Source organism: Limanda limanda, chromosome 5 (assembly GCF_963576545.1).
Source record: "Limanda limanda chromosome 5, fLimLim1.1, whole genome shotgun sequence".
Lineage (NCBI taxonomy): Eukaryota > Metazoa > Chordata > Actinopteri > Pleuronectiformes > Pleuronectidae > Limanda > Limanda limanda.
In genome coordinates, this window is record NC_083640.1 from 30,077,179 (window position 1) to 30,221,357 (window position 144,179).

Consider the following 144,179-nt stretch of genomic DNA (forward strand, 5'->3'; position numbering starts at 1 on the left):
TATACACACATTACAATCCAAAAAGCTGCAAAGCACCTGTTTGGCACTAATAGATATTCATAGAAGATTAATGGGGTACTTCAGCAATTTATACCGTCAGCAACAACATCAAAATCACTTGTCTTATACTTTGTAGGTCCCCTCATACTATGAAAGCAGCCCAATCCATCGAGGTATGGACTCAACAAGACTTGTGGTATGTGGCACCAAGTCGTTAGCATCAGATCCTGTAGATCCTATAAGTTGTGAAGTGAGGCCTCACACTTGTTTTCCAGGACATCCCACAGAAGCTTGGTCCAATTGAGGGAAGGCAAATGTGGATGCCAGCACCTTTACATGTTAATCAAACAATGATTACAAAAGCTGCTGGTGTCGTCACTGTGCTTTTTGACTTAATGTAATCTTTCATTACAGACTTACAGATACGGCTGTTCCAGAAATACAGGAGACATCCTACAACTGTTTTCATAGAATGGATAATTATTATCATAATTATTCTAGGTTGTTATTATTACTGGGAAAACACAATGAATGGGTGCATTTTTTACTATCAGCATTGTTAGCATTATTAATTAGTGCTACATGTTATTATCATATAATTTCTATTGTTGATAATAATCATAGTTAAGTGTCAGAATTATTATGATAACAACCCTGTTGGTGCTAAAACACAACAGTTACATAACTGAAAGAACTGCAGACACTTGACAATCAACCCTGAGCACAAGATATCAAGTTTTCATATCATCTATTTTATTCCAAGATGTTAAATCTCAGTGTTGGGTGGGTTTGTTTCATGGGTTATCTCAGCACCCTGTGTGTTACTTTGTAATTTGTTCACAACCTTTGAGACTAAATCAAAATGTGACTCTTTTAAAACCAGTTGAAATCCAAAAAAAAACACAAAATAAATCAAGTTTGCAGTTCACTTAGTTGTACAGGAAGTGCAGTGGATCATACTGTCGGAAATCAACCTGTTTTATCATAATGCAGAGCTCTTTGTAGTATTCAAATCCACAATTGTTAACTACTAGCAGCACCATCAAGTCCTACTCATAGGAAAGATTAAATTAATCTGGGTCATTTTGTGTAACATCTTATTGAATCAATGTTTAAAAGAGAAAACAAGCAAATGCCAAACTCTGAAACATGTATGTGGTTTTGAGGGCCATCGGTCAAAATGAGACCTATTTCGCCCAATCTCATTATCTCTCTCATCTACAGCACAGTCTGTTATATTTCTTCTGATGACTCTATTTGATTGAACTGATGGAACCACGCTCCACAATGGGAAAAATGTTAATAAATCACATTTTTAAATGTCCATAATTACAGAAACACTGATAAATGTGAGTAATAAAAAAAAATTCAACGTTATGCTGACATGTGGACGGATTACATAATAAAGTGACATCCTACAGTATCCCAGCTTGAGTAACTATCTTAGTTTAACTGTTTACAAGATACCATTAAATAAATAATGGTATATAGATTATATTTCCATAAATTAAGACTGCAAGGCTTTGGAAGGTATCATAATTAGGTGACATGTACAACAGCCTGTGTGGCGTCTGTTAAAATGTATTGACAGGGAGTCAGTGTAGGTCTGACTTCAATATATTATCACTAAATTAACACTTTCTATTTTATAAATTTCACATTGGCTAATACATCCATACTTTACTGTCAAATTTCTGGATTAAAAAATCTGTTGAGTTCATTTGTTCATTTGCTGCCCTCCTGTGGACAAATTATTTAGCAACAGGAAATTATTATTTAGATTTATGATCCATATTTTTATCAAAGACAAGTCAAACACTTCAGGTGTCTTCCCAGGAGAAAAGACTACAGCAGCTACTCCCTGAATAGTTTTTTTCATTAGAATTTACATACTCAAAATATGCATGTCCTGCCAAACAGACCAGGGGCCTCATTTATAACCGTTGCGTACGCACAAAACGGGCCTGAAACGTGCGTACGCCACTTCTCACGCCAACGTTGGGATTTATAAAAACAAACTTGACGGGAAAATGTGCGTATTTCTACCCAAACTTAGACCCTCCCGTACGAGCGTTTTGGGGAGACGGGAAAACGGCGACACAGACGTGAGGTGGTGAACTGCAGCAGATTATTGATCCAATTCATAATTTACATTAAAACCAACAGTTTTTCTCGCGCGACGTATCTGCTCCACATGAGCCTTTTAATTAAAAAAATATAAAACAACTTTAAGCAAATAAGGTTCAGATTCGATTTAATGGCAGAGTTACGGAGCCGTGTCATTAATAGGTTTTAATAATATCTTCTAACACTGTGCGTGTATCATCAGATCGCTGCAGTGAACGGGACTGAGCCACAGAGCGCACTGGAGATTACTTATAAGAAATGAGGAAACTTTCCAAATAATATCCCAGAGGAGGTGAGGATCCACTGATGTGAGGGAATCGGTCCGATGCTTTAAATAAATAAATACTGCCGTGACAGTGGAGCGGGGTTCTGCTCGATGTGTGCATGTGAATGGGAGGACAAGGAGGAAGCGAGGCTTCAGCGATCTCTGATCTCACACTGTGTGTTATCCACAGCAGCAGCGGCAGAGTCTCAGTGTATTTTCTTTATTAGTGACATCACTGCTGTCCCATAAAGTCGCTCTTCACCTTCACTTCACTAACAGACACCTCGATGTCAGTGTCAGAAAGTTTCACTTCCTCTTCACATCGCTTGATGTGGTGACTCCGTCAGGACTCACGGTGGAAACCCATTGGTCAGCAGCAACATTTAATATTCACCCCGTGCTTTGTATTGACCATTTATGGTTGAAAGTGGGCGTGTGGAGGAGGGATTTGGAGGCGTACGAACGTTTCCAAGTGGACTGTGATTTTTAAAGCGAACATTGCGTTCAGGTGTACGTGCGCACGGTTTTATAAATCGGAATTATCTTTTGCGTACGCCATTTCCGGATTTTGTACGTACGTACACTTTTAGTATGAATCCTACGCACTCTTTTATAAATGAGGCCCCAGAAGAGTCCAGAGCCACATTGGCAAAGCACCTTCACCATTCTGCAGGTCAAGCCTGCTGATCTGGAGTTTAATTACAACACATTCTAATAAGGCCCACATTTGCTTCAGTGGAATTTATCACCTTTGAAGTGTTTTTGGACAAAATATTGAAACCAGTCCCCGATGGCTGAACAGTGAGTGAATGGAGTGTGATGAAAAAAGTGCTTCCTATAGAATGATCTGTATCTGTAGCAGTTTGAGTGTTTGACAAGACTAGAAAAGCACTGAAGTAGAGTTAATTTACCATTGATGCTTTTAGAGGAAATACTACACCACAGACAGTCTTTTACACAGATTTTATTTTTTCAATAGAAAAAGCATCTAAGCTTTGACTGCAAATTTGCGGATGGAGTAGAGGAGGTCCTTCCTCTGCTGTTTCTTGGTCCGCAGAGACTCTTCGTGCTTGTTGAGCCGGCGACGCAGAGCTCTGGTCTTCCTGGGCCTCAGATCCAGGGGCTTGTACTTCTTCCCCTGTAGGAAATCAAATTGACTTTCAGTACAGCTCAAACCTACAGCTGTGTGTTATGATTTGGTGATATACAAATAAAATCGGATCATGGCAGGATTGCTCCCTTTGCAGGAAGGCTAAACCCGCTTTGGGCAATTCATTTTTTGAATCCCCTCTATGAACAAATAAAGTTGTTTTGAATAAGTTTATATTTACAATGACTAAGTCACTTTATGTACTTTAAATAAACAGTCTAATTTGCAACCCCAGTGAACATCCAAAAGAATGTGTTATTTAGACTAACTGCAGTGAAACTATACATTCGCCCATGGGAACATTCATGGTAACTCGTCTCAGTCTTTTGGTAAGCAGTTGAGAATGCATCAGCAGAACATCAGCTCAACAATATCATCCTAGACGAGAACCAAAGAGGAAAGACGTTCCCAAGTAGGCAGGTCTGAGAGTTCTGAATGAAGAGCTAAGTTGGTAAACACCACGGCTGCTGGCTGATCTTACCTTGTAGAACTTCCTCAGGTTCTCCTTCTGTGTCTGGTTGATTACAGTCAGGACTCTGGCGATGGACTTACGGACAACACAGCTGTAAGGACAAGCAGAGGATCTAGTTTAGTGTCAAACCTCTACAGAATAGTCAACCGCTTCAAATATTTACAGATGTACGTTATATCTACGTGGTATATTATTCATTTAAACAGCGATGTTAGCTTACTAGCTAGCTGTAGACTGCTGAATCTTCCATTAGCGTAAAGTTAGCAACTGAGCTGAGCGGCGTCGGTCGGTAGCAGCGCTCTGTAATATAAGATTCTATTCAATTTCTGTAGCAGCCTGCTCATTAACACATGTATGATCAACCATCTAACAAGCTTATGTGTCCGTATGACACACATTTGATGGGTTAAGTGAAGTTGAGCATGATAAAAATCGAAACCAACAGCAGAGTGTCGGCTCCTCACCATGTTCTCTCTCGCTGCCCTGATGGAAAGGCTGGCTGCAGCGCGTGCTCTCAATAAGTAGCTTCCGGAGAATTTCTTCTTCGTCACTTAAATGCCACTTTGATAAGTAGCTAACAGCACCACCAGCGGCTGGAGCAGCCACAGACGACACAGTGATCAGAACATCATTTGTGGGTACATTAACAATCCGTGTATGATTCGTTCTTTTCATATTCAATTACAAAATTGGAAAATTTGAAAACAAGTCATTATTCCGTTATTCATTTTTTTAATCCGGTTCCAAAAAACGAATGTTTTGTTTTTCGTAGTTTTCTTTTTGTGCTAAATTCGAAAAAGGGAAATGAAAAAACGGGTCACAGGTCGAACTAAATTTTGATATGTAATGTGTATGATTTCGGTGACACGGAAGTCAGATTACTCAGATCATAAACCTTAAGCAAAACGTTGTTAAAACACAAGCCCCGCCTCTATCCTACCGCAGTAAGGTAGACAACAGGATACAGGCCAGTTTATCAGTGAGTCTTCCTCTAAACTGGACACAGACCATTGGTCTCTATGTAATGGCTGCGAGTGCACAGGGACCGTCTATAAAGTGCAACACCAAAGAGATGTTACAAAAATATTCAATTACTTCACTGTAATACTGCATATTCTCACCAAAATAGATTCATAGATCTAGTTTCTCCTGTTTGTAATACTATTTAACTCAGTTTGGAAACACATTTTGCATAATAAATGGGAAAATTTGTTGTGAAAGTTATTAAATAACTTCACCCTGTGTATTCTGGACAACACAGCAGTAAAAATAAGCCAAGTCAGACACAGGTTTTGTTGTAGTGGCAAACCACCACTATAATAGTCAGTTACCGCTACAAATATTCACAAAATATGCATGTCCTGCCAAGCAAACCAGAGGAGTCCAAAGCCACATTGGAAAGGCACCTTCACCATTTTGCAGGTCAAGCCTGCTAATCTGGAGTTTAACTACAACACATTCTAATAAGGCCCACATTTGCTTCAGTGGAATTTACCACCTTTGAAGTGTTTTTGGACAAAATATTGAAACCAGTCCCTGATGGCTGAACAACAGTGAGTGAATTGAGTGTGATGAAAAAAGTGCTTCCTATAGAATGATCTGTATCTGTAGCAGTTTGAGTGTTTGACAAGACTAGAAAAGCACTGAAGTAGAGTTAATTTACCATTGATGCTTTTAGAGGAAATACTACACCACAGACAGTCTTTTACACAGATTTTATTTTTTCAATAGAAAAAGCATCTAAGCTTTGACTGCAAATTTGCGGATGGAGTAGAGGAGGTCCTTCCTCTGCTGTTTCTTGGTCCGCAGAGACTCTTCGTGCTTGTTGAGCCGGCGACGCAGAGCTCTGGTCTTCCTGGGCCTCAGATCCAGGGGCTTGTACTTCTTCCCCTGTAGGAAATCAAATTGACTTTCAGTACAGCTCAAACCTACAGCTGTGTGTTATGATTTGGTGATATACAAATAAAATCGGATCATGGCAGGATTGCTCCCTTTGCAGGAAGGCTAAACCCGCTTTGGGCAATTCATTTTTTGAATCCCCTCTATGAACAAATAAAGTTGTTTTGAATAAGTTTATATTTACAATGACTAAGTCACTTTATGTACTTTAAATAAACAGTCTAATTTGCAACCCCAGTGAACATCCAAAATAATGTCTTATTTAGAATAACTGCAGTGAAACTATACATTCGCCCATGGGAACATTCATGGTAACTCGTCTCAGTCTTTTGGTAAGCAGTTGAGAATGCATCAGCAGAACATCAGCTCAACAATATCATCCTAGACGAGAACCAAAGAGGAAAGACGTTCCCAAGTAGGCAGGTCTGAGAGTTCTGAATGAAGAGCTAAGTTGGTAAACACCACGGCTGCTGGCTGATCTTACCTTGTAGAACTTCCTCAGGTTCTCCTTCTGTGTCTGGTTGATTACAGTCAGGACTCTGGCGATGGACTTACGGACAACACAGCTGTAAGAACAAGCAAAGACAGACAGAGGGTCTAGTTTAGTGGCAAACTACCATCGGTGATGAAGAAAATAAATCTTCCAAGCTCTTCGGTAAAACTGCATATGAATGTTGACAACTTCAATTTAGGGGTGGCAGCAAGATGGGTAAGATGGCAAGGTATGGTTACATTGGCAGTCATTATTTGGGGCTTAAGTATGCACTCTGGTAAAAGACAACATCTGTACAACATGTGGTTAAACTGTAGATATGCAGTAGGGTTTCAGGCTTTTTGACCCTGCAACTCCACTGTGTAATTCCTTCAGTAATTCCTCCTCGTGTGGAGGTGAAAATGTACCAAGATTCCTATAAAATGTGTATGTCAACTGAACCTGACAATACTGTTAAAGTAATACTGTATTAAATAAATCAAATGTAAAGACTTTAGTTTTAATCAAATAGATCAAAATGCATAAAGTACCGAACAGTTGAACGATGCCTACAGGCCCCTTCAGTAACACTGAGCTCGACTAACAGCATCTCGCCCTGCCGGGAACTAAACGACCGGGGACTCCTTGGTCCAGCAGTATTTAGTCTCTGTTGGAACGGTCTCATTCAGTACGTACATCTTTGAGAGCTTGGACGCAGCTCCGCCAGTAACTTTGGCCACACGCAGCTGGGACAGCTCATTCTTCAGGTCGTCCAGCTGTTTCAGCAGCTCTTCCTTCTTCTTGCCCCGCAGATCTCTTGCCTTGATCTTGGCCTGGACGAACACAGAAGGAAAACACCTTAGCTGGTGACGGCACATTCATCTCGGCCCGACACGAGTCAAACAGCCCGCTCGCGTTAATGTACAGATTTCACTTATTATATTCTGCGTGGCCCGACACCGTGTATCCATGTTATTATTCGTAGTTATCCGTTTCAAATATTTACAGATGTACGTTATATCTACGTGGTATATTATTCAGATAAACAGCGATGTTAGCTTACTAGCTAGCTGTAGCCTGCTGTAGCTTCCATTAGCTTATAGTTAGCAACTGAGCTGAGCGGCGTCGGTCGGTAGCAGCGCTCTGTAATATAAGGTTCTATTCAATTTCTGTAGCAGCCTGCTCATTAACACATGTATAATCAACCATCTATCAAGCTTATGTGTCCGTATGACACACATTTGATGGGTTAAGTGAAGTTGAGCATGATAAAAATCGAAATCAACAGCAGAGTGTCGGCTCCTCACCATGTTCTCTCTCGCTGCCCTGTTGGAAAGGCCGGACGTACCGCGTGTTCTGAAAAAGTAGCTTCCGGAGAATTTCTTCTTCGTCACTTAAATGCCACTTTGATAAGAAGCAAACAGCGCCACCAGCGTCTGGAGCAGCACAGACGACACAGTGATCAGAACAAGAATTAATCATCCGTGTATCATTCGTTCTTTTCATATTCAATTAGTAAACCAAAATTGGAAACGGTTTGTTTTTCGTAGTTTGGATTTTTTGCTAAAATCGAAAATAGGAAATCAAAAAACGGGTCACGGGGCCAACTTGATTTTGATATTAAATGTGTATGTTTTCAGTAACCCGGAAGTCAGATTACTCGGATCAACAAGTCATAAACGTGAATTTGTTAAAACTCTTCCCCACCGCAGTAAAGTATACAACAGGATACAGGCCAGTATTCATCAATTAGTCTTCCTCTGAGCTGGACACAGAACGTTGGGCTCTATGTACAGGCTGAGAGAGAGGAGTGCACAGGGACCGTCTATAAAGTGCAACACCAAAAAGAGATGTTACAAAAATATTCAATTACGTACTACTGCATATCTCACCAAAAATCGAGTCACACATCTAGTTTCTCCTGTTGGTTGTACTACAATACTAAATTTGGAAACATTTAATTTTGCATAATTTTTGGAAAGATTTATTGTGAAAATTATTCAATAACTTCACTCTAATACTGTGTATCTGGAGACTAGATGTGGAATATAATTTTGGTGAATATGCAGTATTGGAGTGAACTTTTTCTGAATTTGGTTTTCTAATTAAAATAAAAAGAACGAATGATACACAGATTAAATCCAGTCACTTCTCCTGGTTATGTATCTACTGTAAACTAATATAGCACTTATATTATTGCGATGAAATGTTTTCACACACACCCTCACCCAGGAAAAAAATGTCCTCACTATTATAAGAAAACTATTAAAACATGAATAAATATTAAATAAATAAATAGAAATTATAATAATGTGAAATGTTTATATACAACCAAAATAATGTGTAATGTGTGTTTACATATGCAACCAATGTTAATATGAATGCTAACATATTTCAACAATAGCATTCATTAGCATTATTGTAGAAACATATTCAAAACATTATATTCTCACCAAATACAAAAGATATGGAGACAGAAGAGGTGGTTTTATCATTTCAGATTTAATATTAGGAAATGGGAGAAATGAGAACCCAGCAGCCATCAAAAGCAAAAGACACAACAGCTGTGGTGATTGTAGAGTTTTGTAACAGGGTTTTAAGTCAGCAGAATCAATCGGGTAAAAAGTGCATTGATTATTTCATTTGATTCTCATGAAGACAGTATATTACCCAGCAGAGTCCCGGTGACTACATGAGTCTGCTACCTCTCATTAGTAACACGCAATGAAGACAGTTCTGCATTCACAGATGTTCTTGTGCATCCAAGTATTATACACAGAATGATTACAACAGATAAAACCACACGTGAAATACACACATGGGTAACACAGTTTTCTGTGACTCATCATTTTCTATAGACACCCTCAATGTGTTTGTTTGATATTGTATGTATACAACAAGCATGAAAAGAAATGCAGAATACCCTGACATTTGGAAAAAAATATAAAGGGGGGCCAGGCTGCTTTAAGGATCCAACAATTCAGCAGGCATGCAGATTCCCTGGGCTTCTCACTGATGTAAAAATAAATATCATAATGTTGTGAATCCCACTGGGGACAGTGGATAGCGATGGGCAGTGGGATTGAGTGACAACCGGAGTGGAAACCGATGTATGGTTTCTGGTACATGTTGATAAATACTACAAACTGAAATCATCAAACCATTTACATCCACTGATTTATAAAGTTCTCGATGCATACCATATGTACATATTTCTATACATATATAGACATGTGGAATGTAATTTCATTTACATTAGCAAAGGCAGGTAAAGGTAGAGCATGTCTTCCAGTCATCACATACATTGCATTCATATATCTTAGCACACTGCTATTATTAACTAAATGGTCAGACAAAATCCACATCATTCAGATTGGTGTTAAAGGATTCTAAAACAGTCTACATGAACAGATTGTGTCAGCTGTGGCAGCCATTTTTGTTCCTCTGGTACCAGTACAGACGAGAGAGAGAGAGAGAGGAGCGACCCTGACCTGAGCTTCACAGGCACTATCTCCAAACTACAGCTCATCAACAAGTTCTGGTCAAATCTTTTAGCTTATAGGTGGTTTAGGTTAGAGCCATAGTTAGATTGCACTCTGCCAATAAAGAGTATGTGAGAGACAAGGTTTGCTGGGAGGCTCAAGTCATAGCAGCAACAGTCCAATGCAGTTAGATTTTGATATCAACTATAAATCATAAATCATCAGTTCTCAATAAAAAGATAGAGCTGGCTACTTCTGGGCTACCACAGATACATCAGCCTGTCAGCTGCTCTACAGAAATACAAAGTATGTGTGATGTCATTTAGAAAAACTTATGTCTCATAGTTTATCTAAAGTGCATCCGGCAACTGTATCTTACAACTGTAAAATGTGCTGTCCATCACACATCTTGGCCACATCATGATTCTATTTTAGGGACCCTTAGCAAAATGTTGGTCTTGGTAATGTGTTTATATTATATTAAAAATGAATTTGAGCAGATTCTTTTAAAACTCTTAAATTTCAGATTTGGATTTGTGGCCTAAAAACCTGTCAATGTCTCTAGTTTAGACCATATATATTTAAATGCTGGTTTCAATTATACAGTGGGAAGCAAAATAATGAAAACGTTTTTATAAAGGGAGATGACAGAAATTACATTTCACATTTTTTGATATGATTTGAAACTCGATCCAGTAAATCATGGCTGATCATCAGTCAATCAATAGTCAATCAAATGCCATCACCGCCATTTCTCAATTAAACTCTGGGTTTTGATGGTGCTACTGAAGAACGATCCTAGCCTGTATTCTTTTGATTGTTCACAGAACTTTGTCATTTTGAATCTGATATTTACTTGCTTCAGTTCGGAGGAAACATATAGACATAGTTACATTGATACAGTTTGGGCCCTTTGACATGAGTGTCCATAAATTATCATCGCTACTGAAACAAAACTTGTATCCGAATGAAAAGGACACTGTTTCAAGAGGACATCCTCTGTGATTTAAAGGATAACCAAGAAACAGACAAAAGGCTCCTTCAGAAATCACAGCATGAACCTGCTGTCCAGCGAAGACACAGTTAAGTCAGGTTGCTTTTTGTTACAAAACAAACAGATTTGCCTTGTGCAGTTTGAATCTGGGTGGAAACAAGGCATTTCCTGACACAGTGGTCTAGTCAGTCTGTTAGTTCTCTCTGATGATTACAAAGGGAGAAAAATTAAACATTCTATTCAAGAGTGAATGATGTGTCTGTCATTTTACATTAGTTATAAACACAGTCTCAGCCCTCAACCATTAACAAGAAAATAATGTCATTTTAAAATCAACAACTGATTATAAATAAGTCTTTATCCCATAACCTGTGGAGCCCTTCTGTGTCCCCGAAGAGCAAAAAACAACAGTCCTTCCCACTCAGTTTTCAGAAGAAACTGTGGGAGGCTATTCAGGTTTAAAGCTAGAATCCTGCTCAATGGTGGAAGCCAAGCAGGAAAGACCTTTTCCTCCTGGAGGGTCCCTAAGTTCCTTTATCTCCTTCACTGCAGCTCTTTCTGCTGCTCATCAACTCCAGTTAGTTGAAGTGCCTGAGAGTGAAGGTCGGGTGATGCCTTTAGGAGAAGGCTTGGATCCAAACCAGGACATCTAGAAAAAAAAAAAAAAAAACATACCCGCCACCAGGTTAGATTCATGAATATTTATATAAATATGATAAAAGAAACTTAATAAATATGGTGCATTTTGTGTATATTTATTTTAAAGGGTCATACAGATACAGATAGCATTGGGCCTTCTAAAAGAATGTTCTCCTACTTAAAGGGATAGTTCACAGAAAAATGAACGTTCACTCATTCTCTACGCACCACTATGCAGATGGAGGTTTGGGTGAAGTGTTAGAGTCAACAAAACACTTGAAAGTCTCAGGGGTAAACAGTGTTGCAGTCGAATCCAATACAATTGAAGTCAATCGTGACCTCTTCTTCAGACATAATGAAACAGAAAAAACACAACATTTCTCCATACTGCTCCTGTGGTGTCATTTAAAACATGTTTAGCCTAAATGTCCTATTCATGTACGCACGGGCACACTCCAACCCTGCATACAATCTCGCCAAAGGGTACTTGCAGGGTGTGCCTTTGTGTGACTAAATCTGCTAGATTTCCGGTAGTGCACTTTTAGGCTTAAAAAACTGTGAATGTTAGTAAATTCGAGTCGAAGAGGAATATCGTATATATTGTGGACACTTGGATGACACCAGGCGAGCAATATGGAGGCATGTTATGTTCTTTTTCTGTTGTTTTATTACGTCTGAAGAAGGGGTCGCCTCGGCTGCAACACTGTTTACCCCTGAGACTCCGAAAGTGTTTTGTGGACTCAAACACTTCACCCAACCCTCCATTGGCATAGTGGTGAGTTGATAATGAGTGAATTAAACAAATTTTCGGTGAACTATCCCTTTAACTCATGTTTCACTCTGGATTGACCTGCCAACTCATTTACCTGCATTCATTTGTTGTAAATGGGTTGTTATAGTCTGGTGAACTGCACATTTGTGAGTTGTGATTATTATCAGCAGGGACTCCTCTAAAACTGTTACATATGACTACCAGTCTCACAAACTTAAATGTAAGTTGTGACACTGCCACAAGTGTGAGAGTTGTGAGAAGTTTATATGTATTTTAGATAGTTTGGTACTGAATCCTTGCAAGGTTAAACCTCTATCCTCATCACATGTGCTGTCACTTGGCTGTTCTGTGTAGTTTCCTGCTGTCATCACTCTCACAGGTGATTTCTACTGCCAGTTCCCATGTGTAAAGAGGCGGGGCTTAGGAGAACAAAGAGTGGTGAATTGTTTTGGGGAGACAGGAGGTTTTTAAGTGAGGAGGAATATGGAAAAGATAGGATATTTGTTTAATTTCTATGGTGATACCTTACACACAAGGTATTTGATAATGCAGCGTGAGTGAAGGACCATAACCACCGCTTTTCCCTTGTTCCTCAACCCTAGGATGAGTTCGATTATTTTTTTGTCTTTTTGTTTTTGCAGAGCATTGCGTTTCCTGAGTTTTATTTTAGCATTTTGAAGGGAGGACCTTTACTGTTTTGTTTCTTTCTTTTTGTGGACATTTTAAAAGGGACTGATCGAGCTGCCCAAGGTTTCTTTTTCCCTTGTTGGATTTACCTTATGGACATTTAAGTGGATATTCATTGTTTTCTGTGAACTTAAAAAATTCTCACTTGTCCAGGCCTGATAAACAGTGTGACAATAGCCCCTGAATCATTATAGTAACTAGACTTAACACTTAAGCTGATTGTTACAAAGTCACACACTTTGAAAATATTTATACTGCTGCCAATGATATGTCATCACTGTAAAGGCAACTGGACCATGACAGAAATGAAGCAGAGAAACCTTCATTTAAATAAATTTAATGAATTGCTGCCTTAATCCCCTGTAAGCTTGTGTTCTAGGATGAAGGAAATGTAAGAGACTTTTTAACCCTCTTTACAGAAGCAACTTTATACTGACCGATACAGAATTTCAAAAGGGCAGTGGTCTCTTTAAAACATATTGAAAGCTGAAGACTTAATGCAGTGTGAAACACAAACCTTGTACTCCAGAGTTTGCTTCACCATGTCCTCTTCGTCTCGAGTGAAGTTCAGCAGAACTGATACAGCTCGTATTAGCTGATATGCCTGACAGACCAAGACACACACCAGAGATTCAGACTGCCTTCAGAGCCCATATCATAGATGTATCCACCCCATAGCAGGCAGAGCTGTAGTGCTATTCACAAAATACATGACTGGAGTCAATTTACAAAAAGTGCACTTACTTCAGCTTCTCTGGATGACATAAACTTGAGGATGACATGTTTAAGATACTCAAAGTTGATTTCTCGTGAGTCGTTGAGGTCTGACGTGTTGGTTACGGTGGTGTTGGATGTCGGGGGGCTCAGAGCTGACATTGAGGGCGGCTCTAGACAACCCCGCTCATGTTTTTCTGCTCGGCTTTCTACCAACTTCTCCTTCCCTTCAACTTCTGGCTCAGGCTTTAGCTTCTACAATGCAGAAAAGGAAATCCTATGAGAGGCCTTGTGAGAAATAAGTCATACTTGGTCTCACACAGCATCATAATCTCACACACACACACCAGTATAATCTTACATAAACACTAGTATAATCCCTAACATGCACCACTATAGTCTTACACACAATACTATTCCCCTCTGTGTGAGAGAGTATGATTGAAAAGGAAGTGAGTTTGACCAAACATTTCTTATTCCCTTTTATTTTTCCTAACCCTAACCCTAACCCTGGCTTACAGTCATGACTACAAACCCTGAACTCAGAGTACTGCTAGCTAACCAGGATTAATTATTTCTCATTTGTCCTCTCATAAAATACACACACCACATGTACCTATATTGACACTTGGTGAGCAGAAAAATATTAACTTTAAGTTCATTTTAACAGTGAAATAGTCTGCATAAGTAAGTAAAAGGGAATGTGCAGGCCACAGATACCAGCATAATCCTTAAAAAATTCAAAAGAGAACAATGAATCCTAGAGTGACAAACATGCTTGATGTACTGTATGAAGTACAAAATAATATGAAGACAACACCTGCTCTTTTTCAGTATAGTCCAATTTGAGGTTATAATTGTTTGTGCCAGGCAGGGCTGATTGAGGTTTTAATTATAGGCTGACAGGATAGTTAGTCTAATTAGTGACATTTTTGGTCCAACTGATGGAAACATTTTAACATTTGAAGAGGTAGTTGATAATTATAATATCCCCCATAAAAACGTCTTTAAATACTTACAGTTTAAGAGCTTTATTGGGTCTTCTCAAAAACGAGCTATATAACTGGTTAATGAGAGTACAGCACACCAGGAAAAATCCCAATGTATGTAACAGCTGTAGTAAGGAAAAAGGCAAATTTCCCCATTGAATATGGAAATGTCCTAAGATTAGGGAATTTTGGGAAGACTAGATTTATCTTGTATATTGGACGAATCTGGGGATATATAATTATAACTTCTGCAATGGAATTCCCTTGAATCTCTGGTGACTGCCCCTGTGTGTGTTTATTGTTTTTATTTGTCTTTTTTGTCCGTGTGTCCATGTGTGTCCGTGTGTGTGTGTGTGTTTTAAATTATTTTCAATTGGTTTAAGTTAAGTTCATCATTATGAATATATATATATAAGCAAGCATATATTTAAATAAAAAGAATGGACTTTGTTTATATGCATACAGCACATTTGATATATTTCTATTTTATGTTCTCGGTATTTATGTATTATGTTGGAAACTCAAACCGAAAATAAAATAAAAGATTATTGAGGCACTCTAGTGCAAGTGAGTCGGATCATATACGACCTTAGATCATTTTATCAGTTCGACGAGCAAAGAATCTTGGCAGAAGATATGGTTTTGGCTACATCTTCACTACTACTACTTTTAGTTTTGATTAGTTACACAAAAGACTGTGAATGAGGAACAACAATGAGTCATGACAAGAACCATTAAGGTAAATAATGCTTGCGATTTTGTTATCGTTTCCAAATGTCTCAGCTTCTGCCTGTCAACTACTTGAATCCAGATTTTCAGAATGCAGTAGGCTCCCAACAACAATACCATGATTTTGATTCAGTTTGTCTTACCAGTTCTTTCTGTAGCGTCCTCCTCAGTTCTGCCAGTCTTTGCTGCAGTTGCTTGATGGTCTGCAGGACAAAAAACAGCATCACACTGACTCACTTCAATGTCATTCAATCTAAAAAAATGTATCTATTTGGAACTAAGTGACGTTATTAAAAGCCAGAAGAACAAGAGAATGGCACTATTCAGGTGGCTGACCTTGTTCTTGTCACTGAGTTGCTGCTCCAGCTCTCTGTTGACTTTCTGAATGTGATCCAGATCATCCACCGTGACGCTGCCATTTTGATCCTCCTCGCTCACCTCCGGACTGTGAAGCTGTTCTGTCAGGGTTTCCACCTCCACCTCAAGGTACAAGATCTAGACACACACAAGTCATGGCTGATAAGAACCAATCAGTAAGCAAATGCTAGTGACTGTGTCATAAAACAGGTTTAACAGCAATTCAAAACTTCCCTTGATTTTAGGCATAAACGTAGCAGCAGCGATGTGATTTAAAACTAAATCATAGTAGTGTGGATGTAATAAATCAGTCAATCAAATTATATTGTATAGCCCACATTTAAAATTCACAATTTGTCTCACCGGGCTTTAACAAGGTGTGACATCATCTGCCCTTAAAAAGAGTAAGGAAAAACAACAACAAAAATAACGTAGAAACCTCCCAGAGCCACATGTGAGGGATCCCTCTCACAGGACGGACAGAAGTGCAATAGTAGAGCAGAGTATTTAAAGCATTGATTAGAATAAACAGTTGGTAGCATAATGGAAGGTAAATGAAGTGATGGATTATTGTCAGTAATGGTAAAGAATCTATATTGTAGCCATATTGTATATCAATCAAGTCTAGTTGAAAATAATAGTCTGCGGTCAGCTGCCATCACGATCAGGGTCCACAGTCACAATCTGATGCCATCATATTCCACAATCCATCATCATAGGTACAGATGATGTACGAGCAGTTGTCACCAGTAGTGCTTACAGAGTTTTCCATTAATATCAGCTGTCTGCCAGATGGCCAGACACAGGTGACTACTTTGTTACTTTTCAAGTCACGTCACAGTAACTTTTTATAACCTCAAAACCCTTACAACTATAACCTTTATGTGGATTTTAGTCATTGGGTGTATGAATCTTAAAGGATCAGAGCAACAAGCTGAACAAACAGCTCCTCTTGCATCCCCTCTGGTGTCTGCAGAAGAGCATTGGAGGAAGACTGATTCTTTAGCATGAAAGTGTTGCTTTTTTATGAGAGCATGTGCACTACTTTCACAGAGTTTTGAGTGTATGCGTTAATGCTGACCCGCGCCTGGCAGCTATCCAGCTGCTGTGTCTGGCTGAGTAGCTCCTTCCTCAGGTTGATTAGCTGAGAGTCTCTGTCCACCTCCATCTGCTCAAGCTGGGCTTGCACCCGCTCAACCTCCTTCTGCAGCTGGACCTGTGCGGCCTGTCGACTCTCCAACTCTGCAACACACAGGACAGCAATGTCACTCATCAGACTACAGCCATTTTCAGACATGAACTCCAGAGAATAGCCATAATTGGGCCCGGACTTTCTCTGGAGATTTCCTTTCACATATGAACAACAAAGCAAGAGATTCTTCCTTCAAGCACGTTTCCCCTACAACACAGAATACTTTGGTGCGTTCAGGTGAGGGTTGGTACAGCAGGCAGAGGCAGGACCTTACAGATTAATTCCGCTACGGAAATCACATGGTTTTGTTTACAGTGTTGGCCCTCATAATTAAAAGCTCTCTTGACATATTCGTTGGTGTCTTCCGTGCGTATGGCATGATTTTAATCATGAGATATTTGTATTCTTTATATTTATAATTTTTAGTTTCTCATCTGTAACGTTTAAAAAAACACCATCAACATGACCATTTGCTCGCAGTGATTCTTCCAGAGGATATCCTGTTTTCTCACATGAGCTCACTCTGACATTATTCCGAGTTTTTACCAGGGGGTTGGCAAGAGAAACTCTGGAGAATGTCTGGAGAATGTCCGGAGTCTCTCACTCGGACATTTGCGTTCTCAGATACAACCCCTCCGGAGAATGAGAGGAGATTGTCTGAATCTCAGTGCAGGTCTGAAAACAGCTTATAAGAAAGCCAAAATTCAAAGACAATGCTCTAAACTGAAATGCATCCTAATATAACGAACACACCTTTGTGCTTTCTGTATTTAAAGCAGCACTAACACTGGTCATGTGATACATGTACAAGGACAATCACAACTTATCCATACAATATATAATTAAATGGCATCATAATACCTTATTTTAGCATTGAACCAGGTGGTATTGATAAAAAAAAGATGTGCTTGTATCTATTTTAACCCAATATCCACCATGTTAATTGACAGCCATGATCTCCAACCTCTGACTTCAGGCTTCTGTGATTGGGTTGAAGGACAAGAATTGCTGACATACTTAAAGGTTCGGTGTGTAGAATTCAGTGACACCTAGAGGTAAAATTGCATGTTGCAGCTGAATACCTCCCACCTCAGGATGCCCTTTCAAATATGAAACCTGTGGTAGCTTCAGTTGTTATATAAACTCAAAAGGTGTTTAGTTTGTACTACTGTAAACACATGGCAGCCTCTGTAGAGAGGACCTGATGTAAATATAAAGTTTTTAAATATAAAGGGACAATTCTAGGATAAAGAAAACAACAATTTGTACAATTTAGATTAAACGCACCAGCGAAAACATCACTAGGATCATTTTATATTCAATTTCTGCCAAGAGATCCTTTTCACCTAAATCTTACACACTGAATCTTGAAGAAGTGAACATCTCTGCTGAGTGAGTCAGGGCTTTAGGATTTATTGTGAGAACGTGTGTGTGTGTGTTTGTGCACACCGTTCTGGAGAGTTTTGATTTCTTCCTCTCTTAGTTCTAGCTTCTCAGTGACAGTGGACACTTCCTGCTGTGACATCTGAAGGGACGTGGCTTGCTCTCCAACCTGACATCAAGAAAAAGATAAAGAGTACATGTGTTCACAATCGCACACAGAATTACAAACCAGCTCTGAATTTCCTCTACACTGTTTCATAAACTACGAATTAGCAATTTCCAGTCAAAGGATAGACATGTTGAATGTATTGTTTGTGATTGTTCAAGAGGGAGCCGTTAATAGTATTTTACTGTGAATACTACTTGGTGAGTGTTAATCCACAGACCTGTGTTTGCAGCTCCTCCTTCTGTCGCCTGGTTTCTTCGAGAGCTTTGGCGATTTCTGTGCTCACTGTCTGCCGACTGCTCAGCTCCAACTGAGGAAACACACAGAAACAGGGAGTGAGGACTATGAATACTCTGTGCTTTCCTATATGAGAATCACCTTAACTGAGTCCATGACCATTATTACTGAGTTTTTAGAGCAGAGCTTATTTTTTATATTCTTAGTGAATCCAACCATTTAAGCAGATGTTCGTATGTGGCATGTGGTTTCAGCCCATATCATTGTATAGTGGGACTCCATCAGACTCCAGACAAAGGGTTAGATGCAAGGATTTTAAATTATTTTCTTTAACATTGTGAGTCAGAGCATTTTTCAACATTTCACTTATTTTCCAGGGAATAATTCATGGATCTTGAAAAGAAGTTGGCATATCTATGAATGTGTGCAATTTGGTGTAGCTCGATTGAACTTAGGGGGATATTGGGCTTTGACACAGGTATGCACTCTCCATACTTACCTTATTATTTAAATCTTTGGCCATGTATTATATGGACATGCAAAATTGTCTGTTGTTTTAAGATATGAATAAGAAGAAAACATAAAAAAAAGAGTTATATTTGGTCTTACTCTGCATTGCTCCAGCTCTTCTATCCGCTGCCTCAGTGTTGAGTTCATGTCATCCTTCTGCCTCTCCAGATCAGCCTACAGCACAAGAGCAGGAAGGAAAATACTAGAATGAGTACATTCATATGGACAATTATTATACTGCTGTTAAAAAAAACTGTTTGTGGGATTTGATGACATCTAGAGGTGAAGTTGCAGATTTCAACCTACAGAATACCCTTCCCCTTCCTTTCAAAGTGTGTAGGAGAGACAAATGAAAGGTTCTCCCTAGAGCCAGTGTTTGTTTTGTCCTTTATGGGCTATTGTAGAAATGGCAGTGCAAAAAACAGCAATTCTTAAATTCACGTATTTAAGCACTAATAAAACTAGGGCTGTCAAAATTAACGTGTTAACGCGGGATGATAAATTGGTGGAATGAACGCGCAGACTGACCCTCTTCATGTACCCATACCCGCCACCACTCACTCACTCAAAGCGAGACACACATTGAGATCAGAGCTCGTTCACGTGAAGCAGCAACAGATTTTCTCTGGTCACAGCTGCTCAATGATCAGCTACGTCATGATCAGAGCGAGGCTGCAGCTGGTGTGTACCCTGTCCTCCTCCACTCTGCTCTCACTTGAACTAATAAACACTCATCACTAGTTATCAGGACCTGATCAGTACATGAAGTCACTTAAAGGTTATTTGATTGGCTCCAGAGTTTATGAGGCTGCATTTAAACATCATGAAAATGACTCGTCAACATGTTGTGCTCAGTACAGCACAAAACGTGACGCTCACCGTCAGGACTGAACATGGAACTCATTCTTTTTAAGTGTGAACTGGCTCAACACTGCTTCTACAGATGGGCTCAGATTCAGATTTCACATTCAATTTTGTAAAGGTTTGGTTTGACTTAAAAAAGAAACCCATCCTACTTTTGCAAAAGAGCAAAGGTTAAGATGACACAGTTGTTTAGGATAAAGGTTATCTTTGATTTATTGTGATTAATCGTGATAAATCAAAGCTACCCTGTAATTAATTGGATTACAAATTGTTATAGTTTGACAGCCCTAATAAAACCACAATATTACAATTTGGCCAATAGATCCCAAAAAATGTGACAAAATTAAGCAATCTTTTTAGCTGAATTAACATGGTTTTACCAGGATGAGCCCTCACTGTTATAGCTTATAAATAATAGTTTTTTTATATTTTGGGCTTTCATTGCCTTTGAAGGATAGGACAATAGGAAGCTTGTGAAAGGGGGGAAAGAGAGAGAGTGGGGGGGGGCAAGCACAAATGGCCCCATAAATGAGAAGTTGAGAACACAAGCAGAACATACCACCCTGTCCTGGAGCGTCTGCTTATCGCTCTCTAAAGAGGTGATGCTTTCTTCCAGTCGGCCGACCTTCTCCTTACTCTGCTGCTGTAACAAACACACCTGCTGATCCAGAAAAGCTTTCTCTGCACTCCACACTCCTTCCTGAAGAAAACATCAAATAAATTAAATGAATAATGTTAATGAAATTGTAGCTAAATTAAAAATGGCTAAACGCATGGTGTAAATGACCTTGTTTCGAGTCAAACGTGATTTTCGGGGCTTGTGGACACTTAGTTGACACCACATGAGCAGTTTGTGGTTGCCTGGGCTAAACACTGTTTACCCCTGAGACTCCAGAATGTTTTTTGGACTAAATCACTTCACCCACCCCTCCATCAGCATAGTGGTGAGTTGATGATGAGGGAATTTTCAGAGACTATGCCTTTAAGGCAGCCCCTCCCGCTAAAGCCCAGTCAGCTCTGATTGGCCAGCTGGCTCACTATGTGATTGGTCAAACTCTTTATATCCTTGGATAAGTACTAAAGGCCGGCGCATGCTTCTGTGTTTTCAGGGGACCGCAAGCGCAAGAGCCCTTCCAGGCCCCTTACGTACTTACGTATCCCTTCTTACGTGCTTACGTGCGTCACCCAATTTTTCTAACTAGACGGCAAAGCTCCGCAAGCTTCATGAAGCCCTCAAGGCTGTGATTGGTCTGCTAACTACATCCTTTCAGGAGTCGCATTTCCGGTTTCATGCCCGATAATACCGGCGGAAACCACGGAAGATTTAGAAGAACGAATATGGACCAAATAGAAGAGCGTTTGGCAGAAGAGATCCGAAACTATGACCACTAGTATAACCCGTCACTGACCGGCGGATTTGTCCGCCAGAAAAAGGCCTAGTGGTCTGGCGGTGAATTACTCTGCATTAAGCGCAACCCTTGGGGAACCATGAATTAAAACGAGTCCGTCGACACAGCTGCGTGAAAAGCCACAGACGCCGTTGCAGAAGCATGCGCTGGCCTTTAGATAGTGCTCCTTCATAATGAATGTGCCTCATTAATATCATGGTCCTCACCAGTTTATCCATGTGTTGCTGCTTCTCTGTGATCTGGTGCTCTGCACTCTTAAGTCTCTCACTGTTCTCTATGATCTGCTGCTCCAGGTTAGCAACCTGAAACACAAAAATAGTTCAAGGACTGACAGTGTACTTCCACATCATGACACGACTGTCAGTGAATAGTCACAAACGCAGAAGGAGATATTCTTTTTCTTCTTGTTTTTATCACTTTTTCAGGATCTCCTCTGGACTTTCTGCAGACTTTATACTAGGACGCCAGCCGGAGAGAGTCCGCAGAAAGTCTGGAGGATCTCATGAGTTCATTCTGAAAGCAGCTTATGTTGGACAAAACATAATTATGAAAAAAAAACACCTGAAGAACAAACAGGATCCTCTACTCTCAGCTTTGAATCCTCGAGTAACACATCAACCATCCAAATGAGAGACATCATTACTTTATGTTTTTCCTCTGACTTGTCTCTAATTGCTTACTTGTGTGTCTGTTCTCTCTCTGTAGGCCCTTGAGGAGTCCTCTTTGTGTCGGAGAAGGGTCTGCAGCTCAGTAATGCTGCAGCTCATTCTGGATACCTTCAGACAAGATACACCTACGTCAACATACATATACAGTCAACTTTTGGGTCTGAAACTGGATTGGAAGTTATATACTACATATCAGGATGGGATTTGAAAAAAACGTGTACCTGTTTTGTGCACCTGTTTTGTTAACCTGTAGCAAAGTATACTATTTCATATTTATTAATTTATTGAAATTGTGAATAAGATCAAAGTGGGGGTAAAGTGGGCATTACATCATATCATTTCAGAACAATATTCTCTCTCTGTGTAAAATGATGGTCACTCTACTTCATTAACAGAAATGACATCTACTCATATTCACAGGGTTTGCAGATTGGGTGACACACAGTATGATAATAGACACAAGGACGTGACCTAAGATAATGGTATCGACAAGAGCAATTGCACTGATTTACCTGGGCCTCCAGAGAGCTGACAGTATCAGCATGGTTAGTCCGAACAGCCAGCAGCTCTGCTCTGGTCCCTTCCAGAGTTTGCTCCAGACTGGACTTCTGAAAAGCCAACAGCAGCACTGATAAATAGTTGCTCAGCTTCTGTGTTTTTAACCATCCATTCATCAAACCATCCATCCTTCCTTCCATCCTTCCTTCCATTAGACTAAAGTCAGCCCTGGTCTAGATGTTTTTCACCTCCTTGAGAAGCTCCTGAAGATGCTCATCCTGACTCAGGTTCCCATGTAGTCGTCTCTCCAGTGAAGTTACTTTCTTCTGAAGGTCCAACAACAAGCGCTCCTTGTCCTCCTCCGTTACAGCAGCCTGATGGTACAAAGAGAAGAAAGTACATAATCCGTGTTTCCTCATTTATAAATAAAAAAAGAATGTTTAAATCTCCGTTTTAAACCAGGATTTGTTTCATCTTTAACACAAGGCTGATTCCTGATACTGTTCTCAAAACAATCAGTTACATTGTCTTATATTCCTGTAATGTGGCCTATGTTTGGGTATTTTACTGCCATTTATAAATTTTCCATACTGAATTAGGCTAATAATAAATAACTTGCACTGATGTGTATCTTCTCACCTTTTGCTGTTGCAGCTTCAGGGCATCCTGGTCAGTCTGCAAATCATGGAGGGACTTCTCTAAAGCTGACACCATACTCTGTGACTGAAAAATAGAATTGCGCACACTTGCATGACCAAAAAAGTGCCTCGACAAATGATCAATGAATAAATAGTGTTCTTTCTTAATTATTTTAGAAAATGTTTGAAAAGAAAAGTTGTGTAATGTAGCGTGATTATTTGTTGAAGCTGACCTTCTGGAAGTCTTCAGAGACCTGCTGGATGACTGACTGCAGCTCCTGGCATTGTCCCTCCAGCTCACAGATCTTCTTTTCAGCCTCCTCTCGAAGCAGTAGCAGTTCCTCTCTACACAAATCATTTGAGAAAGACTCAATGGTACTCCTTCACAAAAAAAACAGGCTATAACCTTTGATTATACAAGCATTTGCCCTATTTATACTTTTAAAATAATTCTTAGTTAACTTGGAAAGCTTAGTCACAATTGGTTCTATATTGTAAAAGTCATATGAAAAAACATGCAATTCTACTAGGATTTCTCCTCCCCACAGAAGCTCATCATAAGGGTATAATTCCATAAACCTACCTATTTTGCTTTAGTCCACTTACCGCTCTATTTCAAGCTCAGATTTGAGTGTGCAGCTCTCTTTATGCTGTTGTTCCAGATGCTGGAGATTCCCTCGAGCCTCAGACAGCTCTCGCTTTGTTGACTGAACTTCTGCCTCTTTCTTTTGGAGCTCTCGCTCCTGCTGGCTCAGCTGCTCCTCCTTCCGTAGCAACTGATAAACATAAATGGGAAATAAATCATAAATGAACAACATATCATACACAAGTGCTGCTTAGACCACTGGTCACAACAACAAACAGTGCTTTCAAATGCTAACAGTGCCAAAAAGACTTTCCTACAAGTCTTTCCAACTCATCTCCAATTTTCAATTCAGTTAATAAAAAAAAAAAAAAAGTGGCATACAGAATCACTGTTTTTAGTCTAACTAAATCTCTCCACATGTACACACCATGTGTTTAACCTTAGCGAGTTCCTGCTGCTGAAAGCCCTCCAGTTCATCCAGGTCATCCCTTTTCTGGAAGAGTGTTAAGCTTTGCGCCATCATTTCTTCTAGTTGGGCTGAAAGGGCCATCTTCTCCTAAACAAGCACAACAGTTATTGCGATATACATGTGCATTGTCCATTTTCAGGACGTGCACGTTAAAAGAATCAACAGCTAGGGTTATGTTAAGGTTAACAGGGAGAAACCTCTGGCAGAACCAGACTCAGTGTGGGCGGCAATCTGCCTCGACCGGTTGGTGCGAGCAGAGAAAATGGGCAAGAGTGGAGGCAGGGGGCATTGAGGGAGTAGAAAAGAGACGGATGGGGGGATGGGAGAGAAGGAAAGCAGGAACATCAAACTTTAACTCTAAAAGACTGATTATTGTAATGAAAATAATTACAAGTCGCACGTTGGAAATGCTTTCCTGTAAAAAATAAGTTTTTGCATGATTTAAAGATCTGTAATGAGTTGGTGAGCCTTATCTCACCAGGTAGGGAGTTCCAGAGCCTCGGAGGCCAGACTGAGAAAGCCCGGTCACCTTGAGTAGCCAGCCTTGACCAGCCAGCCAACAGGCACAGGCTGTTGTGCCTGTTGGCTGGCTGGCTGATCTCAGGTTACAACCGAGTCAAGAGCTGCAAAATGTATGGGGGGGCCAGCCCATGTTGAGCTTTCAAAGATATTAAAAGAATCTTAAAATCAGTCCTGAATTTAATTGGTAACCAGTGAAAATACGCAAGAATTGGCGCGATATGAGCCCTACCGGTTTTTTTTGTTAAATACGAGCAGCAATGTTTTGAGCAAGCTGCAAACGAGTTACTACGGATTGGTATACAGGGCGTTGCAATAATATAGGCAGGAGAAAACAAAGGCATGGATTCGTTTTTCTAAATCCGGGAGAGATAGAACCGATTCGATTTAAGAGATGTTTCGTAGGTGAAAGTTTATTGTAATTTAACTGAGGTTAAGTGACATCCATTCCATAATGGCGGATAGGCACTCTGTTAGGTCACTCATGTGGATGACTTTGTCTGGATTGAAGGACAAGTATACAGTATTTGTGTGTCATCGGATTATGAATGGTATGATATCCCATTCAAATGTCTGAGGACGTTTCCTAATGGGAGCATGTAGAGTGAGAATAGGATGGGACCAAGAATGGAACCTTGTGGCACTCTAGACAACATTGGAGCCAAGGATGACGTGTTATTTTTCCGCTAGAAACGGATATTTGTCTATCTGAGGGATATGAGTTGAACCAACTAAGGGCATTGCTAGATATGCCAACACATTGCGTTAGTCGAGTAATCAAAATGTTAAGATCAATATTGTCAAATGCCGCACTGAGGTCAAGGAGCTGTAATTCCGTGGATTCACCAGGATCGGGAGACATTAGTAAATCGTTAATCATTTTAAGGAGAGTGGTCACCGTACTGTGTCGTTAACGGAATCCTGACTGGAATTTGTCGAAAGTTTTATTATTCTAACACACGTCTAGCAGTTGAGTCAGAACCACCTATTGAAGTAATTTGGATATGTAAGGGGGTTTTGAAATGGGCCTTTAATTTTGTGGGAGTAATTCATCAAGATTTGGCTTTTTCAATAAAGGTTGAATGGTATCTTTCTTAAAATAATCGGGGACTTGGCCAGAGGAAAGGCAGCAATTAATTATTTTAAGAAGGCTAGGGCCAATAGTATTCATTACTTCTTTTAGGAGTGATGTGGGTAGGATGTCGAGAGAGCCTGAGGACCGGCGCACATGACACACAGTGTCGATGAAAAGAGGAAGTGAAACTAAAAACTTAACGCAGAGAGGGTCAGAGACAAATACCTCCTCTGAGGTCAAGGAATTGATGCTCAGACCAAGGATAAGAGATCTTATGTGTGGCCGCGGTTATGAGTTGGACCAGTCACATGTTGAACTAGATTAAAAGACTCTGTAATGTTTCAAAATGTCTTGCCAAATTCATTGGTTGGGTCATCAATGTGGATATTAAAATCACCAACAATGATAGTTTTATCATAGTTTAAAACAATGAAAGATAAAAGTTCAGAGGAACGGGGGGCAAAATTTACATTTGGTTTAGGAGTGCAATAAATTACCAGAGCAAGGACTGGAGCAGTGCTGCAAATTCTGAACATAGTCTAAAAACTAGAAAATGTCTCTGTGGTAATGGGGTAGCAAGTGAAGCATTTTTTTTAAAAACAACAGCTAGGCCACCTCTCCGGCCATTATCCCTGGGAGTGCTAAAATATTCAAAGTTGTACGTGTTTTGTTTGGCCTATAGTAGCAACAACCAAGGTTTTAATAAGTGCCTGGTGTGTTGGAGAGTGGCAGAATTTGCTGTATATATTGATTAGTTGGTGGCTGGCATGGCCGTTTGGGGGAGCTAGTAGGGTAATACTCCCTGTGATGATTGGTGGAGCTTGCTGTTACCATGGAAATGTTAACCAAAACCACGAATATCATGTTGGCTACAACCCGAAGTGAGGTTTCTTCACTTTCAAGATAATTATTCACTGTCCAGTACCTTGGCCTTTTTTCTGTTTGCAAATATTTGTTTTCCTCCCAATCAAATGAATGGGAAATTAAAACCGAACCAGACCCATTCTTAATAGTGGTATGTCACTCACTACGTTTACATGATGGCATAAACCCGACTTCGTCTGAAGCCCGGTTTCTCTATCCATGGGGGGTTAACTGCTCTATCTCAGGGTACATGGCACTGAGAAATCCGACTCTTGTCCGAAAGCATTTCATACCCCGCTACGATAGGTGGCGCTGTTTTCATTACAGCTAGTGGTGACTACCAACAAAAAACAACAACAGCCTTCAACTCAGCATGCGAGAAAGATGACGAACGGAGAGCAAGGTGAAGCTACGTCCCTCTACATGATGTTGTGCATGTTTACTCTAGGAGTACTGCGAATGCGAACGGGTCACGGCCAGGGAGGGAGGGAGGGGGGGGGGGCAGGATCTCAAGCATGCGCAAAGACGTCATCTCCAGTTGTTGTCTAGCTTCCAGAGTTACATGCGCGCGTTGTCCGATATACAGCCAGATCCGATCTACTTATCTGGGGGTGTACCTAGTTTTAAAAATCACATATCTCATTCAAACCACACACATGCTTAGTCTGCTTTGTTTTCACATCATAAACAACAACGACCACACTCCATTTCATAGGGTCAATCTTTTTAGGTCTGCACCAGCCTTCAGTAGATATCACAAAAAATAGCACAATACTGTGAGTCACCAAAGAAACACTTACCTTTTCCACACTGGCCATCTTCTCCATCCATTCCTGCAGGTGAAGGACAGTATGATATAAATGCACAAGCCAATAATCAGCACTGCCCTGGCCGGTGGACAGAGTGGTTTACCTGATCCTTCTTTTCCAGAGCTAAAGCCATCCCTTCTGCCATTTTGGCTCTGTTGGTCTGGTGAGACTCATTCTGGTCCTGAAGTTTCTTTATGGATGCTGAGTCATAAAAGTGTAAGAGAGAACCAGAAAGGGAAACAAAGGAATATGGGAATCATAGAGAAAGGTTTATATGCAAACAAAGACAACAGAAATCACAGACAATGAAACCGTTAGTAGTTGTGAGTCAGATTACCACTATGTGCGATTATCTCTGAAGCAAAGACAAGCAATGCATGGCAAACACTAGAATGCAGGTTATTGAAGCTTGAATCACGATATATATTTCAGACAAACAATCCGCCCTGGAGAAGTGAAACTAACAAGGCCACCTACAAGTGCAATGTTCATTACTACTCACAATTGTTACTATCACAGCATTAATACTTTCCTCCATGGCTTTTTACTATGAACAAAAATGTTGGGATGGAAAACAGTATAACACCTCATTAATCTTCTGGCTCAACAGATTTCAACCATCTAGCTGCAACAAAAAAATTAAATGCATCATCAAATATGATGTCGTCCCATTTTATAGATTCAAATTGATTTCCAGTATTCAAAGATGCTGGTTCAATGTATTAAGATAATGTAGTGTGTAAAGAGTTGTGAAGAGACAATCTGGTCATCCTGTAGACATTGGCTGGAAAGGTAGAGGAGACATCTGCATAAAAAAAAACTGATGTGAACAGTTGACATGAGGTTTCGAATACGATATTTCTCATGCAAAGATCTAGATTTTAGACCAGGGACAAGGTCAGGGAGTCCCCAAAAACATTAGGGGTCATCCTCAAGACCAACAGTTAAGCCCAACATCGACAATCCAAGGGATGTCACAAAAACATAAAAATATGTCAGGAAAACTACATCATTAAGATGCTGAAATACCAGTTTCTCCACTAGCACCATGCTCAACAGAGCAGAACAAAGACAGCAACAAGACATGTTAACATTTAAATAACAGGTGTGGTTGTTATACACATCTCTAGGAGTTATCACACATCAATGGAAACGTAGGCAACTGTAAGCTAAAGTAGAAGTGTGCAGCAAGTGGAAGGAACCTGACTACACCAACAAAGTGACAGTGCATAAATAACTCTGAAATCAATGTGCTCAATAAAGTGTAAAAGTTCTGAGTGTGGATGTTTTGATCAAAAAGGAAAAAAGCATCCAGTGCTCCAAAAGCAAACCTCTAAAGCCCATGATATTAGTATCTAGAAGACAACTCTGTCTTTGCAGGAGGAAGCGATGATGCACAAGGTGATGCTCGTTACAGCTGACAGACAGATGAGAGAAAGGAAGCTAGGAGGAGAGAAGAGGTACGTACAATCCTGATGGTTTTCTAATGCAAATTCAAGCTTGTCCTTGGTCGTCTGCATAATTCGTAGCTGCTCAGCGTAGTCTAGTGTTGGGAAGTTAGGTGAAAGGATGGGATATTAACAGCACACACACACACACACAGACATACAGACATGCACGCACACACACACGTCAACAGATGACAACACAAACAAAACACAAACAAGAAGGAGGAGGAGGAGGAAATGACAGTAAAGACAGAGAGTGAACAAAAGGAGAGGGGGGAAAACAAAAGGGAAAACATGATTGAGAAATAATGGAAGGTAAAACAATAACGATTGTCTTTTCTAAGAAACCCACATTAGTTAAAAGGTTGCATGACATTGTGCGACCTTTAACCATTTTTACTGTGCACACAAGTCACATAAGCCTTCCACAGGAAAGAGTAACTAGGGGACAACTAGAATTCCTGCCTCACAGTTGAAAGCCTTAACCAACCAATCAAGTGGCAGGAAATATGGTCAAAATCTCCCCCTCTGTAATTGTCTCTGGCGGCCAACGTTTTTTTGCTAAACATTGTAATGCTGACCTTTGACCTTTTTGGATAAAAAATGTCTTAATTTATTCATTTTATTGGTCATTTGTGTGAACTTTATGATAAGAGTTACGGCCAGATACGTGTTTTCTGAGAATGGGAGAGACAGACACAAAAACAAGAAATTATGGAACTAATATAATATAACTTTGTCCCATTGAACATACACTAAGAGTACAAACAGCAGTACATGATCACATCATTATGAGACATAAATAATAATAGCCGTTAACAAGGAAGATGATAACAACCATTGCTAACACCCGTGCTGCATTTAAGAACATGCAGAGTATTAGTATTTGAAGGTACGACACATAATGTGTAAGGTTTGACTGCATGATTAGCTGGTCATTTTTCTCATTATATGCATTTGCAGAGAAGAAAAGACACAGGCCGTGGTTTTATTGTGTGTGTGTTGTTTACCATTGCACACTACAGGCTGTATTCTTTATTTATGAAATTAAACTGAATTTCATATGAATGTGCATGATGACCAGGGGGCCAAATAACCACAGTTGCTTTCTCCTCTCAAAAACTGAAAAACGTGATAATTAACTACAAATAAAGAACTTTCACATTTAAGATCTGTGATTGTCAGACACTCCTCGACACAATAAAAGTTTAAATTTTTTAATGGGACATTACAACTGGGCTGTTGGAATTGCTTTAAAAGGGAATATCCTCGGGTACCAGTGTAGAATCAATTGAGCCTGTTGTCTTTACTAAAAGCTGTGTGAAGTTAAATCCTGCAGTTTACAAAGATACAATTGCTTCATGCATGGGAGATGAGCTATATATCAACCAATCTGCGACAATTCCCCTGTCCAGCAGGACACACTTTCATTCCTGTTTATACATGCTCACTGTAAGTGTGTGGTCACATGATGTGTGTTAGTATGGACAGGGATTAAAACTGATAAAAAAAAAAAACCACACAGAAGATTGTTGTTAGTTTGAAAATGTTGTTTTCAAACAAAAACAACACATGGATTCAAATTTTCTCCTGAAAGCTGCAAGCTCATTCCTCCAGCTGCTTACACTGTCCTACCTGATAGCTTGGCCTCCAGCTTCCGGATTTGATAGTTCCTTCTGAGGAGCTGAGTTGGCAGGTCGTCCCTGGAGCTGCTGCCATCAGATGCCTGAAGACACACACACACAGCATTAGGCATCACTTGTTATTCTATTGATACTGGTTATATAAGGTACGGCCCATTCTTAATATCCACCCTCAAGAACTCTAAGACTTGCAGCATGCTCCTATGTGAAGGCTTTGAGGGCTGTCCCACTGGGAAATTATCAAATGCACAATCGCTCTCTTGCTGACTTTTTGAGGGGCATTATGCACAATTCGTCAGCATTTCTGCAGACTTTGCCAAAAGGAATTACCCACAATTCACAGTGTTGTGACAATAGTAAACAAACCAAACAAGCATGGAAGTAACTACCAATCCCAATTTTGACATTACAATTGACATACATTGACAAATCCACTCTGTCTCCCACCCTACACATTCACAACCTTGGAGTTGTTTGCGACACTAACCTCTCCTTTGAACATCATGTCAACCAAATCACGAGAACTGCCTTTTTTCATCTCAAAAATATATCTCCCTTCCAACCATACACCTGTCTTTCAGGAATTTCACAGGCTTCCTGTAACACATTAGATCTTCTTCATCCTCCTACCTCACTGACCACCACCACACTCCCTCCGCTCCTCTGAGGCCAACTTACTCTGACCTCCAAACAGTACCAAGCACCGGACCTGGGGCAACTGAGCGTTTCCATAGCTGCCCCCTCCCTCTGGAACTCTCGAGCCAAACTTATCAGGAGACTCTATCAACCTGCCACCTTCAAAATACAACTCAAAATCCACTTCTTCAGAACTGCTCTTAATGTATATCCTAGTTATTTGAGCCTCATTAAACACACTATATAAATACAATGTATTATTATTATTGTCAATAATAATCAATAATCCATAACAAGTTTTCATATAAACACATAGCTCTGTGCTGATTCACAGCAAGAATAAGCAATTTGCATGCCCTATTATTTTTACATTTTTGCAGATGATGCCATTTACTCAAGTGGAGTAAAGTAAATCTTGAACACTCTGTAAAGCAGGAGCCTGGAACATGGTGATATCAGGCAGCTGGTCCCTCAGGTGTCATTGCCATGAAGAACGTAAAGAATGTATAATAAAAGTACTTAATTTGCCAAATTAATCCACATGTTTTGGCATTGTCAAGGTAATGTAATATGGTGCAATATGCTGTCCCTCTCCTATTTATATGTTTTACCTTTACCTTTTAAGACTCTTTTACGTTTTGCACATTTTCTTGTGCTGTAGATTTCAATTCAGATAAAACTGCACAGCAGCATTCAATATTTTGGTAAATGAAGGCTTTCCCTTTTTGACATTACATTTGAAAGAAAAACAACTTTATGGATTTTTGAGGGGTAGAATAATGAGCAAATTGGTAATTTAACAACACAATGAACTGTGCAGAATACTTTCTGAGGCCACTGTATCAGATGACAGTATTATTACTCAGGAGCTTCACTAAATAATTTATCCAAGTGCAACCGAGATGCCACTACAGCCTCAGGAGTCTGGCTTCCCCTGTGAAGTATTGCACTGTCCCTCTTAGCTCCATTGAACACATTAGGGACGGGAATCGGCAGGGACCTCCCGATACGATACTATCACGATACTTAGGTGGCGATACGATATGTATTGCGATTTCTGTGGGTATTGCGATTCTGTAAGTATTGCGATTCAATATTACGATTTCCTGGGATTTCTTTTGGTAATTTTTTTTTTGTAAATACTGCACCATTGAAAAATGTTGAATCATTCCTTCAAATACAACACAGTCAAATTCACTTATCAATTTAAAATCGTCATTCACAAGAATCGCGATTTGTAACTGAATCGATTTTTCCCCCCATCCCTAGAACACATATATACGAATTTAATCTACAAACAATGAAATGTGCATTACTCTTGAAGACTTGACTTTACCCAACCTTAACTAACCAATACGAGCACCTTCATATAAACCAACCTCACCGAAACACCTTACAAACAAACAAAATTTCTCTAACCCACTGCCCACCATCATGCACTCCATCTCTTTCTTCTCTTATCCTTCTTCTACCTCCTCTTCCTTTCTCATGTAGGCGTACACACTGTTTGGGGTGACCTGAGTAGTATGCCCCAGCCATACAAAATAAATCAAGTGCAAATGACTGAACAGGGCTTCATGTTACACTGGTTGGTCTTAAGACTGAGTAACACAGTATCCAGCCTCCATGCATTTAATACAAAAGAGAAAATCTCATCACTATTCTTTTGTAATGTCAGTCACAACCATGCCCTTTTACCTAGAACGTCCTGACTGATGACAGTCAAGGTTCTACTCAATGAGACAGATCTCAGATTTTTCTTTGACTTCTCAGAACCAATTCACAGTGACAACTGTGGGGCGGCTGTGGCTGAGGGTTAGTGCGGTCGTCCTCCAACCAGAAGGTCAGTGGCACGATCCCAGTCAACTCCATCTGCATGCCGAATGGCCCCTCATAGAGAAAAGTGCTGCCCATAGCACTGTATGAATGGGTGTGTGAATGGGTGAATGGGATGACCGAACTGACTGACTTACTCTTTTTTCAAATTATTTATCATTAGAGCTGGACTGAAAATAGTTTGAATGGAATCAATGTATGAACAGAGACAAAATAAAATCTCATACTTTTGCTAGTAGGGTACTGTTCAGACAATGCTGTGATATTTAATGAAGCTTTCAAAAAACATTGATGTGTTTATTTTCACCTTGTGTAATGAAACAAAACATGCAGAAAGAAAAAATAGAGCTTTCAGATTTTATAAAGTGGTTGGGATTTAACTCCTGCTGCTTTATTTCTTTTGAATTATCATTCAAGAATTCAAACATGAGTTAAAGTTATTCATCTCATCATGCTGCTATTTATTTTTGTGTGAGAGGAGATTTGATACTGAACACCTTTAAATGTGGAAGTGATGCTGCACAAGGAGCTGGTCCCTTGGGTTCAATTACACAGGAGGTAGGCAGTAAAAGGCTCTTATCGAGCCACACATGGGATTACTAATGCAGCTGGACCGAGGCCATCAGCATCATCAGGAGCTGCCGCAGAATCTCTACCATTTAGACAACTGGCCTAAATATCACAGAGCTGCCTCACAGCACATACACACTACATTTACAGTAATCTAAGAATATGTTATGGGGTGGTATCAAATACTTAATGCTCAATACAGTGCAGTTTAATTTAAGTACATGTTAGGCTAGAAACACATCTAGTGGCAAATAAGAGTTATTGATTTGTAGAGCTGCAACTAACAAACTATTTTCCCTTGCAATTGATCCATCGATTATTTTTTTTATTCATTGGTTAATTGTTTCCTCTACAAAATGGCAAAAAACAGGCCAAAATGTCCAGAAGTTTCATAAAGCCCGATGTGACTAAATTGTGTAATCTTTTCAACGAACAGTCCGAAATACAAAGTTATTCTATTTACTGGCAAAAAACAATGAGAATCCCCACACTTCAAGCGAAAACACACCGTTGGGTACAACCAGACTATGAAGGCACACGAGCAGGAGACAGCTGTGGATGTGCGACCCAAAAGTAAACAAACCAGCCAATGTCGTCTTAGCTATCGCTCTCAATAACTGGACCAGACTGTCAATTCTCTGCCCATCGTCTGTACAATGCTATTGGTAAAAATCTACACTTGTAATTTATTTTTATGAGAAATGTCTGTCACTTTTCTCCAAAAATCAAGCAAGAACAAATCCAAAAATCATAATCCCTGTCTTTTATAACCCCCATGTCTTTTCATAATAGCATGCAGTCCCAAAACAATTAATGTTATGGGTAATATTTCCATGGGAAATTATTCCTGCCTTAAGTTAATAAAAATGTCCCTTTCATTTTTGTAAAATATGTGATTGATGTATTGATGTGCTTTCATTTGTTTATTGCACAGACCTGATGATGGAAGGTGCAGCCATGGGAGGAATCTGTGATAAGAATATCTTATATTTGTGCACCTATAGCTTTATGACAATCTGACTTGCTAAAATATCTAAAAAGATCATCTGGTCACACTATTGTGTGTGTGTGTGTGTGTGTGTGTGTGAAAGAGGGGGGGGGGGCAGAGAGAGAGACAGAGAGAGAGACTAACTATCTTTCTTTATCTTCAGAGGAGTGTGAAGGACCCCAAGATTGAGCACCAGTGCGAGTTGGAAAAAAGATTGTGGCTGCCTTTGCTCAACACTCGAAGCAGTGGGGACTCCGAGATGCTCAAGTGGAAATAGGCATACCTCAGCACAAACTGGTCACCAAAAGACAAAAAAAATTCCAGAGGCTGTTAGAACAAGAAAAGGCTGTCACCAGGTCTTGTCTGCTAACAGGTCAACCAGACACCTGGTGAAAATGATGCATGAAGGAAAAGAGGGATAGAAAATGTCCTTAATTTTGTTCACACTAATAAATGCTGCTGCCTGAAAGTTGCAATCACAGATAAAATGTTGTTCATTATTTTTTTTCATTCTCGTCATAAAAATTGTTTCCTTGAAATATCGCAATATAATTTTGTGCCTATATCTCCCACCCCTAGTTTGTTGTACACCAGCAATAAAGCAAACAATCAAAGGAAGCACATGCAAACCATACAAAGCATTAAGCTTGTGACTGGCAAGGATTTCACAGAGTACTTACAAAGTCATCGCCCGAGTCTGCTCCCACTGAGGTGATGGATTCCTTACTGGTGGTGCGTGGTATACGGACACCACTCCGAGGCGCTGTGGCCGCCTCCTCCGCAATCTTCTTCTTCAACTTAGCAAACATGTCTAGCCCGTCAGTATCTCTTTTGTGGTACAATTTGCAGTGTCTGTAGAGTAAATGACTTCACGTGAAGCATGGAGTTTAAGGCTCCGTGTTCAGAGGGTGGAAACAAAGCCACGTCCTGGTGCAGTACCAATCAAAGAAAGATTGTGCTGGTTCTTCCATTCTCTTACTTCTAGAGAAAGAAAAGAGGCACAAACAGTGGTTACTTAGCTGCAATAGTCACATTGATGTAATACCTGCTCTTTTTTGAGCCATTATTATGTGTGCTTATGCATGCAATGCATTGTCTATATATTACTATTCTTTGTACTTATTATTTGACAACTTTTTATTCTTCTTCCGTATGAAATTTCGTCCCGCTATTCCTCACACAGTTTTCGTCGTACATGCACTCGTTGTTCGAGGGCTTTGCTAGAGTAGAGTGTAGCTTTCTCTTTTCTAGTGTGTTTGGCCAGGAAAGATTATTTCGATGTCTAAGATGTTGCGATTCAAACTTGGATTGGCTCCCAAGGGTTTGGATCTGTCTCTGTCTCTGTGTGTCTCTCTAAAAGAAATATGTGTGTTTGGAAAGGTCTTGGGATTCTTACGGTGTCTTTATTTCACAGATAGGACTTATAGTTATTGAGTAAGAAGCAATATTTTCGAGGACTGCGCCACAGCATGAGCTGCCTCTTCCCTATTGGGTCTAACGTTAATTTTGAGAGGAAATTTCTGGAAGGAGCCACACTTTTCTATTTCGCTCCCATGGTCAAATGTTTAGACAATATATCTGTAGTTTCATTCGTCTTGGGATCTTCATAGTTTTTTTATTTCACAGATAGGACTTGTAGTTTTTGAATAATCACACGTTGTTTGAGGGCTTTGCTAGAGTGTAGCTTTCTCTTTTCCAGTGTGTTTAGCCAGGAAAGATTCCTTGGATGTCGTAGATGTTGTGATTCAAGCATCAGCACGTTTTTAGAAGGTAGATGATGACTACTGAGCGGGCTACATGGCAGTCTGTATAGACAGTCATACAAGCCAATAGCAAGTTGGATTTATCTTTAGCCTTTGCATTCGTTACTATTTTTGTTTGTTGTTTTGCTTAGGATTGGCTCACAAGGGTTTGGATCTCTTTCACTCTCTCTCTCTCTGGCACAGTCTCTCTCCCTCTCTATCTCACCAACCTGAATCATGTTATAAACATGCAGCTTTTAATAAATGTCTCTCTCGAGCCGGCAGCAAGCACTAGGCAAACATTCAAATTTCTCAGCAGGAGGAATTTTTTCTAGTTATGTGTACAGTAATGCAATGCATTGCACATATATTATTATTATGAACATACAAGATAACAGGCAGGCAATTCTGACATATCCATAACATACAAATATTAGCAAATGTGTCAATACAAATCCTGTGAGCTGTAAATAAATAGATAGATAGATAGATAGATAGATAGATAGATAGATAGATAGATAGATAGATAGATAGATAGATAGATAGATAGATAGATAGAACAAGAGCATACAATGTACATACTGTAACCATCCATCTCACCCACCCATATTTAGCATGTCTATTTTGTGTATATTTAAGTACTCTGATATCAACACTTTGCCAATAAAGCAGATTCTGATTCTGACTATCATTTGGTCTTTCCAATTGCAAACGCGATCCTGAATTGGCAAAGTGCTGGATCCCCGTATCTAAGGGCTCAAAACAGTTCCGCAATTATCAAACTATTGCTGATGATGTTGTTACTCGAGGCAGATGCTCCTCTTGCTCCAAACTGCACCGGAGTGACAGCCAGCCATATGCTCCCAGAGAGCTAGGGCGATGCAGCTCATCACACATGACTGCAGTGGAAAGAGCAAAGCCAGATTTTCAAAAGGAATTCTTCAGAGTTTGTCACTGGATTTGTTCCTATGGCTGAGCTGCAGTAGATCCCAACTCTTAACTCGATCGTTTTGCTAATGTGTTAAGTGAAGTCACAAACTGCTGCAAAGTAAGACTCCAGAATGGTTGCGCCATTAGTAAATATACAAATACACTGTGTTTTGACAGACAGCTAGCCGGCTAAATCTTTTAGCCACAACAATGAGCGTTAACGCTACCACCACCGGCTGTTATTAGCAGTCGTTAGCTTGCTCGTTCACTGAAGTTGCCTTTCTCTTACCATATTAACTCCGAACAATATCCGCCTGCGAGGTCTCCAGCTGCTCAGTGACAGTGTGCTTCATTTTGTCTTCTTAACACCCTCAAGGAGCCCCGGTGGTGACGCTAGGTGGGATCTGGTGGCGGTGTCCGGTTTGACAAGCTAGCTGCTGCTGCTGCTGCTGCTGAGCTACACGTCATCACCCCGACACACGTGACTGCTGACGTCACGGCGGTGCATGCGCCGCGCACTGGTCGGAGAAGGAACAGCAGCAACACCCTCCTCAACCCCGAAAAAGTTATTGATTATTTGCATTTTTTTAACTTTTTCTGCAGAGCTTGATTTTACTTTACTTAACACTGCCATTTCATAATATGACAGAATATTCAACTATCATATAATAATGCTAATTCTAAAATAGGCATCTTGTCAGTATGATGTGGAAAACTTAGTATCTACCCTTAATGTGCGTCAGTAGTGATGTGTTGATGTAAACAGCACCCAGAATGTAGAAAAGCTCTCAGAGAACAAAAAGTCACATGACCTGTTTGAAACATGAAAAATACTTTTTTCCATTGCATTTATCCAATGAATACAATAAACTCCTGTTTGAAAATATTGTTGTATGTGACATAGTATTATGATTTAGTTTGTGATGAAGCGTGGTGCCCTTTCCCCTACTCACCCAGGTACGGCTGCCTGACTTTTTACAATTCTTTGATTTCTTTATTTAAAAACAGTATGACACAGAAAAAAAAAAAATTAAAAGAGCTGATTCAAAATCTGGAGATTACAGACAATTTTCTTTAAGGTACCACAGAGTCAACAATCCTGAAACGTCTAACTAACGGGTATAATCAATATTTTATACATCAACTCTCAGGTTTACATATTTAGTTGTAAGATCACTTGATAACACAAACTGTATAACTTCACTGACACTAGTGAGAATCAATACAGTTTTTGATTTTATGCAGTGCCTACATGCAGCTCTAATACATGAACAAATTTAAATGAAACATTGTGCACAACACTGCATCAGCCATTTGCTCAGCAGAGTAACTTTTTATTGCAAAGCATAATTGAGATTTGTAAATATTAACATTTTACAAGTGTTATTTGACTTTTGTGTAACGTTAATCTTTCCTCTCATACATATCAACAGCACAACGATGCTACTGAGCATCTTGCCTCACTGTAAAGTCTCAATTTGATTTGCGCTTTAGAATAATGGCTCTATATGTACAGACTGGGGAAAACAATTGGCACCAAGAAATTTGCTGTTAATGCTCCAAATGCACTGAATTCACATGGGTTCATAAGAACTGATGTCACTATTCTGTTTAGTAGCTGTGCACTGAACAAATGGCTGCGTTGTTTAAGTTTGAATGTGCTTACAGGAAATACGGTGTTGTTGTTCGGGGTGGGATGACTCTTTCAGAGTCGGGCACTGCTCTGAAGAGCTTCGGCTCTCTCGTGTTAGCATCTTTAAAGACCATAATGGAGGCGATGTTGCCACAGCGATAGCAGTAGTTGGGAGCTGACCACACTGTGACCAGCTTCTCATCAAACATGAACTTGTAGCCTTCATGGACAAGTTGGTGCGCTCGGCAGATCAGCTTAAGGTTATTGATGTGGACAAACTGCAGATTTTGGAAAGATAGAGAGAAAGAAGAAAGTGAAAAAATGATATCCAGACATCAGATGACATCAGTAAACAAATGCTGTATTCACATCAAATCAGAAGACTTGAAAGAATGGATCAAATTACATGTGTTCATCTCTGTTTTCATTTGTGTATTTAAAAATATTTTTGATCTGTATGGAATCCTGGAACTTTCCTCACATTGCAATAAAAGCTTTTTTCTTTACTATTACTATCAGTGTATTTTTGTCTAAACTATTCAAGGCAAGGTAAGGTGATGCACCACTGTTTTTGCATTGCCATGTAAACATTGGCATGACAAACACAGTTTACCAAGATTGGCTGAACCAATGTTGTTGCAGACAGGAGGGGAAAAAAATGTGACCTCTGAAAAATAAAATATAACACACAGTTGTCGGAGTAAAACTTTGTCTTGGAAGTGCCTCGCTTAGAGCAGTTTCTTATTGTTTTGAAACACCTGCAAGGTAACTGCTCTGAAATCTATGGTCAATGTAAAACTGCCTTTACACTCATATTGTGTCAATGTTTTCACATTAAAAAACTTCTCTCTTATTACTACTTTTGCGAATAAGGATGGTGAATGTGTAGGAATTCCACTTACTCAATGCAAATTGCTGAAACATTATGTTGAGCTGAAGTCAAAAATAGTAAAAGCCCCATACCTCATTTGTGACCTTTGCACCAAAGAGCCAGCCAGCTCCTCTTGGACTGATAGCCCAGGTGTCAACATCTTCAGGGTCGGACCACACCAGATCACAGAAGGCTCCTTTGTGGGGAATCTCCTGGTTCCGCTCAATGGTTCGAATTTGATCTAGGGTTTTAATGTCTGGGGAGAGGCCTCCGTGGACACACAGGATCTGCTCGTCCATTAGCTGACAGAAAATAACACACGTTAATGGGCTTGGTCATCACAAAATATTTCATACATTTGATTGCTAGAAGAGCTACTGTGACCTGCTGGTCTCTAGACTGAACCCATCCTCTCAAGTAAATGAACAAATATATTCAGTTTAAGCATGTTCAGATGGTTGTGCTACTGTTTGTAAAATAGAAAACATAGTGCCCTCTTGGACAACATGACAGGCCATGGAAAACTGGCTTTTTCTAGCAGGAGATGTTTGATTAAATGACAACACAGTGACAATGATTTGTACTGTGGCTTCAAACAGGTAAGAAATATGGATAATTTTATACATCTGGCTAAATCAGGTGAGGGACCAGACGGCCACTGTGTTAGCTAAGATAAATGCAGTAAAATGTGCTTGATGGTTGGGTGCTACCAGAAGGATTGGTTACGATCTCATACCAAGTTATTTAGGGCATCGGTAAGGATACCGATACTTTTTATTATTAAAACAAAGGACAGTTTTTAAAGGCAAAAAAAGAAAAAAAGATTTTACGATTGTAAATTGAAGTACATTCATGAAAAACATTCAGCCATTTTCCTAATTATGGTTTGAGGTATATTATTTTCAGAGGTGGGAAGTAATTAAGTGACAACATCAAGACAGAATTCACGTTAAATGACAGTAACAGAAAAGACTATTCCTTTTTGTGTATCTATCAGTACATATCATGCACAACATACGTACCACCGCTTAAAAGATAAATCAAGACCAAACAGACACGTTAGGGAGTCTCATTCCACGAAATTATGTATTTAGATGGCTCTTTTCCTCTTAGTGCGGATACAGAAAAGAGAAACTGAACAGACCCCTTTGTATTGATTCTACTGGTGCCAGATTCGATCCACACAAGGAGTACTGAGGAGTGGTAGTGTCAAACATTTGGGATCGAACCACCCATCCCTAATGTGCTTTACCCAACATTTCATGACATATGGTTCCGCCCAAAACTGACAAGATAAAATCTGCATCAAAACAAATGGATCTGGGAAACAGACCAGTGGTTATTGAGAAGTAGTGAACATGTAATGTGAAAACGTCTATTTTACCTCGCAATCTTTTTAAGACTGACACAGTATGGTGGTATAGTTCTGGAAGGATTCTGGTGGTGCAGCTGGGATTACTAAAGAGTGAATTGTTAATATACAAATACTAATAACGGAGCAGGAACCTTACCGCAAATGACAGAAGCCGAAACACCAACCTCATTCCAGGTTTTCAAAGCATGAAGTTATTTAGAATAATAATAACTGTATTTGTATAGCACTTATCTAAACGAGGTTACAAAGTGCTTCACACAAAAGTCCACAGTAAACTTAAGATTCAGTCTAATTTAAGAGCCAAATCATAAAATAATAAGGTTAAGATCTTAAGTTGATAGAGAAACCAAACAGTTCCCACAATGAGCAAGCAATATGGCGACTGTGGAGAGAAAAAACTCCCTTATAAATGGGGAGAAAGCTCTAGAACCAGATCTGCCTCGACCGGTTGCGGAGGACATCAGCATTATCAGGTCAGATCATCGATCTCATTACGTCAATACAAGGAACAACAAATAAGTGTAAGTGCAGAACAACTTCAATACTTACAGCTGCAACGGTTAACATATCGAACACTTTGGTGCAGTAACGCCATGCATTTGCATTCCCATACTTGGTCTGGCACTCATCTGTAAGACAAAAAATCCCGGGTTAATTATTTCTAGTGAAAGTGTGCATTAGTGATAATGAAAACTGCAGCCGGCCAAACACTGAATATAATCGTCCGTAAATCACGTCACCATAAAATCCATAAACTTGGGTGATCTGTCTGCTCTCGTGGTTTCCACGTAGAAGAGTGATGCGGTCGGGCCATTTGGCTTTCAACACCAGCAGGTAGGTGAATGTCTCCAGACTGTAGTATCCTCGGTCAACAAAGTCTCCCTACCAATAATAGACATGTGTTACCAATACTGCACCAAACAGCAGTTAAGTCAATCTAATGTTTCTGAGAATGAAACATATTTAAATATACAAACCATGAATATGTAATTTGTGTCTGGAACTTGGCCGCCAGTTCGGAAGAGTTCGCAGAGATCATAAAACTAAGAGGCAAAGAGATTAGATTCACATTTTATATGTTGTGTTGGATCAATACATGTTGCTTCGCAATGCTAAGGAAAAGAAGATGACACTTGTGGTGCTCTTGTGCTTCCTGCTCTTTGACATGGTTTTTACCTGTCCATGTATGTCCCCACATACTGTTACAGGAGTAGAGACAGGCTGAACGTTGGACTCCTCCAGCAGGAGATCACACACGTAGTCACATAACCGCTGTGCAGATACAGAAAATACACATAGAGACATAAGAGATGATCATTAAGTAACATCATATAATGCTTTGAAATGTGATTTTTCCACAACAGTTTTAAATATTCAGTGTTTTCCCTCAAATGCTCTTCTGATCAGGGAAAAACACACTAAAACATAATATGGTGACAAGACCCTAAATCTCTATACTCAGACCAAGACTAATATGTTTCTGTAAGACAGAATGGCACTCGTCTTTTCTGGGTTTAATACAGCTGCGGTTTAGGTCAGAATCTGTGATGTGATTTGCACTCACTCCAGAGTGAGACTCACTCCAGAGTGAGACCCTGTATCAAATCACAATCACATGCTGGGTAGATGAGACAAATTATAGTCAGGCCTAGGAAATCACGATGCCACTCAGAGTGTCAGTGGTAAAGACCTGGGTTCATATGAACAAAAGAGGTTCTACGTGTCTACACATAAATACTCACAATAAATAGTATGTGTAAAAGGTTGTAAAATGAATAGTCACTTTCATATATCACTGTGCAACGTTAGGAGACAGAGAGCAAATTCTGATGAAGATAACCAAGATCATTGTTATATCTGGTTGAACTATCTGACTGGCCAGTGGTTCATCCTGGCTCTCACTGCTTGCCTGAAACCTGGGAGCTGACTCTACTGGAGTACACTGGTATCTTGCTGTCCTAGCTCCTAAATGGTGGAATGAGCTCCCACTCGACATCCGGACATCTGAAAGTTTACACATCTTTCGCCGAAAACTAAAAACACACCTCTTCCGACTGTACCTTGAATAAAAAAAACAAAAAAAAACACTAACCACTTTTGAAAACTAACACTTTGGTAGCACTAAAATGGCACTTACTTATAGCACTCTGTAGTTTTGCTTTATTTCGAAGAAATTTTACTGTCTTGATTCTTGTTGTTCTTGGTTTGTACCCTCAGGGTTGAATGCACTTATTGTAAGTCGCTTTGGATAAGAGCGTCAGCTAAATGAAATGTAATGTAATGTAATGTATCTGTTATATTTCAACATAAGACACGATGGTGAATGTCCCTTGCACATTTAAAGGTCTTAGTTTTAGTAATCACATATGTATAATACATGTTTTTATTATTTTAAATACATATACCAAATTTATTCTGATAATACTGTAAATTATTTAATGTTACAGACAAAATAATCATATGAATATGTTGGCCGAATGATCTATTTGGTATTCACTAACCAAAGGGTTCACACTGATCTATTCAGAGTTACCATCGCGGCGTGTATGGGCTGAACATTATCCCCACATCCCTCGGAGAGGAACGTTTCTGATCGGGATCTGAATAGGACTTTGTTAATGGACGACAGGGAAAGAGTATAGTTATAGAGTAATATGGGTTGTGGCCCTGTGGTCCCTCAGGTATGTCCCTCACCTGGAGCGCTGCTAATAAACAATCCGCTGTCAACCTAACATCAGGACAGTCCGCGTCATCAGGTCACCAGCAGGAATCGGGTCGATTTAACATGAATCGTCCTGATTCCTGCCTCTGTAATAAGAGACGGGGCGACCGGAGTCGTCTTGGACTGCTGCAGCTGAAGTGTGTAACTAACGGTTTGCACTTCCTGACCCACAGATGAAATCATCAGGCTAGCTAGCAGAAGCAACTGTTACCAGAAGCTAACGTTGGCTAATTCCGCTGCTGTAACATCAGACTGCCGCGAGCTAACGCCACGGCCACAACGTCATCGCACGTCGTCGTCAAAAATTGTTCCATAAAGTCACATTTACCTTGAGGTCATTTTCTGGAAGGTATTTACACTGTTTGGCGATCTCGGCATATTTATCCAGATCTAGAGGCGCCATTGTAACTCGCTGGTCGTCGTGCGCAACTTCCTGAAAACACTCAAGAGGAGAACTATCATGGATGTGTTGTACTTTCACACTGCCACCTGTCGGCCAATGGACACACTGTTCCGTTCATTTCCTGAGAACAGTGTTGGAGCGACTGTTTATCTCAGCTCCAGTCTTCTGCTCCAGCCATCCACAATTCTCATCACTTCTAAACAACATGGTTCTTCAGAACGGGATCTTAGGTTCACGTGTTGCTGATTGATTAACTACGGCTTCCAATGGGCATTTCGGCAAAACTATTATAATCATTTTATTTATAGGCGCCTTTCACATCGCCTTTCACATCACTCGGGCAGATATAAGAACAGCACAGTGTCAATGTATCTAAAGACTAAAATAATTTAACAGTGAATAAAACATGATGTAGGTTGGCCCATTGGAAAATAATCAGATCTATAAAAAAAATAACCAATCGCAAAACTTAAAATGCTTTCACTTATGCGGCAAACTGAAAACATATCTGCATCTTGAGTAACGTCAACGTTTAATCCCGTGTAAATCAAACTGGATGATTGGGAAAACGGATGGTAAAAACGCAGATACATGTTGCAACACAATGTAACCACTAGAGGGCAACAAGTACTCACGACAGACGACACCAGATTTCCAAAGTGGTGTCAAGTCAGAAATAAAAGCATAGAGACACTTCCGGTAGTGAAAAGTAAAGGTTGGAAAATAAAAGGGTTACTATCGCTGATAGATACGCAACGTGACGTGCATAAAACCCCTCGATACACGTTGAGCGTTCTAATGTAGTGGTATACAAATATCAAGGCAACGTACCGTCCGTGGAGCTGATGTGAAACTAACAAAACTGATTCTCTTTGTAGTTATCCAAAAAAATAACAGTGATCATAACAGGGTCGGATACAGTATGCTCTGTTGGGTCCAGATCAGATGATACAATACTTCAGACTTCAATATATATATATATATATCAAATATTGAATTAGAGACGCTGTTGAATAAACATAAGAACAAGTACAAAAGCATCCATCAAGCAGCAGCGTTATCACGTAGGAGAATACATGTGCTGTTAGTGCCACACTGCACAATTCATACATGCACACCATCTTTACAACTCATTTAGTTATATTGTTTGTGAATGGGGCCAGTCGTGTTTTGATCATTTTCAGAGAAGTGACAGCGTCTGATGATTTACAGTATATTGTCTCCGTGGGGCGTTACCCCAACTTCCAGGCAGCGAATGAACGAGTGCCCACCGGCATTCAGGTCGGACTCCCATTGGCTCCGGAGCCCGTCAGTCTCGTGCGGCTGATGGTAGGTTGCAGAGCAGGTGAAGTGTTGACTGTGGTTCACCGGGCAGCAAACAGCAGCGGACCCGCCAGGGGACATCGATGGTGGAGTACGCATCCATTCAGGGAACGGTCTGACAGAGACCATTACTGGGGCTTACATGGAGAGCTGAAAGTGAATATGAGGTTCACGTCCTTAATGATGTACATAGCTCCGGCTCTCATAGTTATTTTCTATGTATATATTGGATTTTCTGAAGCTGCACCTCGCATCAGCCCTTACGATGCGTCAATCTCCAGGAAACCCGGCTCAGCCCCCGACAGCTGGGAGACCCTCCACACCGACATGCCTCCTTCTTTAGCCGAGAGCAGGTTCGCTCCTGGCTCTCTAAACGGACCCACGCCGGCGCCTGCCATTGTTTCTGCCGGCCCGGCCGCCACGATCGGCCCCGTATCTAAGATTGCGACCACCCTCCAGCCTCCTACAACGGACCCGACCACCACCACAGCTACCGCCACCGACACTGGAATAATTTCAGCCAATAAAGAGCAAATAACTGCGCCGATTTTAAGATTAAGCGGGGCACGCAAAAGATCCACCGATGTACAAACATCACTTTTTGCTCCAGACAAAATGCTGCAGACCATGGTGTCCATGGTTTCCCAGCGCACTGCAAACGATGCCTGGGCTGCGGATAATACTGGTTCCTCTGTTACCTCAATAGAGAATAGTCAAGGTGAGTACCTCAATGAAACCGCTACCAGTCGTTTCATTTTCAGTTTGGGCCCTGCAATCATAAACATAAGGTTAAGGAAGTCCACGACTGCATGCTTTTATTTTATGGCATAGATTAAGTGAGAGTGAAGAGAAGACATCCATGTCTGATAGAGGCTGCTGGATGCTCGCTCTGGGCTTTTGACGCAGAGAGCGACCGAATAAACCTCATTACAACAATAGGCAGAGCCTCAGATTACATGGTGCACCCCTTTAGATAATTACAATCCCCTTCTCATCAAAAAATAAAACTGTAATTCATGAACAAATCGTTCAGAGTGGATGTTGTAATGTGTCCTAAATTATATTCCACAGGCCTTTGATTAGAAGGATGTGTGCCACATATTACAGAGGGCTTGGAAGGGGGGGGTGTATGAGAGGGTGTGATGTTGATCCTGTTGTTAAGGGAATTTATCCGTCAGTTGCCATAGCATCCTCACAGACCATGATGCGTTTGACAAGACATGTTTGATATGAACAAGAAATCGCAAGGAGCTCCTCGAATAGCAGCTTCGTCCTTCCTATTGTTGTTTGCATGGCATTAACAGAACAAGGCCATCCAACCAAAATGGCCAGGCAGGCAGGGTAAGCCATGAATGAGCAATGACAACGGAGCCCCTCCTCTTACACACACGCGCACACTCACACACACACGTACATGTACATACACACATCCCAGTATCCATGTGGAGGTGTTGTTCCCCAGCCTGCACCGCAGCACAGGCTGAGATGTCCCATCCAAAATTGTGCTTTCGTCAAATATGTGCTGTTAGCAGAGCAGAGGAGAGGATGTTTATCCATATCAATATCTCCAGCATCCAATGATGAATTCACATCCTGTCTAAGAACATGAGGATACAGGGTAAAAAGGGCTCCATGTGTGGTTTACAAAATCTTGACCTCTATTTTCTTACCAATCCACATTGTTTTGTAGTTTGCTGCCTCAAGATGTCCCAAGATCAGATCCTAAAGTAGCCTGCATGCTTTAATTGTTATTTTCCAGCAGGTATTTGCACCTCACATCAGGGTCCAGTCCAGTCATGATCTTTGATAAAAGTGATCTATCATATATCTATCTTGCATTGTACATTTGTTCTCCTCACTGTTCTACCCTCCTGTCAATAATAATATCAGTGGAGAATAAGATAAACTGATCAAAATGACTGACTGTGATACCGGTATGTGTTGGGATTTGATAAAGAGTGGGGTTGGAAGAAAGAAAGCGGTCCAGCGCGCTGATCGGTCTGTTGACTGTGTAACCTAAAACGTGCATTGAGTGGTCCATTAAAGATCCAAACCCACATGTTCAGTGGAATATTTTTTTAACCAGGTCTGAAGCTTGGGAATTCAGTTTAATGATGTTTTTTATTCATATGCAGTTATTTAGAAAGTTGATAACATTGAAGTCAGTTTGATTCTAGTAAAAATCTTTTTCAGCCTCTCCATTGTGAAGATTTGCTGCTTTCCTTTGTCCCATGTGACAAAGCGATTTGAAGAAACCGCTTTTAGATGGACATTTCTCAACATTTTCTCCCATTAGGCTAAATTATTTGATGACATAATCTCAGTCAGGTTAATTGATGGTGAAAATAATAGTCAATTGCAGCCCTGCTTTCAGTTTATTCGTTTATGTGTCAGTATCGTAGATGAACTAAAATGGCGTCGCGTGCGGCTGTTCACTCAATGTTATTTATTGCTGTTTATTTGAATCACGAAGACTAAATGGTATCGGTTCCCTGATGCAAGATCACACATGAAAGCTGTATTGGAAGCTTCCCCAGCACTCCTCATTGTTCTTGTGTAAAGACCACTCACATGATAATTTCACATCAACATATAGGCGTCACCAGAGCTTACTCCTCGCCCCGCCATCAATTCACATTGTCTGGCAGAGCAGGGGCCTGCGGACGGATACAGTATCAGGTATACTTTCACAGAGGTCAGGTTCTCCTGTTTTCGGAACATCTCCAATATATTTCCTCGTATTAAAAGCAAGGGACATGGTTGAACGCTTGAACCAAAGTTGAAGTGTAATTGTTCCTCTGCAGCCACAGCTCCTGCTGCACTGGCTTCTCCTGTAGTTGCACAGACGGGCGAGTGGTGAATTGAGCACGAGTGGAGTTCTGTGACATGACTTGTTCTGAAACAACCTGCCAACGTCAGTGTCTGGATACCAGCCATGCTGTCACACCACTTTATGGCATTTACAAAGATAGGAGGTGGGTTGAACTCTGCTACAGGGTCACCCATTCTCTCTCCACGACACACAGGTCCAGTCCAATCTACATCAAATCTGTTGTGAAGTTTTATACATCACTCCACAGAGCCCTTAGCCCACACCTAGAGAAAGCCTGCCTTGTGTGTGTGATAAGCTAGATCTCAGACATTCTTATGCCTGATCTGGACCGACAGTTCTTCAGTGGATGTCACTGTGGCAAAGGGTCTCACAATATATACTCCACAGGCTTGCATGACTACAGGCCTTTCTTCGTTACATAAAAGTCCAAGCAACGGTGGAAGAGCAGCAAAATCAGAGTGGGACACCAAGGCAGGAATATATTAAATACGTTCACTTGTCCTGTCCTCTTTATCTAACTGCTAGCAGAGGTACTGTGTTCAGTGTGTGTGCATACCACATGTGGGAAAAACATTTTTGTTATTCTCTTAGATCTCTTATCTGCCTTTTTTCTTTGTCTGTCTGCTAAGCACAGAGTGGAGACATGTCAGGCCTGCAGTCAACAGTCGCCACACCTAACCTGCGGTCAGATGAATAATAGATTGCTCCTCCCTTCTCAACAGGGTCATCCTCAAGTCTCTCGTAATATTTATTTTGACCATAATCCTTCATCTGTAGCACACACACTCTTTTTGAAAGCCAACATGTTTTCTGAAAATCAGCAATATTATTTCTGTACAGTGGAGGAAGCAGGTTGTGGACTTGTTTTTCTGACTCCCTGGGTTGGTGAAATAAATCTGGACAAGGAAAGAGTTTTTAGTTTGTATTATCCCTCTGCTTTGTTATTTGCACCGGCCAGCTCCCAGCGGCACGAAAGAAGAGTGTGAATAGACGAGGGAGCCTTAAGTTAGTGATAGTGGATCACTGGTTGTACCTGAAAGCTTGCAGTGTTACTGTTTCTTGGTATGGTCACACAAACACACTATCCAAACCAAAATTCCCTGTACTCAGCCCTTCAAAGTATGTGATTTCCAGTACGAATAATGACTAAATTTTGTATTTTACTGATGGCATAGCACCTGAAAGTGGACTTCTTTAGTTCCACACACAGTGTTTGTGTTTCACTGTTTCTACAGTGCAAACATGAAAATAAACTCACCTGCCTGGAGAGTGCAACAAACAGGAAAGGCTCTGAATTGGATATGCAAAAGTTCAGACATTGCTGCTATGCAGCTGCATATGCTTACTCTATGTCTGTTAGCTTTGGCAATTTTCCCGATGAGATGGTTTCAGCAAATTTTCTGAATAATGACACCTGCATACATGACTTCCAGGCAATTTCAATATTTGTTATATGAGGTAGGTAACTACACCAATGCAGCATAACCATGATACTGAGGCTGGTCACTACATTGTTCAGTTGCATGTTCAAGTGCAGTCTTTTATATGAGGGAAAGGTCTTTTGGTGCACATAAATAAGGACCAGCCATTAATGATTACTGTAGATTTTAAGGCAATGGAATCAAAACAGATATGAATGAAACAAGTCTCTTGGACTTTATACAATAAATGTGTAAATTGAAGTTAATTGCAGTTATTGAAATAACAAGCTTTGCTTATGTTATAGTTATAGTTTCTTTCCTAGAAGCTTGATATTTGCAATTATTTTCATTATCAATTTATCTCATAAACATTTTGATCAATATTTAGTTTACCATGTTATACAGTATTTACAGTCCCTGGTGATGTCTTTTTATTTTGTCGGACCAAAAGTCTGAAGCCCAAATGTATTAAATTAACAATGATATTTAATAGAGATACCTAAAGTGTCATTATAGCATATTTTTTCATACTATGTACCTCCTTTGAGCCCAAAGAGTCCTTTTTTCCACCCTAATTTGCACACACTCATAGACATCAGTCCCCTAAATATGCCTGATTATATTTATCAAGATCCTTCATTTTTATGTGGTTCATTGGTGAAGTGATCACAAAAAAGGGCAACAACTGTGATGTTAAAGAAAGTATTGATTCTAAATGTTGAAGAAAGTGAAGAAAATATCATGTATCTGCCCCATTGTCTGTATCCACACCAAACTTTAATGGGTTCCACCTTTCAACCAAGTTTTGTAGAAATCCGTCCTGTAGTTTTTGAGCAATCCTACTGACAAATAAATTAATACACACACATACACACACACACACACACACAGCCAGACAAATAAAACAATGGGTGGAAGTTACAATAAAAGTTAACATCACAATGCCCAAATCCTTAGGTTATATCACTGCCAGTACATGTCACAAAGTACTTAGTGTCTCTCTCCCTTCCTTTTCATGGTGACACCCCCGTCCATTCTCTCAGAGGGCCTTTGTAACTGCAGCACGGGTGCGGAGGGGATTTTGGATTCGTACGAGTGTGACCTGGCCACCGGTCAGTGTTCGTGTCTGTCGGGATACACTGGTCTTCAGTGTGAGGACTGCGAGGAGGGCTACTTCACCAATGGCACCAGCGGCTGCCTGCCCTGCGCCTGCGACTCCTTTGGTGCAGTCAACCACCTCTGTGACAGGTAAGGCTGCTTCCTCTGCTTCCTCTTGAAGAACTTTAGATTGAAGTAAACTGTTGTGGTAGCCATGTTGGAGGTGTTTTTTTGGTTTCATCAACAGGATTGACAAGAGACATTACTTAATTTATTTACTGTAATAAATTTGTCTTTAGATAATGTCAACTTCTTTACTACTTTACTACCATAGTATATCCAAAGGTTAAAGATCCACAACTCTGCATTTTTATATCACTTTGGATTTTGCACTTTCCATCAGCTCTAATCAGCTTTTCATATGTTTTTAGCTCAATGGTTTAGTATTTAGCACCAAACATCAGCAAAACCAGTGAGCATTTAGCAGCTGAAGAGGCAGCTATTTTTCGTGAGCTACAGCACCTCTACAAGGCTATTCAATGTCCGCTATTGTGTCAACATCTTGTTCTACAGTCCCCAGTAGCCAAAAAATCTATTAATGTACTGTAGGTAGGATTTAGTGGCATGTGGTATTAATGGTGCAGATTGCCACTAGTTGATTACTCCTCCCATCACCCATCCCTTTCCATGCTGCTGGAGAACCTAACAGTGGCCTCAGGTAACACAAAATAAAAAGGCCTTCTCTAGAGCCAGACTTTATTTTGTGTGTAGAAACATCCTACTGGTCCTTAGAGGGATATTTCACACAAAAATTTAAATTCACTGAAATATCTACTCACCACAATGCCGATGGAGGGGTGGGTGAAGCGTTTGACTCCACTAGCTGATGTTGTGCCCCTTGGGTGAGAGCAAACTAAGGTAAACGGGGCAACAGGCGGAGGAAATCAGCGGACATTTAGGGATATGGTGTAAATGACGGCGTTCTGAGTAGAATGTGAATGTTGTGGCTTACGTACACTTGGATGATCGCAGGATCGCATTTTATGTTTTGTTCTGTTGTTTTTTTCTATTGAAGAAGTGGTAACCAGTAACTTCAATTGTACTGGATTTGGCTGTAACGCTGTTTACCCCTGAAACACCAAAAGTGTTTTGTGGACTCAGTTTTATCAACACAAACTGGATATATTTGAGTTATTAGCCTTAGCATATCATTGAGTTTAGCTATCATTATAAATGTATCATGTTTAGACATAAACTACCTATCCAAAAGACAATGGTGTTTGTCTAACCACTGTATTTGTTATGTATCAGTTTGCTGATCCAAGTTGAGCTGTGACAGCTTAACACATAATTTCTCCCTGGTTCATTTCTGCAGTAAAGACGCTATTTTCCCTCATGAATTTATTACCCTGTGGTAGCAGAACATGTTACATCAGCCTTCAGCAGCTCATGCAGTTTTAAATTAACTAAACAAACAATTAAAGAGCGGACTCACCCTGAAAAACTTAACAAAAGATGGACTCGACGTACACGCTCACTAGCCTAACAACATTAGTGCTATGAAAAATAACATTATGCTCGACACTGTTGAAGATTGTGTTTCTCTAATACGCTCCACATTCAAAATTAATATTTAAATAATGACCACATTACTTTCTTGTCCTTAAATATAGAATGACCTCCACTTTTCAAAACAAATTTACAGATAAAGAAAATGTCTTATATTCAGGTCAACACAGTAGCCTTTATCTGCAGAGGGGGAGAGAATTCTGAGCTGTCTTTTTAATTTTTTTATTTTGGGCTTATGAAAGCACAGAAATGTTGTACTAATGGTGTATTATGGAAGGGAAACTCTCATTTATAGCCTGTTGTAGGTGTTATGTTTTTATGACAAAGATATGCAGATATCCAGATATGGCCTCTGGTAGATGTAGAATATATCAAACTGGTTGCAGTTTTCTAAAGAGGTACAATCTTTAGCAGCACAAGTACTGTGGCATGCCAAACCGAAACACAATGTCTGTTGTGAATTAGTGTTTGTTATCTGGCACGAGATGGTCTGGGCCTCAGCTTTTCTCAGGCATTATGTTATCGAAAGCCCATAGCCCCGCAGAATCATTGTTCCACCTAGTTAGCCAAACCATCATCCCACAGGCCTCCCTGAAGGCAGCAACATGTTCAGACTGTGCTTACTCCTCAAATTCAAAGCCAAAAAACACACGGCAGACCTTACATGCAGTTTGTCCACAAGTCACAAGAACTGTGACTTAGCTAAAAAAAAAGCTGTGTGTGGGTTAGGAATCTGTTAAAATAGCGGCTGTACTCTCTGCCTCTCACCGTGAATAGGAAGGCTGCTGCTTTTTACAAGCTTGAGTCACTGTGTAAAGGATTCATGTTGTCATAATACGTCAGAGTAGGCTTAGATACGCTAAATCTTAATGGGTATGCTTTTTCGATGGAAACAGGATGAGTCTTTCATATTATTGAAGCCTGAACTGCTACGTCGAGGGCTCAGTGGGATGTAGGTGAAGGTGCAGGCAGGAGGGTTTCTTCAGGATTTCCCACAGTAACATTCCTGACACATTCCCTCTCAGACAGTCTGAGCCTGAACATTGCTAACCCTGTTAGCCTAGCCGAGCCCCCTGCAGGAGCTTATCACTGTGAGTTGCGCAGATTAGCTGCCCCCCAGTCTACTGCTTTAGGTATCTTTCCAATTAAGTAATGAGCTGAGATAGAGCTTTTTGGTGCTTTAGAAGTGTCTCCTGTTACAGGAACTGCATTGGCAGTCAAACTAGACTTGGACTAATGCATTTCTTTGTATGTTTGCATGCAATATGCTCAAAAACTGCACATACAGACTGCAGACACACCTAGATATCCCAAAACATGAATTTAAGCCTACAGTCATGCTACTGGCTTTCTGAGGCTGTATTTGAGTGCTGCTAGTGACAATGCTAACATGCTGACATTTATATGGTGTAATGATGGGTATTTTTTTTTTTTACTTTTTAATTCTAGCATGCTAACATTTGCCAAGCATGGAATTCAGCTGATGTTTATTGATTTCCATTTTTTACTTCAAACCAAAGTACCAAAGACTTAATGGTGAAGTGATTACAATTCATCAAGAGAGGATGTGGGTGTTTCCCGAAATTCCACAGCAATCCATTCCACAGTTGTTATTAATTAAAAGCTAAAAGTATCAGCCTTTGTTGCTATTTCAAATGGCCACAATCACAGACAGCCCCTTGCATCACAGAGAGAGGCAAGAGGTGAACTTCTTCAAATTGAGTTAATGCAGTACATTTTGTACAGTGTCCACTGAAGGAGTGTGGTGTAGTCAGACAAAAGGCAGAGCAAAAAGGCATGTTTCAGAAACTTATTGACTTTCTGACAACTTTTGTTGTAGCATCCGGAAATATCCTGCTTTTATGATTTCACCCAGTAATTGCCGTTAACAGCCATTAAAGATGTTGATAGACATGCAAAGGGGGAAGCAGATTATCTTCCAGATATCCACAGATCTGATTGACAACATGAAATTAGAGAATGAATTCTGTTCTGTTCTAATTATGTTGTGTTTGCTGCGACAGCATTATGTAAGTCAGTACAATATTTAGCTATACCTAAAAGTTTCTCTAGACTGATGTCTATGAGATGTTAATTTGTGTACGGCTTTGGTAATGACCTGAAGCTACATGTCCACTGCATTGCTGAGTCACCGTTTCAGTGTGGTGATGCATTTATCTGGATAGCTAAATCCAAATCATCCCAATATAGATGAAGTGACATCACAAAAAGATATTTCCAGCCAAGTAGGGCTGACTGTTATAAAAGGCCTATTTTCAGCTTTCTTAAACATCACTGCATTGCTTACTTAGAATCTAAAAATAAAAAATTATATGCATCTAATATCAAGAAGAATTCGTCAAGTTTAAACAAAATGTTGTGGATTGTCATTCAAAGAGGCTACAAAGAACAAAGTTTTCCTTCCAGTACCCTGCAGTTAGACCCTACTTTCCTCCCAGATGACCCTCATTATACTTAGTATAAGGATTTTAACTTGAGGCTCTAAACCATCTGTTGTGCTCTTTAACAGCGTGGGTCTCAATTGGTACATCAGCTGACACACAGCCATCCATCAGTACAAACAAGCACTCAGGGTGTTTATTAACTTACATTTCACAAGAGTTGCTGATAATGATTTGACCTATGCTCAGTTTGCTCACTTCCTCAATGAGCTCCATATCTGTGTGTGGATGAGTGCAGCGTTCATCTGCCAAGGGAAGGTAATTTGATGTAGCTTGAATAGAATTTTGGTAATTCACATGTAACTTCTTTTTGTTTGACAATTTATTCACTCAATTCAGTTTATTTCTTCTAGCACTCATGATATTCTGTAAAGCAAATTATGATGAATGGATGATAAACTCTCAAATATTAAGACCAAGAGCTGTTTGACCCTCTGACAAGCACTTTGAACAGTAATGAAACTTTTTCTTTTTATGAAAAACACTGACTTTAAAGCATTGCAGGTAAACCAGGTAGGTAGGATGAATGCAAAGTCTTCTAACTTCACTCTGCACTATATGACTGTTAAATAAAAAGCTCTCCACACGATTTCCAGCACGCAAACAATGAAAAAGTGACAGTATATTGTTGAACTATTTGAGGAGGACTGACTAATGACAAGGAAAACTTCTGAAGGAGGCTTTGCAGTGTTACCACAGGCCAAGCAAGTAACCCACTCCAAGCAGGAATGTTTAAAACAGGCACTACACTGGTATTTGCTAATTAGAAGTAAGTACAGCATAGGCTGATGGAAATGTTTTTTGGGTGTTTTGTCATTAACCATAGTGTCGGTAAGTTTTGCCTTATCTATGGCCCTTGATAAACAGTTTCAGTGTTCCTTATCTTTCATTCATCGAGAAGTGAACATATTCAGACCAGATTTCATGACAGTGCAGCCAACACTGGGTTCGACCTCTGGGACAATGGTTTTCTGTAAAAAATCATACGTAGCAGTTTATAAGATGTTTCAGTCAGGATCAAAATGGTATTAGCACTGCCATCTGCAGAGCCACAACCAAAGCTAAATCACAGCAGTAAAAACAAGAAACAGACACTAGTATTGTGTTAGTATTGGGTGAATTAAACTTGACCTGACCATTTTTAAACACTTAACTTCACTGAAACCCAGCTAATGCAATAGTAGGGTTGACAGCTGTTTAAACCAGATGATGTCTGTAATTACATCCTCTTAACAGCCTTAATGAGATTTCCTCCTGTTGGTCACTCATGATGTGGCATTCTTCCAAATTATGTAAATATATGTAATGCGAATCATATAAAATGTGTGAGCACAACAAACAGTGTCTCTTGTATGTGTTATAAAAGTTAAACAGAATTTGGGCCAGCTCCGGAGAGGGCATCATTCATAAGACAGTTCGGTTCACAATAATGTATGGAAGGCGCCACGGTCTGTAATGAAATATTGATTGTGGATGCAGATGTTTCTTCTTGTTTATCATGTGTCACTTTACAGTAGATGCACCACTGCCATCCGGTTTCTACTTCATAATTTATTGTTTGAACAGTGATGTGGGCAGAACCTACAAAATACATCAACACGTTTTTATATTCTTCCTTGTCTATGAAAAATGTCTATGCCTGAAATGTAATGTCAGAAACATTACATTCCAGGAATAGACATTTTTTTATTAGATTTAAAGCGTGAATGTTTCTGTTGTTTTTGGCTACAATCAAGATATCAACATAGTGTATCAAGGAGCTCGTTTACAGCTTGAATATACTAAATGCAAAACAACATAACCAACTTCCATTGAAGCCCTTGATCAAGTGGAAGCAGGGAGGTGAGTCGGGATCCTGCTGACATCAGAAAGCAGAAGTAGACTGCAGGGTTAAATCCGCACGTCTGAGTCCTCACGGATGGCCACACTCACCGCTTCACCGTCTGATTCATATATTTTAGTTCTTCATGTGTATAGTTGTTTAGTTTCTGTAAATCAATTCACTGTAGGCTGAGGCCTTTTCTACCACTGAACATTTGTGTTATTGTGGACCACTTGCTGTGTTGTTGCACCTTTTACCAAAACTGGAGACATGGAACTGAGATAGAGCTTCTTCATGTATTTTATATTTTTTTCAGTCATTGAAGTTTATTCCTTTTAACAAGGATATAATAAAAAGTAATAACTTTTGACTATGGTTAAGGTGCAAAAGAAGGTATCTCCCCAACTCTGAGGGTCACATGTACTGGTGCCATTAAAACCTCAACATCTGCTGACTAAAGTGTAACCGTATTAAATCCACTATATTTAATGTTCAGACACACATTCATTATCTAATGATGGTGAAGAAGTTGGCAAACTGAGGTTTCCCTTTTGAATGTTGCTGCCTTTCACTTGTGTCGAGGCCTGCAGCGTCTGGAATGAACCAGGCCAGTTGAGAAGAGATCAGAGGTCCTGCTGCTTGCTGGGATAACACACGTTTCAGGATTTGTCTGCATACCAGCAATGCAACTAAACCTGTGTCCTTCTCAATCATTCACCTCACCTCCTGGTTATTGAACTCACATTGTGCAATTACTCCCCCCTTCAGGATTTTTACCCTTGTTCTAATCTGACACATGTAACAGACGATGGCCAGCGTTGTCACAGCAGCCACAAAATGAGGTTAAGCTTTGTCACCCGTGTAATACTGACCTACTTGACATGCAGATCTGACGCAGAGTGGCTGGGCCAGCACAGTTCAGTGAAATCCCTGCAAAACAATAACAACTCCTCCCCGGGCTAAGAACAACTAGATTACTGATCACTGAGGGAGAATGTTTTCCCCCACTCTGCTCCAACTGTAGACCTGCATATGAGATGATACATTTCGAAACACGTACCGGCGAACCAGCCTTATATCTGCTCACAGACACAGATGACAGATTGTGCTGCATTGCCACAGGTTAGTTTCTGACTGCAGAGCAGAGAACAGGCCACGATGGTGCATTAAAGGACTCTTTCTGTTGTTCTTGCCCATAACCTGCATTATTCTTTAGTTTTGCAGTGCGAAATCAGGATCTAGTCAATTTAAATGTGATTTTTCTCAAAGTTGAAGAAAGGCAGCTGATCCTCTTTTCTTGGAAACCTACTTAAATAATTAATTTCTTATCAAAATTGTTGCTAATAAAACCCTGGCTGAGATAATTGATGAATTAACTAATACGAGCTCTTATGTCCTATATCCTGAGAGTATTGTCAGCTGTCAGGGGTCGTTGTTTGCGGTTAAAGCTGTGTTATGTACATTTCTTTAATAAAACGGTTGCATGAGAACATTGAGCAGGACTGTTTATGGTAATGTTTGTTTTCACACATGTAAGGAGTAGTACCTTTTATTTAAATTTGCTATATCAGCCAAAACAATTGCCCTTCTTTCTATTCACAGTTTATTCAAAGATTCTGTAGTTAGTTTATATCAAAAATGGAATGGGTACATACTGAATATTCATATTATAAAACTATAAATCCTGTGATTTTATAAGATTATATCTATATATTAGCTTATCCTAGTAGCAATGTGAGTGAAGGTGACTCTTGTCTAGTGCAAACAGCAAATAGTTTTTACATTACACAAGCCACAGATACAGGTCTGCACAAGCAGGATTTGCCTTTTGACTGCTAAAAAGGAATGGTGTAGAAACGCCACGTGGTGCACACCTACAGATAACAGAAGTAACTAGTGCAACCAGTAACAACATTGCCCAGATCTGCTGAGGTGTGTCAGCTGCTGAGAACATGAGGGGAGCTTGTTCATTGCTGCACCGTTTACCGTTTATTGCCACCCACATTTATTGTGTGCACAGCAAAACTTCATTCCAGGTCAACACAGAAATGACAAAGCATTAGATGACGAATGATGAAAATCCAAAAATGTATATGAGAGCAGACACACTTCATGTATCAGACAGACTGGATCAAACACACAGCTTCCAGAAACACTGCTTCTTTCACATCTAATGGGGTATGAAATCAGTTTATCAACATATCACTAGATATTTTCATTATTGAATAGTTGTTGCCAAACTTGCTTCCAGTTTTAGTTAAAAATGGTACTCTTTGTTTTATCATGGTAAACTGATATATTTGGACTTTGACTGTTTTGACTGTCTAAAGATGTCAGCCTGGACTCTGGGACGGTGATATGAGTATTTATTATTATTTGAGCAATCTGCAACATAATCAATGAAGGATTTTTGATAATTAATGACAAAAAATAATTTACTGCTAAATGTCCTCAGAAATTGTGATAATAATATGTATTTGATTAACTATGGTTAATTATTATAAATCATTATTGTTTGAAAAACATGTTATAAATATAACTAAACTCAAGAGGTGCGTATCCTGATCTCAAGACCGTCTTTGCTTAATGTTTACCCTTCAAGATGGAATCATCTGTCATTTCTGAGTTTTCTTGAGTAAATAAGCATCATGGCATTTTTGCATTAGGGTCAGGATGCTGCATATGGTTATTCTTTGTTCTCTGTGTGTGTGTGTCTGTGTCTGTGTGTGTCTGTGTGTAGCTGGAGGGATGTAGATTGTTGATCTCCAGCCTTGTCCTCAGTATTGCCCACGCCCCACTGAGCACTGCTGTGGGCTGCTTCATTTGCATTAACTGCACTTGTTTCAACAAAGCCCTGTTTGTATGAAGACCCACGCACATGCTCAGGGAAAGTGCTCCCAGTCACTCTTGATTTGCTTCAATTGTTTTGAAGTTATTGTCCCCAGATTATATTTGTGAGTCCATTGTCTGTGTTTGAGGGCTGGTCAGGCTTGACTTAGCGTTGTACTTCTTCGAGGATGTTAACTTGAATGTGAGTGGGATTAGAGAGCCATGTGTGATTTTTCTTTGGGAATATATGTAGCCTGTCCCTGCCACTCCTGCTTCCATCATGCATAAATGAACATGCAGCGACTTTAATTAACAGCGAGCCCCACAGAATGGTGAGATAACGTGTGTGTGTGTGTGTGTGTGTGTGTGTGTGTGTGTGTGTGTGTGTGTGTGTGTGTGTGTGTGTGTGTGTGTGTGTGTGTGTGTGTGTGTGTGTGTGTGTGTGTGTGTGTGTGTGTGTGTGTGTGTGTGTGTGTGTGTGTGTGTGTGTGTGTGTGTGTGTGTGTGTGTGTGATTGCTGAGGAGTTTAAATGTAATTGGGTTTAAGTTTGCCAGAACATTCCTTAAGGCATTAGCCACTGACATTTGCTCAGCTGAGAGCGATCATACTGTTAAACACATGAAGTAAATAAACAGCCTCTAGTGCTCCGATTTTCTATATTAAGATCTGTTTAAAGCTTGGCTGATGCTGGAATTCTGTGGCTGACATTTGGAACATTAATATGAAGAATCAGTCATAAACATGAAATTTAGTATTTTTTAAAGAATTGTGTTTATGATATATACTTATGAGGACGTTCTAAAAATCTACTACTCTCTAGTGAACCAACTACGTAAAGTGACATAATTTCTGATTTGTCTCAAACCTGGTTTGGTATTTAATGCTACAGTTTTCTAGTCACTCATCACATACGTACATGGAAATGTCAGCCCTGTCACACAATTGGAAATTTGCAGGAGGTCTTACCTCATAAGTTTTAATAGAAGCATAGCTTCTGTATGTATCCTTAAAACATAGATGCAAAGTGACCTATTAGGATTGCAGTCAGTAGTGAAATAATGTCTTATCTGCAGTCCAAAAAACAAACCCTTTCTTTGGCTTGATATTTTGTTGCTTTAAATCAAACACTTTTAACTGTTGTGCTGATTTTGTCTTGTGTTCTGCCTCTTACAGCTCAGGAATATGTGTGTGCAAGACCGGAGTGTACGGACCAAAGTGTGATGATTGTCACCCGGGTTTCTTCCACTTCAGCAGTACTGGCTGCCGACCCTGCCAGTGTCAAAACCACACCAGCTACTGCCATCCACAGTCCGGTGAGTCTATAAACAATATTTCTGTGTTTTTTTACTCTATAGATTGTTAGTTTTTCCCTCTATGAGACCACCCCCATAATCCGAAATGGAAAGAAATACATTTAACAAACACTATAAAGTTTTGGGGAATTTGTAGTTCACTTACTTGAGTTCTCACTTCATTCCCCTATCCTCATGTGCAGAGTGAAACATTGTACTAATATTTTACTTTGTCTTTTTACTTTTACCATCATGACCCTCTGCGAGCTTGTATATATTTGCTGACAAGACTGAGAGGGAAAGAGAGCCAGAACTTAACACCTTTGTACTATGCCCTGACGATTGCTGTGTTTGCATAGAGAATATGACTTTAGTAAATATTTACATAATCAGCTGGCAAGGACTCTGCTAGATCAGAAGCAACTGTTACATAATGTTAGAAAGGTAAAATTCCACAAATCCAGTGTCTATACGCATTTGCGTATGATTTAAGGTGGATTTATCCTCCTCTGTGTCCTTGATCACCAGGAGGATTGCAGCTCGCCTCCCAGCAGCCGGGCTCAAAGACTTAAAACCTCAAGCTAGTAACAGGGACAGAGGATAGCTGGAGGGGACAGAGTGGTGATAGTGGCAGGGGGGTTGTTTTAAAGCCATATGTCTTGCCATTATAAGGAGCAGATGGAGCCCAGTGTTCTCATGCTGTGGATTAACATAGTTCAGGTTTTGACAGCTCCCTTTAAACACTGACCCTGGCCTCTCCACAGGGCAGCTTACACAACACATTGTGCAAATTCAAATTATACTGTAACCCAAACACTGTGGACCACAGGCAAACATGACAGGGACTCGCCATTTCCAGCACGACTGAGACAGATTGTCTTTGCACTGACTCAGTTCTTTCAAACTAAAATGATTTTAAAAGATTGAGTAAAAGTAGTCAGAGATGATCAGTTCATCAAGAACTTTCTTCACCAGATCACAAGTTCTGTAATCTAACAGAACCTCAGAGCTCACCAAGAACTTTGAGGATACACGTTGAAACCTAGATGACGTTAATCAACCACACACAACCGTGAACCTTAAATGAGTCTAACTTAATTCAGGAAACCCTTCATTTATCAACAACTGGTACTCTCCTACAAGGTTAACCTCCTCGTTAACCAACAATTGAACCTGTCATGAGGAGGAATTGCTGCAGGGACCCTTTGTTTTCAGCAGCTGATTCCACTTAAGTAGCCCCTCTGTTGACACACTTTTAGGTTAATAGTTGGAAGAGGAGCATGAGTTACCTCATAACTGAAACCTCTGTGCCACGTGAGGCAGCCTTCAGACGGGTTGAGTCATGTCTAAGTAACCTCTATCATCTATGATCATGGAGGCACAACAACTTCACCACATACAGCGACTCAACTACAAACAGCATGGCAGTGGCAGTACCTTCATAAATATGTATAATCATAACAATGAATGAAATACTTTTCTATGTAAGTCAAATTAGCATTGCAAGAGTTCAAATCCATTAGTTTATATTCATTAAAGAAATAATCATATTGAACATTAGTCAATGATTAATTATGATTAATATAAATTTAAAACAGAAATTTAAACTGCATTTCTAAATAATTATTCCACCATTATAATGGACAACATGATGACCAACATAACATGTTTTTTTTATTCGCTAGATTGGCATGTTGATATGAATTAAATGGAAAACCATTTTGTTTTGTTTATTGGTTCATTTATGTAAATTGAAGAAGCCATGACTTTATCGTAAGCCCAACAGATCCACTGTGTTGAAGGAAGGAAGTGAATCAAGGAAGTAACCTAATCATGCCACCTTTGTTCTGTCCTCCAGGAGTGTGTATGAACTGTGAAGCAAACACCCAGGGAGCCAACTGTGAGGAGTGTAAGCCTGCTTTCTACCGCAGCCCTGGAGCCGCCCTGACAGAAGCCTGTGCACCGTGTCCCTGCTCCAACTCCACCTCCACTGGCACATGTCACACTGGTCAGTCACTTCTCACAGCCACACATTAGCCACTGAGCTTTGTTCCTTGTCCTGGATTAGCTGCAGTGATTCAGCAGGTTTGGCCTCTCTGTCCTAATACTCACCATGAAGTCAGTGTTACAGCGTGGTTTCAATGGTGGGTTTGTTTGATTGTTGAAAAAAGACATTTGTTGGATCGACGTCTGACTTGATATTTAATACTGTCAGATTGTGCTGCAGATATGTCAACAAGACATCTTATCTCCTGCTGTTGACCTGTTCTCCAAGGTAATTCCAAAGATACAGTGCAGAGTGTCACTACATTTGAATGTTGATTTGGTCATGAACCTCTAAGAAGCAGTGGTCTTTCTTAATTCTGCTCCTTAAGAGCCTTTGATGCAGCGATCGTGTCTTGCTTGACTTTGTGTATGTCTGTCCTGTCACAGGTTCAACTACCACTAGGGCTTCCTGCTGGTCCATTTCAAGTGTATCAGTGTGGTACATGAATGTGTACAAGGGTAATGGTCAATGAGGATACAGAAAGTTGAGTCTTAATTCATTAGTGCCGGATATCGTCTCTTCAACATACCCCAGCCACCAGTTATTGTCATATGAATCCAAAATGTAACCTTGAAGTCATTTAGTTGCGGATTAAGGAGCATTTACATATCTGCCTCACTGATTCTGTAGTGAGTTATTTAGCCCGCCGTTCACCAATATCGTCTAACTGACAGTCTGTTCCGATTCTGCTTCCGGTGCACACACAGCGCACTTCATGAACAGCAGCACTCTGCTGTTATTTGTTATACCCATGGCTTTGTCTATCAAGTAACATACAGCTCCCCCTATACAAATCCTTCAAGTGTTCCTGCCTGTTTACAGTGTTAATGCACAATAATGTTTGGTTTTGATGAGAAACTTCCAGAACTCTAAACATGCAGAGTGCTTTGGATCTTTTTTTACAGACAGTCTGTGATTTAACAGGGACCTTCCTGTGTGACCCCACTTATTTCCCCTCCAGGCTGCTGCTGCCCTACTTTCACAACACAGCCAAAGGTCTCTGTGGGGTACAGAACTGGGTTGAACCGCAATCACTGTCATATTCCGAAACTACTTCAGTTCTGTCTGATGATGTCATTGTATATCAGCTAAACACAGCATTGAGGGCTACACCTGATCAACAACACTGCTGAAGGAGCTTATTTTGTCTCAGGAAAATATTTCCCAAGTCAGTGCACCACCATACTGTATTGTGTAGGATAGGTTGTTGAATTCATGTTACCGCCTGCCACTGGCATGTCATAACAGAATTCATCAGAGCAGGCATATTTCTGAATAATCTTGAAAAAAGACTGCTACACCCTCTTCACTCCAAGCTGATCTTTAGCTAATATCTGTCTATGAAGTTGTTTTACAATGTGATTCTGGTAAGACCACAACTCACTTGAAATTGACACGTGTATTTCTCTGCCTGGAGAAAGTTTAATTGTTGTTTTGTATTAAAGGGATAGTTCACAGGAAAATTTAAATTCACTCATTATCTACTCACCATTATGCCGATGAAGGGGTGGGTGAAGTGTTTGAGTCAACAAAACACTTCTGGAGTTTCAGAGGTAAAAAGTGTTGCAGCAGAATCCAATACAATTGAAGTCAATGATGACCTCTTCTTCACACGTAATAAAACAGAAAAAACATAACATGCCTCCATACTGCTCGTGTGGTCATTTACACCGTGTTTTAAGCTTAAAGTCTACAGGAAGTAGCTAAGCTAGCTGCCATAGCCACAGGATGGGGACTCCGAGTGTCCTTGAATGCAGCTCGTAGGAAGATCAGGGGACATTTAGATATTTTTCATTATCATTCATTATACTTTTGTATATTTCCTTTTTTTCATTATTTAGGTATATGAAATCTTAAAACTAAATTTCATCTTTTACAACCCAGGGGTCTTATTTGTAACTGTTGCCTACACAAAAAACAGGGTTGAACATGCATATGTCACATGTGCGCAATTCTACCCTAATGGCTGAAATGTGCTACTCCGACTCCGTTACGGACGGACAGATACGACGGACTCTTTTTCATTTATTTACGTATAGTAAGAAAAATCAGAGGTGTAGTAGAGCTCTCCGAGGGCTCTCTGAGGTGCTCGGAGAGGGCGTTCCTCGTCGGAGAAGGCGTTCCCATGTGTCCGTCTCCGTCAAGACGGAGTAGCATATATCGGCCTTTACTCTGACCAATGCGTACAAATGTTTTGGAGACGAGAAAATTACGATGCAGATGTAAGATGGTGAGATAAAGTCATATTATTGATCCACTCCACGTATTCCTCATCAGGTTATCTCACCTTGCCCTTCCAATTTCTGGACCAATCACCAACAGTGTTGCCATATCCTGACACCCCCATTGGTGGCGGCCTGCTTGGCAACAGCGCTTAGGCTGTCAGGTTATGATTGCCCCTGCCAGGAGCGTCAGTGGAGGTTTTGCAGCGGGAAGGGAGGGGAAGTGACAGGAACCAGGCTGAGCTGTGCTGGGACAGCATGAGTGCAGCTGGGCCATTCCAGCGCCAGTCAGGCAGTAAGAGACTGGGGGGGGATGGGCAGCATCACATTCTCAGTTAGGACAGGAACACCACACGAAGAGCTCAGTCAAAGAGGCAACAATCAGAAACATGCTCAGGGTCTTGTCCACAGAGAGATGCTCTTATGTTTATAGTGTGTGTAGTCGTGGAGGATGTTGTAGCCTGAACACTGAGCTGGAGAGCATCTGAGTACCGGTTGTCCTGGCAACAGTGGGAAATGAGAAGATGCCATAATGCAGTATCATTGCTCCACATTGGAAGATAGATGCTTTGGAAACGTGCTGATAAGGCCTGTTGCAGTGAATGACTATCCCTCCATACTACCACACACAGAGGTGAAATGGAGCATTTCAGCCGTTCGGAATGTGGGTCACACATATTTAATCATCCATGTATGATTACATCCTCACACAGTAGTACATGACGACCGGTATCACTCAGTTTACACAGAAGTTCATCAAATATTTGTATTCATATTTTAATTTCTCTTCTGCTCTTATTGATTTTCTTTTACATGTTTGAATGTGTCAGGAGTCAGTCAGACAGTTTGCACCTGACCAGCAGTTATCAGACCTCTGTACGTGTCATAGCATAGTGGAGGATGATGGGTAAACAAGCAGGTCAAGTCCTCTGGCCCAGTGCAGAGCAGAGCTGCACATCTCATATTCCCTCCTGGTTATATAACCCATCAGGCTGGCTGCCTTTGAATCCCCAGCAGAGGTTAACTCAAGCTTATCAGCAGCAGCCTGCTCTGTGCTGGAATACAACCCAGTCACATGACCACACTAGATAGAAGCTGACATCTAGGCCACTCGAAGGCAGTTATCTGTGTCTAAATCATTCAACACCCTGGGCTCTACTGTGCTGGGGACTGGAGTGTAAAGGCAGGACATCAGTTGTTTCGCAGACCTGCAGAAGAGGATGGTTCTTCTGTTTTGGGTGTGGAAAGATTTTTTCTTCATCCATCTTGAGGAAATTTTGTATGTCCCCTCACTTATTCTTTTACTTGTAGGCAGTGAGGCCACACCTTCCTCTAGTCTTGATGTCCACTCAGAGCCCTTTATAGTTAAAGTACAGTATGTGCAGCACTTTTTTCTATGAGAAAGGGGGGTTCAGTATCTTGCCCAAGGACACCTTGGCATTCGGAAGACTGGAATCGAACCGCCGACCTGCTGGTTAGGGGACGACCGTTCTCACCCCTGAGCCACAGACATGAAATGACAGATGCTGGGATCAATTCTTTAGAGAAAACAGACTCCAATGTATGACCAGAATGTCTTCTACTCTTAAATCAGCAGTTAATGAGTCCCTCATTGGACCTTACTGAGCCATGAGTATGGAAAATAGTGCACGAGGTAGAATTTAATTTACTATTATATATGGTGACTGCGAAGGCATTTTTAATCATAGAGTAACGTTTTTCACTCTGAACAACTTTGTGTTGATTTTTACTGATCCACTCCCGTGAAACGATATGTCAACTGAAGCGTCTTTGCTGTGAGTTCTTGCACTCATCTATTCAGGTGTTCTGTTTTTACTTGGCTACTGTCTGTATATACAGTGTACAGACTTTACATACACCCTATCGGTTTTCAGTATGTATGGCCCTTAACCTGTCAATCTACATGTTGTGTTTTACCCACTGGATATTATAGTCTTAGTCCCGTGACCCGCAGTGTTTTTGTTTCCAGTGTGTTCAACAGGGAGAACACTGCCCCGTGTGGACACTACCAGAACATAACCCCCTCCGCTCTGATAACAGTCATCAGAAGCCATCTAGTAGCCAACTCTTAACCGTTCTGTTTGTGTGAAGAAAAGCACTTGAATGTTGGAATTAGTTCCTCTAGAACACTTACAAAAGTGAAACTGTGTTTTTGAATTTATTCATCGATTAACTTGAGCTTAAGGGTGGATTTTGAGATTTACATTTAAGATAGTGATAGTTAGCTCCAACAAGGAGGTTATGTTTCACCGCTGTCCGTTCAACTGAATGGATTTCCATTAATCTTGCTGGAAAGATGTGCTTTTGGTCAGGGTCGAACAAACAAATTCGTTTTTTGATGCAGATCAAGATCAAGGGTAGAAACCAGGATTTTTTTGCTTTCTACTATTTTTTATTAGCTCTACATTTTCCCAGTTTTACAACGGAATAAAAAAATCAGGCACATTTAGGGAAATTATATCTATAAAATTTGGTGCAGCTTGATTTGATTTAAGGAGAATTTTTTTGTACTACTGAATGCTATTCTAGTCGGAAGGTAGAACAGACCACAAAATATGAAGGAAAATGAAGTGCAAGTTTGTAACTTCACATAAATAAAGCAGAATGTAGTATTGATTAATGTCTTTGCATTATGTGGACCTCAGTGCAAATCAAACTGCTTATATGCCCAGAACAAAAACAAAGCTACATGTCATGGTCCCGGTAGTGTCGTGCAAAGTCGTTTTGAAAGGCCCTGAGTATAAGCTTAGCCATGTAACTACATTATCAGCAATGGTCAGGAGCTGAGGTGTGTCTTGTCTATTCCTGTGCAGATCCGAGTAGCTCCCCAGTGTGTGACCAGTGCCTTCACCGGTACAGCGGCCCACAGTGTGACAAGTGCAGTGCCGGCTTCTACAAAACATCCAGATCTTGCGTTCCATGTGACTGCAGTGGGAATGCAGATCCTCGAGGCCCCGCCCAGCTCTGTCAGCCTGATACTGGCCAGTGCCTCAGCTGCATCAACAACACCACCGGGTTCCAGTGTCAGCTCTGCACGTCTGGATTCATAGGGGACGCTCGAGCGCATAACTGTACCGGTCCAGGTAAAGACAGAATCACAATATACTGTAGAAACAAGAAAAGTAACAGACATTTTCACAGCAGGCACACTGCCTCTGTTCTGTTGATCGATTGATCTATCAATTGCAACAAATCCTCTGTGTTATTCATGCAATAGGTGGTGCAGCAGGCGGAAGCAGGAAGTGATGTATTAACTTCTTGTAGAGATCATACGATTTAAATGAGAGCAGTTTTATATAGGACTCACAGGCACAGGGGTGGGCTCTTATCACCACAAACCCTTTTCACCTCTCTATTGGTGTCTTCTACATCTATCTATGGCTCCTATTTTTCTCCTGGAGATGTATATTTTGTACTTATTGTGTCTGTCGCTCATTAGAAACACCAAGTCAAGGTGTGACATCAACCAATTAATCAATCAAACTTGATTTGTATAACCCATATTCACAAATCACAGTCTGTCTCATAGGGCTTTAACAAGGTGTGACCTCCTCCTCTGCCCTTAACCCTCAACAAATAACAAATGACAGGGTTTAACAGGGTAAAAAGAAGGTAGAAACCACAGAGAGAGCCATTTGTGAGGGATCCCTCTCCCAGGACGGACAGAAGTGCAACAGATGCCACGTGTAGCTGAGCACATCAACAAAATAATAATATTTACAACATTGATAAGATGAAACAGTTTTGAACACAATGGAAAAGTCTGTCAAGTATTTATATCTAAGAAAATGTCTGATAGAGATTAAGGGAGCAGCTGTGACAGTTGAAATGGAGGAGTTATTGCCAATAATGGTAGAATATGTGATTAAGCATATTGTAGATCAAGCAGCCTTGTTGTAATCATAGTCAACAATCAGCTGCCACCACTTCCATCTACTAAATAACTATTTGAAAAATTTGGTGTTTATCCAAAATTATACTTTTTGGAATGGTCTTTCTACATTTTGCTCTAAAACAAAGCCTGATATATTGTATTAAGCAACGTTTTCTGCATGGAAACACACATAAAGACATGCTATGTATTATTTCGAGTTTTTTAAATTCACTGTTTGCTTTTTATTTGTCTAAAGTCTGAGTGTGAATTTGCACCCTCTACAGTATTCTAAAAAAAAATGATATAAGTGAATACTTATATCAATTTTCCTTGCTCACTCTAGAGTTAACCATTGTACTGAGGGGGACAGTCTCTGAAGATATATCTTATAACTGGAATAAAAAAGAAAGTATCAGGTGTATACACAGTAAGAGGTAGTTATATCTATTTGCCACAAGGTGTCACAAGTGGCTGTGGTTGTACATCAACAACCTGGTGTTGCTCAGCACTGTTTTCCTTTCAACATTCACAGGCCTTCAATGAATTGGCTTATTATTTGTCTTTGATTGTTTCGTGATAAATCTTTTAAAATATTCACTAATGTTCTCACTGCCTCTCTCTCCCCAGCTCCGCGGAACATTCCCACACCAGCAGGTACAACCACAACAGAGGCCCACACATCGAGTACATCCTTTCCCTCCACATCTACAACCAGCACCACCTTGATTCCCCCCATAGCTCGAGGTGTCCCAGCCTCAACGTTCAGCAGCAACACGAGCACTGCACTGAGCACCGCTGCCACCACCCAGGCCCTGCTGAGCAGCCTGAGCAGCCCCACTGACAACACCACAGCAGCCCTGCCTGAAGTCTCCTGGACACAGTTCAACATCATCATCCTGGCTGTCATCATCCTGGTAGTGGTGCTACTGCTGGGCTTTGTTGGAGGCGTGTACACATACCGAGAGTACCAGAACCGCAAGCTCAATGCCCCTTTCTGGACCATAGAACTAAAAGAGGACAACATCAGCTTCAGCAGCTACCACGACAGCATCCCCAACGCTGATGTGTCAGGACTGCTGGAGGACGAAGCCAACGAGGTTGCACCCAACGGCCAGCTGGCACTCACCACACAGGGCAATTGCTACAAGGCTTAGCACTCCACCCATCCCCAAGCTAGACACCTATATTTACAGACCACTAAAGCTGCTGGAAAGCACCAAATCCAAAGCTCTTTCATGTATGACTACTTGTTACCTGCTCGGCTATGAGATTTCATAACACTTGGCAAATTGCGATCAAGCAGATTTGATTACAAATATGAAACATTTTCCTTTTTGATATGGTTTAGTGTGGAATGGGGCGATCAGTGAAGAGGATCCAAAGAAAAAAGTGTTTTGGTTGAGTTTTGCCTGCAGACGGCACTGTTGTGTAGATTATTTAGATAAATGGCATCTCAAGACACAGGTGCAAAGCATACACCTGTTTGCTGAAACGATGATCCCGGAACCAGTGGGAGAACTTCCAGGAGGCTAGCATTTCACATATTTGTTTAAATGGACTTTTGACTGTTTAAGTTATAATTGGATCACTTGGAACAGTGGTCTTCAATTGAGACAATGATTGTTATTTAATGAATTTTTATTCTGTTCTTATTTATTGTTTGACGTTTCATTCTGGGGGGAAATGCTGCACTTGTATGATGTGTTTATTCATGGTGTTTTATCTTATGTGCTGTTGGATGGTGATTTGAACTGGCCAGTATGTTCACATTTATAGTTTGTGTTTTGGAGCGAGTCTTAGGGGAAGATGAAGGCTGCTGGCACAAGCTTTTTAATAACTTCACCTTATGTTCATATAGCTTCCTTTTTGTTAGTGTGCCAGCTTACCTGAAGTATCTAAGAGGAGTGTTTTTTTTTAAGATACTACACTCACCAGATATAATCTGTCATATTTAATACTACTGTAGGGCTTGCATAAACTTACTCTTAATCGTGTGAGTGTGTGTGCGAGAGTAGAGGTTGGGCTCTAACTCATTCTCTGATGTCTAAAACAAACAGTTTTGTAGTGTTGATACTGTTTTTGAGTAGTGAAACAAGCCTGCACATTATAAAAAAAAACTCCTACTGGTCATTGTTTTCACGTTCAGTCATGTAACATCAGCTGGAACAGTGAGCTCCTGTAAAATCACTGCACTTCAGAGCATCTCACTTGATCTTGGACGAGGATCTTGTGTTCTCTATGTTGTTTTAGTTACCATTGGTCGGGTGTGCTTCTTTTTTACCATGGTGAATGAGTAAATCTAATTATGGAACTAACTCCTCAGGTACTGGCTCTTTCCCTAATGTGATCACTGTACATATGATTACTGTACAGATGAATGTGAATAGTAGCACTATTAATGTACAGGTAGTATACTGTGTGTACACTGTCACTCAACAAGCTCCAAACCTGTCACTCTCAAGGGTGTAATGCTCCTGTCAGCCCACAGCTTTTTGTATTTTTATTTCCTATTGTCAGTGGACTTTGCCATACATGCAATCACAGGACTAAAAAGCACCACCCTGAACTTGGAACAAAGAATGAAATGATGTAAATATTACCCCAATGTCAGAGCGTCAACTCTTAAATAAAAATGGGTTTAACTGTTGTCTCTGTGTTTCTCCCATATATTCAGGTCACTGCCACATTTGAAAGATTCCCTCCTGAGATACTTGAAGACATTTTGATATATTCAGTTCTGAGTAACAATTGTTTAAGATTTATATTTAACAATTGGTCTCACTCCTTGCTAGACACAGGATATCTACCCCACCGTGAATTCCATTCAAAAGCTGTGTTCCAATGGAGGGGGCACATCCAGGGGCAAACCAAAATGGGGGGAGGGGGGGGGGTCTGGTCTTTTGAATATTTCCTATTTATCCTTGGCTGCTGCTTTATTTGCATATTGTCCATATTGTTTTTTTTCACCTGCATGCTATAAGTCAGTGGGATCCACCAATCGTTCTCAAACGCAGCCTTTAAAGGATTTGGACCCTGATCTGACTCACAGCTTAATGTGATCTGGAGTTAACGACTAACGTCTAGATTAGTTCTATTGTCACAAAATGCTGCTCGTAAATACATGCCTTCAACTTAAATGAAGACAGACACATTATTAGAATTGACAAAATACTGAACAAACCCTGAATGTGGTTTGCATGACTCATGTTCTGCTCTATTCCCAATAAGTCAGTCATCAGCTTTATGACAATTGAGTTTTCATCAGAATGGACTGTAGATACTAAACTTGCTGCTTTTATTTCCTGGTGACCTTTAAAGGTGCAGGTGTGGCGCTCTCTCCAGTCATTTAAATAGGACCCTGTGGTTATTATACTCAAAATAAATACTGGAGGACTTCTCCAAAGTATATGCTGCCAAATGGCTTAACCCAGGGGTCGGCAACCTTTACTGTCAAAAGAGTCGTTTTGCCCCCTATTCCCCCAAATAAAATTTGTCTGGAGCCGCAAAACATATTTAATAACACAGCTTAGAAAGTTTTAAATATAGTTATACTATCTAAATTACAACTCTACTTTGTTGCATTTATGAAATTATGGAACGACAGTAAAGCCAACTGTTAAAATTGTTACAACAAAGGAAAACACCAAACTCTTATTAAGAGGAGGACAAAATACACTGGCAATGTTAAAGCCTACTTTGAAATAAATTAAACATAGAACTATGCAGGCCTATTTGAGTCCTCCCCATATTTGTGGGAAATGTATAAAATAAGAAGAATTACACTTTTACATAAATAAAAAGATATAATAGCTAATAGCTTATTAAGATATATTTTAGTTGACGAAATATTAAAACAGAAAGTGAGAGCAGGTCAGACTGGAGGCGGACACAGAAACTGCAGCTTCTGCTCTGATCAGGAAGCTGCGGCGCTGATTCCTGATCAGCTGTGACCAGAGAAACTCTGTGTTAACTGTCTGAGCGAGTGGGCGGGGCGGGGGCGGAGGCGGGGGCGGAGGCGGGGCCTGTGTGTGTGTGCGCTGTCTGGGAACACAGACACACACACACACACACACACACACACACACACACACACACACACACACACACACATTCACCCGATCCTGGTATTTCATGCTGGCCTGATAAGATGATGTTTTAGAAAATGAACTTGAACGTGACGTTCACTCACGTGAATCGTCACGTTCACGTTCATCGTATGAAAACTGATTCGTTAAGTTAACCATTCGCGCAAAATATGCGCGACAATATGCGACCCCTGGCTTAACCTGTCTGTGGTGACTTTCAGTTAGTCAAATTAAAAAAACACAATTAGGTATTTTAAAATGGATGTTGTTTATTCTGCAGATTAGCAAATGTCCCGCATGTCTAAGACTGCTTCTGAATTTCTACAGGTAGTTGAAATATCACTCTTGCACAATAGCCCCCTGCTTAAAACATGCTACTACTGCTCATTTATTATTATGACTGTGTCATTCTGGTTTAGAATTGACAACAGTCAGCTCCCCCCCACCGGATGTGAACCCATCCCAACTGATCCAGGACTCTGCCTGTCGATACTTCCAGTGTTGGCAGTGCATCTCTCTGCTCCGCTGTCATTGCTTTGATGCAATACAACAAAAGCTATTATTATCAGATTATTATTATTATTGTTGTTGTTTATGGTTTCTCTCTCTTCTTTCCCCCTCTTTTCCAATAACCTCTCCTCCTCGCTTCCCCATTTTTGTCCACTCACCCAAACATTTACAAATGAAACTGAGTTGAAGTGCACCCAGTCATGATGGGGTCAGAAGGTGAGGCATAAGCTTTATTCATGATGTGTTACAGGACAATATCACCTTCTTCAAGCTGTGGTTCCTTTGACGTTTAAGTATCAATCAATCAATCAATCAAATTGTATTTGTATAGCCCATATTCACAAATCACAATTCGTCTCATAGGGCTTTAACATGGTGTGACATCCTCTGTCCTTAACCCTCAGCAAGAGTAAGGATCCCTCTCCCAGGACGGACAGAAGTGCAATAGATGTCAAGTGTAGGAAAACATCATCGGGATTAAAGTTTTTTAGCAGCATCCATGAGGGTAAACATTTTGAAGGATAACTTCAATACTATATATCAAGCAAGCAGGCTTGCTGCAATCATAGTCTCTGGTCAGCAGCCAGCAAGATCACGATCCAGCATCAGGATGGGATCGACGGATAATACGGGTTTAAATGTAATCGGAATATTCTATCAGGTAGACATCTAGAAAATGAGTTTTTTTATTAGGGGCATATATTCAGATAATGAAAAATCGAAGGTTATTAAATTATGGTCTGATAGTATTGGATTGCGTGATAGTATTGGATTGCGTGGCGGCATGTTATTAGATCCTCAGGAGTTGTTGCGCCCAGACATGTGTAACAACATGCTGTGGCAGTGATGTCACTTTCGTGATTGAGTCACGAAATTCCCACACGGCAGAGGTTTGTACCGTGGGCGACCGGCGCTGATAAATGGAGGTTGGGTCGACTAGTGCGTGAATAGGAAACAAGCGGCATGGAGGAAAGCGTGTGCTGCTGCGGTGCTGACCCAGGAGTTCATCATCAAACCACCTTCACTCAACTTGTTCGCCTGAAAATGAAAGACCGCCAGCGAATGGTTCCGATTTCCGTCGTGGTGCTCCTCCTCCTCACCTCAGCAGCCGTGGCTCTGCTGCTCATGTTTGGGGTAAGTAGTTGCGACCATTCTCCGGACGGACAGGTAACATCCACAAACGGTTTACTATACAGAGACCTGGTGGTTTGCAGGCGCCCAGTTGGATGCTTATCGACACGGTCATCAGAGAACATCTGTTGACTGCATGGTTCAGCCTTGTAGGTGCTGCAATCAGACAGAAGCTGAACTGACACTTTGCCACCTGCAGCTGCTGTTCACACTGGTAGAGCGAGAGAGAGAGAGAGAGAGAGAGAGAGAGAGAGAGAGAGAGCCTACTGCCCATCACCAACAAGAATCAAGAAATTACAATTTCTTCCAAAAAAAAGCAAAACTACAAAGTCCTATAAGTAAATGCCAGATAGGGACAGAACAGTGCAATCTTGTAAATCTGTTGGTTTCTGTGCTTAGTATATTTTGTTCTTTCCCCAAAATATTTTAACAATTCTTCTTGCATTTATTTATCTCTGTTTGATTCACATATGCTTCTTACAGATTTATTTTGTATAGCAATAAACTAAAGCGATGACAAGACATTTGCAACGTATTTTTTCACATGATCCCTTAATGCCCCAGACACAGCTACGATTAGCCAGTGTGTAATATTTACTTACTATAATATATTGTTATATTCTGTAATAATATTATATAAATATTGTTATTCTATTGTTATGGGATGACAATGGACATTGTTGTACCAATTGAATGGATTTGCATAGGTCATATAAGCCTTACATACTTTACAGTAAGAAATTATAAAAGTATAAACTTAGGGTCACTGGGGTCAGTTTATTGTTATTATGTAAACAATACATTATGTTTTTAGATAGTACATAGAATTTGTTATTGTATTTATCATAGTGGGTTTTTGGTCTGCTTTATTAAAACGTTTGCACTTTGCCTGTAAGTTATACCAAATAAAACAGTTTTTCCCCCTACAGCTTAGGAAGCAGCCTGACAGTCATTCATCAGGTAAACATCTTGTTCAGTTATCTAGTGAGATTGACTTGTGACCAGGCAAAATGTGTGAAACATCACTGTTTCCTTCCTGTTTCCTTTCTCCTTAGGCATCAACCTCAAACAGCAGCAAATCATAAATGTCATGAATCCATGTGCCATGCTAACAGGTAAACAATAGGTGCATTAGGGTAAGACTATTAGACTATATATTGCAAGACTAGCCTTTTTCAGTATCTCTCTCTCTCTCTCTCTCTCTCTCTCTCTCTCTCTCTCTATCTATCTATCTATCTATCTATCTATCTATCTATCTATCTATCTATCTATCTATCTATCTATGTATAGTATATATATATATATACACAATGGAAATAATGCCTTCCTTTCTGCTCTTATTCTCACCTCCAGTTGGCAGTAACATAAATGGGAAATGCCTTAAATGGGAGAGTGAATTGGGAGTTGCCCACTGTCATGGAGGTTTCAACTACTACGATGGGAATCTTGTGGTGCCCAGAGACGGCATCTACAGAGTCTTTCTGCAGATCACCTATGAGAGCTTGGATTTGTGCCTCGATGACCTGAGACTTTCTAGCAATGTGCTTTTTCTTGGGGATAGTTACAATGAAAGTATGCCTTTGCTGTCATCAGTCGACACAGTGAGTTGTAGCATGAAGCAATGGCGTAAATCCATCTATACGGCTGGCTTGTTTAAGCTGGAGGCTAACGACAGACTATATGTGACATCATCGAACCCTAATCTTATTGTACAAGATGAACACTTGGTGTTCTTCGGTGCTGAACGTCTAGCTCAGTAATCTGCTCATGCAGCTAGAACCATCTAAAGGAATCTTTAGTTTGTCTGCACCATCCGCTCCATAAAAACCTCAGAAAACCAGTGAAGTTATGGTTTTCCTTAATTATTACAGCTAAGGAAAAATCTAAATCAAGGTAGTCAAGTTCCATTTGTTTGTCAACTGAATATGATTCTGATTTGCAATGGTATGTGATATGTTGGTCAAATAAAGCGACCAATTTGAGGAGGTAACATTGGGATCTGGACATAGTGGTGCATGTTAGTATGTATTTTCTGACATTTCACACCCTCAAAAACAGATTGCAAGCAGAAATAGTAAAAGTTTAAGCTTGAGAGTGCTGAGAGATATCATGGTTATCTGCCTATTAGATTTTGACATTTCTTGTTTACTAGTAGTAACCTCAAAAGGTCACCCTAAGCTTTAGGATTCATTATAAAGGGGAAACTTGGACAGCATTCACAATGTTAGTTTTGTTCTGTTGGATCGTTCAAAGCTAGATGCACTGAGAAAAACCTGTTTTGTCTAAGGTGGATACTGTAGAGCCAATTATGAATTTCAGGTCTTTTGTTACTGTGAGAGTTAAATCCTTTGAAAGGATAATGTGAGTTGTTATGCCCACAGGATATAGTGAGCCCTGTCTCTATTCTATTTTAACATTTTTGTTGTATGACTAATCAGGTGTATTACCTGCTGGGCAATAATTAGGTGATAAATTCAAAATACTTTCACCAGTGACTAAGGGAAGATTGCTACCATAGATGTGGTTTGTGTTAGAATGTTGGAAGTATTGCAATTGATTTTGTCTTCAGAATGATGTAAAATCATATTTAAAACAGGGTTATGTCGACATAACCAGTGTTTGGTTGATCCAGGCATGAAGTCAGTAGAATAGCTGCATCAAATAGAATGCTTTGTAAAAGCCAAGATTTAGGGGAAATAAAACCTGTTGTGTATGAAGGAGTAGCAGTTGTATTATTATTAATCGTTTTAGAGTCATGATGTCTAAAATCAACATATATTTCCTTGGGTTTTGTCTCATAATATTAAAAATTGTCTTTTTGTTTAATAATTGTCTGTATTGGGACCATATAACATTTTCACCTCCTTCATTTGGCTAAAAAAAACTCTGTCATCTTTAAACTTGTATGTGACAGTTTTCAATGCCACTGCAGCATGCAGTCTGGGGAAGGAATAAAGATGATGTTGGAGTTAGTCCAGAGAAATGTTGAGTAACTGTCACTCTAAAAGATCACTTGGTGAGGAAGTCCAAGATCTAGCCAGCGAACCTGAAATGCTCAACAGGCATGTGAATCAGCAGCAGAGTGATGGTTTGGATCCTGAACTCTCCTGTATATTGGAACTTCAGAAATGTTCTGTGCTGTCCAGAAGGTCCTTTTGAATCAACTTTTCAGAAGAAGTGAGGTCAAGGCAAGGACTGTATTCAGAGTCTTAGAATTATTATGTGACAAAATACGATGTAATTAATGTGGTGATGGATTACAAAGGCATGTGTGTTGATGGATTTTTTTCACTGTGGGGTTTAATGTAAACTGATATATAATATTATATTATCATACAATAAATAATATATGGGAAGAACTTTCTCTATTTTTGTAAGTTATTTAAAATTATTTAACAAGGCCAAAAATTCTTGCTTTTTATTTCCAGTTCCTGTTGTACAAATTGTTTGTGTTAACGGAAAACCATTGTTCGGGGTGTTTCCTCTATCTGGCAACAATTGTATGACTAGAGTACCATAAATACCTGAAGGGATGAACTCCTCTTTATCAGACTTCCGCACAACATTGTGGTGTTGAGAATTATCCTATTCACCACCTACACTCTAACCTTGAAACACAATGTTAGCAATGTGCAGGGCTTGTATTGTATTTCGGTTGTCTTAGAAATGTGGGTGTGTACAGCATTGAGGATTTTAATGAGTCATATTCCTTTTATTTTTTCTTCTCTCCACAACCTTCTCTGCACAGTCCTGGCACAATGGCCAGTTTGATTTATTAAAATACCTCAACTAAAACAGACCTGGGAGTTGAAATGATAACATTACATTACCATGGAAACCACAACCTCTTGGTCATGGTCATTACTTAACTGCACAACCTGTGGAAATATGATAGGATTATGGGAAGCGTTCTGAGATGAACTTGCAATGTGTAAGTCAAAAAGCCTGCACCAATTCAATAACAACACAACAAAGTCACATTAATTTACCTATCTTCTAGTAGTTCTATCCCCAGTTCCTCCAGTCTCCAATAATGATTTGCCCTGATGATTTACAACCATCACGGTGTGAGTTAGTAATAACTCATGTGCTGTTTGATGTATGTGAGTGCATGTCTCCTAAAATGCCCTAGGAGATTTTGACTTGTCAGTTATGTCAGCACTTACACCCACAGTTCAACACATTCCCACTAGAAGCTGCACAGCACAACCACAGTCTTATCTGTTCGAGCAATGCTGCAGTGATACTGGCTTGGTATCGGTCTGTGATGGGAGAGTGTCTCGCCACAAGACATCTGAACAAAAACATTTGAATTACTGGTTGATCTTCATACTGACTGTCAAATAAGCTAGAGGGGGAAACCCAGACTCGTCGTGCAGGCGCTTGCAGTACCCGCCCCGAAATGAAAAGAGCAAACAGACATTGGCCACAACCACATGGGTGGAGCCTCTGGGATACACCCAGGACCCACTGGAGAGATGACATCACCTAGGTGGCCTAGTAGGAGCACATCCTCACAGAAGAAGTTCTTTCTGGAGATATGATGCATGTGATATGATTACAATTATGTGACTGAAGTTATTTTAATGTTTACAATAGATACTGAACTGGTCAAAGGATATTTTAACTGTTATATAAGGCACTTATGCCTCTGTGATGATGGATCGATGGATCTAATGATAATAATAATATGTTGTGAAATTTCTAATCACACAAACACAACAGTAAGTACAATAAACTGTGTGGCCATTTCAAACCTCACCTGCTATTTTGGTTCATGTACATGCAACAGAGCATAAGTGCAAAAGTGCAAAAAGGCCTGGGTGACAGTTAAATATGGTTTGGACGATTCGTGATTAGCAGGTTATATAAATGTTCGTATTGCTCAGTTGAGCCAATCAGAGTGTCACACCACAACAGCAGCTCAACAAATGGCAAGGGACTCCTCCAGGAAATCATGTTGTCTGGATTGTTCAGAGAAACATGACAAACACACAGCATCAACACATTTATCATTGAAATGAATGATATAAATGTGACTGATAGTACAATTTTTTTTGCTTCTGCTTCACTACACAGTTTTTAACATTTGACAGTTGGTTTTGGTGCCATCACCATAATAGCAACCATTAGCCCCAGCTTACCGCTAGAGGAACACAACATATATGGTTATATATGGTCTGTATTTATATAGCACGTTTCTTGTCATGATGACCTCTCAAAGTAACTGTACGGTTTTGCCATTCACTCACTCACACACACACCCTTACAGTTCATCAGCACTTTCAATATCACACACATTCTGTCGGCACAGCCGTCAGGGCCAATTTGGGGTTCAGTATCTTGCCCAAGGACACTTCAGCACAAGGAATGGGAGAGACAGGGATTGAGCAGACATCCTTCTGGATAGTGGACGACCCACTGTACCTCCTGAGTCACAGCAGCCAGAGCTATTGTCACTGCAATTCTAAAGTACACAGGGAGAAAAACTCCACGACCAGATGAACTCACCAGGTTCAGCGGCGGCCTCCACTTCCTCTCTTGAGGTTCATTTCAGCATCTGATATCAGGCAGGATCAATATTTGCATACATTAATTTGTTGTTTACATGCTGGTTGTTGTGTGCAGGGCTTTTTATGTGCAGTCTATGGTACAGTGAAGTTAGAACACTTAGTGTTCATCCTACCAAGTTTATCTGGGATAAAGATTTAATTTATGCTTTATTACTCTTCATGTGTGTGGCTTTTACATAAATTTGAAGGATTTACTGAACTAGGGTTATTTTCTCTTACATGTCAGCTATTTCAGAGGGCTGTTAAGCAATTGTTAAGCATGAGACACAAGTTTCCAATAAAAAAAGCTCTGTAATACAAACTCAAACAACTTGAAGCAGGAAATATTTTAACTAACAGATGAGAATGCATTTCAATCAATAAAACACAAACAGCTGTGTAGAGAGGGAGAGGAAGCTGTGATGCACGGGATTAATCAGTTAAAGTTGTCTTATCACTGACGTGTCTGCCTTAAACTGCACGTTTACTTTATCTGATCTATTTCATCATTGTGTTTTCACAGCCTGGGCCCCCCCACAACCAGACAGTCACTGCACATTTGGCCGAAGCTCTCACAGCAAGTCCAGATTTGCAGTGTGGAAAATGACTACATTGTCACTAAGTAACTGTGATTTTTTACTGATGATCTTCCGATGGTGAATTAGGAGGCTATTTCCTATTCGTAATAATATACTCATGTTACTCATGTTGTTTTCCTGCTGCCTGTAACAGGTACTATGATGTTCTAAGACGTACTATGAGCCAGTATGAAGGAACTCCTGGTACATCCAACCGGACCTTGCAGCAGCATTGAGAAGTTCAGGAGTCGACAGAGAAGAAAGAGGGTAAGATTAGATTCATTAGATCATTTTCACATGTATATTACATGTATATGTGTATGACTGGTACACTGGAGCAGATTCTTCAAGAACTTATCACCCAGAGGCGGCGAAGAGACAACTCAAGCATCACCTGAATAGTTTTTCATTGGCTAGGCCAGTTGTGTTTTTACAATATTGGGTGCTGTATGTAATTAAAGCTTCTAAGTCTAACCTTAAATGTAGAGATGGTGTCGGCCTTCCGTACCCGGAGTGGGAGCTGTTTCCACAGGAGAGGAGCCTGGAAGCCAAAAGCTCTACCTACCTCTCTGCTCTTACAGATTTTAGGAACCACAAGGAAGCCTGTGTTTTGGGAGCAAAGTGATCAATTGGGACAATATGGTGTTATGAGCTCTTTAAGGGGCTTGATTGTTAGGGCTTTGTATGCGGGGAGCAGGATCCTGAATTCTATTCTGAATTTTACAGGGAGTCAATGCAGAGAAGCTAAGACAGTGTTTCTCTGAGATGTTTAGGGCCAATTACAACGACCTCAGTTTTGTATGAATTTAGAAGTAAGAAATATTTGGATCTTCCAGGCCTTAATGTTCCTAAGACATTCCTGAACTATGTGATTAGACTCATCAGGCTTCATAGATATGTAAAGCTGGTCGTCATCTGCATAACAATGGAAGTTTATGTGGTGCTTTCTGATGATGTTGCCTAAAGGGAGCATATACAGTGAATTGCATAAGTATTCACTCCCCTTGGACTTTTCTACATTTTGTCATGGCATAACCACAGATTACAATTTATTTCATTGTGATTTTATGTAAAGGACCAACACAAAATAGTCCATCATTTGGAAGTGGGGGGAAATATTACATGGATTTCAAAATTATTTACAAATAAAAATCTGAAAAGTGTTGAGTGCATATGTATTCACCCCCTTTACTGTGAAACCCCTAACAAAGATCTGGTGCGATCAATTGCATTCCCAAGTTACATTTGCAAGTCACAAAATTAGTAAATAGGGTTCACATGTCTGCAATTTAATCTCAGTATAAATACACCTGTTCTATGAAGGACTCAGAGTTTGTTAGAGATCATTACTGAACAAACAGTATCATGAAGACCAAGGAGCTCACCAAACAGGTCAGGGATAAAGTTGTGGAGAAGTATGAAACAGGGTTAGGTTTTAAAAAAATATCCCAGGCTTTGAACATCTCACGGAGCACCATAAAATCCATCCTCAGAAAATGGAAAGAATGTGGCACAACCGCAAACCTACCAAGACAAGGTCGTCCACCCAAACTGACAAGCCGGACAAGGAGAAAATTATTCAGAGGAGCCACCAAGAGGCCCATGGTAACTCTGGAGGAGCTGCAAAGATCCCAAGCTGAGGTGGGAGAATCTGTCCACAGTTCAAAACTACTAGTCCACAAATCTGGCCTTTATGGAAGAGTGGCAAGAAGAAAGCCGTTGTTGAAAGGGAACCATGAGAAATCCCATTTGGAGATGTGGAAGAAGGTTCTCTGGTCAGATGAGACTAAATTAAACTTTTTGGCCTCAATGCAAAACGCTATGTGTGGCGGAAACCCATCACTGCCTATCACCCTGAGCACACCATCCCAACAGTGAAACATGGTGGTGGTAGCATCATGCTGTGGGGATGTTTCTCTTCAGCAGGTACAGGGTAACTGGTCAGAATTGAGGAAAATATGCATGGAGCTAAATACAGGGCAATCCTTGAAGAAAATCTGATGCAGTCTGCAAAAGACTTGAGACTGGGGCGGAGGTTTATCTTCCAGCAGGACAATGAACATAAACATACAGCCAGAGCAACAATGGAATGGTTTAGATCAAAGGTATTTTGCACCTTCAAAGTACCATGCATATTGTGTTGATCAAATGGTAAAAAGTCTGTTTAAGTCTATTTCAATTCCAGTTTGTAACAGTACAAAATGGGAAAAAGTCCAAGGGGGGTGAATACTTATGCAAGGCACTGTATAAGGTGAAGTGTATCAGTCCAAGGACAGAACCCTGTGGAGCTTCATGACTTTAACAAATTGAAAACTATCAGATATTTACCGTTCCTTTAATCCCTACATGTTGTTCCAGTCTATAACATAATCTTATGATCTATGTTGCCAAATGCTGCACTATGAGCCAGCAGGACGAGGATAGAGACAAGTCCATAATCTGATGCCAGGAAAAGGTCATTAGTAACATTTAACAGTTCTGTTTCTGTGCTGTGATGGATTCTTAAACATGACTGGAAGTAAAACTATTACTGTCTAAGTAATCACATGGTTAGCAACAGCTTTTTAAAGGATTTTGGAAATGAGGGGCAGGTTTGATATGGGTCTAAAATTAACTAAAACATCTTGATCAAGAGTGGGCTATCTAAGCAGAGGTTCAATTACAGCTACCTAAAAAGCGGTGTGGTACGTAGACGGTTAACAAAGAAACATTAATCAGATTTAAAATGGAACTATCAATTAGTCAAAAACATCCTTCAAAAGTCTAATTGAGACAGAGTTTCATAGACAAGTTGAAGGTTTAGAGGAAACTAGTGAAGTCAGTTCAGAAAGTGATCCAAATATAAATCTGGTTCTATGGTTTCTGAACTAGACAATGTATCGGCTGCGGATCTTTTTCCTGATGGCTACAATTTTATTTGTAAAGAAGCCCATGAAATCATTGCTCCTGCCAAAGGAAAGATTTTCAAACGAGTTCGAACTATCTTTCGGTTGAGGGTTGATAGATAAGTCAGATTTAGAGATTGCTGTAACCCTTCCACCTCTGCCTGTGCTTTGAGGAATATGACTATTAATATGGCTGGGGGGCGTCGCTTCACCATTTTGCAGGCAGGTTTCATTAGACACAGTAAATGGAACAGCTAATCAGTAATCAGATCATTGTGTAAGGATTTTGGATTGAGTTGCGAGATATTTAATAAACTTTTTTTTTTTTTTTAAATAAATGTTAAACTTCAATTTTTTAATAAGATAATGAGTGAATTGTATTTTTTCCGTGAACTATCGTGACACAACATCAACACCACATTATTGAGCAACTAAAGGATCTACTAGTGGGAAAGGATATCAATAATTTATTCCAATTGTAGACATATGTTTTAGTTAATTTAAGGAATTGCGGCTCTTCACTGGCTAAAGCTTTCAATCCTGACAGATTTAAATAGTTACTAATGAAAAAGGTATAGGTTATACAAAGCTAACAAAAAGCCACTATATTCAAATCAATCAAACTTTTTTTATTAAACTCTACACAATCCATTCATTCAGGGTGAAGGAACAGGCAATACATATTTTGGGGGGGAAAAACAAGATGAGGTACAACAGAATCACAACAGCAGTAGTAAAAAAATCTTTCGAAAAGAAAACTGTGAGCAAAGAGTAGAGAGCAGGATACATGATGAGGAATCCATTCCTCCACCTAGAAAAATCATTAGACCCCATTTGTCTCACTGACTGCAGCTGCAACCATAGTAAGCTTGGGTTTCCGGTTAATTTCACCTGTCTGATGGGGGATTTTTGCACTTCCAAACACTGTGCTCATTTCACAAAAGCTCCTGCGGCCTGGTTTATTTGCATGCATGTACACAGAACTGCATGTGAGAGAGCATATTGTTTTTTGTGCAAACATCCTGGGTGTTCCAGATCTCACATTAGCAGACGCAGCTAAATCATATTGTTGTTTACACACGTACATTTCCAGCAGAACAGTCTGCTAGCTGTAGCACATGCAGCACTAAGACTGAAGACACTTATTAACAGACAAAAGAGCAACAAACAGGAACACTGTAAATCCCCAAACCACTCTTGGGCAAACCAAAAATCACACAAACATATGATTAGGAGGAAAAAGACTCTTGCATGCTGTATTGTTTTGAAGGGCACATTCTCTGGTTTGCAGCAGATGGCCTTAGCAGTGTTTTCCCATCCTCTTAAGGCAGTTAGGATGGGAAAGTTCATGACAACAGCTGCACAGGTGTTCATATTGTGAAATAGACATCTTCAGTGCTGTGGGAACCACAAACCAAAGACTGTCCACTTAAAATAATGCTACATTCATTTCAAAGCAGTTAAGGCAAAGCTGCCTCCCAAAAGTCAAGGATGGTAACCGTTCTGTGAAAAAAAAAAATTTGCTGTTTCAGTTATTGTTTTACAATTAGTTAACAGTAATTTTTAAGTTCGTCATAACTTATGCTTTGATCAAGATTAAAACAAGATTGAACATGAGAAATTCAAGTCTGTTCATGTGGTATGGTCAAGTAAAACAACAGAAGACATACAATAAATAAACCATAAAGTTGCATGAATGGTTCTCACACGCGTCTGTTGGAAAACATTTGTTTTCACTTCTTCAATGAAGAGTGTCTGTCATACAAAGAGGAACTGCACGTAATGGAAAACATTTGTTTTCACTTCTTCAATGAGGAGTGTCTGTCATAAAAGAGGAACTGCACGTAACTGGGGGGGGGGTAGTTATTGCATGTTGGTTGCATGTTGGTTTTGGTTCATCAAAGTCCTCAAAGATTTCTTAATTTTGAGATGGATTATACAAACCTCGCACTTCTATCCCTGACACACAATAAACAGGAATTATAGGATGAATTTCTGGCCATCATGGTGGATCCATATTCTAGAAGCACCACAAGTCACAGGTCTGGAACATTTTCCGACCGCTGTTCATCACTGAATTTATGAAAAATGCAGATTTAAGAAACAAAAGTACACAAAAAACAAATCAACAATAGAATTTGTTTGGAAATCCCTCTCATGACGGGTGTCTGTCACAGTTTGTCTAAGCTCAACTTCATGAATACATAGAACAGTCCACTTGAACCCTTTGGGATGCACAACAATAAATAGGAAATAAATAGGAAAAAACAATGTGATAATAAACTACCAAACAAAATAGGAATGTTAGCCATCCCCCAGTGGGATTGTTCTGTACTCACTGTAACAGTGTCTCCATTATTATGACTGTCAGTGTGAATGTACTTCATTATGCTCAAAAAAGCACATGGAAGAGTGTGTGTTTAAATTAACTTTTGCTTACGCTAACTGGAGGAGTGCTATAGAAGTTTACAGCTGTATGAAAAATTTATGTAAGTCGATTAAATATACTCATATCTTTAGTATTACCCGCTCACACGCACTTACACACATGTGTGTGTTTTGTGTGTGTGTGTTTGTGAATGTGTGAATAATCTGGGTTTTTCTTTAGCTGAGAAGCTCCAAGTATGTGACAGGCACTTTCCCTTTCTGGTTTCCTCTCTCTCCAATCAGCCAGTCAGAGTCCATTCCCGGCACTGTGTAAACTGTGATGAGCTGCAACACAAAGGACATGGACAGTGTGAAGCCCAGAATTCAAAATAAACAAAAAGGACAAATATCAAAAAAAAAAAATCTAAATAATTTAGGATACAACCAGAAAAATTATTTGACAAAAATTATTCAATCCAGTGTAGTGACTATGTATTTTGTTGTAGTTTCATATTTATGTTCCTGGACAAATGGGGCGTTGCTTCTTCTGCAACAATTAAGATAAAACACACGCGCTGTGTCTTACTTTAATTTAACTTGTGTAGTCATTAGTTATGTCAAACAGAAATATTAGTCTATCTTTGCTCAAGTGAGTGTCTACAGGACCAAATATCATAACCATGTTCACATAGGTATCAGGAAATTTAGCAAAACTATGCAAGTGCACTAAGGTGTTGGGAGAGTGTGCCTTTTCCCAAGTTTTGTCTGAGGGTCCAAAATATACTTTTTGACTCACTCATCAAGGTGGTTGGTACACACCACCTTGGTGGTTATATAGTGGTATTACACAGTAATGTCTTTTCACTAACAGTCTCTTTCTAAATAGACACATAGATGCGGGGGAGCATGTTTACCAGAGAAAACACAATTTTTAATTGTAACAGTCACCAGATGAAGACAATGTAACCTCTGCTGTTTAGCACAAACTGCAGCTTTTGTGGCAACAAGTGGTAAATAATGTAGGTTGGTGTCCATCAGGCTGGTGAGGACAATGAAAGCAGGGTACCCTAAGCATCTCTCAGCTTAGGTACAGCAAGGAAAACCTTTTGACTGACCCAGCCAATCTGATGACTCACTGGTGTTCAATGATCCGACAAAACATGAAATATCTGGGATTCCCCATCAGTAAAACTTAGCTCAGTTACTGACCAAATACAGTCTGAGGTGATACAAGTCAGGTTACATATTGATGAGATAAAGAGATAAGAAGCAGAGGAGCTACCACTTGACTTTGACCTGCGGGCTGCTAGTTGATAATGAAACCTCACCTCATCAGCTAGAAGGGAGAGTTCACTGGAGTCAGCCGCATCGTAATCATAAAGTACTTTGGCCTTGCGGGTTCCTGTAGCTGGTGCCTGAACTTCTTCAATCTTCAGTGTATCTTTCTCTACAGGGCTGCTGATGTCTTCTGCTGCAGTGCCAGCAGCAACCATGGATTGAGTGGAGTTCAGTGCAAAAGCATTGGGAAGCCTGAGAGAAAGCAGGCAGATGTGATGGTTAAAACCTACATGTAGTAAACAAGTAAACAATTAATAACAAAATAACAAAAAAAACAACAAAGGCTTCATCACATGACAGGAAACCAAGCACATCACAAGTTTTAATTCCAGGCATCTACATGGGAAGGGACTATCCTGGTCTTGGTCCTGGTACGTGTTGGAGCCACGGACTGAGGGTGACTGCCGTTGGCCATAAGGTCTCTTAAAGCCGCAGATGAGTACCAGAAGGCCAAATGGGCTGCAGCTGTGGAGGTAGTAGGTGCAAAATCGCCTGTGTGGGAGAAGTTCTATGAAGGTATGGAAAAGGACTTTCAGTTGGCCTGGAACACTGTGTTCAACAGGAAAAGAGCGCTGCTAACTGACTGGAGATACTGGTAGTCAGTGAAAAGAAGAATTTTAGGAAATCTGGCCCAGGTTCAAGAGTTCCTCAGAGGAGGAGGCAGTGTTTAAAGACTAAGGGCAAGTTTCGTCAATATTTCTGGCAGAGGTCACTGAAGTAGTCAGAAAGCTCCTCAGCAGCAAGGCACTGTGTGACATTTGCCCTGCGATGCTGAATGGTCTGAGTTGGGCTATCTTGTGTAACTTCCAGTTCAACGGTGCATTGAGGTCGGGGACAATGCTTGTGAGCCAAGACCACTTAACCAGTCACATCATTGGGAGAGTGGACGTCCTCCAACCTGAAGGTTGGCAGTTCGATCCCCAGTCTTCCCCGTGCATGCCGAAGTGTCCTTGGGCAAGATGCTGAACCCCGAATAGCCCCTCATAGAACAACAAAGTGCTGCTAATAGATGCACTGTATGAATGTGTTTGTGAATAGGTGAAGGTAAAACTGTACTGTAAAGCGCTTAGAGTGGTCCTCAAGACTAGAAAAGCTCTATATAAATACAAAACCATTTACCAATACATCACTGGTCTCATAGCGCTCACAGTTATGTGTGTGTGTCATTCTGTAGAAGTCTGGTGCCATTTGCATGTGACAAATGGTATCTCTGTGCAGCAGTTTCTCTATCACACATCACTCACACACTGGCAGGGGGCAATTTGGGGTTCATGGGGTATCTTGACTGTGATTGAAGCGCCAACCCTTCTGGTAAGTGGACAACCTGCTTTACCACCCGGCAAGGATTAAAAGGATAGGTCCACAATCTATTAAGTCTTTGAAACAAAGGGGGGTGTCCAGTGGGGAGTATTTAATTAAACTATTAAACTACTGATCTATTCCATTATTTCTGCACCTGTGCAGCATGTACTCTCCACTGGGCATCATATGTCAGGGGTACATTTCAAAGAGTTTCAGAGTTCTACATGAGCTGGTTAGGGCCACCACACCACGTCTTTGCATTTACAAACAAGACGGAACTCAAGTGAATTTTATTACTTAATAATATATGTTTTTGATATAAGCTAATGCAATAACTTCCTACACACCTTACATTTATTTATATATAAATATATATATATTCATGTATTGAAAATGCATTAGAAAACAAGTAAATGTGTAGGTCAGGCACACAAACAGAAGAAAAAAAAACTCAGCATACTCACACATCTTCATCTGAACTGAGAGCAAGAGACAGTGAAAATGATGTGTCACAACCAAAAAAGACAAAAGAGGACGTAAAGGGTATAAATCTAAATTTTATATCATTATTATTATTATTATTATTATTATTATTATTATTATTATTATTATTATTATTATTATTATTATTATTATTATTATTATGGGTTAGGGAATCATACCAAGAAAGGTAGCATTAGACAAAGCAAAAAAATGTTCCCCATTTCTGGAGATACTAGGGAGGACTTTATGTGACTAAAACCTACAGGTATAATAAACCTATTCATCCTTGTATCAACACGAATAGCTCTGGCCAACAACTGCTGGTATCAAGGAGAAATCAGATCAATGTGCGCAGTAATTAATCAATCACTGTTTCCCCTGAACATCCTTAAGTTAACAGTTTGGTATACAGCTAGCATATTAGAAACCTACAAATACACCTGAAATACAATAATTTAGTTATGTGATGCCATCACAGACTACAAACTGACTGCATGAAGATGACTGGTTACCCAAAATTCCCTTCCACCTGGTTCTCACCTTCCCAACTCTTTCTGTAGTTCTTGCATGTGGAAATGACCCTGCTTATAGAAAGCTGCTTGGGCCTCAACAAATTCATGCAGACAGCGCAGATGATTCACCTGAACGTAAGAAAAAAAATGTCATACTCAACTCACCAAAAGTACATTTAAGCAAAAGCAGAATTACTGAAAAACACTGGAAAAGTCGTAAGAGAAGTAGCTCCTTAGGTGCTATCATGTTATGAATTTATATATACTATAGAAATATTACTGATAAAAGTTTCAGTTAACTTAATGCTGTAGTTGGCTGAGATGGAGAAATGAGAACTATTCTGTATTTATTGGACACTTTAATCTGCAAACCTTAATCTCATAGGGACAATTCCAGACAAAACTATGTGCAACTTATTTTCTTAAATCAAGTGAAAAATTCAGTGCAATTGACATATTGAGTTCATTCATTTTCACTTTTTCCAGGTACGCATACCCAATAGAATAGTAATATTAAAAGAATATTTTAGAAAACCAACATCAAACATAGACTATTTAAAAAAATTCTAAAAGTTGAAAATTATGTTGCTGTGGTAACAAAAAATATAATAAAGTCAATTTGCTGTGGTTGACATACATGTGTACTACTGATGCCCTCCAAAAGTAGCCGTGTAACTTCTGCTTGGCGGTCAAACTCTGTTTGGGCTACTCGGAGTTCATGTTCAGCCTGAAACAAAAAGGAAGATTAGTGACACACAGTATTTGTTTCATATTACTTGAAATGACATGACTGAAATATAGACTGGTAATAGCAAAAAATAATGTGATTGGTCAAGAAGTCTTGTTTGATTTAATTAACACCAAGGAGCATTGGTAAGATTAGACTTTAGCCTTTTTATAATAACTGAATTATTTGAAGATTTGGAGTTATGGTCAGATCTGGTAACAACATCCACCTCACAAGTGGACACAAGTGTCTCCAGCCCATGACCTTACTATGACCATCGACAACTCCGTGGTTGCCCCCACCCAGACTTCTAGGAACCTGGGTGTGACACTCGACAGACAACTCTCCCTTACTGCCAACATTACTGCAACAATACAATCATTTCGATAGATGAAGCACAACATCAGGAGAACACGTCCCCTTCTCACTCAGAAGGTGGCGCAGGTTGTGGTCCAGGCTCTTGTCATCTCACGCCTAGGAGGAGGTACTATTGTAACTCCCTCCTGGCTGGTGCACCTGCCAGTGCCACCTGACCTCTGCAGCTCATCCAGAATGCAGCAGCTCGACTGGTCTTCAATCTATACCTAGGTTCCCTCAATCTACTCCGCTCCTTTGCTCCAATCCGTTTCAAGACACAAGTACTTGCGTGCCGTGCTGTGAACGGATCAGGTCCAGTCTACATCCAGAACATGGTGAAACGTTACACCCCAGCCTGTCCACTCCACTCTGTGTCAGCTAGCCACTCAACACAATCACCACCATTTTGCTGTGCTGGCTGTACTTTAAACATTGATACACCTCTCGATACATGTTAAATGCTGTCTTTTCTGATCAATGTTGTAATTAATGTTATTTTATTAAAGGGCTCGGCTACACGTGGCATCTAATGCACTTCTGTCTGTCCTGGGAGAAGGATCCCTCACATGTGGCTCTCTCTGAGGTTAGGGTTAGATAGTAGGTAGTTTTGCCTTACTTTGGATGAGGGTTAAGGGCAAAGGATGTCACACCTGTTGAGTCCTTTGAGACAAACTATGATTTGTGAATATGGGCTTTACAAATAAAGTCTGAATGATTGATTGACAAAGCTGTCCTGGACTAATGCGTTTTCATTTTAAAACTAAAACAATCTCTTTCCAGAAAAGCATTGTAGATCCATATGAGATGTCATATCAATCTCCATACTACCACACCTTAAAACACCTATCACATGATATTGTCTATTTTCAGTTGCCAGTGAATACAGTTTAAAATTTCCCAGTTGAACATGTTCTAAGCTAGAAAATACTATGAACAAGAAACTATGATGAAAAGTAAGAGCAGGGATTTATTTTCTTGGACCAATGATGAGGTGGACAACAACAATCAGACCTGATATTAACATCTGTCCTTAGAGACCTGGCCTCAACTAGACAGGGTTAAGTTTGTTCACACCTGGCATTAAAATGTCCCCTCAATGCGTCTCCTTTTACCACTTGTGATTGCATATCACAAATGTGCATTCACAAAGCTAAACTACTGCATCTAGGTATTAAGTGCTGACCACTTCTGATTGGATCACTGAGGATGGATGTTAACACTATGTCTGAATGGGTAGTTAAATTATGACTAGGGCTGGGCAAGTTAACTAGTTAATTACGAGTTAACTCATCACTTATTTAACTCAACTCATTATTTTATCTCGCATTAACTCAGGTTTGATTATTTATTGTTTTATTGTGAAAGTCAGGCTTTTATTTTGTGAAAGTCTGCTGCTGACTGCTGCGGAACCGGACAAAAGAAAATAATTGGCGGATAAACAACCATGGATAAGGGTACCGAGCTTTTACATGGCCATTTTCATTTTAAAGTTCTTCCAGACGGCGGAGTCGACAGAACCAAAGTAATTTGTAGCCACTGCCAAGGTGAATTTTCTTATCACCGGAGTAATTCCAGTCTAAAATATCACCTAAATGCAAAACACACAGTTGATATCAGCAAATCATTCAACGAAACAGCGAGCGGAGCGAGGCTTCGGCAGACTACGTTAGACGCAGGGAGGAGTATACATTTTTCATAACGAAGAGAATAACATTAATGCCCTGGCAGTGGCATTGAGCTTTAATTTTGTATTTGCTTTGATAACATTGTTAAGTTGAGATTTACACTGAATATTTTATTTAACTGCTACTGTATTAAATGCTGATGTTAAAAGTGTTTGCACAACAAATGTTATGGCACTTTCGTTCATATGGCAGAACATTGAAAATAAAATTGCGCTATACACTACTTTTTAATTCATTATTGGATTTTGCGTATACAAATGCGATTAATCGTGATTAATCAGGGAAATCATGCGATTAATCGCGATTAAAACTTTTAATCGTTGCCCAGCCCTAATTATGACTGATAAGAACCAATAATTGAAGAGAACGTGGGTATATAATAATTTCCAAAAGTCTGTTGTAGAGGCCTGAAAACTTTAGTGTGAACACCAGGCATAAACGTAGCTTAAGCAATGTTTCAAAACTAAAGAATATCAGTGTGGATGCAGTCTTCATCAAAGTTTACAAACACAACATATACTCACTTTTTCCACTTCCTCACTCCATAGCTGAGAGGCCAAAGCATTCAACAAAAAAAGAGAAATCTATGAGTTATGACCAGGATTTATCAGCTTTTCATTAGTGTGACATCCAACTTGTGTTTCAAACTATTACTAAATGATAAAACCAATTGTATATAATATATAATCCTGCAGAGTTCTGAAAATGTCTTTATTTACAAGATGCTGTTAAGTTGCATGTCATCAAAATCTTGTTTTTGATGACCTCTATAACTTAAATAAAAAACAGATTCGACGAGTTAATGAGAACATTTCTGATTTACACGTGTTACCAGTGTTATGCCAACATTTATCATTACTACATATTATTAGACATGACACTGAGGTCTGTATTGCAACTCTGAGCTCATAACCAACATTCTTACTGAAAGGAAACAGCTCCTTACTAATCAGTAGTCAAGTACAGTTCAGTACAGTTCCTAGATACTCACAAACTGGTATAATGCACTAACAGATACGTGCTAAAATAACTTTATTTCTTATTTGAACTAGGTGCAAATAGAACCTTTAAAAACTATATTTTAAAGGGATTAAGTCTATTTTTGTTTAGTTAAGCCAAATTGTCATCTTACCGCAGAGGCACTGGCAGAAAGCACATAGTTGCGGGGTCTGGTTTCTTGAAAATCTGGAGCCATCTACGGAGACAGTAAGAGTATTTGTAACATTTTAACAACTCAGTGTAAACATGGTAACCATACTTCAGCAAACACTATACAAGAAAAGCGAAGGAAAAAAAAAATCTGAAAGCAGAGCAGAAATGAAACCATGACCTTGATGATTTACACTAAAAGCACAGGAAGCTGAATTGGTCTTTGGGAGTTTGATTTTCTTTCTGTCGTTGATTTAAAATAATTTTATAAAATTTGTGCTGGTTGGTTATAAGAATAAAAGTCGCAGCCGTGAGCTCTAGAGTTAGCCATGCCATTTGCAAAGGTGGGGGAGGTGGTTGGCAGCCTACGCACGTTGACATTAGGTGTGGCTGAGCTCATCAAAAGAAAAGTGCAGAGAGGTGATGCAACACTCATACATGTAAACATCCTCTAGAACACCCAGAAACTTGTGACTAACTTATCTTACTAAACTCATTCACCTGACTAATCCCCGGTCAGCACAGCAGATATTATTATCTTTGACAGTAGTCAGCAGTATTTCACCATCCACATGGCAAAATGCTTTATTGTGAGTAATAAAAAAGTATAACTGACAACTTCACGCTGAATTTTTTAATATCAATCACAGTGGAACAAAAAGAAGATTCAAGAAAATCAGAGGGTGTTCTGACATTCATTCTTAGATCATGGTGAAGGAACATTTTTAATCAGGACCTTCTATTTCAGGCATATGAGTTGGGGTACAAACTAATTTAGAAACAAACTGAAAATTTTTCAGAATGCATAATGCTGAATGTCAGATTCAAGTAAAAAATCCTTGAGAAACACTGGGTCTTCTAAAACAAAAACTAAAATAGATTTTTTTTTAAAAGAAGAAACAGCTGTGTTTAGAAGTGTGCAAAAGATGGATCTTTGGGTGTTAAAGGGTTATAGACGGTGCTCAAACCTCCAAATGGATTTGTATCTGTTTTCCAGAGAATATTGAAGTCATTCGTTTTGATTAGAGATCCCAAGTTCTTCAAAGCCTTGTCAGCAGCCATTTATATTATTCTACTAGCCAACTATCAAAATCCTAATGCATGGAGGACTGTCAATATTCAATTACTGTAACCCTGTAAGTCTGTATTTAACTGCATGACACTACACTCAACTTGTCTCATGAGTATTTATTAGAATTGAGCTGCGCGAAAACATCCAATGCAAAAAACAATTATAATAATGAGTCATTTTAATTGTTGCAGAGGAAGGTCTTCTTTACTTTGTTTCCAGCACAAAGTGTTTTGTAAGGCCCCTCAAAATTGGATCTAAGGAAACTTGGAGCATTTTTTAACTTTTATGCAATTTATTTTCAAATAAACTTAATTGTTAACACAGATTTAATGAATTATGTTCCACAGTATGTATTGGTTCAACTCTATCCTTAATGTATTGGTATTATGAGAGCATTCTATTAAAGCCAAGTGGCTTTGTCTTAGAATTTGTTTATTTCCAGCAGATTCCTTCATAAGACATCTGCCAAATTTAAAATGCTCATATTCATAGCAGACGAATATATAAAACTGCTCAGAAAATCTACTTTGATGATGGATGCATGTTACAAGCATTCCCAGGCTAGATGAAGAAGCAGTGTCCAAATATAAAAAATGTAATACTGTACTTAAATCATTACATTAAAATCTAAGAAAAGAAAGCCTTCAGCATGCAGCAAATATCAGCATGTAGTTCATGTTCATTAATGATGTACAATTTCAAACAATACATGCATGAACCAATCATTTTAGAATACAAGAAGGTGAATGTCCCTTGTACATTTGAAGCTCTTCTGCACAATTTAAGGTACCAACTACCAATAGATGTGAGCAGGTGTTAGCAGCCACCAGCAGATGTTAAGGACATAACCTCAGTTGTGCCTTAGCGTCATCAAATATTTTGGCCTGTAATCAACTTGAACTTGAGGGGACGCTGAGGCTAAAGGTAAATGTAACTGGCTAATTATTAACCACAAATAACAATATTAAGTTTTGAACACAGACATCTTAGGCAATGCCAATACATAGATCTCGTCCTGCTGCGGAGTCCTTCAATGTAGATTAATGTGCATGCAGAGTCATATCATTTGTTTGTTTTTTTGGTCAGTGACATGTGCTTATTTCCTATTCTAGTGTTTAATATGCTTCAAGTTTTAAGCAAAGATTCAACTTCAGGCCCACTTTTTCCCTGTCATTAATAGGTATTGCCACCAGTGAATGAATGGCACAGAAAATAAATTCAAAGCAAGTGAAAAGAAAAACTCAATATGTAAATCATACTGAAAATCTTAAAAAAATGTCTGTGATACTCACTTCACCCTCGCACTGAAAAGGTTGTGAATACAAAGTCAGTTAGTCATTGTTAGTACTACCACTTCTAGAATATTACAATGATTATAGTAAAGTATGTGGGGGGCGGGCTTGTGGGTTGAGAAGTAAAGAAGGACTCACCGCAGCTTTAGCCTCAGACAATTTTGCCTTCTTCAGACGTGTTTTACAAGCATCTAGGTCTAGACGCAGATTCTCCAGAAGACGTCGTTCTTTCTATGCATTAAGTACATGAAATAAAAATAAAATTATTGCATAAGCATATATTAGAAACAGATATTATAAAGGAAAAGAGTTCAGTTGAGTTCATTTTTGTATTTAACGCAAATACTTGGTGTGGTGGCCCTAACCAGCTCATGTAGTAATCTGAAACTCTTTGAAATGTACCCTGCCTGTCAGTGTGATCTTTGATGATCAGTAGAGAGCACATAAGGTACAAGTGCAAATTTGCAGAAATAATGGAATAGATCAGTAGTTTAATAGTTTAATGAAATACTCCCCACTGGAAGCCCCACTTTGTTTTAAAGACTTAATAGATTTTGGAACTATCCTTTTAATCCTTGTCGGTTGGTAAAGTGGGTTATCCATTAACCAGAAGGGATGGCGCTTCAATCCCAGTCAAGATACCCTATGGACCCCAAATTGCCCCCTGCCAGTGTGTGAGTGATGTGTGATAGGGAAACTGCTGCACAGAAATGCACTGTGGCAGTTCTTTCTGTACGTCCTCTCTACAATCAGGGAGGGGTTGAGGTTGGCTGTGAGCAGCCGCGGCCATTCAATCCTTACAGGTATGGCACCATTCACAGCATGGCTTTAAATCAGGCTATACCAGGCCAATTAACCATACTGACATGTGGTGGTTAGGTTCAAATTTTAAAGTCTCATTATTAAAGTTTTTTTGCTAGTGGGCTGAAAGCCATCAATTTAACAATTTTTCTTAGCATTTCTATTAAACCTCTACAGCTGGATACTACCCACAGTATTTGTTTTAACATTCTTTCATTCACTCTGCTTCATAGTATGGCGGTAGAAGACATCATACTTATATAACTTCGATCCAGGTATATACAGGTATATCGACATATCGATCTTGTTGTTACAGAATAGGAGACTACTGCTAAATGTTCAGTGTTCAAATTGTTTCATTCATGATTAGATGAGTGTCTGGGTCGGACAGAAGGTTTGCGCAGATGTCTTTGCTAAATTTGTGTTACTGTACAGAAACAGACTACTAAGTCTCCCTTCATGCTGTCCTATATATATAAACTTCCTGAGCATCAGGAACTTATAGAACAAAACAATTAAGATGCAAGTTCAACATGGTAATCCTACGAACACCATATCTTTCATGATTGGTAACATTTATATCAGCTACAGGCTCCTGCTAGGCTGTATAGTGGGTCCATCTTTGCCAACTAATATTGTACATGCAAGGATTGCCCAGACACACAGAACTGTTTTTTACCTCAATTATTATATCAAGTGGAGATGCCAGTGTTTCTAAATATATACATTTTGGGAACAGTGTAAGACAGTGGCCTACCACCACATCTTTTATGTTTATTCTCATACATTAACATGAATTCTTCCATCTCTAAAATTGATCAAATCAGCCATTAGTCAGGTTCAGATGTTGACTATTAAAGGTTTGACATGCCTATTTCCTATAGCCTTGGATAAACTAATCTTGGACTTGACTATAAATGCTACCTCTGTCTGCACAACTGTAAATTAACCAGCAACAGGTTTACAGTGAATACATGAGAAGTAAATCCCTTCGACAGTAACCACAATATTAAATTATTTTCTTCTCCCTTAAAATTGTAAGATTCTCCCTCAAAATGCTTTTGAACCAGTAGAATGACTTAAATGACCATTTATGTACTAATCTATCAATAATGTTTAAGTGTTTCACACTGACTGAAATGGTCTTCCAATCGCCTTCCAGAAAGTTCCTGAGGGGAGAGAGAAAGCTAATAGTTGATGTCTGGAGGAAATCCCTCTCTGCTGCTCCTAATCTTCTCTCACATTCCCCCACAGTCGTTAAAGTGCTCCCTGCAAAAAAAGATTAATCGATTTAATAATAATAATACATTTTATTTATAGGGCATTTTTCACAGTACTCACAGACACTTTACAAACCTTAAAATTAACAAAAAAAGCTACATACTAAAAACATAGAGCACACAACATACATCACACATTAAAAGCAGATCCAACACTCTTCAATCGGCATGTCTTTTGAAGTACAATGTCGCTGAAGACACTTGCTCCTTTTTGAGTCTTAGTGACTACAAGTTTCTTCTTTCCATACATTGGACCAGTTGACATCACATGACACAGAACTACATATGATACAGTTTGGTAAATGACTTGGATTAACATTTTGCTCTGCTTAAAGCAAAAAAGCTGCTAAAATCCCTTAAAACTATGTTTTATACTTAACACAACCCACATTTTCTAAGTGATAAAGTCTTAGTGTTTTTTGATATGCAGTCTGTATTTGAATCAGGAAAAACACCTCAAAAGGGCTTTTAGCTTTTCTAACATGTTTTGCTGTCCTTTTATGCTGCCACATTTAACTTGAAGACCGATGAGGACAGGGACCATGTTCTAATGGCTCTATACAGTGATGTACACTGCAAAAGTCTCTGTGGTATTCCAAAAACACAGAGAGCACAGTTGGTTGGGGCGGTCGTCCTCTAAGGTCAGCAGTTTAATCCTAGTTTTTTCCCATTTTGGTTGCTGGAATAGGCAAAATACTGACCCCTCCTCATACAGAGAGTGCATGCTGTACATAGATGTAAATGGGGGAATAGGTGAATGTAAAACAGTACTGTAAAGTGCTCCTCAGGACTATAAAAGTACTATATAAATACAGACCATTTACCATTTACCTGGCTCAAAGACTTCAACAAAAAGGTTGTTGAACTGTGAGGTTTGTTAACAAAGCAGTATCAGCAGTGTATGTGATGTGTGTATGAGTGTGGTGTTTTGTGTATTGTATGGTACAGTCAATCAAAGAGATAATGGAGGTGGGTTGGGCTGGAACCCAGTGAGAGAGAAAGACATCACGAGGATGCACATTCAAGCTAGAAGTGTGTGAGACGTGGCTATATTATCAAAGCATTTTCTATTCTTACAAACACAGCCAATGTATGAAGAATGGTGTAAATCTGTTTTTTGTGCACTGGTCAGACATCTGGCCAGTGCTCTAAAGGGCCAAAGGACAAATAGGGGAAGTCCCTGTTAATTTAGCAGCATTTGGGTTTAACGTAAACTTTTAGGTCTGCGTTTCTGAAAAGTTTGTCAAATAAACCTGCTGGAATAGAAAAAATATATACAAAAGGTCACTACTAAATCTACAGTGCATAATTATGGATGAGTTATTGGAATGTACTTGCTTCCAATTATTGTGGTTTACAGTTTACTGGAAAATGATTCATTCATCTTTATTAGCTTGACTGGGTTTAATCCCTACAATCTGTTTGCCTACATGATCAGGCTAGCTGGTTGAAGAACACAATAAAAAATGCAAAATAAGATTTAACTATATTAAAAGGAAGTTTAGATGGGTGTGATTTCACCAAAATACTACAGTCAGAATTCGACCAGCTCATCCTTGGCACCAGTATTGCGGTGTGATGGTCAATAAATGTTTCAACAACCTCTGCCACACTTTCCTCCCTCTGTGAGGAAGAGTGATGTATCAAAACTGTTCTTGAAGAAACTGCAGCTATAGAAATCCCTTCAGTGTGGCGCGGGTAAATACCAGCTCGCCTGAGCACAATCCATTTTTCCTTGATGGCTGTGCCGTTCTCTTAGAAAAACAGGCTCCTTGATAGATGCACTGAATGCATGTGTGAATGGGTAAATATAATACTGTTTTGGAAAATGCTTTGAGTGATCATCAAGACTTGAAAAGTGCTATATAAATACAGTCCATTTAATTCATCAAAATGAATTAGTTAGTAAACACTGAACACACTGAACCTATAAGAGACCCAAGGACACTTTAAAGGACAAAAGTATAAAGAAAAGAAAATACTTCACACAAAACAAAACAGTTCCAGAGGGTGGGGGCATTGGCCCTACAAGATTGTTTTGAAGTGCTTGAATACTCACCATATGGAGTTCCAGGACCAAATTCCCTTGCTGCATCCTGCATATATTGACCCAGCAGCTCTCCATTAGTAATTCTGGATGGTGCCTTCCTGTCCAACTTTTCATAGAGAAACTCTTCAATTCTGGCACCTGCACAAAAAGTCCAGGAAAGTTTGATTTATGTCACAGGTGGAAAAACATTTTTTGTTTTATCTTACTCTGCTCGCTGATTAAATGAAAACTATACCCAAAAATGATTGTTTTTTAAGTTTTATTTAAGTTTTATTATTTTTGTTGCTTTCTACCCACCAATGAACCACACAAAGAAGAAGAAAAAGAAGAGGCCATACACGAGAAAACCATTGTTGGGTTATAATATGATCAGAGAATGAAAGTCATATTTGGGTTTAGTATTTATTTATCAGTCAACAAGAGGAATATTTTATCCAACTGCAGGATCTGTAAATAACAAGTAACAACTACAGAAAAACATGAAGGGACAAAATAACATGAACACCTTACAATACATAAGGGAGGATTCACTGTCGCTTGTGTCAGTAGGTACAAGAAGACCTTCATAAAATATGAATAAATAACACTAACTAGTCAAAAAGCACAAAAACTAGTTAAAAAGTTATCTTAATACTTGTGACTCAATAGTGATGTAGTGTAAGGTTTCTGTTAATTTCTCCTCTCCATGCAAACAACAAAGAATCATCACACATTGTACCCTCACAAATCCTGTAAAGTTGCATCTACACCACCAATTCATTTTAATGTGCCGCATCACTTAAGAGTAGAGATACTCTTTTGTTTGCCAACCCCTTAACGTCCCAAAAGACACAGATAACATGACTGTGACATCTATTAGGCTTAGGTGGTATCCTTGCTTTGCTTGTAGTTTGCAAATTTTAGGCACTAAAAAACAAGAGTATAGTTTTAGGGAGGCATCTGATTGGTTCCAAATTCATTCTGCAACAGAATATCAAACCCAAATCATACAGACCAAATCTTCAGCAGCACTAGTGGTCTGACCCCCCGATCTGACATCAAGACAAATACTTATTTGATTTAGTTTTTTACTGCAGTTTTACTCTTTGCTGCGTTTGCATGACAAATTATACAAGTAAATTATATTAGCTATTCATGGCATCCTTTTTGAAAACCTCCTCACTTTACATTTGGTGTCTGTATGTTTAACTCTGAATCTTTCATGAAACCCTTACCTACAGAACCAAACAGCACACAGTTCTTTAGTAGCTTGCAAATGTAATGGAGTATCGGGAAGTTTAATATCTTAGCAGACTGTATAACCAGCTGTGACCCCATTAACACACAACACAATATTTGCAATTTAATTTATTTAATTATTTAATTTAATTATATAATTATTTAATTGTATTGGTCAGTTGTTCTACTACTTACTATTTATTTGCTTATTTGACTGTTTACTTTTTCTTTTTGCTCATTGTTGTTTTTTGTTTCTAACTTTGTTGTTTTGCTCTTTTGTTTGTTCTTGTTGCACTGTGCCTGCGCTGCTGATGTAAAACCCTCAAATTTCCCCACAGTGGGACTAATAAAGGATTCTATCTAGATCTAAAAGGTCAATGGAAAGGCAGCAGGTCATGGTAAGAAACAGCAAAAAATAAGCTGTATCAATATATATTAGCTCGTATCAATAAGGCTACTGTTTTCAGTGACAATCACATGATGTTTCCTTATAAAAAGAGCTCACACATGCTCTGCGACTTTTGTTGAACCTTTTCCTGCACTTCAGTGAACCCCAGTGTGGGAGCAGCAGCCTGCTTCCTCATATGACATACTGGATTTACAGTATTAGGTGATCCCAAACGACATCAGGTACAACATAGTTGCTGCCCCCTAGTGGACAAGGGTTAATTAATGCTGCTGAGAACAGCTAAGCTATACAGATGTAATGTTAAACTGGTATTCACTACTTGCCAGGATTAGAAATTTCCAGTGTAAACCTTATTAGCACAATACCACCCAAGTCTAATGTCTGTTACAGAAGATAAATGAAAAGCATGGAATAGTTTAGCCTAATGAATTACATAGCTATGTTTAAAGTAAACACATTTTCCACAAGTACATTTAGGAATAATGAGTTAAAGTATTAGTCAGGAGGTTTAGTGTTCATGCTGCCAGAGGAAAACAATTCAGAAAAACAGATCTACCTCTGTGTTTTTTTTCCCAATCAGGGTGCCTGTCAAAACATTATCTAAATGACATATCACAATACTCAAAAGAATCACACTTAGGTTTTTATGGATATAAATTATTTGTTTAATAAATCTGATCAAACTGATGAACGGAACTCACTGAGACTGATAATATTGAGATGGAATGATTCAGTAATCAGCTTTACACTGTACTTGTGGAAAACTCTGTGTTGAGAGAGAAACCTGTACCTTAAACTCACGCACATTTTCAAATATGGTTCATACAGTCCACAAACACAAGACAAACACTGCACACTATAGAGCTTGAGTGATGAGGATAACATGTTCACTATGATGTGAGAACAATCTGAACAGGATGAGTGAAAGAACTGTGGCAATGTGGGTGGCTAAGGCCCAAGGATACAAATGAAATCCTTCCCTGTTTTTGGATCAGCATCTGTTCTTCTGGCTTTCACTTGTAAGTGTTATCTCTTATAGAAGCTTTATTTCATAAAAATGTCGTTTCTTTAAAAGGTTAAATATGAAAGTGGTTTTCTGACCAGATTTGACCATTACCCCATGAACTGTCTAATACTCTATGAACAGCATTAAACACTAAAATGTTAGCAGTATCGTGGTGGCACCGCAGTGAACCAGAGAGCCATTATCTACAAATAGAGAACACTTGGAACAATGGTGATCCTTTCCAGGAGAAGCCAGCTTTGACGAAACCAGTAGGCAAAGTTCCTTACGTGTTATGATTAGGGTAAATGTATATTATAATTTAGCGCCATACAAAAAAAATTGAATTGAATAGATACTGAGGGAATTTTCGTTTTTCTGGGAACTATCCCTTTAAGGTTGATGGACATGATTCCATAATTACATTTTAATAGGGATAATTTAGGTAACTCTTTACCTTCAATGAATGGAATAATCATTTCGGGTTTACTCACGTTGAACTGTTCTTAGATTACATTTTGCTGGATTTCTCTGAGATATTTAAATATCACAAAAAATACAAATGTTTATTGAATAAAAATTTTTCTAGATAATCTTAAGGTTAGTGAAAATGAACATTAACACAGTCCGAAATGTTAGACAACATAAAACAGACTGACAAATTGAAGCACAGCATTGTTATATTATTAATATAAAAATTATCAGTAATTTTATCAGCTGCATCAGACCCATGGAAACAGACTACCCCAGTTCTCCTTTTATACATGTTCCCATATAAAATATTATTTATACTGTGAATTGTGAGCGAGACAGCAACCAGGTGTGACTGTTGTTTGTTGACATCACAGTTAGAGAAGAGAAAACAGGTTTACATGATTACTGTTCACTGTCATTGTGTTTTTTTCCCTCTCATTTCATTTCCCTCTTCATCCTCTCATCGGAGCTGAACTGAGAGCGTCTTCCACACGAGGGAGGCCCTATGCAGCTTGTGTAGTGAGTATTAAGGTCTGTCCTCCTGATGTCCTGCTTTTCCCCCAAAGGTTTTCATGAATGAAAGGTGGTGGGAGCTGAGTAAAAGATTGGGAGTGTACACAACCTTTGCCAAAGTTAACATTTGCATTTGTTTCTTGAACTGTCTGTTCACCTTTAAAATAACATTCCTTCTACATTACATAGAGTTTCTTAGAGCCGACTGGCTAACAGTAATCCACCACTCCGCTCACTTTCTATTGACTGATCTCATACATGGCCTTTCTGGAATACAAAGGAGTGAGACCTGTAGTAGCGACTGAGAATTTTAGTTCCTGTGCTTCTCTAAACACATATACTGCACCATTGGGTTCACTGGACTTACTCCATAAGCATACAAGTCTTAATTCCATTACACTTTTTAAGGAAACGATTCAGAGGCTTTCATCGTATATTTTTGTTGGTAGGTTTGACACTGAATTTGAAGTTTGATAACCCTGTTCATAACCTTTTTGGCCTGGACCCATGACAAATGCTAAAAAATACTCATGTCTGACCAGCCACTCCTGTAGCAAATATTGTTGGGTTTTTGAACGTGGACAGAATACCCAAATATTTTGTGCCACCTTGATAGCAAAGCAATACAGACTGAAAAGTCTAAATATTCTCTCAATAACAGAAAAACCACACTGTCTGGTCAGGAGCAGTGAATCGCAGGTATATATGTCCTTCTGTGGCCAGCCCTGACGCCACACTGATGCTGTGAGTGTCATTAAAATGTATTTCACATTTACAATGTTCATCAATACTTGTTTTGTACTAGTAACCCAAAGGCGTGAAAGGTTTCCACAGCAGGGGACTCGAGTTGGGAAGCAGAATACTCACCAGTGTGATCAACTGTAGCATGGAGAATCAAAAAGTCACATGTTAGAGTTCCCAATTATTTCCGAAGGATGTTGTTCCATATGACTCCATATAACCAATACATAATGTCCATTCACTATATTATGTACAATTTGACCCTTCATTTTTATTACCATACCAGTGGTTGTGCATGTTTCAGCCTTTTCAGGACAGGTTTGATTTACCTATATTTTTGTGAAAGTTGCATTTGTGTCCCTATTTCTATAGAGCCATGTGGAGTTTTCAGCACTAGCAGTGTTACTTGTCCTAATATGTGATAAACAGACGGTTGCTGAAGTGCAGCAAAGTGCCAGCAATGGAGGTGAAGCAAAGATTGAGAGTTTGTAAATAATGCAAAATTTAAAACATTCATAAAATTGGATTTTCAAATGTTTCATGAAGGATATACAGTATGTGGCTTCAAAAAGTAATCAGACCACTTTTTGTTTTTGGGTTTCTGATAGAAAATCTAAATACATACCTAAAATCTATATTGACACTACTCAACAAAACTAGTGGCACATTTTGTTTTTGTTTTATGACATCACAGTTGTTCAGACCAGCCAATTAGAGCTCTTGTTGTTGGTTCACCTACCGTTATGTATGGGGTGTATTATTTAGTGTACGTGTAGGGTTTGGATGAGAGAGAAGGGATGGATCAGATGATTTCAAGAGTTTGCCACCTATAAGCTTATACATGTGTTTTCAGAAACACAGTAGATGTGTGTGCTGTCGTAGTCTATTCTGCTGCAGCTGCTGTCAAGTGGGAGCAGATGCAGATGCACACCTAGCTAAGAATCAGGCAAGCCACAACCATACGCTAGGCCAGGAGATGATGCCAATTTGAGTGTGACCTTCAATGTGGCAAAACACAGACAGGATCTCAGTCGTGTCCCCTCAATAATTAATGAAGACAAAAACGACATGTTTTAATGTGAGGACACATATTGTGCATTTTGGTGAGAAACACTTAATGTTGACACAAAGGGCACATTTATACTCTTCTGACAATCAAAGTGATCTTAAAAGAGTTTACATAATGAGTTTGCCTAAAATGAAACTTTTTACTCAAATTTCACAAATGTCTTGATTCTGGTCATGGCTGTTTACAGCAGCTCAGTGCACTATGGGACTTGACGATGTTTCTGTCTATCATTGGAGAGAGGACCCCAAGTAAAAAAATTAAAACTCGACTTTCATGGAATGCAATGAGTCATGCTTAAAATTTGATGCACAGAGTGCTCATGTGTAGATTTTCACAGAAAACATGAGAATAACTGAAATCACTGGCTGCTGATATGTAAACAATAAATCATAAAGCTTGGTATTCTATAGGTATGCTTTGCAAAATGGTGAACAGAGCATAAATAAGTTCTTGTTAATGGTTAAAACATGCAGTGCCACCACTGTGGTTCTATCAGTTTTACTGACTGAAATATTTACTGCTGCTACTATTTTACTGTCTGCTTGTGTAATAGAATTAATTACACTGATGAAAAGATGAAAAAGAGTTCAGGATTCATTGGCTTGGACTGGACTATAGAGTGATCATTCTGCAGTCCTTTGGTATGATCAGTGTTTAGACTGTCAGAAAAATTCATATACAGTATTAAACCACTTATTTAATGGTCATCTGTCCTCCTCAAAAAGATACCATCACCTTTAGCTTCTTCAACTTTGAATTGGTGACATTTCTAAAAGCAACCTGACTGAGGCCTCAAGGTCCAACAGCATCTGTGTTCGCAGGTGGTGATTTCTCAGTGTATTGATCGTCACAGGGGTTTTAATAAATTGGTTAGCTATGACAGTTTTTCAAAGCAGAACATTTTTCATTTTCCCACCAGTGTGCGAAGTCCTGCTTAGTTTATTGTTCATGATTGAATTGAATTTGAATGATAACTGATGTCTGCGTTACATGGTGAATATATCAGGTATTAAGTCTCTTTTTAATCAAATATACAGTATTTTATATGAGTTAATCATCTCTTTTTGTTGCATTTCCCCTCAGTCTTAAATCAGGGATGACTCCAGCGTAACAGCAGTTCTGCTTGAGGATCATGTGTACTCTGCCCAACTGTAATGACAGGATTATTGTAAGTGTGTCATACTTGGGTTGGGCTGCAGCAGGACCTCAGTCTGTCTGTAGATTTTCTCCGTCCAATTTTTGGTGCAGTCTGCACGGCTCATCAAGTTCTCAAAATGAGCGTCCAGCTCTGTCTTCTCCGCCTGGCCCAGCTTCTCCTCTGTGAACTGAGGCACAAACAGTGGGACAGGTGCAGGCTGCAGCTCCGCTCTCCCCCTGACACCCCGGCCTCTCAGCAGGCTGCGTTCACAGCAGGGGAATCGACCGATGTCGTGACGCCATGACGGGGGGGGGTCAGCTGACATCCCTTTTCGCCCCCTCTCTACTTGTCTCCATTAAAGTTAAACTGATGATTACACATTAATAATTCGGTCAATCGTTATTACTGCGCGTTTCTCACTGAGTTCTAGTCAGTTTTGAACTTGCAGCGCGTGACCTAGCTTGTGTTAAAAGACAATCAATCACATGAACAACTGGTGGCTAACCGCGCTGTCAACAGTAGCACCACTGTGCTTAATGACGTAGGCCTGCACTGTTATCGAGACGGAGCTGCCTGCAAAGTCAGCGTAGGTTCGCAGAACGTTAGTCGGCAACATTAGTCCGTAACAATTGTCTGTGACGTTGGTCCGTAACATTAGTCGGTAACGTTGATCAGTAACGTTGGTCGGTAACGTTAGTAACAGCTGGCTGTCAGAGTGACGCGAGCGGCAGCAGCGACTGAGCACGAGCCACGAGCTCTTCCTCACCTGTACGGCTCGTGTGAAGAACAGTCCGGCACCGGAAGCCAGTCTCTTCACGTTGAAGTCCATAGTGTTAGGTTCTGCAGGCCAGGGACGTTCCGAACACTACACTCCGCTCCAGTGGTTATGGCAGACGCCAAAAGTCACGTGACCACCACGTACGAGGACGACGCCTCGTTACGTCAAACGTGCCTAACGGCAGCGCTCTCTTCCGGGCATCAAGCACTCAGCGCTCAGCGCAACTTCATGTTGTTCAGGCAAGGGTGAAGATCCGGTGTGTTGGCGCGAATAAACAATCTGGAAAACTATTGCCTAGCAATGCAATCTGAGGATGAAGGTGGAGGGAGTTGGGGAAAAGTCGTAGGGAAAACAGAAAAATTAGGAATAAAGTGAATTCACCACAGGAGTCAGAAGCAGAGAAAGATCACCGGGGAACGGCAGAAGCAATGAGATAGGATGGGAGCAGCCGGTCAGAAGAATTTAAAGTGGTCTTAAGAATGAAGGAAGGAGAGGGAGGGTTTTGTTCACTCAAACCTATTCGTCTTGCCAGAGCATTGCGGAGATATGGAGGACGATACATGACTTCAGTATAAATAAATAAATACTGAAATGTATAAATAAATGTATTAAATATATATTTTCACATTTATTGATTTATTTCTGTATTCCTGTTTCCGTATGCCAATTAGAAAGGCGGTCCTAACCTCAGTCTCATTCAGGATTGGTAACAGGAGTGTGATGATCCAGTCCTACTACTTCTGCCTTTCAATACTGACTGGTGTCCAGGAGCTGTTTGCAGTGTTGAGCCAGGTCACACTTAAAATGAACTAGTTCAAGTTCACAGGGTTAGGGTTAGTTAAGGTTATTTTTTATTGGATGATTTAGGTGGCAGTAGTCCTGACGGTGAGCGTCACGTGTCGTGCTGTACTGAGCACGACATGTTGACGAGTCATTTTTCATGATGTTTGAATGCAGCCAAATAAACTCTGGAGCCAATCAAACAAACACTAAGTGACTTCATGTACTGATCAGGTCCTGATAACTAATGATGAGTGTTTATTAGTTCAAGTGAGAGCAGAGTGGAGGAGGACACAGAAACTCCAGCTCAGTACAAACCAGCTGCAGCTTCTGCTCTGATCACTGAGCAGCTGTGACCAGAGAAACTCTGTGTTTTCACTATTTCTAAATGTAAAGACACGAATGGATCCATTTTGGAAGAGTTCTTAGATAAGCATTTACTTGTCATGCTGAATGATGGAATGCCGACGAGATGTCATGTTGTACATGGTAGTGTAGTAAAAGATTGAATACAGTGAGTCGCTTTAGTAGGAGATCGTTAATGAAACACCAAAGATTGGCCAGCAGGTTCTGCCATTGTGTCTCAATCTGCAGCTGAACCATTCACACTGCGCGTCATGTCCGCTGCTACATTTACTGCTAACAAAGACCACAACCCCGCAACCAAACCACAAGGAGCAGGTTCACAGTTTGTGCTTGTTGCAGGCACATGATTGATTCATCACTCAGTTAGTTTCTTTCAGGTGGGGCTTTTTATTTTGAATATATTCACCGGAAGTGCCAGTGTGCTGTTGTGTCTGCTTTGACAATGTCGGCATTAGGTGGCGCTTTTTGACTCTAGTCTTAAGTGTTCACAGTCAGCACCATACAGTCACAATACGATGATTTCAGACGTGTGTTGTTTGTGTGATAGTCGAGACTCAGCACTTGTGATTTTCTATATATGTTATATTTAATATATCTATTATGCAACATATTTCATAGTTTTTTTATTTTCATAACTTTTATGTAAGAACTAAACGCTGAATTATGAAGTAGACTAAATCAAGGGATTTTCCTTCATACTCTTATATTTGTGGCCGAAAAATTTCCCAAAAATACAAATTTCCGAGTCATATTTTCTCTTGTCCGTGACAAAACCATAAATATTTCCCGTTTGAGGAAAATTTGCTTAAGGAACCTTTGGTTCACCAATCCATAAAGCTTCCACACATACGAGTAAAAAATGAGTTTCAGTATCATCTCGGAAATACATTACAAAACATTAGTTCCCCTTCCAAATCATTAACTCATTGGATACACTCCATTTACACACCCCAATATATATATACATATATATATATATATTTTATGCTTTTGGTTTTATTTTTAATATTTTTGCAAACATAATAAATCTATTGTTCCATGTCAGTGTGTTATGTGGGGTGAAACTGTGGTTGTGTTAGACTTTCGAATATAACTTGACCTGCTGTGGAAAAAGAGATCACCTCCTCTAATAATAAAATCACATCCAAGTAAAGTTCTTAAAATATTTATATTGCAATATGACACCAAAGGTTATTGTTAAGTATGCTACCTTCCACACACTCACTATCAGCTGAATCTTATGATACATGAATACCCAGGACTTGAATAGAATGTTGTGAGCCTCTGTTAAATGACTGATTTGATATTCACATTTTACTGTTATAATTTACCTTTATGCCACAGGCTTTGGAGAAAATGACTTTTTAAAAGCCTAACAGAGCTGTAGGCATAGGAATACACTTTTGTCAAGGGAGTCAGCTTTCTGTGTGGATGTTCTTTGGGGCAGTTTTTACACATCTCAGAGTTATTATCCAGTGGGAGTGTTTTCCAGCTGACTACTGCAGTCCTGATATGTAATAGGCATAATAAATACCAGATTTAACATACAATGACCTAAGGCATTGGTTTAAAAAAAAAAAACTGCTAAAAGAAAAGAAAGGTGCTGCACCAGGCGATTGGTTCAAAAATGCTTGTACCTTGTGCTAGATGAGTGCCCCTAATAGTTTATAATGCCGACCATGTAACCGTAGCATCCCCATTTCAGGTCTGGCTGTACACTTGTCCATGAGGTTGTATGTTGTATAGATTGTTCAGCCACCTCAGGCAAATATTTATGATCTCTCCAAACCTGGACCGAAGTTGGGAAATCGTACTGTGAAGAACGTCAGATGAAGAGCAGCTTCAGGTTCAGTTAAAGTATGAGACTCTGAAAGTCAGTGTAAGCTGGTGTAGATACACAATTAAATGTTTTTGAAAATTCCAAAGTGCAACTGGTTTGTAGTTAGAATGCCATCCTAACTCAGACCCTAGCAACAGCTAGTAAACTGGCCACCACTTGAATTCAGAGTCACAAGCCTCAAATTAATTACTTGTCTCCACTTCTGACGACATTGAACCTGTAATCTGCAACACTGAATTGAAGATAATACTTTCTGGGTCCATTGAAACATTGGTTTGTAAAATAGACTTAATGCTAACCCCAGCCTGAGGTACTGTATTTTCACAACACACCATGATAGAAACAAGGTACACATTTCTTGAATCTGGAAATGTATTTATTCTGCTGATGGAATTGTTAAACCAGAATGCAGAGCACAGCAGCCATTCACAACAGGACCTGTGCTGAAGGGCAGTTACATCACTGTCCCTTCTACTGACATAATTGATTTATTGTTTTCAATGTTAAATTCAAATTAGTACCTAACCAAATTAAAAGGCAAGCAAGCCAATAAAGAACCTTATTAAGCTCATAACACTTTAAAAGCCAAAGCAGTACGCAATGAGAACATGGCCATGTTTTCCACAAACCAAAGCATTTTTATCTGAATATTATACAAATACTTTCATATATATGAAAATCAAAAGACAAAAACTACATTTAGGGCTGAAGACATCACTAGAAACAAAGAACTAACAACAGTTAACGTTCTGCTGAAGCGTTGTGCAATGCCCCTTCGGTCTTTTATCTTCAGCATAGCATCGGGAAAAGACCTGCACAGCCATTTGTGTTGCCCAGAGGATGAATCCTAATAACTAATGTTTCCACTTCTTCTGACTTTTATCATTAGTGTAGCGTTGGTAAATAACAAGACCACAGTATCAACATCACTTGCATTAAGTACAGTTATTCATATTCAAAAGAAAAACTTTGACAATTCAATTGGCTAAATAAATGCTTCACAATAGCAACAATACAGACCTCTGAATGCAACTGTACAGATGAATGAAGGCAATAACATTAATCTTTCCTTTTCTTCTTGAGTCACAATACAGAGAAGTCTGGCTTCATTTCTGATGCTATAATTTCCACCATCCCTCACAACTTAAAACCAAACAAACACAGGTCAGAGGGGGGCAGCAGCAGAAGCACATCAGGTAAAAACTGCTTTATCTAGAACAGAGAGGTCTCAACTCTAACCTTAGGCAGAAAAATCTACAACTAAAACTGTACACTGACGATTTGTTTGTGTAATAGCGAGTGAGGCTGAGATTACACTGTTACATTTGCAGCTTTAAACAAAAAACGTGAGACACTGCATACAACATGTTAGTACATTTGTATGTAGATTACTTTAAATTAATGACAGAAGTTAGAAATTTTCATAATCTTTCTTGTCTTTTTTGCCTTCACCCTCAAAGCTGTCTGTACCCTCACTGTTGTCACGGCGACGCTTGCGGCTGTTGCGGATGTTGAAGCGAGGGTTAATCTGCGGCAGAGGGTCCATGCCCAAAACTTTATGGACCTGACGGAAAGCCAGCAGCCTCAGAGCAAACTGTAAGGAAACAAAGAAAAAACATTTCAAACAGTTGCTGTTAGGAGAAGCCACAGGAAACCTCCAGCAAGAGCGAACAAGATGAGGCCAAACCGAGATTTGTACAAGATTCTTCAGGAGCTAACAATTCCTCGAAACCTGGTCAATGTGAAGCCCCATGTCTTCTAATGACAAGCTAGTGCCAAAAAACTGATGACACTTTAATGCTGATTTTTTTGGTCTCTACAAGAAACAAAGATTAATAATTCACGATGTGTGTTTCACATTTTATCTGTTCACAACTTGAGACTACGTTCTAATCCCTTCACATATATCTCTGCTCAACAGTGGATGTATAATTCAGGAGCTTGTACTTGGGCACTTGAGGTGATGTCCTCTCTCTGTTGCTCTCCCATGGTTGTCAGGGTATCGACAGGCTTCTTTTCACATGGATCCACCAATCCTGGCCCACCTGTTCAAAAAAATTTAAAAAACACTTTAGTTGATGGTTTTTTTTATTAATCATGTCAAAAGGTCTATGAGAACTGATGCCTTGGGAAGTTTGAGTACTTACCAACTTTTCAAATGTATAGATAAAACTCACATAACTTTGATAAACAAACTAAAAAAGTGGTTGTGAGGCAAATTTGATGATGGCGCTTTTGACACCCTAATCCTTCGAGAGAATTCCATAGATAAAGAAAATGTTCTACGTTGCTTTACTGCCAAAAGACAGATTACAGTATTGCACAACATTTCAGCTACTTGTGGTCCACAAACAATTGTATTTGTTTTGTTTATAGAACTATACTAGATCCCAATTATGTACACTATTATAACGCTAAACAATGACTTACCAGGGAGTAAAATCCCAGAAGAGATACATTCAAAGACCCGTCTCAGAGCATCACCTGGGCTGAGGGGGGCAGAGGCGCTACTGATGGCCTTCTCAACTAGCAGCTCCATGCCCTGAGTAGAGTGTACCGTAAAGATGGTTTAGATTCAAAGACATTTCTGCGTACATTACAACAGTCAAGCTTCATGAAATACAGTATAATTGCAGTGCTTTAAGGTTTATTCCTAGCCTCATTCAAAAATCAAATTAATGATAAAATTTAACAAACAGCTTTGTAGCTGCAGATATTCTGTTGTTTACAGGCCATCTCAGGAGTCGGAGTGGGTAAGTTAGATTGCTTTATTGTGCTTTGACTTTTAGCCATCCATCAACTTAGAATTAAGTGATATGAGTTGGTGTTAATTTCATTAAGAAAAGCTATCCAGTATCTATACTGCTTATCCTTTACACATTGAAGGGGGTGGAGCCAGTCCCTGCAGAAACTAGGGAAAAACTCCATGGGCAGGTGTCCAATTAACCTAACCCCAAATTATGCATGCAAACTCCACACAGAAGGGCTCCAGCTGAACCAGGGTGTGAGCCAGTTCATTAGCATTATTAATTCATTTTAACTTTCCCCCTCAATGATAAAGACAATGTTTACAAGATAAAACTGAAGTCATACAAATAACACATTTTAATCTCAATAAAATATCATGAACAAAAGGTGAAATAAGTTGCATTTGAAATCTATGAAAACTATGACAAAGCCCTTGTTCAGTTCAGACCCGGTAATAAAGTTGACAAGTGTACAGGGCTCAATCTGTGTACTCACACCCATCATTAAAATAGGTCCTCAATGTGTCTCCTGTCACTACCTGGGAACGGATCCAACTTCCCCGCTCTATATGCAAATACACACGTGTATCATTTCTGCATGCGAAGACCAAATTATGTTTTTTTTACCCAGTTGACAGATTTTGTATAGTGTTTTACAGCTACAGAACATTGCAGTATGTATTATAGGGGTGGGTATAGTTTCAAAGAAAATAAGATGTGCAGCCAGCTAAGTTGGCTAACCCTGTGTTGAGACAGAATTTTTAGAGTTAAACATGTTACCCATGCTATAATGCTATTATACGCACAGTATAGACAGACTCTGTTGATTGTATTGGGCCTGTACCAATCTAATATAGCAATGTCAAATTTATTACAAACCTAGTGTAGCAAAGTCAAGGAAAACAAGACCACCCAGTTCTACAGTTAAGGAATAAAATCAACACAGTCCTGAAAAACAAGTAAAAACAGCAGCGCAGACAACCTTTCCACAAAGCTGAATTTGCACTCATACCAGTGTTAATTTTGGCAGCTATTTTTGATTTAGTCTTAGTCTTTAGACGAAAATGCGTATTAGTTTTAGTCACATTTAGTAATTTTTATCCTTCTTAGTTTTAGTCTAGTTTTCGTCAACGAAAACTAATTACATTTTAGTCTAGTTTTAGTCACATTTAATAGCCACATTAAACTCTTTATCTTCACTTCTCAGGCCCAGGGACCCCCTGTGTCTACAACTGCATACTAGTCTAGCTTGCAGTACTTTGGTTGTACATAAGTTATCCCTCCTAGCATAGGTCTATAGCAGGGGTCGGCAACCTTTACTATCAAAATCCCCCAAATAAAATTTGTCTGGAGCAGCAAAACATATTTGATAACAAAGCTAATAAAGTTTTATATAAAGTTATACTATACTCAACTATAGATTGTTGCATTTATGAAATTATAGAACAGCAATAAAGAAAACTGTTGGCATTTTATTTCTATTTTTACCTGTTACAACAAATAAAGAAGTACCCTATTTTGAAATAAATAAAAACATAGCTGCAGCCTAATATATTTTAGTTGGCGAAATGTGAAAACAAAAAGTGAAAGCAGACCAGACTGGAGGCGGATACAGAAACTGAAGCTTGGTACAAAACCAACTGCAGCTTCTGCTCTGATCCAGAAGCTGCGGCGCTGATCTCAGAGCAGCTGAGACCAGAGAAACTCTGTGTCTGTTTCCATAGTTAAGAAGCAGCCGGTGAGTCAGTGACCGGCCTGCTTCACGTGAACGAGCTTTTATCTCACTGTGTCTCTGAGCGAGTTTGCGGCGGAGCCCCGGGACCGGTGCGCTGTCTTGGAGCGCGCGCACGCACACACACACACACTCTTGGTACTTCATGAAGTCCTGATACGATGATGTTTTAAAAAATTATTGTGACTTAGTCAACGACCAACATTTTCGTCTCGTCAACGAAAGTTGAAATAGATTTAGTCATAGTTTTTATTTTCAAAGATCCGTTTTCGTTACGTCTTCTTCTCGTCTTAGTCATGGGAAAAAGGTCTTTAACGAATATTTTTCGTCAGTTTTCGTCAACGAAATTAACACTGACTCATACAATGTGCGGTTTTTGTAGCTCCTTTTATGATCTAATAATTTAGCATTTTCTTTTGAGATTAGAATTTCTTTAGACTAGAATGCTCATTACTGGTCATGACAAAAACAAATCTAATATCTGTGCTTATTTCAACTTATCTTCTGATGACTCAACCAAACTGCCCATGACAAAGACTAAAGATAAGAATAGCTGACAATTAGAAAGGTATAATACATAACATTTATTTTCCACATGAAGCAGCGTTATTCTGTGTTTTTTTATGTTTTAAGGTTGTCTGTCTGTCCCATTCTTGTGACCAACTACTGACAGTTTGTACTTTCCTGCTCCACAGTCATCATTAAGTAGGAAATTGAGAGCGGCTCCATTTGATGGATCATAAACTAACTGGTGCTGTAGTTGAAAAGCAGGTATAGTATATTTTCTGCTGTCTTTGAAAAGGTCCTCTGAGAGGCTTTCTTTGGCCACCAAAGCTCAAACTAGGGCCACTGTTCTGAAATTAACTACTAAAGATCTCACTGTTCTCCCAATCAGGAGCACAGTGCATAAAGGTGTGTAAATAATTCATTGACATGTCTGAATAACATACTTACCCATCCTGGGAAGGATGACCATGTAGGAACTCGCTGACATAGGTCTCGTAGGATTCGAATGATGATCACACAAGACTGAAGTCCGTTAGCTCTAGCCTTTTGATGTAATAAAAGTTAGTTTTACAAAATGACAAAGCACGACATTAGATGGACCAAACAGGTGAATCAGATCTGTCATAGAGGTCCAAACACTACTGTGCATAATGGAAGCTTGAATATGGTTTTAAGTGTGTATGAGTTTGCAAGCAGCTGCCATTCCCAGTAGTCTTGTACCTCATAGTTAGTAAAAGAGTTCAAAGTTTGCAAGATGCACAAGAAATGAGGACGTTTCTTGCCATCTTCTAAACCCTGAACCTAGGTTTATCCAGGAATCTCACAAACAAGTTCTTAAAAGTACAAGAGTCCACTTGAGAGAAGAGTATAGGGACTGAAAGAGCCAGGGATATCTGTGTTACTTTGCCTGTGCTTTTGCTCAGATAGCAGAATCACAGGAAACTACTCAGATATTCCCTTTCCCTCAATCCCCATTTCTACAAAATATATAGAATAAAAACAATACAAATGTTGAACATGAAAGCACTTCTTGATGGCACAACTTTGTGCAAGTTATTGTGCAGCCTTATGGAATCACATGTTACCATAATGCAGTACTTGGAAAATTTAAAAAGAGAATACAAGGATGCCAGTTCTTTACATTTTTGTTACATAAGTGCTTCAGATGAACTTAGATTTAAAATCAATACATGTGATGAACATGGATCAGAGCCTCATTATAATAAGTGGCATCCTTGAATTATTAGTTTTTGCTTCAAATGGTGATCAGTTTTCTCATTATAATAAAATGATAACCAAATGTGTACAACATAAATAAATAAACAAATAATGCATCTCATAAGGCTACAATAAGAAAGTAAAATGATGTTCCGAACCTGGAACCACTTAGCGTGGCGCAGAGCAGCCAGAGCGTCAAGGCATTTTTGCCTGTCCAAGACGTCCGCTGGGTCTTTCACCATACCCGAGGTTACATCTAAAAATGGATTTGAAGTGTCAAAATGGTGATGAGGAATGGGTGTTTGACCAGGTCAGTGAGGCTGGCAGAGAACAAACACAATGCCACACATACCAATGTGTTTCCCATGACTATCTACAATTGGTTGCTTATTTTGCCATTTCAAAAAGTCTGACATAAAAATAAACATATTGGAAGTCAGTCGATGGATGTAGATAAAAAGTGGACAACATGTTTGATCATTAGATTCTCTAAAAAAAAAAAAGAAACATGAATTTATTGACTTCACATTGAAGACAAATGGGGTAATGTGTTTGGAAAGCAACACTCTCGCTAAATTACATGGGTGCAGGCTCACTAATGTGTTGAAGCCAATACTATTTTATCAGGTAATTGTCTTACAAAGCTTGGCGTTACCTTGATGAGGACCATGGGGATTTTAAATTTCAGTGGATTTTCTTCTCTGAAGCATTGGGACAGAGGGGGATTCTGTGGCTAATGATGCTTGAAAGGGCACCTGGCTAATAGTGAATGACCTGATAAAAAGTGGCATGGCAATAGTAGGTGTGGCAAAGTTTTTGGGATGTGAGAAAAACCTTGGTCAAAAATCCTTCCGAAGCCGTTGGGCCTTACTAAACCTCTAATCAACTGAATTTTTTTCCCCCTCTCATTTTTTGTTTAAAGAAATAAGGGTCTTTGTGCTGTACTTATAAATATTGCTACGAATATAAAAAAATAAATAGGAGGAAGCAATGGGTGCTGAAGAAGAGAAAACAAACATGAGAACTAACAGCAAACAAAAGGGGTTAGGCTATCACTGCATGCATACCTACAATCAGTAGGTTGGAATTAGACCCCAACAATCATTGTATACCAACAGATGTCCTCGGGTCCAACCAAAGATTCCTCTGTCATAGCAGTCTTACCTGAACTCTTAACAATACTCCCCTAAGAATTATTTGAAATGATAAGATTTCAAAACAATACAGGACATGATTTATCTCAATCTTTCCATTGTCAATTAATTCAAAAGAGAAAATGGTCCATATTCAGATTCTGTCTTCATCTTCCGATTGACATTGAAATAAAAATGACAAAAGCTTGTCAAGGATAAACACTAAATATTGTGTATTATATTATATTTACCTGTTGAGCCCAATTATTATTCCTATGTGTGTAAAGGAAGATGGCAATCAACTCAGGGGAGCACTTCAGAACAGGGGACATTAACATGAACTGTTCACCAGCACACAAAAGGAAGATTTGTTTCCTGTGGGAACATAACATCCAATTCCTCTGCCTTAGGCCAAATATTCATTTGAGACAATGTTGCAAAGTTCAAACGTCTTTGTACATTACTTCCAACTGTAATTTGAGGAATATAAGTGCCTCCTGTTGTCTATTTGTGCACCTTCTGCTTGAATTTTATTTTGTCTCCTCATCTCAAAGAAAATTTGGGGAAAAGATCCTGTAATGCATGTCTCCCATTGATTATAGCCGACAGTAAAATAGCCGACAATCCCCTGTAACACAGGAAACAAAGTAGAATCTCATCTGGGAGTATCTAGACTCAACACAATGCAAACACTGATCATGCTTTGTTTCAAAGGATAAAGATAGCATCTGAGAGGTAAGAGTTACAGAGCGAAAAGCAAAAGAGCAATACTGCTGGCACTTGTACATTTTTTGTGTTACACTAGAAGTGATCTGCTGCACATGTACTTCAAAGATAAATCATTGAGAAAATGGCTAAGTAAGGGGTCTCAATATAAGATGATTATCAAAAGCTAGGGTTTCATTAAAATAGTTTTCAGAAATTTAAGCAGGTCATAAACAGTGCAAAACATACACTCAGGGAAAAAGATCAAAACTACAGTAATTAAATGTGATGACCTTGCACTTCCTTCGTTGCCCTCTCATTTCTGATTTACAAAATCCAAATGAAACATGCATGAAGTGCAAGTTGTCAGAATGATCTAATTGAAGGCACAACAAATCAATCTTTGTGGAGTGCCAGCAGGACCGTGCTCTTCAGGGTGTCAACCAACATATTGAAACTGAGATAGCAGAAAGACAAGAAAAGAGGTGCAATGGGAAAGGCTGTGATGGGATTTTTCCAACCTCCATCCCGACCATTTTCCTCTCTGATGAGAGGTGAAGTCAGCGTGATTGTCACTTGCATCTTTGGCTCAGTAGAGGACGTCAGAATGATGGCCGCTTCCTGGATAGATCCCTTGACCTCGTATTTTTCTGGGGCTACCACCTGGAAGAAAGTGTATTTTTCAAAGACAGTTTTTCATACAACTAGTTAACAGTTATTTCTATACCTAGTCATCTACATTCAGTGGCCAATTCATAGTTAGTAAGTTAGTTCACGTGGAATACACGGCAGTGGGGGACCTGATGCATTTATCGGTCCCCTGTCAGTAAAGAACAGTAATGCTTGTTTGGTTAAAATGCTGAATCCAAAAGATTAACATTTTATGAGGTGATTCAGAATAAAAAGGAACATTTTAAAAAGCTTGTCTCGAGAGAGTTGCAAAGAAGGTGAAATCCAAGGAGAATCCTTAAAATAATGATGTTATGGTCAGATGGAACATCCTTCTCAATGAACAGCATAGGATCTAAGAACCTCCTCTCTCCACATCGGTTTCTAAACTGGGTTTTGATCAGCTTCAGATTAATCACTCTACTGATGCAGTGGAGACCACGGAACAATATACCCCCCCAAAAAAATTCTAACGCTGCGTGATATATTCACTGGCACTGATAAGAGTTTGAGGATAGAAAGATGAGGAGGACACAAGTGATTTCAGGTCCCTTAAAAATGATGACTCATGAGCTGATATAGATTCTATAAATCTGTGAAAATGATTATATTCATGAGGTGCTTTGCATCGAACATTTATGGTTTGATGTGGGTGTGTAGAGGGTGGAATATGAGGCAGATTCACACATGTACGTTTCCAGGTGGAGTATGTTTTATAAAGGGAAAATTGCCTTCAGGTGTTTTTGTGCACTGTTTTATATTCTGAACTTTTTTTGCGTAAGCCATTTATACATTTTGTGCAGTTAACACTTAGTATGAATCCTACACAATGTTCGATAAATGAGGCCCCTGATCTCTGGTGGGGCTTAATATTTCGAAAATCTATCGTCATCATGATATCAACGTGTGCGATAGATGTATCGCAATAGACGCTAAATTGACGTATCATGCATTCACACTTTGGCCAATCAGATGGAGCCCTGCTGCCCTAGATACTAAATTAAAGACATCCAGATCAGTTTTCCCGACAGTGAATCATTGTCAGAAGAGAAAATAGCTCCGCCTCCTTCAACTAAATTCTACTGTCGAATCTTCTAGTGATCACGTTTGTCCCATATCAGATCCTACTGATCCGACACTATGAACAGTTGATTATATAAAAGAATTGTGAAGCTCCGCTGCTTTCTCTGTATGTCTGTATGTGTGTGTCTGTCTCCCTCTCTCAGCTGAAGTCTCATGACTCACTACAGTTTAAAATTTAATTTTTTTGTTGCCACGATATCACAACTCATATCACATAATGATTGATACTTTCATTAATGAGCTAAATCTTCAGAGCAGCGCGCGCAGTCCTTAGCCGTCGCGCTCACTCTTTTTTTGCTACAAGCAATCACACATGTAAACTCAGTCTGAGAAACAGACTTTGTTAACTTGATTTGGACTTAAGCAAGTAATAATTGTCCTACTTACGCAATTACTGAAATTAATGTTGTTCACTACTAACAGTAATGTGTCTTTCTAATTGTTTGTCTGCATGTAACCACTGATTTAGTGCTGCAGATTGAAAAAGGGGTTTTGGGAGGTTACATTAGTTCTCTCATTCTACAGAGTTCATCTTAGATAATAATGTGTTCACAACTAAAACAAAGGCAAATTGGTCTCAAGAAAGCATGAGGCAGTTGCTGATTTCAGTGGCAACTGACAGAATTAACTGTGGTATAACATTTGTAAAGATAGTACTGTTAGTTGCTTGGGGAGGTGCTCCATAATGCGGCTGAGGAGGTCCTTGGTGGGCTTCTCTGAGCAGAGCAGGACTAGGTTGACGTCTTTGTCCCCACGCAGAAGTAACCCTTTGGCCAGGACTCCAACCCTCATCACTCCCTTCAGGGCTCTACACAGTAGAAAGATAGGAAGGAAAAATAAACAAAGATTCAATTCAATTAAAGGTGCTTTCAGACTGCGATGAGTATTTTTAATGTCCAATGCAGCAGCGACTAGGGGAGGAAGGCTGGCTGCCACTCTTGGGAAAATGCACAGCTTTGTGCATGTTAAAGTGACAGACTTGATGATGATTCTATCACATCAACTTTGCTCTAATAATAATTTAAGTAAAGCAAAATTCTTAGTCAAAGAAGTCAACTGCTTAAGTCCTAATGATCTTTCAAAATCTGTCGACCAGCTCAAACATGCAGCGGCAATGCAAATACGTGACGACAATCTGAAAGGTCACACCTGTCTTTGCAGGAATCCTTCTTCTCTTTGTCGTCTTCCTTGGCCTTCTCCTGGTCTGTAATTATGTCCGAGACAAGTTTGAGGGCACGTTCTGTGATTGACACAATCTTCTGGATTGACTGGAGCTCATCTTCTGAGGGGTAGATGGCTGCATGCTTGGTCATGACATAACGATCATCGGAAGAATCAGGACGGCGTGGGGGCTAAAACGTACAAAAGGTACTTTGTTTCAGATGGTCATTCTATCTCATGATGTTCTGGCACATCTCAGGTGATTACGCCACATAGTCTTGTTGATATTAAATGCATTAAGCAACAGCTGAAAACACATTGAATTAATATTTTGGTTTAAATGTTTATGTTGTGTAAATAATGTTGCTAACTCCTAGTTTTAATAATCTAACTTCATAAATATGTATTGACCCCAATGGAAACCTGTGACAGGTCATGAAGAGATCTGAAGAAGAAGTAATAAGCAGTTAAGAAAGGATGGCAGGTATACTATCCTCTGATGCAATTATATGATATTGTTTTAAAAATTATTCCATCCCCAAATATAATTCTGAAATAAAACACGTAGTACAGGGTAAGAAAAAGTAAACTAGACCCTCTAAGCTCTCTAGAAGAAGGCAGACTTCCCTCTTTCTATCCTGTATATGTATATTATTCAGCAGAGCCAAAATAAACCCCTCTGCAGCCTTCAGGGGTTTTAAACTCACACTGGTTAAAAAATGTAACCATTTCCTGAAGTAATGCATGACGTGTTACCAATGTATGGTCCTTAACAATATACTAATATAGTAAGACTACACAGACACCATTATACAGCCTTACCACAGGCCCTTGAGGCTGAAGGCCAGGCATGCCTGGTCGGACTCCGAGTAGACCAGGCGGACCAGGAGGACCCTGTGGGTACGCTCCGTCTGGTAATCGACGTCGTTCATCCCAGTGGTGTTGCTCCTCTTCCATGCGTCTCCAGTACATGTCTTCTTCATAACGCCTGGAGTAGAAACGAGAGCTCATTTCCTGGTTCCAGGTTTTGTTTTTGCTCCACACAGCCCCACCACTCCCAACAATGCATAAACCACTACTTATTCATGTCTCATTTACCACCGATAATAATTACCCATATCCATACCTCATCTCCATTCTCCAGCGCTCTTCCTCCTCTCTTCTTCTCCAATACTCCTCTTTCTGCATCTGTTTTCTCATCTTTTCCTCCTGAATCTTTCTGGCTCGGATGCTGGGCTTGACCTCCACCTGCAGATCTGGGTTGACTTTTTTCTACATGACAAAAACATAATAATAATAATCAAAAACTGCTGAAATGCAGAACAACTGCTGCATGTCCTGCACTGAGACACCTGATAAATATTCTGAGGTGTATCAAAATTCTCAGGCGGGGTACAGACATGTCTACAAACCTTGTATTGCAGACGATGCCTTCGTCCTTTGAGATGCATTTCCTTTGCATTTGGGTCGTTGAAACTACATTCACACAGCTTGCAATGGAAGCGGATGACTTTGCCTTCATCGTTTCTGACCTAGAATGAGTTTCACATATTCAAGATTACTCAAGATTTGAACACATTTCTGCCCAATAAAGTGTAGGCTGGCTTAAGTCCATCTAAGCAAGGTCCAAAACTTACTTCCTCAACATAGTCATGACCGACTGGCTGGACATCACTCTGCAGTCCAGCCAGGGCTGATGTGGACAGAGAGTCTGAAACGTCGGTCTTGGTGTCTTGAGCACCTGAAGAGGGTATCACAGGCTTAGACTCCACTTTGGCCTCCGCTCTGGATTCGTCAATCTTTACTGTGGTCTGTAATTTATTTCCACCTGCATTTCAGAAATAACAATTTAGTTAAATCAGTCAGTTCTACTAAAAAGTCTTTAATAAAAAAAACATTGTGACAATTGTTAAGGTAGCCCTTGGTGGTCATATTCTCTGTAGTTTTACAATAGTTAATGCTTTCAACAATCCAATGGTATGTGACTTCCATGGTTTGCAGCTCAATGCAGCTACATGGCAATATAGACAGTTCTACATTTTTAGGGTTTATTAAATGGTTCTTGATAAGGAATTGTGTATAATAAACAAATAACAAGGTTGTCATTAAATGTCATTATAGAATAAGATTATTTGAAATGACCAGATTCTGGCCAGAGTCAACACCACAGGATAGTTGCTGGTAATGCAAAAAGTGAATAATTGTGATAAAATATGTCAAGTAAGTTTTAGTCAAAATAAATGTATGTTTCAGTTTGATATATGTTGGGACTCATATTTCCTAGAAACTAATTATCCTTTCATGTTTAAATAGAAAAGGTTCTCACATGCATGTAAGATATCACCACAATTGCTGTGGTACTAATATGTGTATATTCTACATCAAATCTATCCTGAACAGATGCTTTATGTCCTGCCATATGTCCTCCAGTGTGTGATCAATAAAGATAGAAGTTGAAAACGGGGATATCCAAATGGTGAGCGTTCAGTTAGAGAAAAGATCCATTATGGAGTATTTAATAGGAATAGGAATATTTGCATTAAACCAGCAATACCAGCAGTGTAATATATAGTGCAATATATATAACAAAGCATATGCTAACCAGGTGTATCACATGCGTTTCTACCTATATCAGCTCACTGTAGCCAACTTGTATAATTGTCAGAGACAAAATAGTGTACCCTATAGTGCCTATGTCCCCACCCTATAGGCAGATCAATCTTAATTGAAGAATAACCCAAGACCTACTAAAGCCAGCTGGTTTTTGATAAGCGGAGACACAAAGGAGGATTATACTTCGGAAAAACTACTTCAGTGCGAGTGACCTGTACCCTCAACATGTGTTTACTTACCAACAAAATTGATCTTGGGGGTGTTGACTTTCTTTCCAGCTGAGGCAGAGTTGGTTGAAGAGAGGTTGTTGGCTAATGGGTTCTTGCCACCCGCAACACCACAGCTGACTATGTTGACTGGCTTCAGGTAGGTGGGACTGGAGCTGGTGGCAGGGGAGGAGGAAGCAGATGCACATAGAGAGCTGGAACTGCTCAGGGTGGCTGTGGTTGTCTTGCTGGGGGCAGCTGTGGTGGAAGACGATGTCTGAGTGATCATACTGGGCTCAGTAGATGGAATGGGCTTTCCAAGCTTGGTATGAAGCTTCACAACCTAAAACAGAGCATTCAAATTACATATTTCTTTATTGGGCATTTATCATAGAGAGAGAGAGAGAGTCTTATTAATATTATAATTATTGATAATACCCAACTCATACCTTCTGGTGCTTAGCTCCACGAATGTGGGCAGCATAGGCATCAGCGCCAGTGCAGGAAACATCGCAAAGTTCACAGCGCAGCTGGTTCTGAGCACTTCGGGCCAAAACCCCCCCACCACTATTGCTGCTGCTACTGCTCTGGGAAACCTTCAGTGCCGCTTCCTTCTTCTTGTGCTTCTGCCCTTCAAGATGCTCCTTGTATGTCTAATGCATTTGATGTGCGATGAGAGACAGAGAGATTAGTTGCACTGATTGAAAAGTATTTCTTTAGAACATTAATTTGTTACCATATGATTTTTAGAATACATATTTAAAAACACTGCATTTATTATCTGTATAGCTTTTCCTTATCCTGTAGATCAACTTAGAACATGTTTTCCACACAGAAATTAAGAGTAGATGAACAACTCTAGGATCAGATTGACTGCAATCAGTGGACTTAATTAATGGTTTGTATGTAAAGACCAAGTTCATCTGACAATTTCGAAACATTCACACATTAGAAAAAAATTGCATTTTTGAGTGAGCTTCATGCCAAGCACACTGGAATAATATTGTCATTGTGGGCTATACGGAACTCACCTGTGGGCCAGCACAGCTGATCTTACAGACGTCGCAATAGTGGATCTGTGGTGGCTTGGGCGGCTGCTTGGGCCGAAGCTGCTTACTCTGAAAGGGGGGCTTCTTGGTGAAAGTGTTTCCCGTCCATGCTGCTGTTGCGGCTACAGCTGCCACAGCCTGCTTCTGCTGCTGCTGCTGCTGCTGCTGCTGCTGCTGGTGGTAGTAGCTGGAAGCTGCCGAGTAAACTGCAGCTTCATAGCCCGAGTATGAGGTTCCTGGAAAGGATACAGCATTGCCAACTTTGCTCAATGCATTTTTATAATTAGGCCTTTAAAAGGCTCGATGTGATGCATGTTAACCATGCTCACCATCATAGTTTATTAGGTTAGTCTGTTCAACATTTTATTGTTGGCATTAGAATGTAATGCTTGAAGCTGATAACATTGCTTTTGAAATTTGGTGATTTACAGTGCAATAGTTTTCAGTTAGGGTTTTGAAAGTTAAAAAAAAAAAGGCAAAAGCCTTGCTGGCATTAATTATATTTTTTTAACCCTCCCTTTCACTTAAGGGGAAACAATTATTTTATATTGCAGAAAATGAATCTTTTCTTACTGACTACACACAAAAATAGCATCCTAGTTTTGCAGAAATAAATATTTTGTACAATGTCCTACTTACCAGAGTAGGTGACAGCATTCGTGCTGTAGGTTGGGCTTTGGGAGTAAGAAGGGACCACAGAGGCAGCATTAGCCACGGGCTGGACAGTGGAGGTCACTGGGTAGATGGAGAAAGTGGATGAGGCTGGATTGGGAGCAGCAGGCTTGATCACAGTCACCTGGCGTGCCTGCTGGCTCTGGGTGTATGATGTTACCCCCTGGCTATATCCTGGTTTGGGGACTGGAAAACAAAAAGTGAATTCATTCATCTCCTCTTAAACACAGTTTCAACAAAGTGAACATTATAACATTCATGAAGGAGGACTATCTGTAGGGCTATTATATTAAGATGGCCTTACTTTTAGTTGGGTGTTAAACTGACAAATTCATGCATTGCCATACCTGTCTGATAGTATGAATCTGCCACACTGGGTTGTGCAGCAGCAACAGCAGCTGTAGCAGTGGGTTGCTGGTAATACTGCTTAGTGTCATAAGCTACAGCTGGAGCAGTGGAACGGACATAGGAGTAAGAGTCCTGCAAAGAAAAAAAGTAAAATACAGTTGAAATTCTGAAGGTGTCAAGCCCCTGCTCCTCTTGTCCACAGGTCAAAATTGTTGGATGAGACACTGAACCCAAATTGATCCTGTTGCTTCCATTTGCATGGATGGAGATATCGGAGGAAAACTGTACTTTGGATTATGTCACAACATGAAATGCAGTGTGTGGGTTGTAATCACTTGTCTCATGTAATGGTATTGTGCTGAACTTATCATGCAACCTTTAGAGTACAGGTAATTACCGCAAACAATTGAAATGACCCTTTAAAACAAGGTCAAATTATGCACATCAGTCTCAAGTAAATGTTCTGTTTTCTAAGAAAATGTTCTTGTGGGTCACTTTAATCCATTTTTAATTTGTATTGCAATTTAATGATGAATTAATTAATTACTTTGTGTCATTAATTTACTCAGGGCAAAGAGGTGGCTGCCAAAGTGTTCATTGGCAAGATAAAAATCCAATTGATCAAAACACAAAAACATGTCCAAGAATTTCACTAATCTGCAGAGCAGCGAGTTAATACTCATGTACCTGGTAGTTCTGTGAGGTGACTGGTGGTGGGGGTGGAGGGACCTCAGGCTGGCGCTGAGGGTAGCCATAGTCAGTGGCAGCATGTGTTGGCTGGTATCCTCCATAAGCTGCAGCAGTAGCCACGGAAATTGGCGCAGGCCTAGCGACAGCTACTGTGCCTGCCGAGGGGGCATAGGCTGCTGCCACAGTGTGTGCAGCCACAGGTGCTTGATGAACTGTGTAACTGGCCACTGTGGTGGGATGTGAATATGCGACCCCGGCAGTTGGCTGCTGACTAGTAGGGCAAAACAAAAGAGAAATGTCAGATGTTAGCATTTGCACACACGCACTCGTGCTGAAAAGGAAAGAACAGGTTTTGACAGTGTCACTTTCTTGCTAAAAAAGGAAATTATTAAAAGAAAAACAATTTGCTGACAAACATCACTCAGAAATGTTAGTACCAGTGAAATGCATCAATACTTTTGAGGGTTTTGAACTGAAGCTAGGTTTTGAACTGACGCTAATTTCTAAACAATTTCCTCCACCTGACCAGTTTGCTAAGACAAATAAATAAATAAAAGAGGGTGTAGTATCTTGGTTGACACAGGATGGATGATATCCCTCCTGGGGTCATGCTGTACTTATTCAGCCCTTTCATTTGGGATTCCCCAGAATTCAGTAGTAAAAAAATAATAAAATAAAACAAAATAAAAAAAATATAAAATCATTTTTATATTGAACCACCCCAGAATCTAACCGATAGAGATGAGACCAAATGAACACATGAACCGTTTCCCATTAATAAGCTACAATGTGGCCCAATGAAAAAAAATTCAGTTTTAACTGCTACCATTTTAAAACCAGTGTGGATATATGGAAAATGAGGAAGCCTGAGTCCATCACACTAAACTTAAAAGCTATATACTGCCGTTTATGTTTTGACACTAAATGTAAACTCCCAAGTCCCAAACAGGATCATGTAGGCTGATGACTAGTTTTTCATTAATCTGATAAGTCAGTAATTAAACCATTGAATCTGTTATCTGAAACTTAACCTGGTTTGGAGCAAGTTAACAGCATACGTTTTATAGGACTGAAAAGTCTGAAGTTACCCTAAAATTTGCAAATCTTACTTCCTAGTACATGGCATGCCCCTGCTCTCTCTTGCTCTCAGTCTCTCACAAATAGTCTTCACAAGCAGGCAGATCTTTTAACACTTGTCATTTCTGCTGTAGCTATGCATGTTCCTGTCACAGGCCTGCAGTTGACAGTAGCTGGCAGACCTCGGCATATCACCTGTTGCACATGAGCACATGACAGCATACTGTATAGCAGTTTTCAGACAGGAACTCCTGAGAATGTCCACAGAATTGGGTGCCAACTTTCCCCAGAGTTTGCCTTTCAAAAAAATCGCGTTCAGGCGAGGGGTGGCAGTCTGGAGAGGCTGGATGCTATCTATACCCCGAGCGAAAGAGAGATATATATATATATATATATATATATATATATATATTTTTTAAACTAAAAAACTCTGGAGTTCAGTGGACGTTTGAAACTAGCTTTAGTTTACTGGCCGTCCCAACGAAAACCTTTAACTTTTCTCTGCTTCACTTCATTGAAATAAAATGTCGCACAGATAATGGTCATGTTGTGCTGCATGATTTTATTTTTTATTATGAGGGGATTTTCACAGTTTTTAAATGTAAGATTTATATAACAAAATACCAAAATGCTAGGTTATCAATGAATAACACTGAATAAACGTTAGTGCTGTGCAGTGGGCCATCAAAACATTCATCAAGTCTTTACTACCTTCTGCAGGCAGTCAGACTACCAGATATTGTTCTCAGAGGACAGTTGCACATGATAGAGTGGCCCCACTCCCATGGGGGTGAGAGGCTTAAATGGCTGGTTTACTGGCTACATAGTCTATACAGGTTTCCAGTTATATAACCTCGAGAAGCTGACAAGCTTACGTAATTTCACCACTACCTCATTGATCAGCAACTGAAGAGACAATAGATAGGTTAGTATCTGGAGGGACATTGTGACAATGTTTCAAGGTAAAACAACAAATTTGAGAGCTCATAACTAGACAGCAAGCAGTATTAGCATTAAACCACTTCCTTGCTAACATTACCACTTGATCAAGTTAAATCATACAATGGGAAAGGCATTTTAATTCTGAAATATTGATGCACCTCTTGGGCAGGGCATTGAGCATTGTGTGTAGACAGCTCTAAGTGAAGGCATAGTCATTTTATTGTCTTTGCAACCTCTCAAAGCGCTTTAGGCTACAGGTAATTCCCACACATTCAGACGGGATCAAACTATTAACCTTCCGATTCTGCTCCTTCTACTGGTCCACAGCAAACCCATAATGAAGTGCCTTAATCTGAAAATTCTTGATCCAAATTGGGTTTAATGTAGATCTTCATTCATACAAAAAAATGTTGTAACTTGAAAGTCAACAACAGTTCAAACCCCCAGCGGCCTGACCATTTACTAAATGCCAATTCCTATTAACTGTAGAAGTGCACAGAAATTATGGGGCCACCATAATACAAGACAGCTACAATCAAAATTACTACTGTTTTATTACGTCTGAAGGACTCACCATTGACTCCAATTGGATTGGATTGTGATCTAACAAAGTTTACCCCCTGAGACTCCAGCAATATTTTGTGTACTCAAACACTTCAGACCCCCCACAGAGCACACAGGAGATCACTTACAAGAAATGAACAAACTTTCCAAATAAAATCCCAGAGTGGAGTTAAGGATCCACTGGTGTGAGGGAATCGGCCCGATGCTCGAAATAAATACATACTGCCGTGACAGTGGTGCGGGGTTCTGCGTGATGTGTGCATGCGAATGGAAGGATGAGGAAGAATAGAGGGTTCAGTGATGTCTGATCAGCTGATATAGATTCTATTGATCTTTTTTTGCTTTAGGCTCCGTTCTATCATCTTCACTCTCACACATTGTGTTATCCACAGCAGCAGAGTATACGTGTATTTTCTTTATTAGTGACATCACTGCTGTCCCATAAAACCGTTCTTCACCTCCACCTCACTAGCAAACACCTCAATGTCAGTGTCAGAAAGTTTTGCTTCCTCTTCTCATCGCTTGATGCCTTGACTCCATCAGGACTCACGGTGGAAACCCATTGGTCAGCAACGTCATTTAATATTCATGTCATGCTTTGCATAGACCATTCATGGTTGAAAATGGGGGTGTGGAGGAGGGATTTGGAGGCGTACTAACGTTTCCAGGTGAACTGTGATTTATAAAGTGAACATTGTGTTCAGGTGTGCGTGCACACGGTTTTATAAATCAGACTTTTCTTTTGCGTACGCCATTTCCGGCTTTTGTGCGTACGTACACTTTTAGTATGAATCCTACGCACTGTTTTATAAATGAGACCCCAGGCCTGTGATATACAGTGCAACAACTTGACCTACAATTTTTGAGAGAACAAAACACTTTCAAAAAACATATGAAGGGAACCCTAAAATTTTTAGAGCTTTTTTCCTCTCTTTATTCAAGAGCGTGGTCTTTCAGTTTGAGAGCATGACTTGTTGAATGTTCAGATTGTGTACACTTTATCAAAACCTTGCCCTTGCACTTCAATAACCCCTGTTTGCGCTTAAATTTGCTCAAAACTGTGTGCTTGCATTCATCATCTGCTCTCAGATTCCTCCTCGGCTTTTTATTGAACAACCCTCTCACATTCCCCAACCAATAAAATGCCAGGTGACCTGGTCAACAAATGAAATGAAGGATATGATCTCTGTCTCGTTGCAGGCGCGTTTGCTTTGCTTCAGAGCGTCCCATGCGGGCAGTTACTCTTAAGGCCAATTTATGCTTGAGCGTATTTTGTAAAACGGACAGATAAGACCGCCCTATCCGTCGTGAAACGCCCTCTCCGAGTGCTTTGGACAGCTTTTCGTACAGGTCTGATTTTTCTAACTTCTCCGTGTTGTGTCGGAGAGCCTGCGGACATCTCTTGGCTGTGATTGGTCCGCGAACGACATCATTTCCGTATGTCGTCATTTCCGTACGACGTCATTTCTGTTCGACGTCATTTCCGGACCTGTAACTTCCTGATTCACAATAAATACATACACAACTACGATTCTACGATTAATGTGACGTGTGTGTTAAGCCAGGGGAGTTGTCCGGCTGACGGTGGCTCGTTAGAGCACTGACGACATGTGTGCACGGTCACAGACGGTTAGAACGAGCTTTCAAAACGGCGCTAGCAGGCTAGGCTAGCGGGCTAGGCTAGCCACCATGCTAACTGCGGTGGTAACAGTTCATAACCCCACCGTCACGACTTTAATTCCACTTCTATCATGACACTGTTTCTATAATACCGCCAGGTTAGAAGCAAACATTGGGTAGTAGTTAGTGTCGGGAGTCCCTGCTGACTGTGTGTGGAAGCTGGGCTTGAAGCTAGCTGGGAGGGGAGCTAGCTAGCTACATGTAGCCTCAAGCAGATTCAAGCTGTGGAATCAGCAACACAGTTCGGAAACAAGACCGGGGAACCGCTGCGCTAAAAAACGATAACATCAGCATCTTGACCCGCTGGGTGTCACTTTATTTAGTTCTGTTAGTTGCCATGGTTCAGTGTGTGGGACGCAAGCTAACATGTCAACAGAGACACGTGGACTTCTTCTTCCCAAATGGGGTAGGCTTCTCTGAGCTCGTCTTCCGTTGCGCCACCTATGGGTTTGGCGATGAATTTTTTCCGACGTAGAGGGTCGGAGAAGTAAAAATCAAAAAGACTCTTTGCCCCCCTGCTGAGACCTCTCCGAGAAACGGACACGTAGTAGTATATAAGAGCCTTTAAACTGGGTTCATCCACATCCACAGCGCTAATATATGGACTTCCTGTCCTGTCATTCCAAAAAAGTCAGAGAAAGCAGGGAGAAGTCCACATAATAAAGCCCCATGCTCACAGCCCAGCTCTGTGGAGCGCAATTGGCATTTGCTAGAATTGGTCTCTTCACAGATGAGAGCAGGTTCACACCGAGCACATGTGACAGGTGTGAAAGATTCTGGAGACTCCATTGTAAAAGTTATGCTGCCTGTGACATCATGCTGGAGCAGTGCATCCAACACAGCCAAGTACCATCCCAGGAGCATGCTTAGACGTTGCTGGGAGTACATACAGGCACGTGGAGGCCATACACACTACGAGTTACATTATGAGTTGCCTGGTGAACTTCATGCAAGTTGGATCAGCCTGTCATTTAAATTGTATGCTTTGACTTTAGGTGTGGTTTTGAATCCAGTCATCAATGAGATTATAATTGCATTGACTGTTGTGTATATTAGTAAAGATTGTCACCTTGGATAACTCGTTCATCAAGATCTCCCTTAATTTTCTTGAGCAGTGCATGTATAGGAAGAGCAGTTAAAATCGAATCTGACTTTTTATCCCCATGACTCAATATTCATTGCATCTTATACAGACTGCTTTTTACCTATTGTCGTTCCCTAGCCTCCTGGTCGCCTCAAACGACGCATTACATCTACTATTTATTTTCTGGCATAATCCCACCTCTATACTGTCGGCTATGCGTCATTAGAAACCCCTAACCCTCCACAACAAGCCTTACTTTCCTCTGTCGGAACTGATGGGGTAGTGTCAGATTATTTCTACAACTTCCCAAAGTCCACAACCTGATGTTGACAATGTGAATTAATGTAAAACATGGAAGAAACGCTTCATACGAACCAGGACTCAGTACTACAACGTGGGCTTTCCTCACAGACAGTGCACTCTTGGCTAAGCAGAGCCAGACCCTGCCGGTGACACCGCAACATTTAACACGGCATCTTTAGCTTATATAACGACTATCGACTGGTGAACAAACTGAACCACCGCAGTGATGTACAGTCTGGACGGCTGCGTGCGTCTAACTGCCGCAGCAGGGGGATCAGTGCCCCCTCCCCCAGCCTGAACAATGGAGACAGTCGGGATATACCTGTACAATACACACATGCAGCTAACTCAAGAGTTCAAACAGCACTATGGAGGCAGATGGAACCAGAATTGAGCGTATGTGGGGTCCACTCACCTGTACTGAGCCGCAGCGCCATGGGTAAATCCAAAATAATTGCCGGTAGCCATTTTGGCATCTTCACCAAGCCGGCTGGGCACTGCAGAGGACAGACATACAGGGTTACGCTAAGCTAACCGTTAGCAGCAGGGTACAGAGAGCTGTCCAAGGACTATCCATTAACCTCACCATTCAGCAACACACACACTTCTAAAGTCACGAACGTCTTTGTAGCAGATCGTAAAATAACCAGACATTTTAACGATACTCACCATAGGTGAAGGACACCACAGGACATATGGGAATCATTGGCTTCGTATGTTCAACCGACGCCCGAGAGTACTACACCAGCTTATTTATATTACATGTCGTACCCGGAAATACGTCGTCGCGTCTGCGCAGATACGAGCGGGGTGGACTCGGTTCTGGACCGTCCAGTCCCATGGATGCCTGTTGTTTGCTGGACTGTATAATAAAATATTTGTGTATATACTAAATTCCCAGTAACATTACAAGACGTAACAAGTCCAACAATAGAAAATATAAACATATTTTTACACACACATTAAAAGTATCTGATAAATGTTGCAGCCTATGGATTAACTCAAGAAACCAGCCTTTTTAAATGTTAGGCATTCATTTTATTATTTTAGTTATTTTCATTACTAGATTAAGGTTTTTCCCGATGGATAGTATAACAACCTCTTACAGAAGTGTGAAGTTAGGAGTCACATTTCTGATGTATATGAGCTGTTAAACGCACCAACAAATACAGAGTTTTTTCACTTTATTATTCTACAATGTGCTCAGTTGATTAAAGTTCAAATTATCCAATATCTCAGCAATAAAGAATTAAAGTCAGAATTCTGACTTTAAACTCAGAACTCACCTATTTTTTCCACAGTGGCCCTAATCCTCTTCCGTACAGCAAAGATAGAGGAACAGCAAAAAAATAAAAATAAAACATATTTGTGTATCACAACTTTGTTTTTTGCTTTCCCCTCCTACATTAGTAATCTGATGATCCCTCAGATTTGACTGGTGTCCATGTCTGTAAAACGATATAGTTCAAACTAACAACAACTGCAGCAGCTACAACAATAAAATATGATTTATTAGAAATATTTTATCTAATAATATCATGTTTAATAATCAGTCAGAGACACCAAACCAGTACTCCATTCTACAGTTTTTTGGCAAAAAATTTTCTTAGTAGGATTTTTTATAAAGCACTAAATGTATTTTTATATAATATAGTGGATATCCTCGCATAGCCATCGCATCACACAGGATCGGAAAGTCCCCCACAACCCAATAGGGAGACCACAACCAGTATAAGCAAAAATAAAATTTAGGAAAGAGCAAACTTGTGGTATTCATTTCTGTTGAATAAAGAGCGAAGTCGATGCTGATCTTTTTGAGATTTAATTTGGCACATTCATATGGATTCACAGTGCATCAGGTTTACAATGTGAAAATTAACCAAGTGAAGAAGGAACATCAGTGATTTATACCCGTTAGTTGGGTCACACATTATTTAATACTGAGTCATGTGTCAACGCTGGCAGTTACACAAGTGTATTATGTTTCAAGATTGCAAAGAATACTGTCTCAGATGAGAAGACCACATATCTAAAGTTCAGATACTTCTCAACTTCCCAAGGCCAGCATCAATTTAGCACTTTCCAAAATATTTCTACTGATCCAGAACTTTTTCTGACACATACAAATTCTATCTTTTGTGCACCAAACTTTTTCAAGACCAATTTAACAGCTAGTGTCTCTTGATCACTAACCATTGCCTGCTAATGCGTTTTGTGGGACTATGGAGTAATTTCTCACAAACATGAAACCATTGAGGAGGATAATTGGCTGACACTATATGATTTTTGAAGTTTTTGGTTAATTTAACTAAATTCAACCTGAGGAAACACAAACTGGTAGACCCGAATTTTTTAGTTGTTACACTGCTCAAGGGTCGAACTTTAAGCTAAGTTTTGGGTCCTGTTTTCATTTTTTAATGGGATTGAATTGGACTTCATACAACCACTTCAAGTTTGGGGGAGCTTTACACATGTGTCAAGCTGCAGACCCAGGTGAGGTGAATCTATGACCAGGCGCCTGTTTTGTTTCTTTTTAAGGCCGTACTGCAGTAAGTGGGCTGGCAGGACTCTCCTAGGGAGGAGATGAAATACATGAGGTAAAGATTCAGTATCAACTTTAAAAATGTGTCATAATCTATTGCAATTGTAAAATCTATGAAGTTGACTTCTTGGATTTTGTTTAGACTGAAGAATCTTTTTGGTCAGTCCAGCTTTTCAGCTTGTATGTCTTTAAAGACAGTATTCATGAGAGAATTATCTTGGTAAAATAACTCTGATCTGAGGTCAGTATTTTCCTGAGATTATAGATAGATAGATAGACAGACAGACAGACAGACAGACAGACAGATAGATAGACAGACAGACAGACAGACAGACAGACAGACAGACAGACAGACAGACAGACAGACAGACAGACAGACAGACAGACAGACAGACAGACAGACAGACAGACAGACAGACAGACAGACAGACAGACAGACAGACAGACAGACAGACAGACAGACAGACAGACAGACAGACAGACAGACAGACAGACAGACAGACAGACAGACAGACAGACAGACAGACAGACAGACAGACAGACAGACAGACAGACAGACAGACAGACAGACAGACAGACAGACAGACCGGTCGATCGATCGATCGATAGAAAGATAGATGATATATGGAGAGATACTTTATTGATCCAGAGGGAAATGTAAGCATCCAGTAGCACACAAAACAGTTAAACACAGGAGCATAAAAATAATTAAAAGTACAGATATGGTGCTCATTTCACATACAATTTGAGTCTTTTCCACTAAATAAAAACTTGATGATTTTTACCACTGAAAAGCCCATATATCAGGACACATTTCATAAGCAACCCATTAGGATGGATTTGTATTACTATGGAGAAATGTTCAGGCACCTATTCTGAATTAAATCCGTAATAGCTATCTGGCCTCTATCAGTTATGTCTGACACAAATGTGGATTTGTTTCTAAGCAAAACAAGCTGATTGTTCTAAATGCATGAATGTGGAAAGAAACCATTGACAGTTGACAAATGTTGCTTAATCCATTTGAGATATACAATCTGATTAATCGTATGACACTTATAGATTATATTCCCCTTCAGCTTGGCTTCTACAACATGTATTTTGTTTATTTGGTTAGTTTTTTCCATAAGAAGTTATATTGAAGAGCGTGATGCCAGTAAATACCAACCTAGAAATACCAGAACACAGACTTGTATAATGAGGTCCTTTTGCAACCAACAAATTAAGACTTATTTTGACAACTCGGATTTGTATAATGCCTTTCAAGGTACCCAAAGCCACTTTACAAAGTTAGGGGAAATATATAGTACAGTTTTTCTGTGATTACAGTCCTTGCACTCAGTGTAATAATATAACCAATAAGAGGTATCATATTCTGATGTAATTATGTCAAATACTGGAGGCTTTTCAATAAGAAGTCGCAGAAGTGGAACTTGTAAGGTGAAGGTTGACATGGACTATGGCTACATTCCAGTCACCATCCACCAGAGTCGCACCACATCAGGCAAATGTCACGTGTGAGGAGCCAGAGGGCCTGATGATGCAGATACAAGTCAGCCATGGACAAGGTATAGAAGTTCTTTTTGTTTGCCCGTTTTTATAAATAAATGTTTGCCATTTTATGTATTTATGTATGCCAGAATTGATGAGGAATATGTGAATTGAGAAATTGGCAGGGTGATATAAACTATGCTTATAGAAACAATGGTAAAACACTGATTAATAGCTGGGAGTTTGGATTATGTAATGCTGTGGTATGTCCCAAGGGCCTATTCCTGGTTGCGATTTCATATTTGTAGATAGAGATATTGATTTTTGATTTTGTCTGTTTCATCCAGCTCTAATATGAAATATTCCTTGGCACTTTGTTTGCTCGGTCATTTTAAATCAGTCTTTTTTACAAATTGGGATTTTATCAATTTGAGATTTTCTCATGCTGTAAACTTGACCGGGTTAGTGAGTGATGGGATTAGGTATACAGCATAAATAAAATGTTATTTTTGCATTACATTTTGCCAGTAGTTTGTAATAATGACAACAAATGTTTTGGAAACTAAAGATATTTGTTATGATTGTTGTTATAAAGAAATTGTTATAAGAAAGAAATTTATATTTTTTACTATAAATCATATGTACACTAGTTGGACTGCTCATGAAACTATGCCAGCACAGGGTCATGTGAAAGAAATGCTCAGCCCATTATACTCAATTGAGTTCAAGGGGTAGACATTATAAACAAACATAATAACTGAACGTAAAACTCTTTATGTGCTATTCTTTTTCACTTGCAAGGTCAATGCAGCCCTCTGTTTACTGCATAATATTTACACTTGCTGTAATTTAAGGGTTCCAAAAGAAGCAGAGCCTCATTCTTCAGTGGATATATTTTAACAAAACAACAGCATCAGTCAATAAATAGCATGAAAACAACTGACAAAAATACTTAATGTATTTCACAGTAGTTGTTGAATATCTGTAAATATCACAACAATAACCTTGAAGTTTAAATATGTTAACATGAATATATGTAGATTATGATGTATTTTGTAGGGGGTAGTCAAAGCCTACATGGGATAATGTCTATACACGGTGTTAGTGGTGGGGGTCAGGGGAAAATGTCTAATCTTACAAACACAGTATCATCATACATGTAGACCTTAACACCTCCCCAACAGCTCCTCACAATCACAGAGGCTCAAAGACTGAATACTGGCCTTGAAAGCCAGTAGGTCGGGAAAATATATAATTAATTTATTCATGATACATAAGTATGATATGTTGTAGTATATTGAGATGTCTGTTCATTTGCTATCCGGCAAGCTTAAAGTTCTCTCACCGAAGGTCATCTTCACCCAGAGGCTGTTTTCTACTGTCCGGCCACATGTTTGTTGATGACCCCTGGCTCCCCCTGTCCTTATGCCCCGTCCACCTTTGGCCTATGGCTGCTGTTCTGGGACATGTTAGTCTGGGCTGATCTGTGATTTGCAACGAGTGGTTTATACATTACTTAAGCATTTCGACTTTCTTCTACTTAAATCTCCTCTCCACCCTATTTCAGAGGAAAATGTACTTTCCCCTCCAAATTTGACAGCTTTAGTCACCATTTACTTTAAAGGTTACTATTTTACACAACAGATGATATAATATTTTAAAATACTTCACATTTTAGAGGTTAAATCTCTCTAACCTTTTTGGCTTCTGATGTTTGATAAATCAAAACTGGTTTCATTTCATCAAACCATCAAATTTCTACATATGTAAGAGACGTTTCTTCATTCTAACAATCAATAAAATGCTCCTCTGCTTCAAACCTAAATCTTCTGGAACTCTTGTACTGGAGCACACACTTTAAGACTGCCTGCATCACGGATGTAGCATCACTTGGTGCATCCCCACAGTCCAACCAGTTGGCGGCGGTAATGCGCCATTTCGTAGTGTGAACCATTACTAAACCTCGAAAAGAAGAAGTCCCATCTTGCACTGCTCATAGCACTGCTGCCACCGTGTTTGTGTTACCAAACGGGCCGGAAGCCGGTGTGTGTGTAGGTGAAACATTGTGTGAGCCGTGGACCAGACAGAGTGTCCGTTACTGTGTGGCACCCCACCTCCAGGATGAGCGGTCTGCGAACCATCCTGAGCTCCATCGCGATGGTCACTTTCCTGGGGGTCGGCATTGGCGCGTGGTCGGTGATCGCTCCAGGAGAAGAGAGACGGAAAGAGCTGCTCAAGGTGACAGAGCTCAAAGGCTTCCTGCGTGTGATGTGGGCTGTGTCTGTTGTCACTTATACAAGCTTAAGTTACAGTGGCCGTTTTCTGACATAAACCCTGGAGAATGTCCGCACGATAGGGTCCGGACTGTCTTCGGAGGTTTCCAGTCACATATGACAACCAGGAGATTCTCCGCTCAGACGCGTTCATAACACAGAAATAACTGAAGTGTCCAGGTGAGGGTTGGTGCAGCAGGCAGAGACAGGATGTAATGTATTGATGCAGAGATCACGTGTTTTTGTTTGCTGCCCATTGACGCTGCCCTTATCCCCAAATACTATCTTGACATCTTCCTTGGTGTTGTCTTTTTATCGTTGCTTCATATGATGTGACAGTTCGAGAGGAAGGTTAAGGGAAAATGTCTATTACTATTATTTTACATCTGTCGCTACAATCAATTTTGCCGCAAGGCCACCAGCTGTGTCACTTTGTGGAGAGGACTGAGAATGCAAGGCAGTGTAATGGTCAGGTGGGAATGTTTTGGGGTTGCCTCTTGTTCCTGGCGACAGTCTTCTTTATGGACTGTCTGAGGCTGAGGAGCCCCTAAACAAGATGGAGTGCCTTCCTCTGTGTTGGGCAGTGAGTAGTGGTTCAGTCAAGGCATATTTTCTCTGTTACCATAGAGGAGGAGGAGGATGCTCCCTTTAGAGGCCCTGCTCTCTACTTATCTCTGGTCACCTGCGAGCACAAGAGGAGAGAAGGAGTATATGACAGAAGGAGCACTAAGGGGGAGCATGTAACCATATGTTATTAGTATTGGTAATATCAATTATAGTTACGCTTGATTCTTGTTACACAAAATAACCATAAATGATAAAACATATGTATTTAGAAAAATGTTATGTATGAAATGAGCTCATCCCTCTCCTCCTACACAATCCAACATATCCACTGTTTCTTCTCAATCTCTATTATTCTCCCAATCTATGTTGTATTTTTTTCCCATACATGTGGAAAACATGATTGGCATGTCATTGACTTTACTCTGTGGACGATAAATGGTGGGATAGGCCAACACATTTATAGCACCCTACAGCACTGATATTATTTGTGAGGCAATAGGCAAACATTGTGGATAAATGCATTGGGGAAAATAGTGAAAAAATTTACATTTTTATTTGATATTCATAACAAGCAACTAGAGTTTTTAAAATGACCCAAAAAAACGTGTTTTTTTTGCAAGCGACTTTCAAGAAAAACTAGCCCATCTGGCAACCCTGATGCCACCACTTTTTCATTCTGAGATATTTGTATTATTTTGGCCCATGTTAGAAACGTCATCAAAACTCGCACTCACCTGTAGTGAGAGCCTCCGGTCTCCCCTAGTAATAAATCAGGAGAAGTGGATTTGAGTGCACAGCAGGGGATCTCCTGCTGGATTTCCCAGCAGGGTGGGGCTACAAGACTGAATGAGGGGTTTGATGATCGCTTCTATCCACGAAAGATAAATACAAAGATGTTAAGAGAGTTTGTGGTGATATGAACAGATGCAGGTGTCGATGTGCTGTGAACAAAATCCTGTGATCTCTGCAGAAGAATGAATACATTACAACGTGTCTCTGCCTGCTGCACCCCCCTGCACGTGAATTCCTGCGGAGAATTTGTTATTGTTGTGAATGCATCTGAGCAGAAAATCAAAGGCAAACTGCGGCGAAAATCCATTAAACATTTTCAGTCTGAAACCAGCTAAAAAGACCACAGCTTCTGTGTTAAGGACTTAGACCTTGCTTAACAGTTGTTAAATAACTGAGAGAGGGACACAGCATCCTCTTTACAGAAGGAACATGAAGAGGGGGCATCGGGTCTAAAATGTAACAGTATATAGTTGTCATTCCGGTTGAGCTGTGCCTGCACTGGGATTCAGAATCGATGCTTGTCTGTTTCCCCCCGATACTAAGCTTATCGCTTATTATCAGGGTAAATCATCATGGTAACTCGTGATGAACTGCTAACCAGTTTGGAGCAGTTGAAGTTCCAACTACCAGATTAATACCATGGCTGTGTCACTATAGAGGGACTTTTATTTAGAGATCTTTATGATGAGCTCATCGGCAAAAGAAAAATCACTTATGGCATGCAACAACAACAACGTCAGCCGGTAAAAAAGCTTGTTGAACAACCAAATGTAGAAATAAATTTGTTTGTCTCAGTTTGTGCTGAGAAGCTCTGCTCTTAATATTTACATGTGTCCCTGACTTCTGTATACCAGTAATTCTGACTTATTGACTAACCCTAACCCAACCCTACATACATTGTATTTTAGAACTGAAAGCAAAATGTGAACTTCTTATTTATATATGTGTTGTATGAGACAATTGTACCATAGAGGTTATGAGAGGTCAGTATGCTCTTTAATGATCTCATTTGGTAATTGATTTTGTGCTTCTCATCAGAATCTGCCTGAATCAAACCCAGTGCGAATGGAAGAGACGAGGAGGAGGAATGCTCTGGTGATGCAAGCGCTAAAGGAGGCTGCAGAAACTAATGACAACATTGCAAGAGAAATGCCAGCATCTTGGAAATAGACTTTTTGTCAAAATCTCCATTTATTGAATGCAGATGACATACAAGGCCTCTAACTGTTCCAATAAAGATGGACATTATATTATTTTATGATGAGGTTGTTGTCTAATTTGCTGATCTAACGTTTGTATTGTGTGTTGTCATACCACTGGGTGTTGAAATTGATTAGTTAAACTCTCTAAATACCAGACTACTTTTCATCCATCTAATAACTTTAAATATTCTTGACCGGCTGAGTCAGTCAGCTGTTTTCAGTTGAACCTGCGGAGGAGCAAACTAAAAGCAGATAGACCCAAGAAATGCAGGAGGCTGCAATGAATCTGAGTGTCTGATGAAGTGTGTGGGTCAAGGCCTTCAGTGAGCCACTGTCTGCAGAGGATGTCAAACAAATTATTAGTTCTGATGGTTTAGTGTGACTTTGACATTTTCACCTGTCTAGTTACACTTAGGTTACCAGGTATTAAGAGGGCTTTACATCTCCAACACAGTTTTGTCTGTAGTGATGAAAACTTAACTTAAATACAAAAATGTTCACATGGAAGGAAATACATCCAAATCTATCACAGGTTTTGAGTTAAGCCAAATGTACAATTTCTGGAATCCCTGCAGTCTCTGATGTCATCTGATCATTGCCTTATTATAATTGGAACTATTTGTTAAATTCAGAGAACATTCAGACATATCTTTTTGTAAGGGATTCTGCAATGTTATTCAAAATGTTATCCAACCCTGTTTGTCTAACAGGAGTTTTTAAATGCACTCATAAATCTACAGTATAAATCTGATAAATTGCACTTAACTAAATCAAGGGCAAAATGGACTGAGCAGGGAGAAAAACGCTTAACAGGGTAGAGAGAAAACAGCCATGCTTCTAACACTAATTGGGAATAGGAAATCTTACGATTCAAAAGGTGTTTCAGTTTATGTTTCATTTTGAATCGGAACTCTGCTCAATTGGAATCAGTATAAAACTGTGTGAACCTCAGCTGAAAAACCAGCATGATCTACATCTACATGAGTTGTGTAGTAAAGACTTGAATAATTCTCTTGACCTATTATTCTCACCAAACCAGGCAAAGAGAAACAAAATAGACCAAAGACATGTCTGAATGTACGTTACAAAATTCATTTAGGTTGGAACAATGTATAAAATCAAACTCAACACATTTTTTTATCTGAATTTGAGAAACCTACTTAAAAGAACAAGTCAGTCCACTTAATGTTTCATTTTGTAACAACAGATGCAATCCAATGAAAATAAAATCTTATTTTGAATAGTACTGAGTGTTTGGTTAATGCAGGGGCGGCTCCTGGTACAGGCGACATAGGCGGTTGCCTAGGGTGAAAAATGCCGAGAGGGCGGCACAAGAGACTGAATTATCATGACGTGACTAGGGTTGCAAAATTCTGGGAATATTCAAAGTTGGAAACTTTCCATAGGAATTAACGGGAATAAACGGGAATATATGGGAATTAACGGGAATAAACTGAAAATGTTGTGGGTAATTTATACTAACTGTATTTACCTTGTCATATACAGACATATATATAAACTTTTTTTTTGTCATAAGCTGATTTGAGCCCTGAGGAAACTTTGGGCACTTGACTATATGCTTCTGCATCGTCGTGTCATTCTTAACATAGGTCTTTGCACAGTATTTGAAAATGTACACAGCCTTTCCTTCTACATTGGATGGGGTGAAATGTCTCCACACATGAGATAGTGCACGTGGCATTGTTCTGTAGAATAAGATGAGAAAAAAGTTTGTAAAAAAACCCTAATGCAATGCCAGAGATATCAATAGTTAGCAAAACAATTGGAATCATCTGTAAACATATTTTACAATTGATGGATAAATGAATGGAAATAGGCTAGATGAACAGATGAACAATCCTCAATCAGCATGCTAATATATTTTCCCGAGTAATATCATTGAAACTTACCAAAATTCCCGAGCTAAACTTCCCGAGCTAAACTTCCCATGGAAAGTTTCCGGAAATTTAGCGGAAACTTTCCGCCCCTTTGCAACCCTAGACGTGACACATGCAATTTAAAACAATATATTAACGTCACACCATCATCCTCTAATAACCCCGGGACGCACCGGAGGTAGAAGCATCGCGAAAAGCGGTCCGCCTCATTTCCTCGCCCATGTTCGCACCGACAGCGTAATGCCGGGAAGAACCGGGAAGCGCCGCGGCCACACACACGCACATACTCTCCTGTGGGGGGTGGGGATGGGGGGCGGCTACAGGCTTGCATAGGTCAGTCACCTGTGAAGACCAGCATCATTTACCTCTGAACCAGGGCGGAGAAATGCGCTCCCTGGGCCGCAGGGATGAGCCAGCCCCACGCCACTACGCTGCCATGGGTGGAACCAGGACACCAGTGGACACAGGAGCTGGGTCCGAACTCATGGTTTGGCAGGTGT

General features: G+C 39.8%; 9 protein-coding genes across 11 annotated transcripts; 3 read left to right on the forward strand and 6 right to left on the reverse strand.

The window, feature by feature from the left end:
* Window positions 1–3,340: 3,340 nt before the first annotated feature.
* LOC133002220 (large ribosomal subunit protein uL29-like) lies at window positions 3,341–5,429 on the reverse strand. Its single transcript, XM_061071986.1, has 5 exons — window positions 5,421–5,429; window positions 4,955–5,063; window positions 4,479–4,527; window positions 4,024–4,105; window positions 3,341–3,530 (listed from the first exon to the last, which is right to left on the reverse strand). Exons 1-5 carry the CDS (start codon window positions 5,427–5,429, stop codon window positions 3,381–3,383), a joined length of 399 nt encoding a protein of 132 aa, XP_060927969.1. The 3' UTR covers window positions 3,341–3,380.
* A 285-nt stretch (window positions 5,430–5,714) lies between these two features.
* On the reverse strand, window positions 5,715–7,763 carry LOC133001916 (large ribosomal subunit protein uL29). The gene is made up of 4 exons (XM_061071629.1): window positions 7,693–7,763; window positions 7,082–7,218; window positions 6,398–6,479; window positions 5,715–5,904 (listed from the first exon to the last, which is right to left on the reverse strand). The coding sequence occupies exons 1-4, from the start codon at window positions 7,693–7,695 to the stop codon at window positions 5,755–5,757; spliced, it is 372 nt and encodes a 123-aa protein (XP_060927612.1). The 5' UTR covers window positions 7,696–7,763; the 3' UTR covers window positions 5,715–5,754.
* Window positions 7,764–8,868: 1,105 nt separating this feature from the next.
* Window positions 8,869–37,876, reverse strand: golga1 (golgin A1). Of its 2 annotated transcripts, XM_061071784.1 has the most exons (24): window positions 37,718–37,876; window positions 35,437–35,737; window positions 30,719–30,809; window positions 29,104–29,178; window positions 27,739–27,836; window positions 27,627–27,659; window positions 24,327–24,455; window positions 23,920–24,089; window positions 23,547–23,658; window positions 23,315–23,398; window positions 22,924–23,049; window positions 22,690–22,785; window positions 22,190–22,285; window positions 21,716–21,811; window positions 20,660–20,800; window positions 19,336–19,410; window positions 18,710–18,799; window positions 18,390–18,492; window positions 16,830–16,990; window positions 15,728–15,886; window positions 15,535–15,594; window positions 13,704–13,928; window positions 13,477–13,563; window positions 8,869–11,510 (listed from the first exon to the last, which is right to left on the reverse strand). In XM_061071784.1, the coding sequence occupies exons 2-24, from the start codon at window positions 35,563–35,565 to the stop codon at window positions 11,430–11,432; spliced, it is 2,517 nt and encodes an 838-aa protein (XP_060927767.1). In that variant the 5' UTR covers window positions 35,566–35,737; window positions 37,718–37,876; the 3' UTR covers window positions 8,869–11,429. The 2 variants fall into 2 exon arrangements, with proteins under 2 accessions (XP_060927767.1, XP_060927768.1); XM_061071785.1 differs by lacking the exon at window positions 29,104–29,178.
* Window positions 37,877–38,737: 861 nt separating this feature from the next.
* On the reverse strand, window positions 38,738–44,464 carry ppp6c (protein phosphatase 6, catalytic subunit). Its single transcript, XM_061071732.1, has 7 exons — window positions 44,358–44,464; window positions 42,484–42,579; window positions 42,285–42,350; window positions 42,048–42,189; window positions 41,857–41,936; window positions 40,025–40,234; window positions 38,738–39,339 (listed from the first exon to the last, which is right to left on the reverse strand). Exons 1-7 carry the CDS (start codon window positions 44,430–44,432, stop codon window positions 39,091–39,093), a joined length of 918 nt encoding a protein of 305 aa, XP_060927715.1. The 5' UTR covers window positions 44,433–44,464; the 3' UTR covers window positions 38,738–39,090.
* A 1,341-nt stretch (window positions 44,465–45,805) lies between these two features.
* si:ch211-158d24.2 (multiple epidermal growth factor-like domains protein 9) lies at window positions 45,806–71,893 on the forward strand. Its single transcript, XM_061071443.1, has 6 exons — window positions 45,806–46,473; window positions 51,053–51,257; window positions 60,964–61,103; window positions 62,941–63,090; window positions 68,186–68,455; window positions 69,874–71,893. The coding sequence occupies exons 1-6, from the start codon at window positions 45,918–45,920 to the stop codon at window positions 70,398–70,400; spliced, it is 1,848 nt and encodes a 615-aa protein (XP_060927426.1). The 5' UTR covers window positions 45,806–45,917; the 3' UTR covers window positions 70,401–71,893.
* Window positions 71,894–74,804: 2,911 nt separating this feature from the next.
* On the forward strand, window positions 74,805–76,834 carry si:ch211-158d24.4 (uncharacterized protein LOC560966 homolog). The gene is made up of 4 exons (XM_061071987.1): window positions 74,805–75,008; window positions 75,902–75,932; window positions 76,028–76,087; window positions 76,326–76,834. Exons 1-4 carry the CDS (start codon window positions 74,805–74,807, stop codon window positions 76,730–76,732), a joined length of 702 nt encoding a protein of 233 aa, XP_060927970.1. The 3' UTR covers window positions 76,733–76,834.
* A 7,761-nt stretch (window positions 76,835–84,595) lies between these two features.
* Window positions 84,596–107,856, reverse strand: LOC133001676 (endophilin-B2-like). Its single transcript, XM_061071306.1, has 11 exons — window positions 107,734–107,856; window positions 107,013–107,154; window positions 100,412–100,540; window positions 98,208–98,341; window positions 96,410–96,502; window positions 93,891–93,953; window positions 93,283–93,306; window positions 90,627–90,716; window positions 90,018–90,118; window positions 87,683–87,884; window positions 84,596–86,699 (listed from the first exon to the last, which is right to left on the reverse strand). The coding sequence occupies exons 1-11, from the start codon at window positions 107,794–107,796 to the stop codon at window positions 86,592–86,594; spliced, it is 1,149 nt and encodes a 382-aa protein (XP_060927289.1). The 5' UTR covers window positions 107,797–107,856; the 3' UTR covers window positions 84,596–86,591.
* Window positions 107,857–111,085: 3,229 nt separating this feature from the next.
* Window positions 111,086–133,667, reverse strand: zfr (zinc finger RNA binding protein). 2 transcript variants are annotated; one of them, XM_061070949.1, is made up of 20 exons: window positions 133,584–133,667; window positions 133,330–133,411; window positions 127,262–127,535; window positions 126,574–126,706; window positions 126,194–126,412; window positions 125,537–125,790; window positions 124,955–125,158; window positions 124,539–124,848; window positions 123,324–123,514; window positions 123,099–123,218; window positions 122,813–122,958; window positions 122,509–122,674; window positions 121,675–121,877; window positions 121,183–121,333; window positions 119,295–119,436; window positions 117,094–117,191; window positions 116,165–116,260; window positions 113,162–113,273; window positions 112,679–112,776; window positions 111,086–112,325 (listed from the first exon to the last, which is right to left on the reverse strand). In XM_061070949.1, exons 1-20 carry the CDS (start codon window positions 133,618–133,620, stop codon window positions 112,143–112,145), a joined length of 3,219 nt encoding a protein of 1,072 aa, XP_060926932.1. In that variant the 5' UTR covers window positions 133,621–133,667; the 3' UTR covers window positions 111,086–112,142. The 2 variants fall into 2 exon arrangements, with proteins under 2 accessions (XP_060926932.1, XP_060926933.1); XM_061070950.1 differs by lacking the exons at window positions 111,086–112,325; window positions 112,679–112,776; window positions 113,162–113,273; window positions 117,094–117,191 and having other exon boundaries at window positions 116,193–116,260.
* A 5,256-nt stretch (window positions 133,668–138,923) lies between these two features.
* LOC133001913 (ubiquinol-cytochrome-c reductase complex assembly factor 3) lies at window positions 138,924–141,837 on the forward strand. The gene is made up of 2 exons (XM_061071626.1): window positions 138,924–139,185; window positions 141,618–141,837. The coding sequence occupies exons 1-2, from the start codon at window positions 139,069–139,071 to the stop codon at window positions 141,747–141,749; spliced, it is 249 nt and encodes an 82-aa protein (XP_060927609.1). The 5' UTR covers window positions 138,924–139,068; the 3' UTR covers window positions 141,750–141,837.
* Window positions 141,838–144,179: the final 2,342 nt, after the last annotated feature.

Excerpts from the sequence above, each read along its gene's own strand:
- LOC133002220 (XM_061071986.1), bottom strand. Across the intron at positions 4,528-4,954 it reads CTGTTGTCTACCTTACTGCG|AGCACGCGCTGCAGCCAGCC; the intron begins GTAGGATAGAGG and ends CTACTTATTGAG. Across the intron at positions 4,106-4,478 it reads GGGCAGCGAGAGAGAACATG|CTGTGTTGTCCGTAAGTCCA; the intron begins GTGAGGAGCCGA and ends TTGTCCTTACAG.
- LOC133001916 (XM_061071629.1), bottom strand. Across the intron at positions 6,480-7,081 it reads GCGTCCAAGCTCTCAAAGAT|CTGTGTTGTCCGTAAGTCCA; the intron begins GTACGTACTGAA and ends TTGTTCTTACAG. Across the intron at positions 5,905-6,397 it reads ACCTGAGGAAGTTCTACAAG|GGGAAGAAGTACAAGCCCCT; the intron begins GTAAGATCAGCC and ends GATTTCCTACAG.
- golga1 (XM_061071784.1), bottom strand. The coding sequence starts at position 35,565 with ATGTTTGCTAAGTTGAAGAAGAAGATTGCGGAGGAGGCGGCCACAGCG. Across the intron at positions 21,812-22,189 it reads GAGAGAGAACAGACACACAA|GTTGCTAACCTGGAGCAGCA; the intron begins GTAAGCAATTAG and ends TTTGTGTTTCAG. Across the intron at positions 15,595-15,727 it reads AACTCAGTGACAAGAACAAG|ACCATCAAGCAACTGCAGCA; the intron begins GTCAGCCACCTG and ends TTTGTCCTGCAG.
- ppp6c (XM_061071732.1), bottom strand. The coding sequence starts at position 44,432 with ATGGCGCCTCTAGATCTGGATAAATATGCCGAGATCGCCAAACAGTGT. Across the intron at positions 42,580-44,357 it reads TTCCAGAAAATGACCTCAAG|CGGTTATGTGACTACGTGTG; the intron begins GTAAATGTGACT and ends GTATCTGCACAG. Across the intron at positions 41,937-42,047 it reads CCAAGTTTATGGATTTTATG|ATGAGTGCCAGACCAAGTAT; the intron begins GTGACGTGATTT and ends TTTGTCTTACAG.
- si:ch211-158d24.2 (XM_061071443.1), top strand. The coding sequence starts at position 45,918 with ATGAGGTTCACGTCCTTAATGATGTACATAGCTCCGGCTCTCATAGTT. Across the intron at positions 46,474-51,052 it reads CTCAATAGAGAATAGTCAAG|AGGGCCTTTGTAACTGCAGC; the intron begins GTGAGTACCTCA and ends CCATTCTCTCAG. Across the intron at positions 68,456-69,873 it reads GCATAACTGTACCGGTCCAG|CTCCGCGGAACATTCCCACA; the intron begins GTAAAGACAGAA and ends CTCTCTCCCCAG.
- si:ch211-158d24.4 (XM_061071987.1), top strand. The coding sequence starts at position 74,805 with ATGGAGGAAAGCGTGTGCTGCTGCGGTGCTGACCCAGGAGTTCATCAT. Across the intron at positions 75,933-76,027 it reads GCCTGACAGTCATTCATCAG|GCATCAACCTCAAACAGCAG; the intron begins GTAAACATCTTG and ends CTTTCTCCTTAG. Across the intron at positions 76,088-76,325 it reads TCCATGTGCCATGCTAACAG|TTGGCAGTAACATAAATGGG; the intron begins GTAAACAATAGG and ends TCTCACCTCCAG.
- LOC133001676 (XM_061071306.1), bottom strand. The coding sequence starts at position 107,796 with ATGGACTTCAACGTGAAGAGACTGGCTTCCGGTGCCGGACTGTTCTTC. Across the intron at positions 100,541-107,012 it reads CCTGCTGCAGCCCAACCCAA|GTGCCAGAATTGAAGAGTTT; the intron begins GTATGACACACT and ends CTTTTTGTGCAG. Across the intron at positions 98,342-100,411 it reads TGGTCCTGGAACTCCATATG|GGAGCACTTTAACGACTGTG; the intron begins GTGAGTATTCAA and ends CTTTTTTTGCAG.
- zfr (XM_061070949.1), bottom strand. The coding sequence starts at position 133,620 with ATGATTCCCATATGTCCTGTGGTGTCCTTCACCTATG. Across the intron at positions 122,959-123,098 it reads GGCATCGTCTGCAATACAAG|AAAAAAGTCAACCCAGATCT; the intron begins GTTTGTAGACAT and ends TTTGTCATGTAG. Across the intron at positions 121,878-122,508 it reads TTCAGCCTCAAGGGCCTGTG|CCCCCACGCCGTCCTGATTC; the intron begins GTAAGGCTGTAT and ends TGTACGTTTTAG.
- LOC133001913 (XM_061071626.1), top strand. The coding sequence starts at position 139,069 with ATGAGCGGTCTGCGAACCATCCTGAGCTCCATCGCGATGGTCACTTTC. Across the intron at positions 139,186-141,617 it reads GACGGAAAGAGCTGCTCAAG|AATCTGCCTGAATCAAACCC; the intron begins GTGACAGAGCTC and ends GCTTCTCATCAG.